The sequence below is a fragment of the Muscardinus avellanarius genome (genome assembly GCF_963383645.1).
Source record: "Muscardinus avellanarius genome assembly, chromosome: X".
Classification (NCBI taxonomy): Eukaryota; Metazoa; Chordata; class Mammalia; order Rodentia; family Gliridae; genus Muscardinus; species Muscardinus avellanarius.
The window spans coordinates 55,215,547-55,359,725 of record NC_137792.1 but is presented as its reverse complement, the minus strand read 5'-3'; the positions used below and the strand labels follow the sequence as shown (position 1 = coordinate 55,359,725).

Genomic DNA, 144,179 nt, shown 5'->3' with positions numbered 1-144,179 from the left:
CTTAGCTCATGGTTCTGGAGGTCATAGCCCAAGACCAGGCAGCCTCACTTCTTAGGGCCTGCGATGAGGGTAACACCTGAAGTCAGCCAGGCGTGGTCCAGCAGAGCAATTACATCTCAAGCCCAAAAGCAGAATGAGAGCCATGATGGGCTAGGGGCTCACAGTCCCTATCTGGGCCATAAGTCCAGCCACCTGAGGACCACCCACAAGGCCATGACCAGAAAATAGTACCACCCTGAAGTGAGGCCTTTAACAAACACACCTTCTGGGGACACTCAACATCCAAACTCTCTCATTAGTTAGGTACTCTACTGAGGACTCTTGAAGGGACCAGGCCCTTGGGTGGGAGGGAAAATGTAATGGAGTTAAGGACTGGGGAAACCACAGTCCTGGTCTCGGCAAGGAGCCCTAATGATGTGATTAGACACAATTAAGGTAGGGTAGTTTCTTCAGCATCTTCAACTAACTACCTACTCTCTTGTAAGTTCTTCAGAGTCCAAAGCGACATTGACTAGCTCAGCCCTGTGTCACATGGTCAACTCTGGGAACTTTATCTGTCTCCATGACATGTGAGCCCCTTTGAGATAAGTGACTGGTTTTCTCTTTAGTGCTCCATAGGCCTTTGAGGACGACTCTTTCGCATGAATGCCTGCTGAAAGGAGACACCGGAGTGGGGCAAGGAGCACAGCTCCCCTTATGCAAGGACAAGTAATCTTGGAGGAAGAAGAGACCAGTCCTGAATTGCCACCGCCTCATCTTCCTCAGCTTCTGCGCGCGTGATCCTGCCGCACATGACGTGGCAAATGCTTAAAGAAAGCAAGCCCTGAGGGCGGCGTTGTCTCTGGCCAGAGTACTCCTTGCTCTTAGATATTCTTTTATAAGCTATTATTCTTTTGGTAATGATTCTATGCTAATGGCTCCAGTGATGTAAAACAGGATCCCAAAATTCAGGACTGTAGGAGAAACTGAGTCCGTGGAAGATAAATTTTCTAGTAATATGTCTGGGCCTTTAAACACCCTCTGCCTTGCTTCAAACTATAATAAAACATAGTCAGAGTTTAGGAGCTGTGTAAACAAATAGGCAGGAGAGGGGCTGCAGAGTTCCTTTCGGTGGCCTTTCCGCAGGCAGGTCCTTTGATCTACAGATTGGCTAGCCCATATCTCAGCACCATCTCTGCCACAGATCTGGCCCAGAGGGGGAGGCTGCAGATTTGCCCTGCCTCCAAACACAGGCTCCTACCTTTTGTTTCATCCCCCTCAAGAGGTGTGAAATTGTTTCTCTGGGATCTGGACCATTTGCTTCTCGTTTAGAAATGTAAAGAAGCCTTTTCCTAGCTCCAGCCTTTTTCCTTTCCCTTAGCTATGTAAAGGAACCCCTTCCCTGGCTTTGGCCTAACAAAAGCCTACCCTTTGTGACTCAGCAGCAAAATAGTAGGGGCTAGAGAAGTACTTCTAACAAATGTAGAAATCCCAAAGTCTGCAATAAAAAAATTGGCTTCAAGGTTATTTATCAGAGAACAATTATAGAAATCAAATCGCCTGTGTCATGATGCTTTTGTCCCTGTCTGCTAACTGTACTGTGAGTATTGCCCCATAGGAGATGGTGTTGCAGACAGGACCGGACAGACTTTCACCGCAGTCCTTTGGATCATCATAGATGCACACAACATGGACCCATCGGATTACACCATGCCAACTACATGCATGATTGTTACCCTAAAGCTGGGGCCCCTAACTTTGTCCCCGCCCAGCTTGCTAGACAGAGGAGGGCATGGACAAAGCCTAAAGAATGGAAGGCTCTGAAAGGTTTAACAGGGATCCTAAAGGGCTGAACTTCTCCAAAAAGACTTTGGGTGTGACTGTGACTCCCACCTTTCCAGACTCTGCCCCCTAGGGCTCACCTGTGAGGCCAGAAATCTGATCTCAATCACAAAGCCAAGGGGGCTGACTTTAATCACAAGGTTCCAGACAAATCTTAACCTGTGATGCCACAGGTCCTCCTTTTGTCTTGTTTATCTTGTTTAAACTTAATGCCTCACTATTGTTCTTTGGTGTTTACACTTTGCCACTGGGGATCAGGGTATAAATCTTGGTTATGAAAAATAAAACTCTGTCAGTTGCACGAAAGGCAATTGTCCGTGTCAGTCATTTTCAGATTTCTCTCTTCCAAGTCCTGGGATAAACCCCCACGTTTAGCGCCGAACAAGGACTTGAAGGAGTTTTACTTGGTGAGAGAGGGAAATCGCTGCAGAGAAGCCTCTGCAGAAGACAGCCAAAGCCTTTTGCCCATCTTCTAGGAACTAAGTCCCACCGACCGAGCTGGTCCGTTGCACTGAATATTGCAGCTTCTGGCTTGACAAAAAACTGCGCCATCTTGAGAGTATTGGGCCCCATGGCCTGTGAAAGGTCAAAATTTCCTGTGTGTTCTGATGACAACTCTGAGGTCATGCTTTCTTGCCCCCCTCTGGGTTAGTTGGACTTTCCTTCAGGTGTGGAAGTGATTTATACTTTGCAATATCTATTTACTAGTGAGTCCTCAACATCTCCAAGGTTGAAGTGTCCTCACTCGTTCCATAGTCCTGAGGGATCTTTCTCAGCTGAGACTCTGGACCGGTTTTTTGTAAAGGCACCTAATCCTCATGTTGTCCAGGGTTACAACATTCATTTCCTCTGCCACCCCTGTACTCACAGCACTTGTGACTCACTCAGGCAACTGCCATGCAGACACTCCCTCGTCTGCCCCTTCTCTCAGCATCTGCTCTGAGCCAGGCCCCAGGCTTGGCACCCCTTGGCCCTAGTGCTTTCAACTGAGCTCACCAGGACATGGGACCTGCCCACACTGTCCCCTTATCCTGGAGTGCACCTCTGTTAATAGAGACTCCTCAGCTTTGTGAGGGCCTTGTGCTCCAGGTCCGGGTCAACTGGGAGGCTCCTTCCTCACAGCTGTTCTTACAAAGCTCTCCACACCCAGTGAGATAGACTCCTCATGGGTTCCTGGAAGTTTGGAGTATGGGTTCCTGTCTGCATTAGGAGGTCCTTGAGGACAGACTCTAGACCACACTGCAAAGGTGGCCACCAGCATGTACACTTGAGAATGAAGACAGTTCTGTGGCCCCAGGTTTGGGTGAGGATTGGCGGATCCTGCGATGGTCTCTGCACGACACCATTGATGAGAAGAGCTCTTATTGCTAGCGTCTGCACCCCAGGCCTTGTGTTGAATGCTCTGTTAGTGGGTGCCATTTACTGTGCACATCCCTGTAAAGGCCAAATGGGGTCTAAGCCACAGGCCCAGGTTGCTCGATGAGGACTCAGGAGAGCCAAATTTGGCCTGCAAAGCCAGGCCTTCAGGCCCAGAAACATGAGGTGTCTTCTTCCTGCCTGTGCTGAGGCCACCCAGTTTGTTGTGTGGAGTGACAAGGGCAGTCATTACCTGATCCTGTCTCATTTTGTAGTTATCCAGGGCTAGGTCACAAAAGGAAGGTCCTCCTCAAAGCCTGAGGAGTGGAAAGTTAAAATGATAACACAGGAACTTTTAAGATCTGGTTGGCTCCTGTATGTGATTCTGTAAAAGGGAATGAGTATTTACTTGAGCTGAGCAGAGGAGATTGGCTTTGTAGGCAGAACAGAGCCAAACTAAGCAGAAACTGAACAAAAAGCAGAGAGGCTACTTCAAAATCTTGCTTTGGAAAATTGGCCCACATCAAAGCTCAGTTTGAAGCACATGTAACTCCACTCTAGTTTGGTCTGGTTATCAGAGGCCTAGTATGGGGGCGGGGCAGAACCTCAGAAATGGACCCTTCCCCCTAAGCCTTGTTTACCAAGTACCACTGGACAAATGTGCCTTTCTAAATAACAGCACTTGCAAGTTGCTCAGAAGCTAGCTTCCCCACCCATTCCTGTGGTCAAGGACACTTGGAGGTTCCTGCCTCTCACTGTGCTTTTTTTCTACAATATCTGAGTATTTTCCCTTTAGAGATGTTTTCCTGTGAGGAACTGTATGTTAACTGCCTCTTTATCAGACTCTATCAAACTCCTTTCTCCCTCTGTGAACTAAGAATGACGTGTGTTGGCACCTTGGTAGGCTGAAGCCTTGCTGGTGTTGAGAACTCAGAATGTTTGTATGTATTTTCTTTTTTTTTTTTTTTTTGGTGGTACTGGGTTTCTTGGTAACCTTTCTCCCTCCGGGCTACACTCCCAGACCTGTTTTTATATTTTTTTATTTGGAAACAGGGTCTCTTAAGACAGCAAGGCTGGCTTTGAACCTGCGAGATCCTCCTGTCTCAACCTCCCAAGTGCAGGGATTACAAGCATGCACTACCACGCCCGGCAAATGTTTGTATTTTCTTTCTTCAACATCTGGGATTTCCAGCAGCACCACTGGACTTCTTCTCCTCCTCTTTGTTATCTTTGTAGCAGTGAGGACTTAACCAGGGATGCTCTACCACTGTGCTATATCCACAGTGTTTTTATTTTCTTATTTTGAGACAGAGTCTCATTGAGTTATCCAGGCTGCCCTTGAATATCTGATCCTCCTGCTTCCTCCTCCCTAAATGGTAAGATTACATTTGAGCACTCACACTCCCAGAAACTCCCTGTTTCTTTGACTTTTGTGTTTGAGAAAACTGAGACATGGTTACTCAAATGGCAAACAGCACCAAATTCAGATTTTCACACATCCAAGGATTTCAAACATTGCTCATTCCAACAGATTGTTAGCCTTTCAGCCTTTATGACTGACAAACTCCATTAAAACTCTCCCTCATCTGGTAAGAGTGGAAAAGATAGATCCACGTGGTCAGGAGACCCACAAGGCATTCAGCCCTGCTAGGGCCACATACGTTGGTAAACTAATTAAATGAGATTTTAATAGACTAAGACCTGAATCTCAGAGACAGACAGAGAAGACACTGGCCAGAATGGCTTCACATCACTGGAGATTCGCCCCTATCTCTTAGGAAATTCTTGAAATTGAAGAGGATAATAGCTCTGAGAAGCCGGGCGTGCTGGCACATGTTTGTAATCCTAGCATTCATTCAGGAGGCTGAGTCCAAAGGACCACGGTTCATGGACAGCCTCAGCTACTTAGTGAGGCCCTCTGCAACTTAGTGAGACCCTGTTTCAAAAATAAAGAATAAAAAAATAGGACAGGGGCTGTAGCTCGGAGGCTGAATGCTCCTGAGTTCCATCCTCAGATCCACACACAGAAAAAAAGTCCCGAGATATCATACTATGTTCAACCATACCACTAACACCAGCTCCACGTGGAGACACCTCTCTGCTTTATCCATCATTGAAGGAACTACTCAGAGCTTTCATCATCTCAGCCTTAAATCACAACACCTGAGGGTCTTGCCTTGGCCACCACACAGCACCACTGAATTCCCCTCCCTCAGAAATCATGGCACTTCCCCCACACCTCAAACTGCCTGGAATCATTTGGAGCCTGGAGCCCCATCGCCACCCTTATTCTTGACATTTTCCTTATGTCTCACAGGACATCTTGCACCCACCAGACAGGTTGCTGCTATTAGTCACTAACATTCAATGACAAGATTGGGTCTGGCTTAGTCAATTATCCTACTATTTCCACTACTAACCCTCCGCCAAAGAGCATGAGTTCCAAGAATGTGGGATGGATAAATGACACGGTGAGTAGGGAGACTTATTCATTAGAATTTAATGTATTATAATCTTTCAAATAGACAAGTAAATCCAAGTCTATATATACATTTTTACGACTATAGGGAGAACAATAAGATAAGAATTAGTCTTTGACTTCTCTATTTCTTTTCTTTTCTTTTTTGTTTTGCGGTACCTGGGATGGAAGCCAGGGCATTCTACCTCCGAGATACATCCCCAGCCCTATTTTTTATTTTTATTTTGAAACAGGGTCTCACCAAGTTGCAAAGGGCCTCACTAAGTAGCTGAGGCTGCCGATGAACCGAGATCCTCCTGTCTCAGCCTCCCAAATGCTGGGATTACAAGTGTGCGCCACCACGCCATGCTTGATTTCTCTATTTCACTATGTGACCCCTCAGATACAAGGAAATATTTTCCCATTGTCATGTTTTCTTGTTCCAGCTCACAAAAAAGGATGATTTTCCAAATCTCTTGAACAAAAATACTCCGATTCCTAAAGTATATGAATTGCAATCAATGTGACTATTTAATGTACTTCCTAATCTTCCATTGCAAAGCAAATTACATTTTCAGCTGAACGGACATTTCTAAAATCCAAAGGAAACAAAGTCCAAGTTTTCATGTCCTTGGGAACTCACTGCGAGAACTTGCATGCTCTTCAGGGCTAGTGCTTCCCTTTGGGCCTGAGGATACCCCTAGCCTGCGGTGGTAGCACTGCTGAAAATGAAGCATCCAAACTTTGCTAGGAGCTGGGCGTGGTGGCGCACGCTCGTGATCTCAGGATTTGGGAGGCTGAGACCAGAGGATCGTGGTTCGTTGGCAGCCTCAGCTGTTAGTGAGGCATTCCATAACTTAGTGAGACCCTGTTTCAAATATAAAGAATAAAAAAACAGGGCAGGGGGTGTAACTGGGAGGTCGAATGTCCCTGGGTGTCATCCCCAGAACTGCAAAAGAAAAAAAAAAAAAAAAAAAAAAAAAAAAAACCTTTGCTAGGCTGTAGGCATCAGGGTGTACAGGAGTGATAGGAACACATGGACCTAAGACAGTAAGGGAATGTAAGAGCAGCTTCTGCACTCTTTGAGGCTCTCACAAACCACAATTAAAGGACCACAGAGGCTCCTGTCTTCTTGGCAGGGCTGTTGCATGAGAAGCTGAGGGAGGAAATGAGATGGCTCCTTGGGGCATAGCCATCCTGCAGATTATGAAGAACATGAGCTGAGAGCAGGGCTTCTGGGTCCTTGCACTGTGGAGATTTCCCTATTTAAGAAGGTATGTGTCCCCTGACACATTCAGGGTGTACACCTCACCAGGACTCTTCACACTGCCTGGACCTCTTCTGCTCTGTGACACAAGGACACTGCCTCAGAACAAAACCTTCACCTCCTGGTTCTTAGAGCTCTGGTAAGAGGCATAGAGGGGCCCCTCAGGCTGCAGACAGCAGGCGCAAACATGGGCCCCCCCACCCCACGCAGGAGAGATGGGCTAGATTCTGTGAGGCCCTCACTGTTCTTGGGAGGGTAGTCTCTGTGCTCACTCAGGTCCCACAGGTTTACCCAGGTGGAGCCTGGATTCTCACCCTCTGCTGGTCTGAGGTAAACTCTGAACAAATGTCCACCTACCTGCAACAGAATAACAAGCAGTGAGGTTGCCTCACATTTGGCCACACCCGCAATGAGTGACAGCAAGATGTGGCCAAATTCAGTGGGGGCCATGCGTTCTGGGTTGGGGGACCTACTCAGTCTTCACTTTGATGAAAACCAAGGTCTGAGAGTTCCTCTTTGATGACCTGAGACCATCTTTCCTAACCCAAAGACCGCTCTGCTGTGAGGAGATGCTGGGATATTTGGCAGAAGCCAGAAAGATGCGCAGAGGAAGAGATCCAGGTGTAGACACTGGCCTGGATACGAATCAGAGCAGGCAATCTTTAAGGCCCTTCAAAGCCCTGAGGCCTCCTGCCATCAAGAAGATACCAATCACCGGACATGTTGGCACATGCTTGATATCCCAGTAGTGGAGACACTGAGACAGAAGGATGGCAGGTTCGAAGCCAGCCTTAGCAATTTTGTGAGACACTCAGCATCTTAGTGAGACTCTGTTTCAAAATAAAAATAGAGCAGGGGTGTAGCTCAGAGAAGGGAAGCTCCTGGAATCAATCAGAAGAAGAAGAAGAAGAAGAAGAAGAAGAAGAAGAAGAAGAAGAAGAGGAGGAGGAGGAGGAGGAGGAGGAGGAAGAGGAGGAGGAAGAAGGAGGAGGAGGAGGAAGAAGGAGGAGGAGAAGAAGAAGGGGAAGAAGGAGGAGGAAGAGGAGTTTGTTCCTTTGCCTGCCCTCAACTTCCCCATATCCTCAAACTTCTCAAGGGAGAGAGTAGGTACTGTTCACTAGAAAAGAGGGGAGAGCAGTCCTTTCTTGATACAGTGTTTATTAAGCAGCTACTCTCAAAGCAGCTACTAAAAGCAGATCCTTCAAAGAATTCAGAAAATTTGCTGTGGCCACAAACTCTCAGAGAGCAACCACAACCCTGGGTTACAAGCACTAAGTCAGGTAGGGTGAAAAGATGCTCACAGAAAAAAAAAAAAAAAACCTAACACTCGGGGGTGAGGCAGTGAAGCTTACCTTAAAGTTGTGCTTTGGAGAACTCATTTGCCAGGACAAGAAGGGCCAGACATTCCAGGCTGTGGAAACCACAATGTTGAAACAAGTAGACATGGTGGAAGCAAGTGGTAAGAGACCAGGGCCTGTACAATCTGGCATGACCTCAACCAGTGTAAGGCCATAAGAATGGAAAGGGCTGGGACTGAGTCCTGAGGTTAGGGTCTGCACCTAAAGCTGAAAAGCTTGGCAGGTTTAAAGTAGGGGACGGATGGAGAAAGATTTACAAATCAGAGGCTGCCTTCTTGTTGTGTGGCAGAGTAGCCTGAAGGAGGCAAGGCAGGAGGCCTCCAGTCCAGACAGGAGTCTCAGGGAAGAGCACAGGCACCAGAAAGTAAAGCCCGACTTGAGTGAGTAGGAATGGGGGCGCAGGAGGAGGACCCTCTTTCCTTACAGGTATTTCAGGAGCTGGGGCCTAGAATTGGCACTAGAGTCAGTGTACAGGATTCAGTAACAGTGTTGAGAAGAAGCACAGAAGCCCTGAGGGAAGGCCAGACCCCTAACTGCAGTGGGAGAAGAAAAGCTGGGTTGTGGGTGAGGAGTTGGATGGTGTTTAGGCAACTTGGGTCTGAGGACAGCAGGACACAGAGCAGGGACTTTCCTCTTCCCTTGCCAGTTATAGGTCTTGAGAAGAGGGCTCCGCCCTGACTCTCTGGCAGTTGCAGACAGTGGGTCAAGGGAGGGTTAAGGAGGGCTGGTGGGAGGCGGAGGTGTTCATCCTTGCCTGTGAGGCCCACTCTAGGGATCTGGGACCCCAGGCAAGTGACTCCACTCTCCCTTCCTTTTCCTCTGCCCTGGGGTACTACTCCCTCTGTGGTCAGGCAAGATAGCTCAGGACCCTGGCCTTGCCATTTTGCCTACTGCATAAGGATGAGCCACACACAAGCCCTACACTCCCTCCTCCACCCCCGCCCGCCTAGCCACTCCCGACCCCAACTCTACAACCGGCACCTAGTTGTAATCTTGCCATAAGCACACCCCCAATTCTATCCTGGCACTCACTGCCCTGGCCCCAATTTCTACCTCAGCACTCGCACCCCCGCCCGCAGCGCCCGCAGGAGCGCTCACGGCCCCACCCCCTCAGCACTCAGCCCGGCCCTGATCTTCCTAAGCCAGGACGGGATGCCCTTCAATCAGACCTGCCAACAACATCAAATTAGCGCAAAGTCCCGCCCTGCCGCTCCCCAGCTCGGGCCCTCTCTCCTACCTGGTGACGCACAGCCCTGGCCTGCTCTTCTTAAGCTCCAATAGCTGCCCTGAGCCCAGCTCTCAACTCCTGCCTCAGCGCTCAGCCCCGCCCCATCACTCCCCCAGCACCACCTCCATCTTCCTCCCTAGCCCTGCCCTGCTCCAGACAATACTACCGGCCCCTCCACCATTAACGTCAGCGCTCACAGCCCCCCTCAGAACTACCTCCTCAGGACTCAGACCCCTGTGCTCCTCCCGTAGCCTCACCCCTAACCACAACTCCGCACTCAAAGCCGGCTCAGTTCCTTTCACAGGTGCGCCCCCAAATCCTGCCTCTACATCGCAGCCCCGCCCAGCTCCTCCCAAGCTCCAACTCTCCTCCTTTAGCTCCGGCCTCGGCCGGCCTCAGCACTCAGACCGCCCCACTCCTCCAACAGGTCCTCTCCGTCTTCTTCAAAGCCCACAGCCCCGCCAGCTCGCTGCCTCCTCAGTACTCAGAGCCCAGCCCAACTCCGCGCACGGCCACACCCGGAACTTTGACCACTCACAGCCCCGCCTCCACGCCTCACTCACCGCCCCGCCCTGCTCTCCCAAAGGCCACGCCCCCAAAGCGAGGGAGGACCCTCGGCCCCGCCCAGCACCACAGGCCCCGCCCCGTGCCCTGCGTCAGCGCTTAAGTCCCGCCCCCTGCCCCGGGCCGCCAAGCCACTCACAGGCTCCACCCCACGCCATGTCTCAGCCCCTTCCTGTCTGTATCATTTCCCTCAACATTCGGCTTTCTGCTCCCACTTCCGGGTTGCGGAACTTTTGCGTCACCAGCGCGCGACCACCAGGGACAGGGAGTTCAAAAGCACCACAGAATTCCCCACACAGTCGTAAGCGCGTGATTACTTAGTTGCCTGCATTCCTATCCTAAGGACACAACTGCATTGCCGTAGTGTCCTTAGGATAGGAATGCAGGCAACTACTGCATTGCCGTAGTGTCCTTAGGACTGGCTGAGCAGGCCCGCGTTGCCTGCCCACGGAGTTGTACGTAACCACGTGTGCATGCTGCCTGCGCCCCTCCTAGAAGGACCTCGGCGGCTGACCGGAGGCGCCAGGGTTAATGCCTGCGAACACCTGTCACCACCTGGCTCCTCCGCAGGCGACAGTGGCCGTGGCACAGGTGGGTCACGGGTGTGGCGCTCTCGGCGGCCCTCCTTGTCTCCTGGCCCGGACGTGGGAGCCATTCTTGGTGGCGCCAGGACCTTCGCCTGGGTTCAGGCAGACAGAGGACTGCCCCAGCCGGGGTCCTCAGGCAGGAAGACCGCCCAGTGCCAGCAGTCCAGAGGTCCTGAGCCAAGTCTGGTCTTTCCCGAACTCGTGGGCTCCGGGGTCTACTGACGGTACCTCTGGACTGGGCTTTCCCTAGATGTGGGACTCAGAACTTGTCTAGGGCCGGCCGGCGGCCGCCATTGCCTGCCCCCGCCCTTTACCAGGCTTACAACCCTAAGAATGTGTATGTGTGTGCGACCTGCTTACTGCTGCACACACACACTGGCCTCGACGTGCCCTTGGGCTGTGCACACCCTGAGAGCCCCCTTCCCCCAGGCAGTGAGGTATTCAGCTCTGTGTGCTGTGGCAGTGAGCCCACGGTGTTCTCCCGAGAAATAAACCGAAGGCGATGGGACTCAGTGCCCCACAGACAGCCAGCCCTGTGACCATATGAGGAGAGGTGGCATTTTTCTCTGCCCTCTTCTGTGTTGTTTCAGACTAAGGAATTAGTCCCCATATTGAAATGGTTTTCTACCCATCTAAGTGGTAATTCGTGTGGTCATTGATTCAGGGAATGGGGTGATTCAGGGAAGGAGGTTCCTACCGCCATGGTCAACATAGGCAAGAACACTGAGGGATGTGCACATGTTTGGTCCCCTTGAGACCCGCACCCCCCATCTCTTCTTGGTCTTAGTGGTCGCCGAGGAGAAGACCTTCCTGGTGCTATTATCCAGCAGTGCTGCTTGTGCATCACCTTTTCTCCTCCTCACCCTGTCCTTGTGCAGGAGAAGCAGCAGCAGAGACAAGCGGAAGTGGTTCCCCCTCAAGCCACAAAGCAGGTACTTTCTACAGTACACTCAGAAGGGTGCTCCACCCCATTCTTCTTCAAGGTGACATCGCATGAGGGGAGGGCTTCCTCCTACTGGCATACTGCCTTGGATTTCTGGAGGATCCAGTGTGAACCAAAAGTCAGCAGAGTCTGATTCTTCTGTGGACTGGGAGACAGAATCTGCTCTGTCCCTCTCCTAGCTCCTGGTAGTCAGCTTGCAATCTTCCGTGGTCCTTGATGTTCCCGTGATATTGCTGTGCTCCTCGCGCTGCACAGTGCGGTCTTTCAGTGGGGAGCCGTGTCCCAAGGTACATGAGAAGAGGGCAAGAGGTGCCTGACATCAGGCCTGTGCCCCTGTGGGCCATTGGCTTTCATCACTCCCTACTTGGTGCTTCTCGTCCATAGAGGGGAGGTGGCAGTGGAACGGATGTTACTGGGTCATTTGAGGAGTAAATTCAGTTTTCTGAAAAGCATGACTTTCCCAGGGCCTGGCACATAGAAGGTTCGTGCGCACTGGTGCCTTTGTTTCTATGCTCAACCCTGTTTTCTCTTGGCTCATGTCACGGGTGCTAGAGGAAGGTGGCACCCAAGGGCTGGTGAGGAAGCACTGACAGGGCCACATGAAATCACAGGGCTTTGTGACAGGTGAGCTGAATTTAGATGCCAAGCCTTTGTGCCCAGCTGCAATGGGGTGGGAGCAGGAAAGTTCAGAGCCTGCTGCACTTGGGGTGTCAGGGGCCAGGGGCCTGGGAGTGGAAGCAGAGAAATGGGGGCAGGCAGGAAAAGCAGCAGAACTGGAACCGTGCTTCTGGGCTAAAGCCAGCCCACTGATCGGTGGGGCCAACTCTAGGCCACCTGTTTTCCTCTAGTGTACAGTGGCCTCTGTCATAGCACTGACCACATACTGTCCTGCCCAAGCCTTTCTTCATCTGTGCCCATCCCACTCTGTGAGTGCCACCAGGACTCTGTCAGCTTGACCTGAATCATGCACACCCGAGCCTTTACATTGGTCTGTGGTGCAGCAGGGCCTCAGTTACCACATGCTGACAGGTAGGGGCACGGAGATGTCGCGGTCAGTGGGGTTTTGTGGCAAATGACAGGCACCTGGGCAAGATCGGTTCCACTGGCTATGAACCTAAAGGGTTAAGTGCGATATGCTTCTATATTTATTGCCAGGTAGCTTGAAGAAGATGAAGTTGGGCTGCCTGTCCTTCCGGCAGCCTTATGCAGCCAGTCAAGACGCTGGAGACCTGTTGGCATCCCCTGCTGAGCAGCCACCAGAATTGTACCACTGCCATCCACATCGCTCACAGGGACTGGGAAGATGACACCTGGGCAGGAGCTGCTGCTGCAAAGGCTTCCGATGACCCCTGGTCAGATTGAGGCCTTGCTTTGGGAGGGGGAGAAGTTTGGTCTAGGTGTTGTAGCAGGTAAGTGTGGATGCAGCCAGCAGGGTGCTCACAGCTTCCAGAATTGTTCCGAGGACGGTGCTCAGGAGGCTTGTGGCTTCTGTTTCCCCTTAGGTGTTGGGTGTGTTCACCGTGGGTTTCCCAAAGCAGCACACATTCAACTGGACAGCAGGGGACTACGGGCTGGGGCTCGTCAGGGCTAGCTTCCACGATGACTAATAAATCATCTCTCCACACTGGGCTTCCGTATCTATTTGTGTTCTGAGAGCCCGGGTGAGGGTTGTCTTGCCATTCCCTTCCCGAGTACTATGCGCTAAGTGTCATTCATGGACATGCATCTGTCCTCCTGTGTAAGGAATGGGAGAGGCGGGAGATTCCTCCTGTGCTTCCTCTTTAGCTCACTCTGAATGTCTCTAGTACTTTGGTCTTTCAGCAAAGACTACAAGGAAGCGTCTCTGTGTCACTGCTAATTTTGTTCCTGCTAATTTGTGGAATGTAGAAATAAACGTGTCTATGATAAATGTATCATGGTTGGGGATTTCTAGTGTGCACTTGGAATATGTCCTTCCTGCCATTCCGAGGCAGGAAGGCAACCACCTGGGGTTCCTCACCTGGTCCTCAACCTTGCCGAGCAAAATCTTTTGCTCAGTGTGTGCAAATGCTGTGGCTTCAGAAGAAAGGACAACAACAGGAACCAAAGTATGGCGGAGCCAAGTAGACACCTTAGAAAGAAAACACACTTGACTCTAGATTCTCCTGTGAATCGTTTATTTGAATTTTTGGAATTTTGTTTTATTAAGAACCCAAATGTGTTTGCATTTGAAGATTCTCAATTTTTTTTTTAATTCACCAATGGTCTGGGTTCAGGGACCCTGGTTGTCCTTGACCTGCTCACAAACTGCACGTTTGTGATCTGAGGACTCCCCTTGCTCCTCGTTGGGGTTCTCCCTTGTGGACATGGTTGAGAGGGTGGCCATCAGGATGGAATAACAACTGTTGTACAGAGTCACGACAGAATCGTAAGTGGGATAATCTGGGGGGCTGTTGGGCTCCTCCCCTGCACCCTCCATTCCAGCAGAAGCCAGAGGTGCGGACATAACATTGCTAGAAGGACCCTCTCCGCTGGGGCTGCTTGGCCCTTGAAGGGCCTGGTTTCCCAGGGTATGTTCAGGGACACTACTCATAGCCCATACACCAGAGAATGGAAAGAGTTGGGAGCTATTGGGTCCCTGGTCACTGGGGATTTCCCCCTGAGCCTGGCTGTTTCCTTCATCCGCAGCATTCTGGTGGAATCTGGGAGAGCGTCGGGTAGGGGCCAGCCTCTTTCTCTTGGCGGCCGATGCAGAGGCTGCCTGCTGAACAGCGTTTCGGAGTGGAGTTGGTATGCAGGCTACCTGCTCAGCAGGGTTTCTGAGGTCATCTTTTCTGCGAACATTCTCGAGGAGCTCTGGATGGGCCCTCTGAAAGTTGTGGTTGCGGTAGATCTGAAACAGAAAGAGATATTTTAGCCATTCTGAGGCAACATGAGCATTGCTTTTCAGTCCTCAAACCCACAGGGTTTGGCACTAGAGAAAAACAGTTCAGTTGCAGGCAAGGGCCCTTATCTGTTCGAGCATAACCTCACTACAGAAAGTTGACAGGTCCCTGTGGAAATGCATATATATGAACGAGCCTTTTTAGTGTCCTGTAGATTGTCTCTAAGGGGAAACAGTTTAATATCAGAACTTACACTTTCAACGGCTACACCTGTTCTTTCAGTAAATCATATCTGCTGCTAAAAATAACCTCAGAAATTAAGCCCTTGCCGTATGTGATCTCTCCAGGGACTGTAGGAAGTTCTTTTCGAATTACAAGGACAGGAGGTAACTGAAATAAATACATTTTACTTTACCATCGTATTCTGTTTTCCATGGAAGTAGCCCCGAGAGGCCCTTGCGCGGATCTTGCTGAATCCGTAGAGGTTAAGCTGGCGGATGAAATTTTTCATGCTGTCGGTCTCAAAAATCTTCTCTGCTCCTCTGCGACGAAGAACTTCCCTCTGGAAAAGAACCACCTTGATGATCACCTTGTCGCCTTCGTCATTCCAGCGCAGAGACTTGAAGGCGTTGTCTTCCACAATCCTCCACAGCTTTCTGGGGAAGGAGAGCCCCGCGAGTTCTTCCCCATCTTCCTCGTTGGCCGCAGGCTGGTTCAGGTGTTCTGGTGGCGGGTTCTCTTGGGGATCTGGATCTGGGTCTCGGATTTCAGCTTGTTCAGCGTCGCCACTCAAGTCAAGGGAAGGATTAGGTGAGGCCTCGCTTGCTAGCTCTTCGCCAGCAACTGGGGCCTGCTTGGCTTCAGGGTCTTCCTCGGTACTCTGACCCTCCATAGCTCTACACTAGCCTCTGGAGCACTTAACTCCAAGGCTGATATCACCCACCGTCGAGCAGGTCAAAAGTGACTGTAGCCCCAGTGGGGACGGCCTATAAATGCTTTCCCAGGGGTTCTAGAGTCCCTGTAGTGGGGCAACCACCTGCTGAAGTCATCGTCCTCATTGTTGGTCCTGTGATGTCACAGGTCACTTGCAGCCAATCTGGAGAGGAGGTGCTGGCCGGAGGGGGAGGGGGTGGGGGGAAGAAGGGAGGGCCCCAGGTTTTCCCTTCTCTTAAAGGGTATTTTCCCAAAAGGCACAAAGCTGTGGTTCATATTCACAGAAAGGTCTCCTTTCTGTTGTGAGGCACATGGTGTCATGGCACAGGCCTTGGATAAGATGAAAAACCAAGGTACCTTGGCCTGTCCCACTCTGGAGGACAGGGGAGGACAATGGTTGCCCTGTCTGCCTTGCCCAAGGCCCGGCTCCCAGTGAGTCTAAATTTGGGTACCACAGAGTTGGCCTGGGTCAGGCGGACTTCAGGGGACTAGTTGATCCTCCAAGGAAGGGTGGAACAGCCTCTGTTGGAAGCCCCCCTTTTCAGTCCTTCCCCCATCCACTTCCTGCTATGGTCTCTTCCAACTGCTCTTGCTTGTTGCTAGGATCTACTCAAATGGGCCCCAGTAATGAGTGTTTTTCCTGTCACTAGTTCGGGTTGGCCCCAGAGGAGGGCCTTGACCCAGGACCGTGGGAGTGCTCCTCTTGTTCTTGAGAGGGAGAGTCACCACACTCTCTTGTGTGACTGAACAGCAGGAGCACTCCTCTCTGCACTATTGTTTCATGTTGAGCTCTCCTTGCTGCCAAGTCTCATCCCTCTGCAGATCACATCTGTTCCCACCTCGTATATAGCCCAAGGAGTTAGCACCGTCCTTGTCCACCTCTTCCCGTAGCCCAAGGCTTGCTCACTTTCAACTCCTAATTAGCACAGACTCTCCCCTAAAGAAAGAGCTACTTGTTCATCTCAACATGCCCAAAGTAATCCCAGACTGATTCCTGTCAGTATATATTTGAAAATGACATGAGTCTCGGTGTCAGGGAGGGCTGGGATACCCAAGTGAAAGTCACCTTCCATCACACATGAGAGGACACAACTGTGATTCTTGTGGATCCATGTTCTCCAGCTGTTAAGGATTATGTTATCCCTAAAGGTCACTTTGTATTGGGAGGTTGAGATTTACAGGAGAAAGCCCACCACTCGCCTCCCACAAAGCCTGAAGGGATACAAGTCCTGGGCCCACAGGGTGATATCATTTGTCCTCTCACAGGGTCAGGACACTTTGATAGAGGAAACTACAAGGAGGGTTGGAAGAACCCTCTACCACTGTGTGCCACAGCCCTCTAACAATCTTGACCCCATGCTTGGGCTTAGCCTCCATTTCAAACAAGGTCACAAAGCATTCACTCAATATTTCAATTTCACTTGTTAGTACACACACTTGGTGGCTCTGACATAAAATGGAGGCCATCGGATATGTTTCAGAAGGAGGCTGCTAGAATTTTCAGTTAAAACAGCCACTGTCTGTCAGTTACCGACATCTATTTCTCTTTGGCTCATTCTCCCCTGCCCCTTAGGGTAATTGTTAAGACAAAATGATATTTCTCATTGGCTTTTATTGGAATGATATTTCCTAGTGGCCTTTCTTTGCTATACTATCTCCATGTTAGTGCAGTCACATACAGGAGGCAGAGTTGATCTATGATGAGGAAAGCATGACTTAGCTCATGGTTCTGGAGGTCATAGCCCAAGACCAGGCAGCCTCACTTCTTTGGGCCTGCGGTGAGGATGATATCTGAAGTCAGCCAGGCATGGTCGAGCAGACCAATTACATCTCGATCCAAGAAGCAGAATGAGAGGCATGATGGATTAGGTGCTCACAGTCCCTGTCTGCCCATGACTCCAGCCACCTGAGGACCACCCACAAGGCCGTGACCAGAAAATAGTACCACCCTGAAGTGAAGCCTTTAACAAGCGCACTTTCTGGGAACACTCAACATCCAAATTCTAGCCCTAGTTAGGAACTCTGCTGAGGACTCTTGAAGAGACCTTGGTGGGAGGGAAAATGTAATGGAGTAAAGGACTGGGAAAACCGTGGCTCTCATCTCAGCAAGGAGCCCTATTGATGTGACTGTGCACACTTAAGGTAGGGTAGCTTCTGCAGCATCATCAACTAACCACCCACTCTTTTATAAGTCCATCAGTGTACACAGGGATTAACCTTATAATAGGGGCAGAATCCTCAGCCCTTTCTGTGCCACATGGTCAACTCCCAGAACCTTTAGCTGTCTCTAGGATGCATAGCAAAGCAGGTGTCAGCTCCTTTGAGAGAAGTGACTGGTTTTCTCTTCAGTGATCCAAAGGCCTATGGGGATCACTGCTCCACACTAGTGCCTGCTAAAAGGAGACACCAGAGTGAGGCGAGGAGCAAGAAGAGACCACTCCTGAATCCTGCAGCTTCTGGCTTGGAGAATGGTTCCATCTTGAGAGTATCGGGCCCCAAGGCCCGTGAACGGTCAAGATTCCCTGTGTCGCCTTGGCTGCCACCACTCCAAAGCCCTGCTTCATTGATCCCTACTGGGTTAGTGGAACTTTCATTGCTGGGCCCCAGTCTGTTCCTCTGTGGTTAGATAAAACCCTTCCAAGGGTGGGTCTTATGTTACTTTCAGTTGTGAAATGCTTTTATACTTTGTAATCTCTAAGTGCTAGTGAGTCTTCAACCTCTCCAATGTTGAAGTGTCCTCAATCCTTCCTTAGTCCTGAGGGATCTTTCTCATCCGAGACTCTGGACCGGTTTTTTGTAAAGACACCTAATCCTCATGTTGTCCAGGGTTACAACATTCATTTCCTCTACCACGCCTATACTCACAGCTCTTATGTCCCACTCAGGCAACCGCCATGCGGACACCCCCTCGCCTGCTCCTCTCAGCATCTGCTATGAGCCAGGCCCCAGGCTTGGCACCCCTTGGCCCTAGTGCTTTCAGCTGAGCTCACCAGGACATGGGACCTGCCCACACTGTCCCCTTATCCTGGAGTGCACTTCTGTTCACGCAGACTCCTCAGCATTGTGAGGGCCTTTGTCCTCCAGGTCTGGGGCAGCTGGGAGGCTCCTTCTCCGCAACTGACCTTACAAAGCCCTCCACACCCAGTGAGACTGACTCCTTGTGGGCTCCTATCTGCATTAGGAGGGCCTTAAGGACAGACTCCAGACTGTGACGCGAACATGGCCACCAGCATGTACACTTGAGAATGAAGACAGTTCTGTGGCCTCAGGTTTGGGTGAGGATTGGTATCACGAGATGGTCTCTGCAGGATACCATTGATGAGAGGAGCTATTATTGGTACCTCCAGCACCCCAGGCCCTCTGCTGAGTGCTCTATTGGTGGGTGCCATTTATTCTGCACAACAGGCTCTCAGGTAGGTCTTGGAGAAGGACCCATCTCTGGAAGGGGCCAACTAGGGTCTAAGCCACAGGCCCAGGTTGCTCGGTGAGGACTCAGGAGAGCCAAATTCAGCCTGCACAGCCAGGCCTTCAGGTCTACAAACGAGATGTCTTCTTCCTGTCTGTGTATCCACTTCAACCCAGGCCTTATGCTGAGTGCTCTGTTAGTGGGTGCCATTTACTATGCACATCCCTGGAAGGGGCCAAATGGGGTCTAAGCCACAGGCCCAGGTTGCTCAGTGAGGACTCAGGAGAGCCAAATTCGGCCTGCACAGCCAGGCTTTTAGGCCGAGAAACATGAGGTGGCTTCTTCCTGTTGTGGTGAGGCCACCTCCAGTTTGCTGTGCGGAGTGACAAGGGCAGTCCTTACCTGATCCTGTCTCATTTTGTAGTTGTCCAGGGTTAGGGCACAAAGGGAAGGTCCTCCTCAGTGCCTGAGGAGAGGAAAATTAAAATGACAATACAGGAACTTTTAAGATCTGTTTGGCTCCTGTGTGTGATTCTGTAAAAGAGAATGAGTGTTCCCTTGAGCCGAGCAGAGGGAGTTGGCTTTGCAGGCAGAACAGGGCTGAAGGAAGCAGAAACAGAACAAAAAGTAGAGAGGCCACTTCAAAACCTTGCTTTGAAAAACTGGCCCACCTCAAAGCTCAGTTTGAAGCACAAGTGACTCCACTCTAGTTTGGTCTGGTTATCAGAGGCCTAGTATGGGGATGGGGCACAGCCCCAGAAATAGACCCTTACCCCTAAGCCTTGTTTACCAGGTACTACTGGATAAATCTACCTTTGTAAAAGGCAGCACTTTCAAGTTGCTCAGGAAGCAGCTTCTCCCCCGCACCCCCTTGCTGTGATCAAGAACACATGGAGGTTCTTGCTTTTCAGTGACTTTCTTTTCTATAGTTTCTGAGTGTCTTCCTTTTAGGGAAGTTGCCTTGTTAGGAACTGTATGTTAAATGTGTCTTTATCAGTCTCTATCAAACACTTTTCTCCGGCTGTTAACCAAGGATGACTTGTGTATTGGCACCTTGGTTGGCTAAAGACTTGCTCGTCTTGAGGACTCAGAATGTTAGTGTTGTCTTCCGTGAACACCTTGAACATCCAGTACTGGTGTCGTTCTTCTCTTCCTCCTCCTCTTATTCCTATTCTTTTCTCCCCATTCTTTCTTTATTTCATTCATTCATTCTTTCTTCTTTTTTTATTGCTCTAAGCAATGGGCAGATTACATCTCCAGGTGGATTTTCTTTTGTGATTGTGATAGGGTCTTTTTGAGTTGACCTGGCTGGACTCAAACATGCAATCCTTATGCTTCAACTTCTAAAGTAGTTGGTCATTAGGGTCATGTTCTTCTAACCACCACTGGTTTTATTTTTTATTTTACTCACAACACTGAAGCATCCTGAGTCAAAGTCCAAGCATCACCAAACTCTATTTTTCACAAACACAAGGGTTTCAAACACAATTCAAACCTACAGATTGCTTTCCTTGAATCCTGCCTGCCTTCCATACCCTTAGAATCCTCATCTTCCATCTTTGATCAGTAGATAAGGTAGAGCTTTGTGTTCATGAGACCCACTCTGCCCTGTGCAGGCCACATCCCATAGACCTGCTCAAACACCCTACTGTGAGCCCCATGTACCTCAGTACTCTTATCTTCTTCCCCTTTTACTGATGGTCCCTGACCTATAATCTTCTCAGTGGTGTAGTGTTGTGATTACTGCCCTTATCCAAGTGCTGCTATTCATGTCTTTTTCCTTGATCAGCCCTGAATTCTGTGAATCAACTATCACTTATGATTAGCGCTTCTCAACCCAGCTAGACCTTTGGAGTCTGATGGTGACTGCATCTGTGGCCCCAGTTCTCGAGGATTCCATTGGACTTGAAGACTGACAAGACCACTATGACTGAAAAAAATACACTCCAGGCAGGCCTGTCAATTGCAGTAGTCAGGCTGCCTCCTGCCAGCCTTGTAACCCGTCTGCTTTCCTACAGCAGAATACCTCCTCACTTTTGGTCATCCCACAGTCACAAATCCTATCAGGCCAGATGTGACTCCAAGCTGAAAACAGGAACTGCCTGCTCTGGGGTGTTTACCCACTTAGCACATGCTGCTCTGAAGGGGAAACTGGCACAGCTCATGAAAAAGTCCCTGGCTCCTGGTCTTTTGTAGATTTTGGGCACCCCTCACTGGGGTCCAATACTGTCAGAGCACAGATGCTCTCTTGGACCACCTGCATCTGTTGTAGATGTTGTGATGAAGGGCTTATTGTCTATGGGAGCAACTGAAATGGAGCTGCCCATGGAAACTATTTCTAATGCAGACACAGAGAACTTTGAGCTCACAATGCCTCCTGAAAGTTGGAGTTAAGACACAGGACAAGGACTGGACTCCTCATGCCCTACTGACAGGTCCATCTGGAATCCCTGCCCTCAGATGTCCTAATGTCAAAGACGTTTTAGTTTAGGTCCCACTGCTTTCATCAGGGGCAGTTTGAGGCAGTAAACTGGTAGCCTGCCACTCCTCCCACCTCCACGCTGCAGGAAACACAGCTATGCCCAGAGAGGGGTTGATCATTTTCAACTGCTCAGAGGCTATAAAGGCAGGGTGCAAATAGGAGGTATGCCAGCTAAAGTAATTGCTATCTGATATATGGATACAACCTAGAATTTTAATGTCTGGACATAATACATATTTGTGGTTTCTGCACACAAATTATAACCTGGTTCATCCAGAAATCTCTGCTCTCAGGTGTCTAGGGACTGGACCGCTTGCATCTCGTGGATCTATCATGTGAATGGGGGGCTGCCGTGTTCACTGTTGAAAGCAGGGAGAAAGCACGGAAATGCATAGCAGCTCTCAAGTCCCTGGATGTGAGAAAGGACGCTTTCACTCATGGTGCAGTTGCAAGGAAGAGTCACGTGTCCCTTCCTAACTACAGGGGGAGGACAGTGCTCCCCGGTGCCCAGGAAGGAGAGGAGGGGAAGATGTTGATGGGAACTTGCACTCTCTCCTCTAAACTATATTAGAGCAGGTGCTCAACAAAATGCAACTACTGTTGTTTATCAGGCAACAATGCTACTTTCTTGGAGCAGTTTCAGAAAAGACCGTATTTGCCTCAAAATGCAATGAATTTTGAAGTCCCTGCTCTATGACAGATGATATTATATCCTATATTAGCCTGTCCTGTTTGAAGGAGATCATGGAAATGCTAGAAGAGAAAATTAAACATCATTCCATTGGGATTTTCTGCACTTCCCTTTGCAATACCATTATGTCAGTAGGATGGCGATTTGCTTTTCCCTTCTCATGAATGATATAAATCTTAACCTGTGAGTTGTTGCTATCCTCCCATGACCATTCTTACCTGAACACCAGTATAGGTGAATTAGTCACATTGTAAGCCTGCATGTTCTTGGGGAGCAGGTGCCTCCCCCAGATGGGAGGCATGGAAGAATGGTGAATTGGTTTGTCATGTTGTTGTTGTTCAAATTTAAGCTTTGTGGTACATGTCTGCAATCTCAGGATACCATGGATCTCAGTTTAAGACAGGAGGATTGCAAGTTTCTGGACAACCTGGAATTTCAGGCAATTTACAAATAAGCTGTCTCAGAATAAAAACTAAAAATGTCAGGGGAGCTGGATGTTTGAGCATACATCCCTAATCTTTAGGATTTGGGAGGCTGATATAGGAGGATCACAGGTTCAAGACCAGCCTCAACAACTTAGAGAGACTCAGCAACCTAGCCAGACCCTGTTCAAAATTAAAAAAAAAATAAAAATAAAAAAGAGCTAGAGGTAGAATCCCCCTGGGTTCAATCCCTACTACCACAAAAAGGAGTGTGGCAAGGATGTAGCTCAGTTCTTGCCTAGCATGTGGGAGGCCCTGGGTTCAATCACAGTAGCACAATTTTATTTTTCAGCTAGCATGCCCTCGCATGAACAAGTTCTCCCCTCTTGTGTGTTATGTAATGAGGAGAAGCAGTCATAGGAACATACCTTTTTTTTTTTTTTTTTCCCCCGGTGGTACTGGGGTTCCTGGAAATCCTTCTATGTCCGGCCTATACTCCCAGACACCTTTTATATTTTTATTTGGAAACAGGGTCTCTTAAGCCAGCGAGGCTGTCTTCAAACCTGCGCGATCCTCCTGTCTCTGCCTCCCAAGTGTGGGGATTACAAGCGTGCACCACCATGCCCGGCGATGGAACATAACTTTAAAAAATATAAAAGTTTTAGCTGGGCATGGTGGTGCACGCTTGTAATACCAGCATTTGGGAGGCAGAAACTGGAGGATCGCAGTTCCCGGAGAGCCTCAGCTAGTTAGTGAGGCCCTCTGCAACTCGATGAGTCCTGATTTCAAAATAAAGAATAAAAAATAGGACTGGGGGTGTAGGTCAGAGGTAGAATGTCCCTGGGTTCCATCCACAGTGCTGCAATACATATATGCAATACATATATATTGATTTAAGGCTTTAACTATTTTGTGTTACTAGTAATCAAGATGGAGTTGATGCAGCTTGGTTTTTCATCTTTTAACTTGGTCTACACTTTTGTGAGGGTCTGTATAACTCTTCCCTTCTAAGTGCAGGTGTGTATATTTTTAGCATTCTGTATTCTGCATCTTAGTTGCTATGACAATCTGTCCGGCTAACAGCCAGCTATTAGCTGGCAAGATCAGCATTGTAGCTTTTGCTGACAGCCCAGAGACAGAGAAAAAGTACTTTATTGTTTTGCCTAAATATAGCTATGCTTATTAACAATCAATGTTACTCTTATTGGCAATCAATACCAACTCAGTCTCCATCACTCTACCTGGGTTGCAAATTCCTCAGCTCACACGTTGCCCCTGCTTCAGCCCTGGTCTCTTTTTGGCCCTCACCTGAAGTCTGGTGCTCAATGAAAGCTCCTAACTCAGAGGATGCCCTGAGGCTAAATGGGTTCCCCTAAGAATTGTGTTCCCCTCCCACCCCCAAGTGGATGTGGTCTCAGACGCAGGCCTGGACTGTTGAGGGACTCTATATCTAAGGTGGGGATTCATCCATCTGCCCTCTCTCTTACCCTGGACATGGATCCAGATGTCTCCATATGGCAAAACCTGAAGACAGGAGCTTGGGCTAAAGCCAGAACTCACAGGTTGCATTCAAGGCAGAGGCAGATCCCTTGAGGATGCTCCTCCGGGATGTAGGGCTGGCCACACAGACCTCCAAGGATTTTTTAGGAACCTTCTTGGGCTTCCTAAGCCTGCCCTTAGCTCACTCTTTGACCTCTGCCTGATTCCTGGTCCTCCCTATAGCACTGACCTGAAACTGGGACCTCAGGAAAATCCCCTAACTCAGCAGGGGTTCACCCAAAATTTGTGTGTCCCCTCTCCCACTGTGAAGCAGGTCTGGCCTCAGAACTAGGACCAGACTGTTCCACACACGTCTGTTTGAGGTGGCATTCCCTCTGGATAGGGAACCATCCCTCTCAGCACCCTGGATGTTGTGAAGCAACGATGTCAAGTGGAGGCCGGAACTCTTGGTGAGCCCTGAGGCAAAAGAGGTCAGCCTAGGAATTGTGTCCCCACCAATCTCAGGATGCTATTTGGCTACCCTCTACCAGAGGTAGGGTCTCCTCCATCCAACCTCAGCTTGCACATGACCTCTGGATGCAGAACTAACTCTTTCAGCACCCCACGACAAGAGAGAAACCTAAATGGGATCCGCCTAGGCCGTGCCTGAATCTGAAGGGGTTCTCCCTTTCTCTATCTTCCGGCTGGCATCACTGGCCCACACTGATTGTGGAAGGACCTTGACTATAGGTAGGGCCTCCTTTGTTCACCCTCGGCTCTCATGTTGAGCCCTTTAGAGCCTGGGACCTCTCCACTCAGCCAACCTGACCGACTAGGAACCCCATGCTGGGGTTGGACCTCTACACCTCCTCGGATTCCCAGAGGGAGAGGAAAGGGGTTCCCCTTACAAGTCTTCCCCAGGGTGCAAGGCTGACCGCAGAGGCTAGCAATGATGGTTTGGGGACCTTATAGGTGGAATGGCACCTCCTGAAGCACAGCCCTCAGAAGAAAGCCCTCGCCTCCCTCCAACCTCTCAAGATGGAACTCAGTGATCCTCACCTATGGTGATGTGACCTGGTCCTCCCAGGGCTCTGGGGGCAGAAATTGATTCTGTGGGGTCCCGGCAGTCCTCCCAGGGCTTCTCACCATTTCCTAGGAGAGCCTGGCCCCCTTTCCTGTGATCACCTCATTTCAGCCCACCCCTCCAAGCTTAAGGTCCCCTTGAATTACAAGGGGGCGTGGCATCTGGCTGCCCTGACCACAGCAGAGAGATGGGCTGGGAAGGAGGGGCTTTTCTATGGGTTGGAGTCATCCCCTAACTCTTCTGAACCCCAGGCTTAAGCTGGAACTTCCCATTTCCCTGGTCCCCAGAGGGAGGTAAAAGCAGTTCCTCTGAATTCTCTACCAGGATGTAGGGCTGGCCACATGGGCCTTCTGGGGCTATCTCAGTCCACCTTCATTTTGCACCTTGACCGAGCCCTAAAGAGCCTGGGACTGAAGTGCAGACCTCAGAACAATGCCCTCAACTCTGTCCGACCTCCCAAGAAGGAACTCAATGATGCTCACCTATTGCATTGTGCTCTGGTCCTCCCAGGGCTCATGGGGGCAGAAGTTGATTTCGTGGGGTCCCCACACACCTCCCAGTGCTCCTGACCATTTCCTAGCAGAGACTAGACTCACTTCCTGTGATCCCCTCATGCCAGTATACGCCCACGCCTAAAGTCTCCTGAAGGTCACAGTGGGGATAGATGTGTAGTCCCATTACAAGGAGGTGTGGTGCCTTGCCTGCCTGACCACAGGAACAGAGATGGACTGAGGGGGGATGCCCTTATGGGCTCAGGGCCATCCCCTAATTCCTCTCTCATTGTATTTGCCTTGGTTCTTGACAGAGCCTCCACCCCCATATTGTGCCAACCATAGTCCACCTCCCTGAAGCATCAGGGGGGAAGGGAATTGTCAGGTTGAGAAGTCTACTTGTCCAGGCTCTCCCAAGGCTCCCAACAGGGGCAGAGTTGTCATGGCCCTGACAGCTGGACATGCCCAGGGCTGCCTCCCCGCACCGTGTACCTGAAGCCTGGCCATAAGGAAAAGAGGCCTTAATCCCCTGGGGCCACTGAGTCAGAAGAGGTGCCTCTGTGAATTCTATCCCGGGGTTGCAGGGCTGGCAACAGATATCAACATGAAATATATGAGGATATTCTACCTGGGTGGAGACTTCCTCAGTGGTTACAGAGTAGGTGCTCAGCTAAATGCTCAACAATGCTACTTTCTTGGAGCAGTTTCAGAAAAGACCAGATTTGCCTTGAAATTCTCTCAATTTTGAAGTCCCTGCTCTGTGACAGATGATATTAAATCAATATCAAAATTTTCTACTCAGATCCTGCCCTCATCATTGAAGCTCATTGATCTATTGATGTGTTCAGTTCACAAATTCCAATAAGAAGCGCATGAAAAAAAAACTGCCAATATCTGAGTGCCTGCAAAAATTCTGGGTCCTGAATCTTCCCCTGGTAGAGCCTGGATGCTTTCCTGGCTGGCCTAAGGCCAGTGAACCTGAGAAATTCACAACCTAGTTAGAGTTAGTCTTTTCGTCTTCACCTGCGAAGTGAGTCTGTCCAGTAGGACTGTTGGGACATGTGTATTTTATTTAAAGCACATGGTGCAGTGCCTGACCTGTTTTGGAATGGTATTGAATGGCAGATGGCTATTACTTCTAATAGTATTTGGTCACAGCCTTTAAGACTCTGGAATGTTGGTCTGAATGTTGTTATTCACAGGAAACATCAGAGATTCTGTAACTAAATGTGACATAAAATAGCTAATCAGTCAAAATCAAAATTTGATGAGTATAATTCAACAAATTATGTTCCCCCTTAGAAGACAAATGGCAAAACCTGTGAAGAGAAGTTTTCCACAACTCCTAGAATTTGAATCAAGGTCTACCTCTTGACTTCTCAGCTTCTCTTCTATCCAAAATACTACCTTCATTCATTCCATCACCACCAGAAATCAACTGCTTACTTAAAAATTGAAAAAAAATATATACTGATTAAGGAAAATGTCATTTTCTAATGGTGTTGGGGATTGAACCCAGGGGCATGCTACCTCTGAGCTACACCCCGGCCCTATCTTTTATTCTTTATTTTGAAACGGGGTCTTACTAAGTTGTGGAGGGCCTCACTAAGTAGCTGAGGCTGGCCACAAACCTGAGATCCTCCTGTCTTGGCCTCCAAAGTACTGGGATTACAAGCATGTGCCACCACACCTGGCTTAAAATGTCATTTCAACGTATTCAGCTCTGGCTCTCCCTCTGGCCACACAGCCCCTATGTAGGGACATCTGAGCCTCTGGTCACTGGTGATTTATCCTCTCTCTCAAAGCCTTGCAGTTGGAAAGGGATAAGGTCCCTTGTTCTTATGCTGTGTTCAACTGCACCTCCTGCAACTGCCCAGGTGGAGATTCCTCTGCACTTTATCCAGCATAAAAAAGGAACTACTCAAAGCAGCCCTCCAGTATCTTGGCCCTAAGTCAAAACATCTGAGTGACTGATCCTGGTTACCACGGAGCTTCACTGAAATCACCTCCCTCAGAAGCCTTTTAGAGTTCCCCAAGCCCCAAACAGTCTGGGCTCAAGGCAGCGACACTCAGCTATTCTGCCCTGGAACCCATCTCCACACCCCTCCGTTACATGTTTTTTTGTTCTCAAGAGGACATCTCATGTCTTTCATACATGGTTGCTGCTCCTAGAAACTAATGATCAATGAAAGATTTGGGTTTGCTAGGAGGGGTGGTTTACATCTGTAATCCCAGTACTTGGGAGGCTGAGACAGGAGGATCCTGGTTCGAATCCAGCATCAGCAACTTAGTGAGACCCTTTTAAAATAAATAAAATGGGACGGGGAGGTTGGAGCTAGAATTACTCAGGCTTCAACCTACAGATACATAGATACACAAAAAGGAAAAAAAGAAGGAATTGGGCCTGGCTTATTGTATTCTTCTATAATTTCCACTTCTAACACAGGGCCTTCGAAAGTGGAAGAATTCCATAAATGTCAGATGAATAAATGACACTGTGAGCATAGAAACTTATTTATTGAGAGGTAATAACTCCTACATTCTAAAATAGACAAGAAAATCCAGGTCTACAAAGACATTTTTATTATTATGGGGAAGACAAAAGAATAAGGGGAGGCAATCATTAGCCTTTGATGCTCTTTCCCATGTTGCAAAAGGGTGGATGAAAAATCTGAGAAGCCAGACACTAAGGAGAAGAAAAGTGCAGCCAAAATGCTGATGACTACTGGTATGGCAAGGTCAAAAAGGACGGCTCTAAAGCTGAGAAGCCCAAGAAACATAAGCCACGCTGAGGCTGGAACACTGACCTAGTTAGAGAAATGGGCAGATATTCCTGATCTGCTATCAATTCCATGTCCAAGAGGAAGTTATCTGCTGTCAAAGCCAAGGTTGACAAGAAAAAGGAGAAGGTTCTTGGTAAACCAGTTGGTCATGACAAGAATGGGTGTACCCAGGTGGTTAAGCTTTGCAAATTGCCTAGATTCTATGATACTGAAAATATGCCACAAAAGCTATTGCACTGGGGGGGGGGGGCGGTGGAGGGCTTCAGGCAGCACTCCTGGGACAATACTGATCATCTTCACCAGATGCCACAGAGCTAAGAGAATCCCCAAACACCCCATTGATGCTTGTTTAAGAATAAGCTGTGAAAGCCCAGACATCCGGAAGGTGAGATATTCGACACGGAAGAAGAGAAATACAGAGCAGCACAGGGTTGAGCAGAAAGCCTCAGACTCATAAGTTTTGTCAAGAATCAAAGCTATTCCTCAGTTCCAGGGGTACATATAATATGTTTTTGCTCTAACAAATAGAATGTATCCTCACAAATTGGTGATCTAAATTTCCTAGCAACAATCAAATTAAGTAATATCTTTTAAAAAGAACACTCAACCTTTGATTTCTCAAATTCTTTATTCTAGCTATTTTACTGTTATTAATTTCCCATATCCAAGGAAATATTTATTCTAATTCCATTGTATCTTTTTCCTTATCACAAAAAATGTGTTTCCCAATTCAAGTGGAAAAATGACTTTTCAACCTAAACTACATTACTGTGTGGCTATATTAATAAATGTGTGACTGCCGTCATTCATAACCTTCCATTTTGAAGCAAATTAAACCCTCAATTAAAAGAGTCATTTGAAGCCAGGTGCCAGGTGTGGTGGTGCATACCTATAATACCAATACTTGGAAAGGTGAGACAGGAGGATTACATGTTTGAGACCAGCCTCAACAACTCAGCGACTTAGCAACATAGTAAGACCCTGTCTCAGAAACAAAACAAAACAAAACAAAACAAAACAAAACAAAAAACTACCTCCCTCTCTATCTAATGTGGCTGGGGATGTAGCTTGGAGGCAAAACACCTCTGGTTCAATACACACACACATACACACACACAGACAGACATTTGAAAAACAACACACTTGAGAGGCTGAGACAGAAGTATCACACAGTTTCAAAGCCAGCCTCAGCTACTTAGTGAGGCTCTCAGCAACTTAGTGAGACCCTGTTCCCAAATAAAGTATAAAACTGGTCTGGGAGTGTAGCCTATAGTTAGAAGGCCTCTGGGTTCCACCCTTAGTACCACAAAAATACAATTTAAAAAAAAACAGAAAAGTAACAACACAGAAACAAACAAACAAAAAAAATCATGTCACCCAAATTGAACAGGAATACAAAAATTCCATATATGAAGCTTCTCTCTACCTACAATGGTTATCCACTAATTATAAAGGTGATTTCTCTCTTCAACCAGAGAGTGAAGAATGAGCCGAATTTCACATGAGTTAGTTAGGCAAAGCTGCTGGATATTTCCCTGGTCATTCCCCTGGCCCTGGAACATTCTTTGACATGCAAGGGCCATGAGTATTTCTGGCTTGTGCTCATCTCTCAACGCCTCTTCATACAGGGAAGGGTAAGATCTAGGATCACTCCCATGGAACTCAGCCCAATACTTAAGGACCTTCATCTTGCTGGTTTCAGCATGGGCCCGCAAACCCCACAGGAACTCATAGGAAGCACGATTTCTGCCAGGTACCTGCTGATACTCCAGGTACTGTTCCTGAACCAGATCTTCAGTGATGAGCTTCCTGGGATCCCCATAGATGAAGTGCTTCACCTCAACAATATACCCCCATCACACTCTGCGCTTCCCAGACAACCTCCTCACTCGCATGACCACCCTCCATGAAAATGATTTAGAGGACTGTTATCAGGAGGCCTGTCTTGGGCATGCTCTGCTCGTCGCTGTGCATCCCATCATAGGCCAGTCCCAAAGCATTGACAAGGATGTAGGAGTGGCCTGGGGATATCACTTGCTTGACATTAATGCCAAAGACCAGATGCATGCACTCAGAAGCTTTCCTGAAGATTATGGGGAAGCGGTCCTGGTAATTTTTGATGACGCTATTCAGCATTTCTGCTGTGTTGACTGTCATTTTTATTCGATACTTGCGGAGCAGGAAATGCACTAAGTCAGCCATCTTCGCATCCAACATGTCTTGTCGCAAGAGCTCGGGGTCTTGCGGGTCTCCCCAGGGTAACTGCTCTTCCTCTTCTTGTCTGTGGGAGCCTTCACTGCATTGGATCCATGGAGTGGAAGCCAGGACAGTAAGGAGAGAGGGTGCTCTCTGAGGACTCTGTGGACAAATTGGTCTGACCGCAGCAGGCACCACCCTCAGGGTGGCTGGCTTCAGAATGGTGAAGGTGGAGGAGGTAGTGGTACAGGCTGTGTGTACCACCTCCTCAGCCCCGAAAACCTGGACATCCAGCACACCTGGTGTCCTCCTTTGGGCCTCAGTGCCAAACTTGGGCTTGCAGTGCAGATCCTGAGTATGAGGCAACATGGTTCTCCTTGGGGACAGTAGTCAAGACAGCGGGCAGGACCTCACAGGCCTGGGTCAACTGCACCTCCTGCAGTTATAAGCTGTCTTATAAGCTGACAACTGTGCTTATTGGGGATCTCATGTAGGCCTGATACAAGTCTTCTCCTTGGGTGGTGCTCTAGGGCTACAAAGGTTTCTGTACTCCTGGTAGAACTGTGCCTTGGGTACCTGTAGGAAAAAGGGGAGGCTTATCAGGGTGCAGCCATCCTACTGAACACAAGGTCCCAGGACTGAGAGCAGGGCTTCTCCAGCCCAGTGCTGTGGGTTTCCTGTGTACGATTGTGTGTGGCCCCTGGTACACCTTCAGTGTGTGCACCTTACCAGAACTCCTCCCGCTGCCTGGGCCTCCTCTGTTCTGTGACCTGAGGATACTGCCTCAGAACAAATCCTTCACCTGCTGGTTCTTAGAGCTCTGGTAAGAAGCTATGAGGGGCCCTTCATGCTACAGAAAGCAGGCACAACCATGGCCCGCACTGGCCCATACAGGAGGAATAGGATGGACTCTGTGAGGTCCCCACAGTTCTGGGATATATGGTGCTCTCTGTGCTAATTCTGGGTCCTGAATTTTCCCCAGATAGAGCCTGGATCTCTTTACTGGCTGGCCTAAGGCAAACTTTTGGAACAAATGTCAACTTCCTAGAGACAGACCCAAAGGCAATGAGGGGGCCCTAAACCATGGACACACATTTGCCCAGTGGTGACAGAAAGAGGTGGACAAAACCAGTGGGGCTCATGTGTGCCAAGATGGGGCAACTTATTTCTCCTCACCTTGATGAAAGGCAAGATTTAGTGCTTCCCCTCTGATGAACTGAGGCCATCTTCCTTACACCAAAGCCCTGTCTCTGTCAGATCCGCAAAGGGGAAGTGAGGGGAATGAGAAGCCCAGGCTCCCACAGTGCCTGGGTCTGTCCCCAGTCGATGGAAAGGAAAAGGTGGTGTTGGGGTCCCATGTGTTCGAATGAGGGATTCTCTGTCTTCATCTTGAACGTGGTTGGACTTGCGATACTTCCCTACTGACCTAATTCCAGCTCCCCCTACAAAGTCCTTTGCTTCCCTGAGGCAAATGAGCCAGCAATAAAGACAGGGGCTGCCTAGGCTTCCTGGGCTGACAGAAGCCACAGGGCAGATGTCTGAGGGACACCTGTCTGTGTTCTGGGCTGCAGTACTCTCAATCCTTCCTCACGTTCTGCATCCTTTACTCTTGGCACATCCTGGAAACCCTTTGTCTATAAACATGATGTTGTGTGCCAACTTGGGATCTTCCTTACACTTCACATTTCTCACCGCCCTGAGCACCCCAGGACTCTCAGAAGCAAGTAGATGCAGAATTTCATTTCTCCTGTGAGGTCTCTCCAGGGCCAGGGTCATAGGCGAACTTATATCCTCCTTTAGTTAATTCATCTTACTCCTCCTCTTCCTTACCCATACCTAGTCTGAGATGAAATGACATCTCCCCTTCAGGCTAAGACCTGATCCCAATACTCTCATCTTCCTGCCTGTGGTAGAAGTGAGTATGCCATTTAGGGCCTCCCAGAGCTGACCACAGGGGACAGGTAGACCCGGTGGAATCCTTTGCATCGGGGGGGGGGATAATATTAATTATAACAAAGTGTTCATGCCTTGGGGTTGGCAGATCCTGTGATTCTTCCCTGTGATAACTATTTGGGGTTCCCATTGCTGACCTGTCATCACCTCTTGGACCAAAGTCCTTACCCTCAAGAGACTTTCCACAACCTAGCATCAGGCAAAAATGAAACCAAGTATTTCCAGGCACCCTGGCTGCCCCCCCCCTCACCCTAGGATTTCTAATAGGGGAAGGAAGGCTCGTTGATGTTCCTTCTGTTTGAGGTGTTCCATACTTTCAGTCCTCATTAGAATTACTCACCTTGATTCCTGGCAGATACTGAACACTTCTCACTTCTGACCAGATGTGGCTCTTCTGCTCTCCCGATGTCTCCTTTCACCAAGACCTCACCTCCCTGATACTAAAGGGACAGAAGTGAGGATATAGCACATTTAGACACCACTGTGTGGGGTGTCCCCAAGGCTGACAAAATGAGAAGGTTCCAGGGATTTCTTCCTTTGTGGCTTCAATGTATCCATATTTAAACCTCACAGGGTCTGAGCTCTTTCCCCTCTGTGGACCTGTGGATACATCCTCATAGGCCAAAGCTACCATTCCCTGCAGACCCCAGAGGAGGAAGTGTGTGGTGGCATGAATTCCTTGCTGCCCTGCCAGGAGATACCCTGGAGGCTGAGAGCAGAAAATTTCCTATTCCTAGTATCCGGGGTCTTCTTGGTCATCTCTCAAGGCTCTGGGACTCTTCCTTCTGCCGACCTGAGAGCATACTATACAGACCAAGCTTAAGCCTCCCTAACACCCAAGAAGCAGAAGAGAAAATGCCCTCTATCAGGCCACCTTACCCAGTGCTTCCCAGCGTAGATGGTAGTGTGAAGGCACCCTTCTGATCTGTAGTGGAATGCCCCCTCAATCCTTCAAGTCCTCCCCTCGAATCTTGAGGGAAGCCCTACTCCGCTGATAACCTGAGCACTCCTCCCTCAGATTCCAGAGTCAGAGTGCAGGCTCTGATCTCAGTCTGAAAAGCAGGGTCTGGCTGGGCCCCTTTTTTGTGTCCTAATCCACTCAGTCCTCTCTCATTACTCACCTTGAATGCCAACAGGACCTGTTCCTTCTACAATTCCCCTAAGCTCCCTCAGATTCAGATTCCAAAGACATAAAACAGATACCTGCAGCAACCCTACACCAGGAGTACTTCTAGGGCTGATGGTAGTGGTGAGGCTAGGCTATGTCCAAGGTCATCATCTCAGTCCTCCCTCAGTCCTGTCCTCAATACCCAGTAGGCCTAGGACCCTACCTCGCCTCACATGAGGATAGGCCTCTTCTAAGAAACCCCTATAAAACTCAGACACCGATGCACAAGGCAGGAATCACGTGCCTCTTATCTCTCTAGGGGGAATCCCTGAACTCTAAGCAGAGGCTGTGTGTGTGTGTGTGTGTGTGTGTGTGTGTGTGTGTGTGTGTGGTCCTCGCTGTTCTGGAGCATTTGATACCCTCTTCTCTCAACAAGGACTTTCCCAGTCACAGACCACAAACTGTGGACGTTAATTTAAGGACTGCACATCTAGCCCTCATGCCTGGAATTTCCCAAGACTAACATCAGTGGCAGAGAAGGATTCTGTAGGGCTTCTGTACTGGGATGGAGTAGGTGCCCTCATTCCTCTCTCTGGCTCCTCTCTTTGGTTCCTGGCAGATCCTGGTCCTCAATCCTCAGCTGCCCTGACTATTCTCTATTCTGATTCCAAGCGTTCCTGAGATGAGAGGGCAGGGCTCACCCCTACACATCATGCCTGTGCGCCTGCAGGGCTTACCACAGAGGCAGACTTGAATACCTCTGTCTGGGGTGATGCTTCTTTATCCCTGAGCATGTCAACTTGTATGTGATTTTTTGTTTGTTTGTTTGTTTGTTTGTTTTGGGGTTGAGGTTAGTTTTTATTTGGTGTTGGGTATTGAACCATGGGTTTTATGCAAACCAGGCAAGTTGCTCTACCACTGAACTCTGCCCATAGTACTTATCTTGACCCTGAACAGAGACAAGGTCCTGTCTACTCTGCAAATCTTAAGTGGGGGCATCAGAAAAAGGTCCTCAAAAATTTCTGATGCTCCAGTGTAAATCCCAGTTGACCTCACATCCTACAACATACCTGGGGACTCACAGGTCTGAGAGTAGGGGAAAACTTGGCTTCACTCAGGCCCTTCCCTGTTATTCTCCTTTGGGTTCCTCACATCAATCCCTTTCAAGACCTAGAATACCACCCCTCATTTATATACCAGTTTGTGCTCCCCTGAGACTAAGGCTCTGACTGATAGATCCTGTGAAGCACACAAGGATGAGGGTGGTTTGCCTGAGAAGTCTGACCCCAGGCACAGAACAATGCTTTCATTTTTGTCTAACCCCCTTCCCCAAGGTGGAAATCAGTGGATGTCACATCTAGTAATGAGTTGGGGCCTCCCAGGGCCAAGAGGTGGGGCCTACTCTGATTCTGTGCAGTGAGGATTAGGGGAGGACCAAAATCCTCTCTTGGCTTCTCAAGTTGGTTCCTGGCAGAGCCTGGATCCTTGTCCTCTATGTACCTGTGTCTGATCCTCTCAGTCCAAGGTTCTGATTGCCACGTCCCAACAGAATAAGAAGGGTAGGGGTTTGCTTGAGAATTCTTTCCCTGGTATGCCAAGCTGAAAACAGAAGCAGGCCTGGACTATTTGGAGATCCTACACCTGGGTTGAGTGGGGCTTCCTTAGTTGGCCCTCAGATCTCACTTTCACCTTAAGACAGAACCCAGATTCTCTCCCTTCTGTTGACCTGAAGCTCAGATGTCAGGCAAAGGACAGTAACTTCCAGGGTCCTCAAAGGGAGAAGGGGTTCCTTGCAAAATTATTTTGCTAAGGCACAGGACTGCCAACAGAAAAAGACCTAGATTTTGTGGGGAACCTTCAACTTGGATGTGGGTTTGTCAGTCCACCTTTGGCTCTTACACTGACCTGTACACACAGCCCAAGAGGTTTCTTCTCTACTCATTTAAACTCTGGAATGCAGGCAAAAGCCAGGACTCCCAGTGTCCACTGAGGTAGAAGGGGTTCCACTGACCCTCTGTGCTCTTCCAACCCTAACCTCAGGGCTTGGGCAAAAGAGCAAATCTCAGGGTCCCCTGAGGCAGAAGAGGTTCACCACGTATTTTGGCAATTGTGTAGTGCACAGCTAAGGGGCTGGGTTGTTTGGGGGGACCCTCTGCATGGAAAGGGGCCCCCTCTCTCTACTCTCAGCTCACCCCTAGACCCTTGACAGCACCCACACCCTCCTGTTACACTGATCTAAAGTGAAGATCTCATGCAAGGTTAATAAGTCCCGGGGGGTATTGGGGCAGAAAGGGTTCTCCTAATAACTGTGCCCCCAGGATGCAGACCTGACATCAGAACCAGGCCTAGATAGTTATAGGACCATCTACATGAACTTGGGTTTCTTCTTTTTCCCCTCAGCTCCTATTTGTTCCCTAGAAAGGTATCTACATCTCTCTGATCCATGGACCACAGACAAAAGCCACAACTCCCAAGATCCCTTGAGTGAGAAGGAGTTCACCTAAGAACTGTGACCCCACGATGCAGCTGTGGCAAACAGAAGCAGACCTAGATTCCTCAGGTACCTTCTACATGATGTGGGGTTTCCTATGTCTGACCTCAACTCCCACCTTGACCCATAAAATGAAACAGGGCCCTGTATGTTTCTCCAATGGGAAGGGGGGAACACACACAAAGGCTGTAGCCAGAAGGAACCCTGAAGCAGAAGGGGTTCGCCTAAAAACTGTACCCTTTTCTGGTGCATGGCAGAGAATATTGACCATCTTGAGCTGTTTGAGAACTTTCTGCATACGGTGGGTTTTCCTCCTTATCCTGAGCTATCAACCTGACCACTGGACAATACTAGATACTTCCTTGATTCAACCAACTGGAATCCCAGACCGCTGTCAAGGGAGGAAGCACCAAGGGTCCCCAGATGTAGAAAGGGTTCTTTGTGGGAAACAGTTGTAAGTCTAAAAAATATTGGCTTAAGAGCTGGGCATGGTGGCACATGCTTGTAATCCCAGTATTTGGGAGGCTACACAGGAGGATCGCGGTTTGTGGACAGCCTCAGCTACTTAATAAGGCCCTTTGCAACTCAGTGAGACCCAGTTTCAAAATTTTAAAAAAGAATAAAAAGGGGGCTGGGGGTGTAGCTCAGAGGTAGAATGCTGGGTTCCATCCCCAGTACCACAAACATATATATATATATATATATATATATATATATATATATATATATGCATGTATATTGGTTTCAGAATTTATACCATCTGCCATCTGCATTACTTTGGCAGAAGACTGCCTTTCTTGAGGGAACTGAAGACAGTAACCTTGGTGCCCCTTTGCTATTGAAGCTATTTCCTTGTGTTTTAATGTAACTTTTGCTTGTTTTGCTTAACGGTAGAAGACCACCAGAAGAAGATATCTGAAGACAGCAACCTCTGTCACTCTTGCAAAAATTGTCAGATAAAAACTTATCTTCTAAAGCAGTTTGAACCCAGTGCTCTACTCCTTAGCCAGAAACAATGATTTTATGACCCAGCCTTAATTCTGTAAACCTGTAATAAAAGAAAGAGCTGAGCTTTGATTTCTTGCCTTCTCCTTCTCCCCTCTCTGAGAGCAGGAATAAAGTCTCAAGAGCATTTTTTTCATCATGTCATCCCACATATTTCACAGGGCATTTGGTGCCCTGGGTAAAGAGGAACACACCAGAGAATCAGAGTTGTGAGCCACTTGGAGAAAGAGAGAGAGAGAAGAGAGAAGAAAGAGGGTGAGAGTAAAAAAGAGGGAGGGAAGGAGGGGAGAGTGGGAAAGAGAGGGAGGAGAGAGGGAGAAGGAAAGAGAGAGGGAGAAAGAGGGGGAGGGAGAGAGAGAGGGAGAGAGAGACACACACACATCAGAGAATTCAGAGTCATGAGCCATTTGTTGAGAGAGAGAAGCCAGTCAGTCCCATGTACTTCATTCCAGCAAGGGACTGTGGCACCTGCTTGCGAGGGTCTCCAATGTGTGGATATTTTAGTGAGAGGTTTCCTATATGGATAATAGTCTGGTCAGGGAGCAGCAGGTTTTTTTTAATAATCCAGTATTGCCCGCAGTTCACACATAGATGAACCTTAGCTTTAGGAGTATGGGAGCTAGGCAGAGCTGCTCCATACTCTATTTCTCAGGGGCCTGAGCCCCCAACCCCACTAGAAGGTGAGTTGACTTTTTAAAATTTAATCTTATTTTATGCAGAACTGTGGATTGAACTCAGGGGCATTCTACCTCTTGGCTACAATCCCCCAGTCCTATTTTTTATTCTTTATTTTGAAACAGGGTCTCACTAACTTGTGGAGAGACTCACTAAATTGCTGAGGCTGGCCACAAACTTGTCATCTCCTGTATCAGCCTCCCCAGTACTGGATTACAAGCTTGTGCCACCAGGCCTGAGGCCCCAACCATACTAGAGGGCATACCTCTAACTCCACCTCTCTCCTCCTCCTCCACCACCACCACCACCACCTCCCTCCTCCTTCTCCCTCCCTCCCTCCCTCCTCCTCCTCCTCCTCCTCCTCCTCTTCCTCCTCCTCCTCCTCTTCCTTCTCGAGTTAGGATACTGTTTGCCCAAGGAGAAAGTTTTTCTTGCCACTTCCCCCTGGCCTTTACTTGCCATCTACCTTGTCTACCCTATGAAGACTTTTGAAAGATCAGAGCTGTAATAGCTGCCTGCTTATGAGAGGCTGCTATCACTAAAAGAACAACAACTACTACAAAACCCCAAAACACTGGCATTCCCTCTCATCAGGACTCAAGGGCAAAATCAGAGACATAAGTCTTTGTTCTTTCAGGTATTTTATTTATTTTTTGGTAGTATTGGGGTTCCTGGAAGCCCTTCTACCTCCGGGCTACACTCCCAGACCTATTTTTGCATTTTTATTTGGAAACAGGGTCTCCTAAGCCAGCGTGCGTAGCTGGCTTCGAACCTGCGCGATCCTCCTGTCTCTGCCTCGCAAGCGCGGGGATTACAAGCGTGCGCCACCACGCCTGGCTTCTTTCAGGTATTTTAAGAGTTAAAATGAAGCATAACAAAACTGACATATTAAAAAATCTTTAAAGCTATATCATTCAACTATAAGTTAATCCATACTCAAGATAATGTACAGCTTTTGGAATATGATGTGCAATGCATGCCTCAGACTTTAAAATATTTAAATCATGCTATCACTAATAACTTAGCCCTTGAGAACATATTCTATAAGTAGAAATTTAAAAAAAACTTAGAAATAAGGGGAAAAACCTAGCTTTTATTTCCTGGCTTGGCCCTAATGAAAATTTTAAAATGATGGTTTAGTCTATAAAAAAAAATTGGAAAAATAACAAAAATCCAAATATTCAGGTTTTCCTCACTAAAAAATAAGCAGTGGCAATGTCTGATGTAGAGTCTGTCTTATGGTGATAAGTAGCCACCTAAAACTATGTTTTAGTGTCAGCCTTGATTGGTGTGACCCTGCCCCATTAATTCCCTGTTACACAGTCTTCCAGTTTTTGTCCACTTTATAATCTATTACTTACTGATACAAAATAGAAATCTGTAATAGGTTGTGTTTCAATATCTGAAACTTTAAATCTGATGCTATGTTTAGTACCCTATCTGTAAAAATACAGAAGGAGTTTGCCTAAAAATTGTGTCCCGCCTCCTCTGGAGGCGAGACTGGCCCCAGAAGCAGGCCTAGACTGTTCGGGTGGGATTTCCTCCATCCACCCACGTCTCCCACCTGAACCCCTGGACAGGGAACCAGCCCTTTTCAGCACCCTTGACAACGAGAAGCTGGGAAAACGCTCAGGCTGCCTTCTGGGGCAGAAGGGGGTTCCCTGGAAATACTCCGTCCCTGTGTCCTCTGGAATGGAAGGCTGGCCATGCCAGCTCACACAGACTGTTCTTGGACTTTGACAGACTGTAGGGTTTCCTCTGTCCACCCTCAGCTCCTACCCAAACCCTTGGACAGAGACTCTGCCTCCGCCAAAGGACCACTTGAAGGTGGAAGTGGTTCCCCTGTATTTCTCCTGTCAGGCTGACACGGGCCTCCACTGTTTGGGACTTTCTGGAGCTTCCTTAGTCCACTCCCAGCTCACACCTTGACCCCTGCCTGAGCCCCAGCTGTGCTCCTGGCACTGGCCTGAAGGCTGGAGCTCAATCAAGGCTCCTAGCTGGCGCTCCTACCTGAGGCGGATGGGGTTAGCCCAAGAATTGTGTCTGCCGGTGAAGTGGTCTGGCCTCAGAAACAGGCCTGGACTGTTCGGTGACTCTCTACGTGAGGTGGTGTTTCCTCTGTCCACCCTCAGCTCTTACTTGGACCGCTAGATGGAGAACCAGCCCTCTCAGTGCCCTTGAAAGTTGAAGTTTGGAACCCACACAGGCCGCACAGAATTCTCCTTCCGCCTCGGGGCGGAAGGGGTTCCCCTGAAAACCCTTCCTCTTTGGCTCACACCTTCAGGAAGGAAAGCTGGCCGCATAGACTGTTCACAGAGCTTGACCAGAGATGGGGTTTCCTCCCTCCACCCTCAACTCTCCCCTTCTCCACTTTGGGGCCCGTCACCTCTCTGATTGGCCAACTTGAATGATTGGGAACCCCACGCTGAGGCCGAAACTCCGCCTCTCCTGGTTTCCAGACGGAAGCCTAAGGAGATTCCCTGATAAGTCTTTCCCTGGGTGCAGGGCTGGCCGTAGAGGTTGGACAGGATGCTTTGGGGCCCTCTAGGTGGGGTGGGGCGTCTTCAGTCCACCTCCAGCTTTTATCTTGACACTTAGTGGGCCCAGGACTCCTCCATCCTCTAACCTCCTCTAAGCGCAAACCTCAGAACAAGGCCCTCACCTCTGAAGAAGGAACTCAAGGAACTCAGCGCCCCTCACTCATGGCGAAGTGCCCTGGTCCTCCCAGGGCTCCCCGGGTCAGAAACTGATTCCATGGGCCACCCGCCACCCTTCCAGTGCTTCTGTTTCCTAGAGGAGCTGGACCTCCTTCCTGAGAACACCTGGGTCCACTACACCCCCCACCAAGCTCAGAGTTTCCTGAGGGTCAAATGCTGTGGTTGAGTTACAAGTGGGCCTGGTTTCCAGCCTGGCCTGACCTCAAGGGCCCAGATGAACGGGGAGCGGTGGGGGGACTTTTCTCCGGGTTGGGGTAATCCTCTAATTCCTCCCTAGGGATCCTCGCCTTGATACCTGGAAGAGCCTGGACCCCTCTCCCAATCCTGTGCCTAACATGGACCACTTCCCTTGGTCTCCCTAAGTCCCCTGAGGTGAAAGTTGGAGGCATAGGAGTGGTCAGGTTGACAATGCTGCTGTCCAGGATCTTCCAGGGCAGACCCACAGGGCCCAAGCCATATGCCCCTGATGAGCCCCTGAAGCCTGCCCTCAGGAAAAGGCCCGAATCCCCAGAGTCCACTGAGTCGGAGGAGGAGCCTCTGAATTCTGCCCCTGGGTGGAGGGCTAGCAACAGAGGTCAACCTGGACTATTTGAGGACACTCTACCTGGGTGGGAAATTCCTCAGCTCACACCTTGCTCCCTACGTAAGCCTCAGCTGTCCTTGTGGCCTGTACCTGAAGCCCAGAGTTCCTAACCAGAGGGAGTACTGAGGCGGAAGTGGTTTGCCTAAGAATTTTGTTGCTTCCCTCCCACGTGGGTCAGGCCTCAAAAGTATCCCTGGACTGTTCAGGGGACCATCTGCCTGAGGTGAAGATTCCTCCGTCCACCTTTGGCTTCCACCTGGACCCCTGGGTAGGAAATCAACGCTGTCAGTGACTTGAAGCAGGGAACATACACAGACCTCCCTCTAAGGAGGAGGGGGTTTCCCTGAAAACCTTCTGTACCTCCTTTCGTCTTTTCTCCTGGATAGAAGGATGGACACAAGGGTCCACACAGACTGTTGCCGGAACTTGACTGAGGGTAGAGTTTCCTCTGTCCACCCTCAGCTCTCGCCTGGACCCCAATAGATCCTGGGACCTCTCCACTCAACCGGCCTGATTGATCATATACTCCAGGCCAAATCCAGCACACAACACATCCCCATAACCAGGGGGAAGCAGAAAGGGTTCCTCTGACCAAGTCTTCCCTGAGGTTCAGGGCTGCCATGGAGGTTGGCCTGCGAGGTTTCCGCCACTCTAGGAAGAGTAGGGTATCCTCAGTCCACCTTCAGCTCTCACCCTGACCTGGCTAGGGACTTCCTCGGTGTCTTCAGCTCGCACCTCAGCCCCTGCCTGAGTCCTGGCGGTCTTGTAGTACTGACCTGAAGCTCGCGGTTCCTAACTGGCCGAACTCCCTGAAGTGGAAGCGGTTCTCCTATGAATTGTGTCCTTGCTGACCCAGGAGGCGGTTCTGTCCCTGGAATCAGACCTGGAATGTTCGGGGGACCCTCTCCCTGAAGTGGGGTTTTCTCTGTTTGCCCTTGGTTTCCACCTGGACCCAGCTACACGTGGCCAGCCTGAAGCCAGGAGCTCAGGCAGAGGCCGGGACTCACAGGCCACACTACGAGGCGAAATTGGCTCACCTCAGAATTCTCCTGCCAGTATGTATGACTGGCCACATGGACCACCACTGTTTGAGGACTTTCTTGAGCATTCCCAGTTCACTTTCAGGTCTCACTTTGAGCCCCTGCCGGAGCTTGAACCATCCTTGTGGCACTGACCTGAATCCAGGAGCTCAATCAAAGCTCCTAACCGGTTGCATGTGCTGAGGCCAAAGAGGTTTGCCAAAGATCTGTGTCCCCCTGGGAGGCGGGTCTGGCCTCAAAATCAGGCCTGAACTGTGTGGCTGATTCTCTATGTGAAGAGCGGTTTTCTCTGTCCACCCTCAACTTCCACTTGGACCCCTGGATGGAGAACCAGCACTCTCATCACTCTCAGAGACATGAAGCTGGGAGGAAATCCTCCCTCGTAATCCACTCGGAGGCGGAAGGGGTTCCCCTGAACATTTCCTCTCTCCCAACCTCCAGGAAACAGGGCTGGCCACACGAGCTCACACAGACTTTATAGACCTTGATTGCGGGTAGGACTGTTTCTACCCACCCTCAGCTCTCACCTCGACCCCAGTAGAGTCTGGGACCTCTCCGCTCGACAGACCTGAATGATTGTGAACCCCAGCCCGAGGTTGGAACTCCCTCCCCTGGAGAGGTGTAAAGGGTTCCCCGGACAATTCTTCTCTAGGGTGCAGGGCTGAACACGAAGGTTTGCCTGGATGGTTTGGGACACTCTAGTTGCGGTGGGGTGTCCTCAATCCACCTGCAGCTCCTACCTTTACCCCTAGAGAGCCCAGAACTTCTCCCTCCTCTAACCTGAAGCACACACCATCAGAACAAGGCCCTCACCAAATTAGACCTCCCAAGAAGGAACTCAGTGACCCTCACCTGTGGCTGAGGGTGGCCTCACCCTATCCTCCATGGACTCACAGGGACATTGATTCTGTGGGGGTCCCACCGTTTTCTCAGAGTTCCTCAGTTTCCTAGCAGAGCTAGAACCCTTCCCGGGATCATCTTAGTTCACCCTCCACCAAGCCCAAGGTTCCCTGATGGTCACAGTGTTAGTAGTGTGGTCAGGTCACAAGTGGGCCTGGATTCTGCTTGGCCTCACCTGAGGGCCAGAGATAGACTCTAGGTTGGGGGGTGTTTCTCTACATACTGGGTTCATTCCCTAATTCCTCTTTCAGGGTCCTTGCCTTGGATCCTGGCAGAACCTGCACCCCCCTCCTGCTTCTACTGTAGTCCACCTCTCTTAGAGGCTCCCTACGACACTGAGGTGGCAGTGGGAGCAGGGGAATGGTCAGGCTGACAGTGCCGCCTGTCTGAGGTTGTTCAGGGCCTACCACATGGCCCAAGCCGATGTGTTCCTAAGAGCTGGAACCGCCCAGGGCTGCCTCCCTGTGTAGCCAACCTGATGTCTGGCCCTCAGGAAAAGGACCTAATCCCCAGGGTCCATGGAATGGGAAGAGGGGCCTCTAAAGTTTGCCCGTGGGTTGCAGGGCTGGCAACAGAGGTTGACCTGGTGTATTTGAGGACACTACCTGGATGGGGACTTCCTCAACCTGCACCTTTACCCCTGCCTGAGCCCCAGCTGTCCTAGTCCTCATGGCACTGACTGAAGTCCTGAGATCAAAGCTCCTATTTCAGGCGGCACCCTGAGGTGGAAGAGGTTTGCTTAAGAAATGTGTCCCCCAGGAGGTGGGTCTAGACTCAGAAGCAGACCCAGATTATTCGGGGGTCCCTCTACCTGAGACGAGGTTCCCATTGTCCACCTACAGTTCCCACATGAACTCTGCATAGGGAACCAGCCCCCTCAGGGCTCTTGATAATGTGAACACGTGGACGCCCCGCCTTGAGGTGGAAGGGGTTCCCTTGAAAATCCTTCGTACTCTGGGGTGGAAGGCTGGACACAGGGACCACACACAGTTTCCAGACAATGACTGAGGGTAGGGTTTCTTCTGTCCACTCTCAGCTCACACCTGGACCCCTGGAAGGAGAACTAGCTCTTTCAGTGCCCTCAACCACGTGAAGGCAGGAACCTACCCAGGTTGCGCCCTCAGGCGGAAGGGTATCCCCTGTGGAGCCTCCTTTCTTTCGTACTCTGGGACACAGGGATGGCCACACTGGCCCACACCGACTGTTCACTGGTCTTGACTGTGGGTGAGACATCCTCTGTTCACATTCTGTTCTCACCTTGGCCCCATACAGCCCCAAAGCTCTCAGTCAACCTGACTGATCTCAACCCCCTGGCCCAGGCCAGAAGTGCCCCTTCATCCCCAGAAGGAGGCAGGAGAATCTCCCCTGACAAGTCTTCCCGGGGTATAGGGCTGTCCACAGAGTTTGCCCTGTGTGGTTTTGGGACCCTCTAGGTGGGGTGGGGAATCCTCAGTCCACCCACTGCTCTCACCTTGACCCACAGAGAGCCCATGACCCTCTTCCTCCTCTAACCTGAAGAGCAGAACTCAGAACATGGCCCGAACCTCAGTATTACCTCCTAAGAAGGAAAGCAGTGACCCACACCTATGATGATGTGCACAGCTCCTTCCAGGACTCACAGGGGTGGAAATTGATTTTGTGGGGGTCCACCCCACCCCACAGGCCTCCTCACAATTTACTAGCAGAGCCTGGCTTCCCTTCCTGTGATCATCTCAGTCCACACCCTCCCCCAAGTCCAGAGTTCCCTGAGGATCACAGTGCGGGTAGTGGTGTGGTCAGGTTACTATGGGGCCTGAGGTTATTAGGGGGCCTGGTGTCTGGCCGGCCTGGCTGCAGGGGCAGTGTTGGACTGGTGGGAGGGGGCGCCTCAATGGGTTGGGATCATCCCCTAATTCCTCTCTCAAGGTTCTCACCTTGGTTCTTGGCAGTAGCTGGCCCACCAGGTCCTAGGTCTACCATAGTCTACCTCTATTGGTCTCCCTGAGTCCCCTGAGGTGGCAGTGGAGGCAGGGGAATCGTCAGGCTCACAATACTTCCTGTGCAGGGTCTTCCAGGGCTGAGGGCAGGGGCAGAGCCACTGTGACCCTGATTGTAGAGGTCTGTTCCAGAAGAAACACCCCTTCCTAGGGTGTCTCTTCACCGGCTGGACACAGACATCTTTCTGAGTCCTTACTTCCAAAAGATTTATGCACAGCAGGGTATTTAAGGAATGTTTGCTTATCCCCCTCTCCTTTCTTCTGCTTTTTTTTTTTTTGGGAGGGGTGTTCTGGGTTGAAACCTGAGTCTTACAAATGCTACGCAGGTGCTCTACCACTCAGCGATTACATTTCCAGGCCTATTTTTATAATTTTGTTTTGAGAAAGGGTCTCGCTAAGTTTCCCAGGCTGGCGTTTCACTTATTTTCTTTCTTCAGTCTCTGGAGTAACTGGGATTACAGGTGTGGAACACTGGACAGGCTAAGGCTTGCTTTTTTAACCTTATCAAATGTGTTCATTTTGCCGGGCGTGGTGGCACATGCTTGTAATTCCTGCGCTTGGGAGGCAGAGACAGGTGGATCGTGCTGGTTCGAAGCCAGCCACGCTGGCTTAAGAGACCCTGTTTCCAAAAATAAAAAAGTATAGAATAGGTCTGAGAGTGTAGCCTGGACGTAGAAGGGCTTCCAGGAACCCCAGTACCACCACCAAAAAAACTCTTCATTTATACTCAGAACTATATGGTACATTCTAACCAACTATTGTGCAGATTATATATATGAGGTGTTAGAGAGCACAACGTGTATATTTACACTATACTTTTGTGTATAGTTTCATAAACATGTATACACATGTATACTGTACCATTATATGTGTAATGTATATGTATTCAATATGGGTGTGTTTATATGTACATGGAAGAGATGTAGTACAGGATATCTACTCTGCTCATGATTCATTCTTACACTTCCTGTTCAATTTTGAGTCCATTCTGTATATTCTGTTAAAATAATGATGTTTTTGAATGGCCAGTCTTCCCCACTAAGGTGGTTTCTGGTGGTAATTACTACTTTCTGGCACCATACTCGAAATATTTTTTTCCTCCTGATATTACCACTGGGATATTAGCATCTGTGGTGTGACGTGTGCCTCAGATTATGAAGGGAAGTTGTGGCAGAACCTTTAAAATTTCCCATTTTGTCCTGTCCTTTGCCATCTATGCAGGTTAAAGGCCCTCCACAATGTCCTTACTGCACAACAATCCCAAACACAAGCACTTCTTCAACACCTTCTTTTTCAAAGATATACTTTTATTAGCGCATTGTAATCGTACATCACAGTGAGGTTTGATGTGATACAAACATAATGCACACCACACTTGGTGTGATTCCCTCTGTATCTGCCTTCCCTTCATGCCACTGTACATGTTAGTGAGCTCTACAGTGATACCTTTATCTATGGACATAACATCATATGAAATGTTGCATTCCTCAAGCCTTCCATTTTCCCCTCTGTACCTCCCTCTTCAATCCTCTTTCACTATTCTACTGGTCTTTCTCCTCAATTATCTGGTCCCCTTTTCTCCTATTTTCTCTCTAGCTTCTACGTAGGAGAGAAGACACATAAACTTTGATGTTCTGAGGCTGACTCAGGGCTTCCTTTTTTAATGTTTTTATGGTACTAGGAATTGAACCCAGAGGATTCTACCACCTAGCTACACCCCCAGACTTATCGATTGGTTGATTGATTACTTATTTATATATTTACTTATTTTGGAAAAGGGGTCTTGCTAGTTTGCCAAGAGCTTCACCAGAATGCTGAAGCTGGTCTCAACCCTGAAATCCTCCTGTCTCAGCCTCACAAGTGCTGGGATTGCAGGCATGCTCCACCACACCCAGGTAATTTGTTTTATTTTGGAACATATTGAAAATGGTATACATTTAGACTGTGTTTTTTGCCTTCTCCCATACATCTCTCCCCTCCGAACATGCTATATTAAAACTTTTTCATATATTTGGAAGTAGCTTCTCCATTAACCAACCTCAACCTTCTTCCTCTCCTATGCTTCCATTCTAGCTTTGCTGAGATTTCCCCTCCATTATCTGGAGTTCCTCTATTACCCACAGTGCTGCCTAGTGTGGGAATATTGGAGAAAACATATGTACCTTATTTTTCTGTGCTTGGCTCATATCACTTAACATAATGTTTTCCAGATCTTTCCATCTTCTTGTGAATGGTATGAATTTTTCTTCTTTATACCTGACCGGAATTCCATTGTGTATATTTCCCATAATTTTGCAATCCATTCATCTATTGATGGAGACCTAGGTTGGTTCCATATTTTGGATATTACAAATTGTGCTGCTATGAACCTAGATATGCATATGTTACTGTAGTTCTCTGATTTCACCCCCTTTGGAAAAATATCCAGGATTGGTAGAGCTGAATCATATGGTCGATCTATTACCAGTTTTCTAAGGAAACTCCACACTGATCTCCATAGTGGCTGAACTAGTTTGCACTACCACCAACAGTGTAAAAGAGTTCTTTCCACATATCCTCACCAGCATTTGTTGTTATTTGATTTCTTTATGCTTGCTACTCTGAATGGGGTTAAATGGAATCTCAGCATAGTTTTAATTTGCATCTCCTTGATGGATAATGACATAGAACATCTTTTCATGTATGTATTGGTCATTTATATCTCTTCTTTTGTGAAGTATCTATTCATTTCAGTTGCCCATATCTTGATTGGGTTATTTCTTTTGCTACTGTAGAGTATTTTGTGCTCTTTGTATATTCTGGTTATTAGCCCTCTATCAGAGTGGTGGCTGGTAAAGATTTCCCATTCTCTAGGATGTCTCTTTAGGTTTTTGTTGGTTTCCTTTGATGAGAAGAAACTTTTTTAGTTTGATCCCATCCCACTTCTTAATTCTTGCTTTAATTTACTGTGCTTTGGAGTTCTTGTTGAGAAAGTTACTGCCTGTGTCTGTATGTTGGAATGTCTAATAAATTCACAGTCTTTAGTCTAATTTCTAAATCTTTGATCCATCTCAAGTTGATTACTGGACACAGCGAGAGGTAAGGATTTAGTTCCATCTTTCTACAAATGGATAGCCAGTTCTCACAGCACTATTTGTAGAAGAGGCTGTCTTCTCTCCAGCATATGAGTTTGGCCCCTTTGTCAAAGATTAATTGACTATAGGTGTATGGGATTCTTTCTGTATCTTCTATTCTGTTCTACTGGTCAGTCGGCCTGTTGTTTGCCAATATCCTGCTGTTTTACTACTATTTCTCTGTAGTATAATTTGAAGCCAGGGATTGTGATGCCTCCTGCATGGTTCTTATTGCTGATAATTGCTTTGGTTATTCTGGGTCTTTTCTTTCTCCACAGAAATTTCATGACTGATTTTTCTAGGTCTATAAAGAATATTGTTGTTATTTTAATGGGATTGCATTGAATCTATAGATCACTTTTGGCAGATTGGCTATTTTGATTATATTTATTCTGCCTATCCATGAGTATGGGAGATCTTTCCATTTTGAAGGTCTTCAATTTCTTTCTTTAATGTTTTATAGTTTTCTTTGTAGAGGTCTTTTACATATTTGGTTAGGTTTATTTCTAGGTATTGTATTGGTTTTGAGGTTAGAGTGACTGGGATTGTTTTATTTCTTTCATTGTGGGTTCATTGTTGGCATAAAGAAAAGCAACTGATTTCTTTAGGTTTATTTTGTATCCTGAGACTTTGCTGAATTGGTAAATCAGCTCCAGAATTCTTTTGGTTGAGTTCTTTGCATCTTCTAGATAAAGGATCATGTCATCTGCAACTAAGGATAGCTTTAATTCCTCTCTTTCTATTTGAATTCCTTTGATTTTGTTTTCTTGTATTATTGCTGTGGCAAGAGTCCCAAGGATTATATTGAAAAGAAGTGGTGATAGTAGTAATTCTTGTCTTTTTCATGATTTTAAGGGGAATTATTGAAGTTTTTCCCCATTCAATATCATGTTGGCTATGGGGTTATTGTATATTGCCTTAATGGTGTTGAAATACATTCAATATGTTCCTTTTATTTCAATTTCCTGCAGTGTTTTTATCATAAATGGGTGTTGGATTTTGTCAAATACTTTTTCAGCATCTATTGATAAGATCATGTGGTTGTTCTCAGTTCTCTTTATGTGGTGAATAACATGTATTGATTTGCATATTGAACCAGCCTTGCTTTTCAGGGATGAAACTGACTTGGCTGTGGTGTACAGTTCTCTTGATATTGTTTGAATGTGTATGACTAGTATTTTGTTTGAAATTTTTGCATCTATGTTCATTAAGGATATTGGCCTGTAATTTTCCTTTTTTGAAGTATCTTTATTTGGTTTGGGGATTAATATGATACTGGGCTCATAGAAGGAATTTGGAGAATTCCATTTCTTTCAATTTCACAGAAGAAGTTGTGGAGTATTGGGATTATTTCTTCAATGAAGATTTTGTAGAAGTCAGCTGGAAACCCATCAGGGCTTGGGCTTTTCTTTGATGGCAGAATTTATATTGCTGTTTCTAGTATTTTGTTTGCTATTTGTTCGTTTAGGCTTGCTATGTTCAGTTTACGTAGGTTTTATGTGCTTAGAAATCGATCAATTTCTTTCATGTTTTCCAGTCTATTGGAGTTTTTTACCTTTATCCCTTCTTCAATGCCTTTTTTTGTATGTTAGGATGTTTTATATTGTGCCATAGTAGTTGGATGTTTAAGTTTGGTTGCTGTAATGACTTCTGTAAGCTGTTGACTGTGTTTCAGTTTTGAATGAGCTGTCTTCTAAAAACGATATTCTATTTTCCATTTTATCTTATCTTCCAGAATTTCTTTCTATTGTTGTCTTCATTTCATTTATTGACGCTTTCATTTTCTTCCAGACCTCTTTCTGATTCATTCTTAGTGTCTCCATTTCCTCTTTCATTTTCTGTACACATGATCTGAGTTCTCATATTTTCAAGATTCCCATGCTTGTTTTTCTGATATTTCGACATCTTTTGTGGTTGTTATGTCTAATCCAGTCTTAGTAGTAGGAATTTAGAGGTTTCAGCAGGTAAGCAGTACTTTTTCCAGTGGTGAGGGTTGGGTGATGGAGGAGGACCTGGGGTTATGGGTGCAGGAGTCAGTTAAGGTAGAGGATATGATTAGATTGAGTAAGAATTTAAGTATAATAACTTAGTGCCGCAAACCTTGCTCAGTCCAAATTGGGTGCAAGTCCTCTCGCGATCGAGAATCTCAGAAAAGATGGGGAAGGATAGGGTGACGTACTGCAGCCTCTTATCTGCAGCGATTCTTTCCCTTCTAGGAACTAAATTTCTTTAAGTTCCTACTGGCAGCACTTTCTGGAAAGAATCTGATATGGACAAGAGCTTCTTGAGCTAATGACACTTTATTACAAGAACCCTGAAAAATTTATACCCTTCACCAGTAAAGTTAATAATAAGAGAAAAGGAGGTGAATGCAATCACTGTGAAACAATAGTGAATAACATGTAAACAAAGGTAAAAAAAAAAAAAAAAACTGCTCTGGGCTTTTGGCTTTCAAGAGATTAACTCCGGATCTTCTCCCGGATCTGCAGACAGGCAGTTCCAAAGGGCAATCTCCCAGAAAAAAACAGGCACACCCAAGGCTTGGAGGCCTCTTGGGGAACCTTCTTTAACTTTCTTGGAACTTTCCATCTTTTGGGCTCAGTCCGTATGGCAGGCATGGGGAGATGTGGTGATTCAGGTGGATGTGATAGAGTTTTCTCAGGTGTTGCCGTCTTACCTTCTAAAATCTGAAAGCTTAAGAAAACTCACAACACAGTTTGGCAGACAAACACCAAAAATACCATGTAGTTTTTAGATTTAGTTGTCAGATATACTTCCTTAGCTGTGAAACACTTTTCCCCAAACGATAGGCTTATTAGAAACCTATTCATCTTATAAATAATCCATATTCCTGTCCCAGACCCTTTGCAATATCCTTTCCTTGGCCACGTGGCACCTCTCCCATCTCGGGCAGGGCTCATACTGGGTGTAAAGGTCAAGAATCTTCCTAGCCTTCAGCTCCATTGTATTGGGCAGTATTAGTTGCTCATAAACTGGGTTGCTTTGATGCTCCACCCAACGTTTGTCTTCCTGTATCTGGACAGGATCACAAAGAGGGGTAAATAGAGGCATCAGGTCGCCTCCCCCTCTAGGTTAGTTAGTGATTAGGTTGAAGGTCAGAGATTGAGAGGAAATCTGCATTTGTAATTACTGCCTGGAATGTTACAACTGCATCTAATTTCTATCTAATTTCTATTACCATTTGAAGAAAGCCAAGGACATTTAGAGGTTTGGACAAATTACCAGAAATTTTATTTTCCATGGACTCAGTTTCTCTCACAGTCCTGATCTTACATCACCTCAGCAATTCATGTGGAGAGTTAAAAGAATCATTATTAAAAGAATAATAGTTATGAAAGAATATCTAAAAGTGGAGAGTACTTTCGGCCAGCGACCACAGCTTCTCTCGGGGCTATTTCTCACTTTGAGATTTTGCCTATGGACTGCATGAGTAATTAACATGCAGATGCCGAGAGGGCGTAGCTGTAGCTGGTATCTGCAACTTAGTACCTGGTTGAGAATGGTAAAAGTTTAGATAGTAGGACTCGATTAGTTAGTAGAATATTTAAGTATGGATATATGAAATTCCTTAAGTATTAAACAAGGAGATACAGTAAGAGAAAAAAGTTTTGAGAGAAGAGAGTAGATAGGCTAGAGTGAAGAAGTTTGTAAAAGAAATGAGGGGGGAGCAAAGAACATAAATAAACTAACAAAACAAGATACATCAAAGACAAAAAACAAAAGAGAAAAAAGTAACAAATGATAAAAAGGACAAAATAAAATAAAAAGAACTAGTGACCATGTGAGACAACAAAGTAAACCTAACAAACAAAAAACCCAAATAAAAGATAAAACCAAAAACCAAAACAAGACCAAAAACAATCCTACTAATTTATGAATATGGATAACCTGAGGTCATCCTTTATATCATGTTCTTCACCTCCCCAATAGATCTGAGACTCCTATGACAAGTGAGCAAATGCCACATCCCACTACCCCTGTGTATGCTTTGTGAGGCTCATAGGAAGAACTGGGACACTTGTCTTCTGAGCTGGGAGTCCCTAGGTCCTTCCTTTAGATTCTTCATCTTACTTCTGCCCGCTTCTCTTCATCATCACCCCCCAACTCACCTGAGATGAATGGATAGTCCTCTTGAGACAGAGACCTTATCTTCCATAATTCTCTCACCTTCTTGCCCATGGTAAGAATGAGCATGCCACATATGTGGCTGTCTCTGAGATAACCATAAAAGACAGACAGATTGTTAGGGTCCCAAACACTGGAAGCTAGCGATACCTTAAATCCTCATAAAGATGCCATATTTTGGGTCCTAACAAGAATCCCTAGGGATTTCTCTCTGTTAACCAATTGTGGAACCCTCTGCTGATCTGAAACCACCCACTGGACCAAGGTTCTTTTATCCCTGAGACCTCCCATCCCCACACATGAGACAGAAATGAAAGCTAGTCACATCTAGCCACTCTATATGCCCCCCAGGGCTGATAAAAAGACAGGGTCTTTGAGGATTTTTTTCTTGTTGAGGATGTGGATTACCTTTTTACATACAGTGCTTGACAAAGTTCCTCACCTTGATTCCTGGAAGATCCTAGAATCCTCCCTCTATTGACCAGATATGGCTCTTTTGTTGTCCCAATGACTCCCCTCATGACAATGCCCACCTCCTTGATACCAGAGGCATAGAAGTGAGGATGCAACATATCTGGATACCACTGTGTGTGTTTCCAGGCTGACAAAAGGTGATCTATTCCAGAAGAGCTATCCCATCCTAAGCACTCTCTTCACCTTCCAGACATAGTTTTCCAAAACCTTACTTCTAAAATATTTACTTTTTTTTTTTTTTTTTTTTTGGTGGTACTGGGGTTCCTGGAAGCCCTCCTTCCTCCGGGCTACACTCCCAGACCTATTTTATATTTTTGAAACAGGGTCTCTTACGCCAGCACGGCTGGCTTCGAACCTGCGCAATCCTCCTGTCTCCGCCTCCCAAGCGCGGGGATTACAAGCGTGCGTGCGCCACCACGCCCGGCTTAAAATATTTACTTTTACACAAAACCAGTCACTATCAGCAGGGGATTTAGATAAGTTTTCCTTTTCTCAATCTATTTCTTTTATTTCTTCTTTCTTTCTTTGTATTGTGTATTGGACTGAGGGCAATTGCTCTACCACCTGGCTAAATTCATTCCTAGTCCTTTCTTTCTTGTTTTGGTACTAGGGATTGAATACAGGAATATTCAAACTCTGAGCTACAAACCCCAAACCCTATTTCATTTATCATTTTGAAACGTGTCTCACTAAGTTGCCAAGGGACTTGGCTAAGTTGCTGAGGCTGTGAACCTGTCATACTCCTATTTCAGCCTCCAAAGTACTGGGATTACACATGTGTGCCACCATGCCTGGCTCTTTCTGATTTTTAAAAAAATTGAGACAATTTCTCCTAAAGTTGTTCAGGTTGACCTTAATTTGCAATCCTTTTGCCTGAACTCAGAGTAGCTGGGATTATAATTCTTGGCCTAGCTAAGACTTTCTTTTTAAAATGTATCTATCAGCCGGGCGTGGTGGCACACGCTTGTAATTCCAGCATTCGGGAGGCTGAGACCGGAGGATCGTGGTTCGTGGACAGCCTCATCTACTTAGTGAGGCTCTCTACAACTTAGTGAGACCCTGCTTCAAAATAAAAATAAAATATAGGGCAGAGGGGTGTATCTCGGAGGTCAAATGCCCCTGTATTCCATCCCCAAAGCCGCAAAAAATAAAATAAAATAAAATAAAATAAAATTTATCTATCATTTAATGGTTTAGTGCACTGGTTTTCTTTTTAAACTCTCATTTGGAGTCAGAAATATATTTTGCATCTTTACCAAATAAATATATAAATCTATATATACACAGAACATATATAAATTGCATATGTAGATTATACTTATATTTAGATACATAATCATGTATACACATGCAAACATGTATTTTATATGTATAATATTTATATGTTTTATGTGTGTATGCTTTATATGTGCTTACATGTATGTATAAGGATTATATATACTTATTTCATTAAGGATTACTCTATTTTTTCTGGGGAATTCTGAGTGAAAGTGTTTTCTGGATTTATTTTTCAGTGGATTTATGGGGGTGTACAGAAAAGCTTCTGATTTTTTAAGATTGATTTTGTAACCAAACACTTTTGCTGCATTTGTTGATCAGTTCTATAAGCCTTTTGGTTGAGTTTGTTGGGTCTTCTAAGTATAGTATCATGTCATCTGCAAATAATGAAAGTATGTGTTCTTCTTTTCCTCTTTGTACTCCTTTGCTTTCCTTTACTTGCCATATTGCTCTGGCTAGAGTCTCAAGTACTATATTGAAGAGAAGTGGTGATAATAGGCATCCTTGTCTTGTTCCTGTTTCAGGGAAAATCCCCAAAGATTTTCTCCATTTAATATAATGTTGGCTGTTGTTGAGGTATATTCCTTCTATTCCAGTTCTTTGCAGTGCTTTTTAGCATGTGTATCTATGTTCATAGCTGCACAATTCACCATTGTCAAGCTATGGAACCAGCTAAGATGTCCATCAACAGATTAATGTATTACAGACCTGAGATATGTACACAATGGAATTTCACTCAGCCATAAAGAAAATGCACATCATTTACAGGGAAATAGATAGAACTGAAGGACATTATGCTAAGTGAGATTAGTCAGTCAGAAAAAAAATCAGATGCTCTCCCTAATATGCAAAATCTAGGGAGAAATGGTCATAGGAGGAACTCTAAATGAAGAAGGAGATACTATTGATGAGCAAATAAGGAGACCTAACTGAGGGGATGGTAGGTGGAAAGAGGGAAATTCTCTAAATCACATGATGTACTTTAACATACATATCAAAGTAAATACTAAGCCAAGCATGAGAAGGAGGGATGGGGAAGGAATGGGACTGGAATTGAGTAAAGGCTAATTGGGTGATGTGTGCATAAATGCCTCCACCACCTTGAACTCCATTAAGATGTACGGCTAAAATGAACCAATAAAAATTTTAAGAGATTACTCTAAATATGCATGATTCATTCTTAAACTCATTACTTTATTTCTAGTGCATTTTTAATATTTTGTTAAAATAATTATTGCTTTGAAAAGCCAGTCCTTACCCACTAAGTTGGTTTTAGGTGGTTATTAACACAGATTCCAGAGCCATACTCTCAATCAGCCAGATTTTCCTGCTCACCTGATATTAAAGGGATGCAGGAAGAGGAGTCTTCCCCAGCATTAGAGTTTAGTTGGGAAGACTTTCTCTCCTAATGAGAATGAGATGTGAAATAAGATATTGATAATATTAGTGTGTGGAACCTATTAGGAATAAGAAAGTAGGATATTAGAATTAAGGCAGGATCCTTGTAGAAGTAAGAGATTAGAATATAGAGTTAAGATATAGAAGTAAGGTAAGGTTGGAAACAGAATGAAGATCTGTGAGCCCAGATGCCCAGAAGGCCCCCCTCCAGCTTGTCGGACAAGGTCTCTGTCCTCCCTGCACTGCCCCGCTACAGCTGCGAGTAACATGAGCCCCATATCTCTGAGCTGGATCAACCCTCTCCCTCCAGCCTCCAGAACAAGGCCATTCTAATTTGCTCCCCAGACAGGTTCCTCAGGGCAGAGATAAGCCTGGCCCAGCCAAGGTAAATGGGAAAGGCAGCTACTCCTTGGAGGGGGATTTTCCAGTCCAAAGAACATTTTACAAGCACTTCCACTCAGCCCGGGTCTGGTTTATGCGGGGAATTCAGACTGAGCACAGGAGGCCACATGTGTGCCTTCCTCGCCGCTTTCATCCTTGTAATGTTCTGCAGGTCCTCCGCAGGTCCCCGCGGGAAGGCCAGGGGCTTCGGACAGTCACACCACCACGCACGGCCCTGTGCGGGGACAGAGCAGCTCCCTGCCAGGCCCAGGGTGGCCACAAGGCAATGTTTGGAGAGGTCCTCCTCCATCCCCCCAACCCTGCGGTGCCAGGGCTGGTGCCAGGGCCTGAGCGGACCCTCTGGAGGGATCTGGATGCCGAGGCATGTGTGGGCAGCGGCATGGATACCGAATATTCCTGGCTCACAGGAACGGAGTCCAGATCCTGGCTGCAGGGCAAGTCTGAGGGGTCAGGAAGAGAAGGGCAGAAGGGAACGGCCAGGCGGGTCTAGGACAGCAGGCCTGCAGGAGCCCATGGAGTGGAGCAGGCTGCGGGTCAGGACCCCCTGGCCTCGCCCTTCCACTACTCCTCTGACGGCACAAGACAGGGACCCCTGCGGTCCACCATGGGCTACAGCCTCGGGCCTGACCCCTGACCTCTGGCCAGGCGTCCCTGGTACTGTTAAGAATGACTTCAGAGAATTAAGACATTGGGATTTAGGATTCAGAATCTAGTTAACTTGTAAGTCGCGGTCTTTCTTTAATAACTGCCTGCTCAAGTTCTGGCTTCTGTACAACTGCTTATGTATAGGTTCAACATCTGTTCAGTAATAGTCTTTTTCGTTTTAGACTTGCTTGATGTTTAAAGAATAATAGAAATTGCTTTTTAGGAATTGCTTTTAAGTGCTTTAGAATGTAAGAGTAGTTCTTCCTGAGTTACAAGCCTGTACCTACCTGGAATCATTAGCATTCCACAAAATTGGCCAGAGGCAGCTCTAGCGAATGAGCACATATCATAAGGGAGATAAGCAGTCTTTGGCAGGCTCAGACTCTTGGCGGGCTCTGACATCTGGTGGGCTCAAAATTATTGGTTGTACTTGTTTGTCCTTGTATCTGATTGGTTGTATTCTAAGGTTGGCGGGCTCTGACGGGTATGGATGCATGTTTTAAAATTATTGGTTGTACTTGTTTACAAGTTCATATGATTGGATTTGCCTTTAGCGGGCTCTGACATGTGTGCACACCCCCTCTTTGGGCTATAAATCCAGAGCTTTCAGTGAGCTCGCGATCGGCCCTTGACGGAACTCCCTCAACTGGTGAGTGACATCTGGGTTTCGACCCCTGGCTAACCAGGAAAGAGCTGCAGCACAATAAACCTTGCTTGTCTCTTGCATCTCTAGAGTGTCCTTCGTTATTTGGGGTAGTGGGCTTCTCTTGAACTCTTCAATATAACCTTTATTATACTGGTGTTTTTGGTGTTAGTTGTTGCCTCAAATAATGAAATGAAAGGGGAGAAGTTATAAACTTTCTTCCTGACCATCCTGTCATCTGACATCAGTTTAGGCTACATACTATACCTGACTTCTCTGTTGCATCCCCCATCTCAAACACAAGTACTAGTTCTATAGTCTTCAGTCTACCCAGAGCTTTCTGATTTTTTTTTAACATTTCACTGACAGAGCTAAACTTCATTTCCATGTTTATTACATGTTTATATTTGATATTGAATACATATTAGAATTAACATACAACTTGGGAGAAAATGTAACATTCTCCTCTGAATGAGTTAAAAAGGTATGCAAAACTACAAAACACTTGTTTAAGTGTGAGCTCTAAATAATAGTAAACAGAACAATAAAGCACTGCTAGTTTTCACTTTCTAATTATCTAAGATGCATTTAATTATAAAACATTTTCATAACAATTTATTTCAAGGAAGAATATAAGGAATTTTCATAAAACATTTTTTACTTTAAGTGAGTTTTAATACAGAACTCCTACATTCTATTTAAAATTATGAATTGAGGGGGATTAATTAATGTCAGCTGCAAATCTAATGTGTACTAGTATTAGGAAGAGATTTCAAAATGTATTACTGTATCAGTATTGGGAAAGATTTCCAATTTTGAAAATATATCTCCTGTATACTAAAAAAAAGCCAGTATGGGCAGAGGGGGAGTCTTGTAATTTACATTTGTAAAAGAGGAGGAAGTCTGGAGCCAGAAAAAAAAAGGTTTCTTTACATTTCTAAAAGAAACAATTTCACACATTGTGGGGGATAAAACAAAAGGTAGAGGCCTGTGTTTGGAGACAGGACTGCTCCCCCCTCCTGCCCCAAATCTAGCTGCAGAGATAGCAGAAGCAGAGCTGGGGCTGGAGGTAAGGGGTAGCATTATCTCCAGATCTAAGGGCCTGCCATGGACTTGGTCAGGATAAAGACACTCAGTAAACTGGAGTTTTTTGGGCATTTTTATTCGAATTGCACCCCCTCCCCCGTGCCCCGCTCAGGCACAGGGCTGTAACTATCTCTGTATTTCTATCTTTTTAATAAACTTCTTTAAATCATCAGCAACTGTCCAAGCAATGAATATTTATTCTTAGCTTAGGACAAGAATCCACAGTCTTTTTCTTCTGTTTGGGGTCATTTTGCATTTTGTTATGGGTTGGGGGAAAGTGTATCCAGGACCCTAGCAGTGGTCCCAGGGGAATGGTTTCCCCACAACCATACTCTCCCAATCCGTAACAATGTATTTTTCTTTTGGTGATACTGAGGATGGAACCCAGGGACATTCTCCCTCTGAGCTATAGCTCTAGCCCTAGTTTTTATTTTTTATTTTGAAACAGGGTCTCACTGAGTTCCAAAGAGCCTCACTAAGTGGATGGCTGGAAACATTGATCTTCCTGTCTCAGCCTCTCAAATGCTGGGATTACAAGTGTGCACCACCATGCCCAACTCAAATCTAATGTCATAAACCCATATATGCTATTAGCTTTTGTCAGGAAGAATTAGGCTGATTTAAGGGTAACACAAAACACAATTCTACTTGACATTTATGTTGGTCACTTGGTGCTCAGAATGGGGATGGCCAAATACTAAGTGCTTAATGAAATTCAGAATTAATCAGTGCCAAATGACTCAGAGCTGAGAATTAAATCATTCTACCTCCTGACTTATGGTTGAGTATGAAGGCATACCATTTTAACTTTCACTCAAAGTTTCAAGACAAAATTCCTCTAGATATTCTGAGCTGCTGAAATTCACAGAACACAAAGAATACTGCATATAATAATATTTCACTGTTTACACCTGAGCAAAATTATGGTGGTTATCAAAATTGTTATTGTTTATATATAGTTTATTTCAGTTTTCTATAAGCTTTTAGCACATCTTTTGAAGAAAATATCTTTTTAATGCCAGTAATCTTTACTTAATTACATTTATCAAGTCAGGCTAAAATTATTTTGTATCTTGGGTTATAGAATGAAAATTCCTACTAAATCAAATAGTTCTTAATGTACTTATATTCTTTTTGATGCCACTGATTAAATACATTGAATATGGTTAACTTACCTTTCATTAGGTTATTTTAACAATAAAACATTTTCTCATCTAAAAAGATGATTTACAGCTTTTCAGTTTTTTTTAAAAAATTTCACAATTAGTGTTATTTTGCTATATATTTTCTTAATCAGTCTCTAGTATCTGATTCTTAAATAAAAAAGGACAAAGAGATATGAACTCCATATCAATTATTTAGCCTCCTTCTTTCCTTGAAAACCAATATTTCCCTTACAATGCAAAGGCACCATCCTTTTCTTAGAACACAGGCCAGCAAACGTTTTGTGTAGTCTTGTGAAAAGGGCCATATAACAAACACTTGGGGCTTTGTGGGTCATTTTATCTCAGCCCTTGCCATTGTAGTGGGGCAATAAAGAAATAAGCCATAGACAAGAACAAAAAAGGAGCAGTCAACCAAGTTTGACCCATGGGCATAGTTGGCTAATCCTGCCTTAGAAAAACAGATCAAGTATCTGAGAGCATTTGGGAGAAACTAGCCTCTAGTCATATGTGATAACTAACTGAATCTGACAGTTAATCACTCAATATTTTCATACTGACACTTGGAATTTAGCCAAGTATTTGCATTTATTTAAAATTCTTCTCTTAAAACTCATGTCATTATGCTTTTTATTGGGGATAACTTATCCTGATTTCACAACCTGCCTAATATTAGCTGTTGAGGGATTCCATTTAAATGTAATAAATGATGTTCATATAATTTAATAACCAATTTAAATTTAATGAAACTATAACAATCACGATATTTAAATAAGTATACTCACTACCCACTCCAGTAATTCATTTAAGACATACCAACCACAGAATATGACAAATAAATTCAGAAGTGTAATTACTTTAAAATACACTACTTCCACTTTTGTCCGTATTTTACATTTATGTATATATTCTATAGTAGAAGCAGAAATTCTCTCTACAAACATTATCTCCTTAAAATTTTGAGGTCCATATTAGAGCCACAGGCAATATCTGACATAAAAAATTGCAGTACAGTACTTTCAGTTTTGGCATTTCACTGTTATTATACAAAGAATATATCTACACAATGCTTAAACATTACAGAATAAACCATTATTCAGTGTACCACGATTTAAACATATTCTACAAGTCCCAGTGAATTTAATAATTCTATAGAGTATGTCATGATTTTTTTTGTGTGTGTGGTACTGGGACTGGAACCCAGGGGCATTCTACCTCCAAGCTACACCCCCCAGCCCTACTTTTTATTCTTTATTTTGAAACAGAGTCTCACTAAGTTGCAAAGGGCCTCACTAAGTAGTAGCTGAGGCTGTCCAAGAACCGCGATCTTCCTGTCTCAGGTTACAAAATGTTGGGATTACAATCATGCACCACGAAGCCCAGCTATCATGATATAATTTTAAAATATACAATAACACAACCCTTTTAAGACCATGTTTCATTTGCTAATTAATAGACAAAAGGCGGGGAAAGAGAGTGATCATGGGGAAGCAAAAGAAAACAAGGAAGTACGCGACCATGAAGCGAATGCTTAGTCTTAGAGATGAGAGACTTAAAGAAAAGGATAGATTAAAACCAAAAAAGAAACCAAAGAAAGATCCCAGTGTATTGAAAGAAAGAGAAGTCCCCCAACACCCTTCATGCTTATTCTTCCAATATAACACTCAGTTGGGCCCACCTTACCACATTCTGGTTGATACCAACTTTATCAACTTTTACATTAAAGCCAAATTGGACTTAGTGCAATCAATGATGGATTATCTATATGCCAAGTGTATCCCTTGTATAACTGATTGTGTAATGGCTGAAATTGAAAAACTGGGGCAGAAGTATCGAGTGGCTTTAAGAATTGCCAAGGACCCACGGTTTGAATGATTACCATGCACACACAAAGGAACCTATGCAGATGACTGCTTAGTACAAAGAGTAACTCAGCACAAGTGTTACATCGTGGCCACAGTTGACCGTGACCTTAAATGAAGAATCCGGAAGATCTCTGGAGTTCCTATCATGTACATTTCTAACCATAGGTACAACATTGAGCGGATGCCCGATGATTATGGAGCCCCTCGGTTCTAATTCTTACAAAAAAGTTCCTCTGCCTGCTTTCAACCAACTTTGTCTGCTTCAGTTCACTAAACATGCTATATAGCATGGATTATTCTTCTTGTCACCCATTTGCTCTATTGAGCTGATTTTGGTTAAATATACTCACTTTTTGATGCTTTTTGAAAAAAATAGACAAAAGGCAATGTAATTATTTTATTTTGAAGAATTTTCTTGAAAGTCTGCTCATAAAAATCATGAAATGTTGGAGAGACTGTTAAATCACTGAAACCTTAAATATATCTTACACAATCTTGTTTGTACAAAAATATAAGTTAAATATAAACATAAAGCAATCATAATAAGTTTAGGTAAATCTGTTTCATGTGATCTTTAGTAATATATAAAAGTTTCTTTTTCTGTTGTTTAAAAATATCAATACCAGATTGTGTTACTATCTATTGGCAAAAAGCCCTAAAAAGCTTGCATTAGCATTAATCTTACATGGTTATGTGTGTTTCCTATTTGAGATCACCTGGATTAATAAAAGAAATAAAAAGGGGACAGTATGTATCATAAAACACAAAGAAACCCCATACACTTATTTAATAAACATGTTTTACAAACATACAGGTAGGTATATACATGCATACAAGCATGTATACACATCTACAGACACACACACCCATATATCCAGTTGTAAAACAAAGCCTAATGAGGTCCTGATTCCAGTTGAATATTCAGCTGTGTGGTTTTTCTTCATCAAATGAATAGCTTTTTGTCAATTTCCCATTCTTGAAGACAGTAAAAAGAAGATTGTAACCATATTCCTCAAAATTTCCTCAGCCTTAGCTACTGAGTACTGAGTGAGGATCTTTGAAACTCAATGAGACCCTGTTTCAAATATAAAAATGACACAAAAATAAGGCTGGGGGTGTAGCTTGGACATACAATGCCCCTGGGTTCCATCCCCAGTACCACAAAAGAAGAAGAAGAAGAAGAAGAAGAAGAAGAAGAAGAAGAAGAAGAAGAAGAAGAAGAAGAAGAAGAAGAAGAAGAAACTGCAACCCATATAATACTGTTTCTTCATATTTCACCTTCTTACTTTGGATTCTTCTGTCTTCTTTTCATGGCATTAAAAGTAGGAATAAACTTTATTTGTGTTGGGTGAATATTATTTATTTATTTATTTATTTATTTATTTATTTATTTATTTTTTAGAGAAAAATCCCTTTTTATTTTCCTGAAGGTGGAGTGAATTTATCTAGGGGTTCTCTGCATTCTTTTTTTTTTTTATTGGTGCACTGTATTCATACATCATAGTAGGATACATACTTTTGTAGACATACATGCACACTTTTCCCAGACAGCCCCCACCCAATCCCCACCCCATTCTCTCCCTATCCCTCCCTCCCATGCTTGGCTTAGTAGTTGACATCTAGTATTATGGCAATTTATCTAAAATTAAAAATGATAATCTCACATAACAGTTTAATTTGTCTGATACCAAGCTTTTGATGACTTAAAGATAACATTTCAATATTTTTTTTGCTTTCTTTCTTACCAGAGAATATTTTTTTCTATTTTTTAGTTAAAACTATCATATATTTATATATTTATTTTTCAGAAAAAAATCTATCCTAATATGGAATATGGACTCTAGGTACCCAAAACGATCTTGAAAAATAACAAAGCTAGAAGATATATATTTTCTGATTTCAAACCATATAAAGCTACAATAACTGAAACAGTGTAGTACTATTCTAAAGGCAGATATATAAACCATTGGAGTTAAATAAAAGCCTAGAGCTAAATTCTTCCCTATATTGTCAAGTTATTTTTGACAAGGTTTCCACGAACATTTGGTGGTGGAAATATTAATCTTTTAACTAAATATTGTTAAAAAATAATAATTACATGGAAAAGAATAAAATTGGACCCTCATTCTAATCCCATATACAAATATTAACTCAAAATAGATAATATACCTAAATATAAATCTTAAGACTATAAACTTTTATAAGAAAATCTGGGTCATTAAACCTCACAACATTGAAATTGGCAGTGATTTCTTGGTTATGATTTCAATGGCACAGGCAACAGAGGAGTATACAAACTCCCTAAAAAATAAAAAAAATATTGTATATCCAAAGACAATGTAAACAGAGTTAACAGTTACTAATAGAATGGGATAAAATATTTCCAAATGCTATATCTGAAGGTATATTAATATTCCAACTAGAAATCCTAAAAATTAACAACAATAAAGGCAAACAATACCCTTTAGAGATAAGTAAAAGACTAACATAAATAATGAATCTCCACAGATAACCAATCTTAGTTGTCTGTTGGATGGAAACTCTTGTTACTCTGGTTCTGGTGTGTGTTACCTATTTCTTCTTTGTAGTTAATCTCTTTGAGTATTTTCTCTAGTGCTGGTTTTGAAGACATAAATTCCTTCAGTTTCTGTTTGTCATGGAAGCTTCTTATTTCTCCATCTAATTTGATAGAAAGTTTTGCTGGGTAGGAAAATTTTGGCTGGAAGTTGTTTTCTTTCAGAGTTTGGAATATGTTACTCCAAGCCCTTCTGGCTCTCATAACTTGGTTTGGGAAGTCTGGAGTGATTCTAATTGGTTTGCTTCTGAATGTCACTTGGCCCTTTGTTTTTGTTGCCATTAAGATTCTCTGCTTGGCTTCCACATTGGTCATTTTGACACTTATGTGGCGTGGGGATCCTCTTCTCTGATCCTGTCTAAAGGGAGTTCTATAAGTTTCCTGGATCTGTGTATCGACCTCTTGCTCTATGTCTGGAAAATTTTCTGCTATTACTTCTTTGAAGAGATTGTTGATCCCTTTGGTTTCACTTTCTTTTCCCTCCTCTATTCCAATTATTCTTAGATTAGCTCTCTTAAAATGGGCCCATATTTCTTCAATATCAGATTCCTGCTGTCGGATATTTTTTTCTAGATTAGAAACTATGCATTCATTTTTGGTTTGCTCATCTTCTAAGAGTGAGATTCTGTTCTCCATGTGTTCTAATCGGTTGTTTGTGCTTTGAATTGAGGCCTTTACTTCATTAATTGCATCCTTTATCTCTTTTTGGCTCTCTCTGAGTTCTTTTCGAAGCACCTCTATTATTTCTACAGTTATTTTCCTAATTTGATCTTCTAGAAATCTCTGATTTTCAGTTTTATCGGGTTCTGATGTTGTGGGGTTGTGGGCATTTATTGCTCCAGTATTATTCCTCTTTCCCATGATTTCGGAAGTTTGTGCCTTCTCTGGGTTCTTCCCTTGGGTCACTATGACTTCACTTAAGGTGTTCTGGAGCTCGAGTCCGTAGTATCTCAGACCCCACTACTCCTTTACTGGGTTTTATCACAGAGTCTCCGACCCAGAGAGTCGATAGAGGCTGTTTTAGACTGTGGGGCATGCCAGGTTGGGTGTTCTCCTATAGTATGATATCTCTGCCACCGCCCTCCCCCACTGGGTCAAGTCCCAGGGAGTACAGTACTGGGATTTCTCCTCTGTGGCCCGCAATTTGACTCACTGTTCTTGAGTACGCAGATGTAGCTGTACCTGCCTCGCTGAATTCGGTGCTGCTGCTACGCCCTCGGCTGTGGGGCTGGTGTTTTTCTTCTTGGTTTTGATTTCCACTCTGAATCGCTGCAGTGTGTGCTGAGCTCGGCCACTGGGAGCTTTAGATGCTCTCTGCGCGGAGAAATCCCGCCTGGCTGTTCCGCAGTGGCTCACCTCGTCTTGCTGTAGCCGTCCCGTGAATTCGCCGGTGCCGCCTGCAGTATGGCGCTGCTGCCGCGTCTGCCGCGTCCTCGGGCGTGAGGCCGGTTATCTCCTCTGTGGCTCTGTTCTCAGTCCGCTTTCTCTCTGGAGCCTGGTGATTTTTTGTTTCACTGCTGATGGTGTTTTCTCGCTATGAAAGGTGCTGATTTTGTGGTAATGGATATTTGTGTTAGCGGGGCTCTTAAGCCCCGCTTTTCTCGGTCGCCATCTTCCCGGAAGTTCTGAATATTATTTATAGTGAGTAACCTTGTAGAAGTTGGTGGCTGGGCAGATGTTGAACTCGGTTTTTGCTGCAGCATTCATCTCTGGCCAGAGCAAAGGGCCATGGCCAAGAACTCTCTGGAGCTCCTGCAAGGTAGAAGAAAAATGAGCTTTGGCCAACTCCATTGCTTAAGTCACCACGTGTGTCTTTCTGATGTTTTGTTTAGATTTTGTTGCTGATATTATTTTTCTTTCACCCTTCTATAGTTTTCCAGGGTTGACTTTTGGAAGCAAAGAGAAGCTTGAGCTCTACTGTCACTTTAGCAACTACAATAAGGCACTGAATATAAATAACTTAAACAACAATGACATCTTTATACTATTCTATTCCTTGCCAGTAGATATGGTATATTGCTCCCTTTATTTGGTAATTCTTTGACCTGAATTAATAAGTACTTTTCTAGTTGCCTGCATAATGATCTTGCGTGCTTTTTTTAGTCTTCTTCTTAGGTAATTTTTGGATTTTGTTGCCTTTCACAAATGGGATGTTTTCTGTTAAAAATAAAGGTGCTTATTCTTTATATATTGCAAGTCTTATACTTTTGTTATTAATTTCTGTATACTAGTTTTTCTGAAGTCTGTTACTCATTAGACATTCATTTATATATTCCTTTGAATTTTCTAGATAAATTGTGGAATTGTCATATCATAATTAACTCTTTATGTTCAGTTATCATGCTTTTCATTTATTTCATTTATTATTATTTCATTTATATGTGTAACAGTGCCCTCATATTCCAGTGCAGCTTCAAAAAGGAGAGGTGATAGTGTATGTCCTTGACAGTAATGCTTTAATATTTCATACTTGTGTACTGATTGTAAATTATAGAAATGGGAGCGCTGCAATTCCCTACTAACCTCATTTTGCTAAATTCTCTTAGCATGAATTTTTATATATCCACTCATGATGAAATGATTTGCTCCTCAATTAACTTCTTTTTTAATAAATTTTTATTGGTGCATTGTAGTCATACTTCTTAATGGGATAAAAAAAATCTTGAGATATACATGTACACATCACCCAATCAGCCCTTACCCAATCGCTAACCTCTACCCTCCTCTTTCCTCCTTCCTATGTTTGGTTTCCTGATAAACATTGATATGTTTATTTAAGTACATAATTTGTTTTAAAAAATATCCCTCTTCCCCCCTCCTATCCTCTCAGGTCACTTTAGTTGCTCCTCTATAGGATCTCTTCTTCATGTAGAGTTCCTCCTGTTACCCATTTCTCCCTAGTTTTTGCACATTAGGGAAAACATTTGATTTCTTATTTTTTGTGACATTTCACTGCAAATGCCATAATTTTGTTCTCCTTTATGGCTGGGCAAATTCCACTGTGTACACATTCCAGAGTTTTGTAATCCACTCATCTGTTGAAGGACATCTTTGCTGGTTCCACAGTTTTGCAATGATGAATTGTGCATCAATGAACATGGTTGCTCATGTATTAGTTTTGTATTTTTGTTTTCATTCTTCTTGGTAGATACCCAGAGGTGGCATTGCTGGGTCAATTGGTAAGTTTGTTTTCATTCTTCTGAGGATTTTCCATACTGTTTTCCAAAGTGATTGCATTATTTTTTTTATTGGTGTTCAATTCCAACTTTTTTTACTTTATTTTATTTTAATTGTATACATTTACTTATTTATTTATTTTCAGAAAAATCTATCCTAACATGAAATATGAACTCTAAACACCCAAAATAATCTCAAAAAATAACACAGCTAAAAGAAGTACAATTTCTGATTTCAAACGTTATAAAGCAACAATAATCGAAACAGTGTAGTACTGCTATAAAAGCAGATATGTAAACCAGTGGATTAAAATAAAAAGTCTAGAAATAAATTCTTCTATATATGGTCAAGTTATTATTGACAAGGTTGAAAAGAATATTTGGTGAAGGAAATAATAATCTTTTCTCTAAATATTGTTGAAAAATAACAATTACATGGAAAGGCATAAAACTGAACCCTTACCTAACACCATATACAAATATTAACTCAAAATAGATAAAATACCTAAATGTAAATCTTAAGATTATAAACTTTTAGAAGAAAACCTGGGTTATAAAACTTCACAACATTGAAATTGGCAGTGATTTCTTAGATATGATCCAAAAGGTACAGGCAACAAAAGAATAAACAAACTTCATAAAATATAAAAAAATTTTGCATCCAAAGACAATGTAAAGAGAATTAGAAGTTACTGATAGAATGGGATAAAATATACCCAAATGCTATATCTGAAGGTATATTAATATTCCAAATAGAAATCCTAAAAATTAGCAACAGTAAAAGCAAACAATACAATTTAGAAATAGGTAAAAGATTAAAATAGGTAATGAATCTTCAAAGATTTTTATATGACCAATAAACACATGAATATCACTCATCATTATCATAATATAAGTAATCATTAAGGAACTACAAATAAAAACAATAGTGAAATACCACTTCACATCTGTTAGGATGGCTACTTAACATGAATTACCCTGCTCCAGCCCTTTACCTTGTATTTGTTACTATCTTTACTTGTAAAGTGTGTTTCTTCTAAGCAGCAGATGGATGGATTCTGGTTTTTAATCCATTTTGCCACTTTATGTCTTTTTATTGGGGAATTGAGGCCACTTACATTCAGTGTGATTATTGAAAGATAAGTTTTAATTCCTAATATGTTAAGATTTTATTTCTGTTTAAAATACTGTTTATTCTTTTTTGCTTAGTTGTCTGCTGGATGGAAATCTTGTTTCTCTGGTTCTGGTGTGTATTACCTAATTCTTCTTTGTAGTTAATCTCTTTGAGTATTTTCTCTAGCGCTGATTTTGAAGACATAAATTCCTTCAGTTTCTGTTTGTCATGGAAGCTTCTTATTTCCCCATCTAATTTGATAAATAGTTGTGCTGGGTAGAAAATTTTGGGCTGGAAGTTTTTTTCTTTCAGAGTTTGGAATATGTTACTCCAAGCCCTTCTGGCTCTCATGACTTGGTTTGGGAAGTCTGGAGTGATTCTTATTGGTTTGCCTCTGAATGTCACTTGGCCTTTTGTTTTTATTGCCTTTAAGATTCTTTCCTTGGCTTCCACGTTTGTCATTGGCATGGGGAACCTTTTCTCTGATGCTGTCTAAAGGGAGTTCTATAAGTTTCTTGGACATGTGTATCGACGTCTTGCTCTATGTTTGGAAAATTTTCTGCTATTACTTCCTTGAAGAGATTGTTGATCCCTTTGGTTTCACCTTCTTTTCTCTCCTCTATTCCAATTATTCTTAGGTTAGCTCTTGTAAAATGGGACCATATTTCTTCAATGTCAGATTCTTGCTGTCTGATTTTTTTTCTAAGTTATAAATTATGCATTCGTTTTTGGAATGATCATCTTCTAGGAGAGAGATTCTATTCTCCATGTGGTCTAATCAATTATTTATTGTTTGAATTGATGGCTTTACTTCAATGTTTGCATCGTTTATTTCTTTCATATGCTCTCTAAATTCTTTTCAAAAGCCCTGTATTATTTCTACAGTTATATTCCTGATTTGATCTTCTGGAGGTCTCTGAATTTCTGTGTTATCAGGTTCTGATAATATGGGGTTGTAGGCATTCATTACTCTATTGTTGTTCCTTTTTTCCATGATTTCAGAAATTTGTGCCTTCTCTGGGTTCTTCCCCGTGTCACCATGACTTCACTTAGGGTGCTCTGAAACTGGAGTTTGTGGTTATCTCAGCTGCCACTACTCCTTTACTGGGTTGTATCATAAAGTCTCAGACCCAGGGAGTTAATCGAGACTGCATGAGACCTTGGGGGTGCTGGCCTGGGAGTTTTCCCACAGGGAGCTGCAACAAGGGTGTGGTATCTCTGCCACCGCTACTCCTTCACTGGATAGGTCTGTAAAATTTCAGTTCCAAGGAGGTGATTAAAGCTGCGCAAGTCCCTTGGCATGCAGTGCTGGGATTATTCCCTGTAAGGGCCACAATTTCACTTACGGTTATTGTGCACGCCTATCTGGACCTGTTGCAGGCCTGGTGAACTCACCTCTGTTGCTGGCAATATGGAGCCGATGTCACGCCCTCAGCCGTGAGGCTGGCATATTTCTTTTCTGGTTTTGAGCTCTGTTCTGAGTCCCTGGAAGGAGTGATGATCTTGCCCACTGGGAGTTTTAGACGTTCTTTGCACTGGAAGAACTGCTGAATTACACCTGAATGATCTGCAGCTGCTCATTTCAGCTCCTTGTTTACCTTTCTTTTCTGGAGCCTGGTGCTGTGAGGGAAGATGGCGCTGGTGCGGCTCTGCCACTGCATTGCAGGCTGGTTTCTTTTCTGGTCTCTGGTTGTTCTTCTAGACTTCTTTTTCTCTGTCCCTTGTGTTTACATTTTTTATTTCTCTGCTTGATAGTGTTTTCTGGCTTTGAAAAGTGCTGATTTTGTGGCAATAGAGATCGAATCTTAGCAGGACTCGTAAACACTGCTTTTCTTGGTTGGCATCTTCCTGGAAGTCTCAGTTAATTTCTTAATTTTGGAAAATTACAATTGAAAATATGTTCTTATATTACATCATATTTTTGTCTCCATACTCATATACCTTCTTTACCTCTCTCTCTCATCCCAAAATACTGGTTACTTTCTGCCATAATTCCCTACATAACTTTATATTTTGAAATAATTTTGTACATTTTTTGTGGTACTGGGGTTCCTGGAAGCCCTTCTACCTCTGGGCTACACTCCCAGACCTATTTTTTAGTATATTTTTATTTGGAAACATGGTCTCTTAAGCCAGCACGGCTGACTTCGAACCTGCACGATCCTCCTGTCTCTGCCTCCCAATCGCGGGGATTACAAACGTGTGCCACCACGCCCGGCAATTTTGTACATTTTTTAACAAAATATGAAGCAAATTAAAATCATCTAAGTTTTACAGTGGCCTGTACTTTAAAGAATTATAGTTTTTCTTTTCAGATGTTTACATTTTAGCTATAACAGTCTGAAATATAAAAGTTTTAAGCAAACTTGAATAGTAAACTTATCTTAAGAGCAGAAGAAGGAAAAAGAGAAAGCCAACTTGAAAACTTGAATGTATCAGTTTGGGTCCCCCCTTTTTTTGTTAGCCCTATTATTTTGTCTGAACTCTGTGGCCTATACGTGGAGTGCAGCTCTCAAGTGATGTTCAGGGAGATTGTCATGACCTAGGTGACTTTTATGGCAAAGGTCGGTACATGGCTTGCTTTTAAGTCTGGCCTCATTGAGTGGATTTGCATCAGCACTTTTTTACAATCGTGGATCATTGACTTATTGATGTGTGGCAGCAGGGTGACTGGATTTAAGGTATGTACCTCCTTCAACAATATATAAGAGTTTTTACACGGTAAGACTGGTATTGGTTTCTAGACCAGAACGTGGACTGTGGTCCTTCTTTTTGAGACAAACGAGGTGAAAAGAAGTTTCTTCTTCTTCTTCTTCTTCTTCTTCTTCTTCTTCTTCTTCTTCTTCTTCTTCTTCTTCTTCTTCCTCTTCTTCTTCCTCTTATTCCTCTTCTTCCTCTTCTTCTTTTGTCTGCAATAGTCTCTTATCTGTTTAGATGGTGAATCTCAGACACTTCACTTTTTGGTGGGAGATATGGTACCTTGGTCTTTTTTTTAGAAACCTTGCAACCGCAGTGTGCACTGGAGTACATTTTTGGTACAACATTTAAGAGTCTTGTGTCTGAAGAGAAGGTCATCAACATCCTGAAGGAGGGTGTAGCCCAAGGTGTGAGAAGAAAAAGACTTGAGGTCTCAGGCCAGAGACTCTCCAAAAACAGTAGGGGAGTTCTTAAACTCTTGAGGCAATCTAGTTTAAGTGTGTACCCATTTTTGGTTTTAGCTTTTGGGTCTTCTTATTTAAAGGCAAACCTTTTTTGGCTCACAGCAGTCAGACAGGTACTGAATAAAACATCCTTTAAGATGTGAATTAGGCTGCAGAGGCTGAGAGCAAACTAAGAAGATGAACAGGTTAGGCGCAGTGGGATACAGAATGACTGTGTTCTGATGGATGACCCATAAGTCCTGTACTGGTTGGTAGTCCTGGCTTTCAAGCTTTGACTGGCAAAAGAGTGACACAATGTGATAATACCATATTGTTGAAGTCTCATTAAATGGAGCTGCATTTTTCCAGGGCTAGCCAGAGGATTGGGACTTTTGTGTTTCCTTTGATTTCCTCCTCTTGTCTTATTGCTCCAGCAAGAGTCTCAAGGACTATATTGAAAAGGAGTGGTGATAGTGGGCATCCTTGTCTTGTTCCTGACTAGCAGAAATTCTTGCAGTTTTTCCCTATTCAATATAATGTTGGCTTTGGGTTTACAGTATATTGCCTTAATGATGTTGAAGTACTTTCCTTCTATCCCAATTTTTATGCAGTGTTTTTAACATAAATGGGTGTTGGATTTAGTCGAATGCATTTTTCAGCATCTATTGCTATGATGATGTGGTTTTTGTTCTTGGTTCTATTTATGTGGTGAATAACATGTATTGATTTGCGTATGTTGAACCAGCCTTGTTTTTCTGGGATGAAACCAACTTGGGCATGATGTATTATTCTCTTGATATAGTTTTGAATGTGTATAGCTAGTATTTTGTTTAGAATTTTTGCATCTATGTTCATTAAGAATATTGGTCTGTAGTTTTCCTTTCTTGTGGTATCTTTATTTGGTTTGGGGATTAATGTGATACTGGCCTCATAGAAGGAATTTGGGAGAGTTCCATCTCTTTCAATTTCCCGGAACAAGTTATGAAGTATTGGTATTAGTTGTTCACTGAAGGTTTTGTAGAATTCAGCTGTAAACCCATCTGGGCCTGGGCTTTTCTTTGGTGGAAGAATTTTTATTGCCATTTCTATTTCTTTGGTTGTTATCTGTTGGTTTAGGCTTGCTATGTCCTCTTGGCTGAGTGTAGGAAGGTTAACTGTGCTTAGAAATCTATCAATTTCTTCCAGGTTTTCAAGTCTATTAGAGTATAAATTTTTAAAGTAGTTTCTGATAATCTTTTGAATTTCTTCACTATCTGTGGTGATATCTCCTTTTTCGTTTCTAATTTTGATAATTTGAGTTGATTCTCTTTTTCTTTTGGTTAGGTTGGCCAGGGGGTTATCAATTCTATTAATCTTTTCAAAGAACCAACTTTTTGTTTTATTGATTCTTTGAATTGTTTTTTGTTCTCTATTTCATTTATTTCTGCTCTAATTTTAATGATTTCTTGCCTTCTGCTGGCTTTGGGAATAGACTGTTGCATAATTTCTAGGTCCTTGAATTGTGTCATTAGGTTCTTTACTTGGTGGTTCTCTGTCCTTCTTATGTGGGCACTCAATGCAATAAACTTTCCTCTTAATACTGCCTTCATGGTTTCCCATAGATTTTGGTAGGTTGTATCTCTGTTTTCATTTGTTTTCATAAATTTCTTTATTTCTTCCTTAATTTCTGCTCTTACCCATTCATCATTCAATATGTGGCTTTGTTGCTGTTGTGAATGGCATATCATCTCTTCTACTAGTGCTTTTGTGAAACACATATTTATTTTCTGTCATTATTGGACATAACTGGTTCAGAGTTTAGTGGAATATTCCACAAGCGAATTAGTTCCATTTACTTTTCAAGATTGATATCTTTTCAAGATTGATACTTTTCAAGTTTGATATCAATGCTCAACATTTTCCCCCAATATTCATATACACATTATTTATTTTGGTTTTCGTAGCTCTAGTTTGGTGTCTCAGTGCTGCTTTGAAGCACACAGGCAAGAACATACATCTGTGTTTTCTACATTACTTTCACAAAAATTCTTCTAACATTTTAAATCTAGGATTATTATTATTATTATTATTATTATTAGCCGTACTGGGGATGGAACCTAGGGGCATTCTACCTCCAACCTACACCCTCAGCCTTATCTTTTAAAATTATTTTTAATTTGAAAGAGGATCTCACTGAGTTGCAAAGGGATTCACTAAGTAGCTGAGGCTGTCCCAAATCCGCAATCCTCCTGTCTCAGCCTCCCAAATGCTGGGATTACAAGCATGTGCCAACATGCTTTTTTTTGGTGGTACTGAGGATTGAACTCAGGCCCATATTACTTTTGTGCTAGACCTCTACCCCGTTTTTATTTTTGTTATGTCAAAGCAGGATCTCACTAAGTTTAAGAGGGCAGCAGGAGGTTACGGAGGATAGCCACAAACCTGCAATCCTCATTTCTCAGCCTCCCACGTACTGGGATTACAAGTGTGCACCACCACAGTCAAAACATTAATTTAACATCAAAATATTATTTTAAACATAAATATTATTTTATTATTAACATTTAACATTAATTGGTTTTTATGTTGAATGTATGGTGAATTTTTTTGGGGGGGATGGTGGTACTGAGTATTGGACTCAAGGGCATTCTACCACTGATCTATACTTGAAGCCCTTTTTATTGCAGTAGTGTTGATTGAACCCAGGAGCATTCTACCTCTGAGCTACATCCCCAGCCCACTTTTTATTCTTTATTTTGAAACAGGATCTCACTAAGTTGCAGAGGACCTCACTAAATAGCTGAGGCTGGCCATGAACCTGCGATCCTCCTTTCTCAATCTCCCAAGTACTGGGATGACAAGTGTGTGCCACCATGCTCAGCTGGAAGCCCTTTTCAGTTTTTTACTTTCAAACGGTGTTTCACTACGTTACTTCAGGGTTGCCTTAAACCTGCAAGCCTCCTATTTCAGCCTCCCAGGTATTAGAATTACAGGCATGCACAACTGTTAATTTCTTTTTCTATGTCATTGATACTATTATTCCTCTTCTATTTTACAAGTATGGAATTACAATAAAAAGATGCTTTTCTAGTTTTATATCATAATGCTATTTCTTTTGTATAGGCTGTTTGTTCATTTAATTCATTCCTATGTTAGGTATGCTACAAATTTATTTAGGATATTTTCTGAAATATGAGAGCTTGCCTCATTGTTATCATGGGGGAGTCTTTATCCGGTTTTCAAATCCAGAGAGCTAGCCTGAGTCAATTAGTTGAACATATGCCATCTTTTTGTATGCTAAGGAAGGGTTGACAATAGATGGTGATTCATATTCCATGACCATTCTGTGGATTTGGCCTCCACAACTACTTCTCTTGAAGCAATTGAGGGTAGTTTGAGCTTTTAATATATCTTTGGTTTGGTTTGTGTGGCTTATTTTTTTCTTTGAGGGTCAGTTTGGTCATTTCTTTGTTTTATTTTATTTATTTTTTTGATAATTGGGAATGAACCCAGGACATTCTACCTCTGAGCTACATCCCCAGCCCTATTTTTAAAAATTATTTTATTTTGAAAACAGGATCTCACTGACTTGTGGAGGGCCTCACTAAGTAACTGAGGCTGGCTGCTAATCTGCAGTCCTCCTGTTTCAGCTTCCCAAGACTGGGATTACAAGTGTGCGCCACCACATCCAGCCATGTTTTATTTTATTTATTTGGTCATTGTGCTTTTTTATTTTAAAACGTGGTCAGGGATCACTTAGGATTTCACCTGTTATGCATGGCATTTGTAATGTAATCCTTTCATTACAGAAAGGCTCAAACATATAGTAGAGAGAATAGTATAATGAACCCAGTAAACCTGACACTCAACATACAAAACCTTAAATACTACTTATCAAATCTGGCTTCATTTAAATTGCTCACTTACCTTCATCTTAGCCACTGGAGTAATGTGGAGCAACCCCAATCATTATTTCATCTCTAAATATTTCAGTGTATACTTCTAAAAGATAAGGATAATTTTATAAGCTATGAACCCAATACACTTGCCATTTCTTTTTTTCTTTTTCTTTCTTTTTTTTTTTTTTTTTGGTGGTACTGGGGTTCCTGGAAGCCCTTCTACCTCCGGGCTACACTCCCAGACCTATTTTTACATTTTCATTTTTGGAAACAGGGTCTCCTAAGCCAGCGCGCGCTGCTGGCTTCGAACCTGCGCGATCCTCCTGTCTCTGCCTCCGAAGAACGGGGATTACAAGCGTGCGCCACCACGCCCGGCCGTACACTTGCCATTTCTAAAAAATCGCAGAAATGATTCTGCCAGGTATGCTGGTACAATCCTGTACCAGTACTTAAGATGGTGAGCCAGGAGAATCACAGGTTCAAGAACATTACAGAGTAATTTAGTAAGATCCTATTTAAAAAAATGAAATAGGGCTGGGATGTAGCTTAGAGGTAGAACCTCCTCCGGTTCAATCCCCAGTGCTACCAAAAAATGGTCATCAAATATCCAACTGCTTTACAAACTTTTCTGATACACTTGTATTTAAAAATATTTCCTTTAATGAGTATACAGATATGGTCTATATTTGGTCTAAATCATTCTAAATTCCTTTTTATGTGTGTGTGTGTGTGTGTGTGGTACTGTGGATTGAACTCATGGATGTCCTACCACTGAGACACACTCCCAGACCTTTTCTTCTTTATCATCATCATCATCATCATCATCATCATCATCATCATCATTATCATTTGTTATTGGAAATAGGTTCTTGCTAAGAAACTACATGCTGGACTTGAACTGTAACCTTTTTGTCTCAGCCTTCCAAGTGCTGGGATTACAGGCATGTATCAACAGGCTAGGCTAAGTCTTTTTAAAATATGTCTATCTTTCCCCATTTTTCTTTTTTCTTGTAATTTTGTTGTTGAAAAATTAGCCATTTATTCTGGAAAGTTTTCCATATTCTGGTGTTTGTGAATGCAATACCGTAGTGTTTTTAAACATATTATATATCTATTAATTTCTAGGGATATTTTATGCTCCATATTCATATTGTATATGTCCTACCCCCAAAACTAAATTCAGCCATTTCTCAAATGATGTCTGATTCTTTTTTTTTTTTTTTTTTTTTTTTTTGCGGGTCGAGGCATTTGACCTCCGAGCTACACTCCCTGCCCAATTTTTTATTCCTTATTTTGAAACCGGGTGTCACTGAGTTGCAGAGGACCTCACTAAGTAGCTGAGGCTGTCTGCGAACCGCAATCCTCTGGTCTCAGCCTCCCAAATGCTGAGATTACAAGCATGTGCCACCATGTCCGGCTCCTGATTCTTTTTATTGGGAAATTGTTCTAGAACTCTACATCTGGTTCCTTGGGGTACTCTTCTCTACTTGTGAGTTTTTAGTTATAGGCCTTCCCTACTGAAAGACCAATGGAATATATGTATGCATAGGCCATGTTTATACATATACCCATGAACATTTATGTTTGTAAACATGTTTCTGTTAAATTAAATGTGACTTTATACTGACATTTCCACCTTTAATCCATTACCACAAGTATTATTACAAACTCCTCCTCCTCTTGTTCATCTGTAGCCTCCTACTCCAACAGTGAGAAACCTGGTTCCCACCATTAACCATTCTTTTAATTAATGGTTCAGTTTCAGTATACGGCTTCAGATTTGTTAAAATAGAACCTTGTAAGCCCATGGAAAACAACTTTCAATTAGAAAGCAGTGTTTATGTGTAGTTTCCTTGACCTCTAATATGATAGACTCCACTCATTTGCAACATGATTTAGACTAGGAATTTTCCACCCACCTATTTCACTGATGTTGTTTCATTTGTTTCATAAGTCTGTAATACAGTTCTACCTCTCCCCTCTCTTCTCTTCTCTTCTCCCCACCTCATCTACATTATAACCTGGGGGGTCCCCATCTCTTTAAATTGTTTTTCATATTTACATATATTAAGGTACATCATGCTGTAAATTTCTATGAACTTTTAAAAAGTTTTCATTGGTGTAATTGTTCATGATAGTAGGAATTATAGTGATAGTAATATATGTACCTACCATTATATGGTCTGTTTCTTTCCCCACACCTGTTGCCCCCCTGCTCTTCCTTTCCTGATACCCTCTACTTCATTATTGGTCTCTCTCCTCATTTTAATTAAGTCTCTTTACTCTTATTTCTCTAGCTCCCACTTACAGGATATAACATATGGTTCTTGATTTATTTTCTTCCTTCCTTCCTCCCTTCCTTCCTTCCTTCCTTCCTTCCTTCCTTCCTTCCTTCGTTTCTTTGTTTCTTTCTCATGTGTGTCTCTGGGGATTAAACCCAGAGACATTCTACTTCTGAGCTATACCCTCAGCCCTATTTTATTTCTTATTTGGAAACAAGGTCTCAATAAGTTTCCAAGGGTCTTCCTAAGTTGCTGAACCTGGCTTTGGATTCTCCCGTCTCAGTCTCCCAAGTACTGGGAGTACAAGCATGTGTCATCACGCCCAGCTGGTCCTTGATTTTCTGAGTATGGCATATCTCATTTAGCATGATGTTCTTCACTTCCAATCATTTTCCTGCAAGTGACATAGTTTTGTTCTCCTTGTGGCTGAATAAAACTGCATTGTCAAACCAAGCGTGGTGGCACACACTTGTAATCCCAGCATTTGGGAGGCTGAGACAGAAGGATTGCACAGGTTCAAAGCCAGCCTCAGCTACTGAGTGAGGCTCTCAGCAACTTAGTAAGACCCTGTTTCCAAATAAAGTATAAAATAGGTCTGGGGGTATAGCCTGGAAGTAGAAAAGCCCCTGGGTTCTACCCTCAGTACCACAAAAACAAACAAAAACTCCATTCTGTGCACATACCACATTTTCTTTAACCACTCATCTAGGTGTTATTAAATACCTAGGATGGTTCCATAACTTGGCCATATGAATTGTACTGCTACAAAATGGATATATGCATGCATCATTTTAGTACTCTTAATTCTGTGGAAAAGATAATAGGAAGTAATATAGCTGGTTCATATTGTGGCTCTCTTCCTAGTTGTTTCTTGTTTTTGATAAACCATATTTTTCTCCATAATGGTTGTACTAATGCATAATTCTACCAGCAATATATAGGTGTTCCTTTTCCCCCAGATCTTTGCCAGAATGTATTATCATTTGTATTCTTGATGATTGCCAAAAACAACCTGGAGTTATATAGGTTAGCAGAAGGGCCACCTCAGCTTCCTACAAAATGTACTTTGGCAAGCACACCTGTCCAATAATTGTCTTTCTAATATCAGGCTTACTTCCCCCTTTTGTGGTCGTTGTAGGCAAAGAATAATGTATAAAAATATCTTGTGCAATCCACTATTTTGCTGTTAAAATATCTCTTTGCCTCAACAAACTCTTGAAACACACCCCAAATTCACTGTGGCCCATGTATTCCCATTGCAACACTCTCCTATTCCAACAGCAACAATATTCCCAAATTGAACCTGATTTTACTTCCATTGTAACCACTTTGTTTTCTCCTGGCTGATAAAGGATATCTGTAAAGAGTAGAAAGATAATCTTTGGGGAGCTTAATCAGCCCATACTACTGGTTCCTATATTACACCAGGGAGTAAACAACTTTAACATACAAGCCAAATTTACCAAAGGGGGCTTTGTTACTGCAAAGAAAGAAAGACAGAGATGATGGGTACTTTTGTGCAGACAGAATATTAGTCATGTTCTGGTGCTTTTTATTGAACAGCACATGTTCTTCCCAAATGCTCTTTTTTTTTCTTACCACTGATGATATGCACAATGTGGATACATGAGAGGCCCACTGATAGTTGGCATGTACTCTGAGACACAGTGGCAGTTGGGACAGCAGTGTAGTGGAGTTGAAGGATGAGGGAACAGGGACACATGGGCAGCAGACCCAGGAGCCACAATGGGTACAGGCATCCAAGGATGGCTGTAACAGGGCACAAGTGTAGGAAAAGGAAGGTGTGGGGAATGCACATTGAGAAATCCTCCTGGTGACACAGCAGGAGGGCCCACCATAGGACCATACGAGGTAACCTGTGGGGAAGGTATGGTCATACAGATGAAGGGGAACTCTGCAGGCATAGTAATGCCAGCCACCAGAGTCAAAGGCTCCTGACCACCTTCTGTCTGCCCCTGGGCCAGCTGGGTGACTGTAGCAGGGTTGCCATTCACTCCGGTGGGCTCAGATACCAACACAGGAGCAGCTGGAGTAGCAGGTTCTACCTCAATGTGGGAGGTAGCACCAGTACTTTCATGCTGGTGAAGCAGCTCCTGGTTTTCCTCCACTCCAGATGCTCTATCTTCTTCCTGTGCAGTGGCTCTGGTTTCCACAGAAGATTCCTGGCATTCCGGCTTGCTTCCCATGTGTCTTAATGTAGATTTAATGCCCACTCTTCTCTTTATCCTCTTAAGCAGGTGTGGGGAATCTCTTTTAAAGTATGGATTATAGTAGAACTGCAACTGAGGTTCAAAGTTTAGGAAAAAAAGAAACTCCAAGTCACTAGATCTGCAATTATAGATCAACTATACCCTGAGAAGTAGAACTCAAGCAGCCCAGGGAGGCCTCTTGGGAAAACTCATAGTTCCAACAGGAAGAGACACATTCATTTTCACACACAAAAGACTCACCAACTTAGGACCAGAATTTCCTGCTTGGAATGCTCCTAACAATGGCAAATTAGGAGATGTACAAAGCCAGTGAAAAGAAACTGGAAGGACCCTGGGAGTAAAGAAGACTCTTTGCCATCACCACCCAGTGTGTGCTGGCAAGAGAATGGAGCCCTGGCAAGAGTGCTTGGTCAGAGGCACTTCAGCACCAGAGGTCCCTGGCCAAGACAAGCACACACACATTTAATCTACTGTCAGCAGGCTCCCGTTAGTGTGTTCAATCTAGCAACTATGCCATAAGAGTTCGGGTACATGGATATTGGCAAAGAGAAGCACTCTCTCACATACCTACATCACAGTATCAGGGGCTGTGGAGTCAAGGGGACACACAAACTGCCAGGGGCCAATTGATCCACACAGGAGGGCAGGAATATATATAGTCACCTATAATCTTTCATGTTCTTGAGACAGCTGACACTGATCTTAGCAGGTTCCCCATACTAACCCTTATGTGCTCTGGCCACCTCCACCCCAGGGGGAAGAGGACAGGAAAAGCTCTACCCCATGGCCACCCTGCTCCCAGGGCCAGTCCAGGGACTTCCACCCAAACAGACCTGAATACAGAGGCCATTGAGGAAGCCCCCTGGCCTTGGTTTACCTTGCTCACCACGTAGACTGGTCTTTCTAAGTTGTAAAAGCTGCTGAGAAAGAGGGATGTGTGTGTGTCCTGCCGCATCTTGCTAAAGCCGTAGAGGTTCAGCTGTCGGACAAAGCTCTTCATAGAGTCAGTTTCAAACACTTTGTTGGGGCCGCTCCTTCCCAGAATCTCCTTCTGAAACAGTTTCTCATTGATCCCTACATAGGTCCCACCATCATCCCAGCAGATAGATGCAAACTTGCTGCTATTGACGATCTTCCACAGTTTCTGCGGGAAGGGGAGACTGAAGAGTTTGCCTTTTCCTTTTGGCAGGACGTCCCTCTTAGCATATGGCCTTCTGGACAAAGTCTCTTGGGTGACAGGCTCAGGAACATTTCCTTCAAACAGTGACCTGAAGTCAGGAAACACCACTGGCAATTGCTGATCCCAGATACAGACAGGACAAGCTGGAAGATGGTTATTTTCTCTACTCCAACTAGGAGCCCTTGATTCTGTAGGAAAAGGCTCCCTTCCGGACCTGTGCCTCCAGCCTCTCGTGTTACGTTCCTCACATCTAGCCATACTCAGGGATAGCTTGTCCTTGGTTCAACTTGATCATCATGCTGCCTCAGGAGATCACAAAAGATCTCAGGTTACTTGAAGGTGACATCACATCCTGTCCACCCAGAGATCTCATAAAGAGCCCAGACAGACAACTGACGCATAAGTATGCCAACGTTATGTTGTACACACTCATCTCCATGGGAACGATGACATCAGTTCCCATTTGTGTTTAAGGTGTCCTGCCAAAACTTAGGCAGAAACTTCAGAACTGTCCTCTTGTCCTCCAGCCCACGGGCTATCAGAGTCAAAGAAAACACTGACTAAATGAGGTGGTGATCTCTTGTAGAGAGCACTGGCCACTTATTCCTGTTGTTTTTATATTTTTAACACACAGTCAATTGAAAGACAGCTAGGTCCCATGCTTTCACTGGGCTGCACTTACACAATCCTTCCGAAACTCACAGTCACCAGGTGACATAGTGTCCTCCACAGAGACTCTGGGTGAAGAAAAATGTTGGGCCAACACTTGGGTGAATGGTTCAGATAGTAGCATCCTATCCCACTGCAGTGGAGATGGTCATCTGCTGCCTGACCCTCCTCATCCTGCACAGGGACCCTGCCTCATAGAGATAGCCTTTTAGTCTACAGGTTCCTCCAGTCATAGAGTGCCAGATCACATGGCCTTTAGTCTGTGCCCAGTGTTTGATCTGTAGTCCTTCCTGTGGAGGTGGTACAGGGGGATCCAGTGAGAGACATCCATCCAAAGCAACCTCAATCTCACATTGACTCCATATTCAGGGCCTCCTCTAGACCAAACTGCCCAACCCATTCTGAGCACACAGTGCCACTGTCATCCAGAGGTGTCCAGGAACTGATTAAGGACTCTGTACAAGGGTCTGGAGTGGAAGACTAAAATAAACATCTCTGCCCAGACATTTCATAGCTGTGTGACTTGGGGCTCCTTAATTAGCTTCTCGTAGCCTCCGTTTCCTCACAGGGATCAGGGCAACAGCATCTTCTCCACAGAATCAGAATTCCATGAGGCATACGAGAGAAACAGAATACCTGGCACCCACTGAGGTTATTGAATGAGGCATTTTCTTTCCCAGCAAGTCAAACCCAATGAGCTCAAGAAAGGGTCCTTCTTTGGCCTTCGGCTATCTGCAGGAAATCTTTAGCCAGCATTTACAGGGGGGTTCCTTGTCAACTGCTATTAATCTTGAGCTCAAAGGCTACCTGAGTTAAGGTCCCACTGAACTGGAGAGACAAGGGTGGGAGAGATAGTAGTAGAAAGAATTTGGGATATACGCAAACCTCAGCAGCTGACATGACTGGTATGACCTCACAACCTCTACCAAGGCTATTTCAGTTGCAGACTGGTTCTGCATCTCCAGGGACAGTATAGAATGCCTCCTAAACATTACCAGTGACAGTGTGGCATCAGCTAGCAAACCATAAGATCACCAGCAGTTCCCCTCTTTCCTTCTGTTTACCCTTCCTAGTGTCCCCTGAAGACTGACTCATAAATGCTGTTCACTATAGTGGACATTAGATACTACCTTCCATGCTGGTTGAGAACAATTCCAGTTCCCAAGTCACCTAAAAAAAGGATACACAGCACATGTGTAAAACAAGGAAACAGTTTATTGAACAACTACAGGGAGCAAAAATAGTGGAATTGGCTACATAGTTTACATAACCAGAAGAAAGGCTACACCATTCCATCACCCCCTTTTCCCTGAAACAAAACAGGCCTGCTCAAGGCTAGTACCAGTAGCATTGTCAGGGACATGCTGGTCTTCAATTATGCCTGACTGAGGCCTTTAGCAGTTGACCATGGAAAGATATGCCCTTACTTTCTAAGCTGGAACATTAATGGTCCTCTTTACTGTCCTTTATAAAATGAACTATTTGACTTCAGACAGAAGGCTATTTCACTTGCAGGATTAGATTGGTTTCCAGGCTATAGCAGCAGAACCTGGGGAAACTGTGCTTAAGGACAACACAATCAGCCCCCTGTAAAGTGCTCTCCTTGCAGGCAGGCAGAAAGCTCCAGACTCTTAACACAGAGAGAAGTCCCTGGCCCTTTCTGTGCTGGGAAACCTTTTCCAGTGTTCCAGTTTTAAGGAATGCTTTCTAGGTTCTTGCTAGCCAGTTTTCCTCAAATGCTAGAAAAAGTACATATTATTTCTTGCCCGTTGTGGCTGTGATGGCAGGAACAACTATGCACGTGAAGGAATTCCAAGGGTAATGTCTGGTAAAGGTGCAGCACTCCTCTGGGACTCGCAAGTGTGCCCCCTTCTTTTGCTTCAGTAGCAGAACAAATCTGTCTCTAGCACAAGCTTGTAAAAAAATACTTTAACAGAATATGCTGTACAGAACTAGAATTTGACACTGTATATTACAATGCTAAAATACTTGTATAAATACTATACAGACATGGAGTTACTCCATTGGGAAGGCTCATGGATGAAGCCATGAGAACCTGATGTCAGCATGCCCAAGGAAAACCTCTCCATGGTAGGGTTTGGAAAAAGCCTGGCTGTGCTGTATCTGAACGCCAGGTATACTCTGACCTGGTTATAGCCTCACTGGCTACCTGCAATAGGACAGCTCTGCACTGTGAGTGGATTTGTTAACCACTTTTTCCAACATCTCTTTTGATGGGAATCTTAGCAGTGTGAAAAACTGCCCCACATTTTATTTCCTGTGTACCTACTGAGGAGCCATTCCCAAGTGGGTTCTATGGGGGTGAGCACATGCCTCAGGTGCCCATCCTGACAAAAGTGAGTTCCTTCCTCTCTCACATGCTCCTTGGCATCCACATCTGTGAACACCTTCAGTACCCTACCACCTCTGCATTCCATCATGAAGAGTGTCTTATTGGCACTGAATGCAATTGAGGCATGAAATGAATGTCCCTGGAGGCCCACCTCCTCCAGGGTCTACGCAGGGTGAAGGAGAGGCAAAAGAAATGAGGAGAGTGTGTCCCAGTCCATTCATGCTCTGGCCCTCCACAATGTCATTTAGTCTGGCATTTCAATATTTAATTTGGGAGGTGGGAGGACATACTTTCCGGGACTCTGGGTAATAACTACCCTGGCTTTTTTGCGAAACATAGGTGCAATTTTAGGAGGCTCTGGAACTGGGGTTTCTTCAGTTTCTTCATTATCTTCGTGGTGGAGATCGTATGAAATGTTTCCATATTCTCTCAAAAATGGGAAGACTTCAAGCAGAAACTGGCAGAAATCTTTGCGAATACCAAACCACCCTGAAAAATAAGAATTTTCTTTTTCAAATGTTATACTTAATGGACTTTCCTATGTTTCATCTTTGCTTAATAGGAAGTTGTAATAAAAAATACAACACTTTATCCATATTCCTCAGAAATAATTAATGACCAGGGGCTGAATGTCCAATAAGGAGTAGAATTAAGACCCCTAGCTCTAGATTCTAACAGTGGAAAAATGACAGCATCCACAGGACCCTGTTAGGATGTGATCCTCAGTCCCATTCCCAGATATCCTGATTCAGAAATTACAAGGTAGGGTTTGAAGAATTGCTTTACCTAGCCCTCCAGGAATTCATAAGGGTCCTTGAGTTTTAAGATCCACTGCTGTAGTGATTCTGAAATACCTGGGCACCTAGATCATCTTGTCTTCCCTGAACCTTCCCCTCCCAAGATAAAATTATGTATGAAAAAGAATGTCATCCAAGCAAAGCATTTATTTTGTCCTCTGGAATCTAGGTGGAGGTTGGCATAAGTTGGTCCAGGCCAGGAGGTAGCCTGAGCTCATGATGTCCCATCAAACTATTTTCCTGAGGTCTTATCTCCCTCTTTGGGTCCCAGAGAACTGTTCTTTTGGTGCTATCTCTCTTAGGAAACAAGCACAGCCTTTTATGTGGACTCTGTACAATCCCCTGTGCTTTCCAAAGTGTGGTGGTATGGGTCACATACAGTAGAGTTCACAGCATTAGGACAAAGGGCCCCTCCTCAAGGGTCATCTCAAATCTGTGCCAAACCATTCATGTGAAGACACAGAGTGGTCCATCTAGGTAAAATGAAGAAGGACGAGAACATGGAGATCGAGGAGGAGAAAATGGTGATGGAGAGATGCAGCATATCTCACTAGCTGAAGCAAATTAAGTTCAAATACTGAGAACACAGCATCTTAATAAAGAAAATTAAATTCAGTGTACAACCCAAAACAGACTCGGGGTCTACAGTGGAAGAAATCCAATAACTCTGAACTCCAAAATTCACCGCAGCACACAAAGAAAGAAGAAAGTGGGCTGAAGAAGCAGGCAGCCGTGGGGCTGCAGACGCAGGGGGCCACTGGCCCAAACAGCTTTTGGGACCTTGGCAATCTGAGATTGGCCCTAGAGTCTGAAAGTGGCCATAGAGCTCCAACATCTTAAATTGCGAGCTCACTCGAGCTCCTGAGCGGCACCGTTTGTCCACCAGGAGCGGCCCCCGCAGAGGCGCCCAGAGATCTTCAGGGACTCGGAAACAGACCTGCTAACCATGCAAGCATAGAATCAGTGTGATATGGAAGAGCTGCCAGGACTTCAGAGCCTCAGAATGGGCTGCTAGGTAACAGTGTGAGCTCAGATGAGCCATGGGACCCAGTGAACACAGAGTGAGTGTCACCAGACATCGTGATAACTGTGGGTGCCAGTGTGCACCAAGGGGGCAGCTTCAACCGAAGTGTCACAGAAGCATGCTTAAGGCATGATACCTGCACAGGTCCACAAGGGGTCGCTTCAAGCAAATACAAGGCACTGGCATATACACTGTATATTCATAACATAGTAGGACTGTTATTTTTTCTTTCTTATTTTTTATATTTTATTTTTCATTTTTGCTGTTTTATATTGTTTATTTTAGTTTTTGATATTTGGGTTTGTTTTGTTTTTTTTCATTTTCTGGGGGGGATAATCTTTTATTTCTTCTTTTTTTACCTATACTTGGGTTTCTTTGTTGGGTGCTTTCACTTCATACCACATGGTGGTTAATTTTGTTTTATTTTATTTTATTTTTATCCTGTTTATTCTCTTAACCCTTTTTGTTCCCTCTTGACGGTCTATTTTTGTTTTTATCGATATTGTTTATACATGATGTATAATAGTTAGCCTTTGTACCTTATTTTGTTTCTTTATCCATTTGTCTTTGCTCCTTTCCCCCATTCCTTCTACAAAGTCCTCAATTTAGACTATATACTATCTTCCCTCAAAACTTTATCTTTGTCCTCTAACTATATCTCTTTAATACACAATGCTTCTCACACCTCCATACTTAAATATTCCAATAAATACAAGAGTCTTACTATCTAAACTCCTCCTATTCTCAACCTGATACACCTTATTATACTTAAATTCTTCCACAATCTAATTATATTCTCTACCTTACTTGACTCCTGCACCCATCACCCTAGCTACTCCACCATCACCCAACCCTCACCACTAGAAAAAGTACTGCTTACTGGTTGACTTTTCTAAATTCCTACTACTAAGACTGATATAAACCACAAACAATGGGAAGACAGGCCTGAGAACGTTGAAAATATGAGAACCAGGAATAGTGGAGAAATGACAGAAGTCACGAATACGGACCTACAAGAAATGCAAGAAGGGGAGTTCTGAATCTTGATCTACAATATGATGAAAGGATTTTAAACAAATCTAGTGGAGATGAAAGACGAGCTAGAAATACTAAGAAAGAATCCGAAAGAGGTCTGGAATGAAATAAAAAAGTCAATAAATGAAATGAAGTCAGCAATAAAAAGAAATTCTGGAAGATCAGATGAAATGGAAAGTAGAATATCACTGTTAGAAGACAGTACATCCAAAACCGAAAACACAGTCAACACTATACAGAAGTCATTATAGAAACAAAACCTAAACATCCAACAAATGTGGGACAACATGAAACACCCTAACTTAAGGATAAAAGGCAATGAAGAAGAGATAGAGGTACAGACCAGAGGCATCCGTAATCACTTCACAGAAATAATTTCAGAGAATTTCCCAAATATGGAAAGAGACATAGATCTTCATGTTCAGGAGGCATACAGAACACTATTAAGACAAGATCAAAAAAGACCTCCCCATGCAACATAATAGTCAAAATGAATAACATAGAGGCCAAGGAAAAGATCTTAAAGTGGACGGAGAGGACTTCCGGGAAGATGGCGACTGAGAAAAGCGGGGCTTAAGAGCCCCGTAACAACCAATCTCCATTACCACAAAATCAGCGCCTTTCATAGCCAGAAAACACCATCACCAGAGAAAACAAAAAAATCACCAGGCTCCAGAGAGAAAACGGACTGAGAACAGAGCTCAGAGCCACAGAGGAGATAACCGGCCTCACACCCGAGGACGCGGCAGCAGTGCCATACTGCTGGCGGCAGCAGCAAATTCACCTGAAGGCTACAGCAAGCCTAGGTGAGCCGCTGCGGAACAGCGAGGCGGGATTTCTCGCCGCAGGTAAAATCTAAAGCTCCCAGTGGCTGAGCTCAGCACACGCCGCAGGGATTCAGAGTGGAAATCAAAACCAAGAAGAAATACGCCAGCCTCACGGCCGAGGGCGTAGCAGTGGTGCCATATTGCCACCGGCGGTAGCAGCAGAGAATTCACCCGACTCCAGTACAACTACATCTGCGTACTCAAGAACAGTGAGTCAAATTGCGGGCCACAGAGGAGAAATCCCAGTACTGTACTCCCTGGGACTTGACCCAGTGGGGGAGGGGCGGTGGCAGAGATATCACACCATAGGAGAACGTGAAACCTGGCACCCCCCACAGTCTAAAGCAGCCTCTATCGACTCTCTGGGTCGGAGACTCTGATACAACCAGTAAAGGAGTAGTGGGGTCTGAGATACTACTGACTCGAGATCCAGAACACCTTAAGTGAAGTCATAGTGACCCAAGGGAAGAACCCAGAGAAGGCACAAACTTCCGAAATCATGGGAAAGAGGAATAATACTGGAGCAATAAATGCCCACAACCCCACAACATCAGAACCCGATAAAACTGAAAATCAGAGATTTCTAGAAGATCAAATGAGGAAAATAACGGTAGAAATAATAGAGGCGCTTCGAAAAGAACTCAGAGAGAGCCAAAAAGAGATAAAGGATGCAATTAATGAAGTAAAGGCCTCAATTCAAAGCACAAACAACCGATTAGAACACATGGAGAACAGAATCTTGCTCTTAGAAGATGATCATTCCAAAAATGAACGCATAGTTTCTAATCTAGGAAAAAATATCTGACAGCAGGAATCTGACATTGAAGAAATATGGGCCCATTTTAAGAGAGCTAACCTAAGAATAATTGGAATAGAGGAGGGAAAAGAAAGTGACACCAAAGGGATCAACAATCTCTTCAAGGAAGTAATAGCAGAAAATTTTCCAAACATAGAGCAAGAGGTTGATACACAGGTCCAAGAAACTTATAGAACTCCCTTTAGACAGGATCGGAGAAGAGGATCCCCACGCCACATAATTGTCAAAATGACTAATGTGGAAGCCAAGCAGAGAATCTTAAAGGCAACAAAAACAAAGGGCCAAGTGACATTCAGAAGCAAACCAATTAGAATCACTCCAGACTTCCCAAACAAGTCATGAGAGCCAGAAGGGCTTGGAGTAACATATTCCAAACTCTGAAAGAAAACAACTTCCAGCCAAAAATTTCCTACCCAGCAAAACTTTCTATCAAATTAGATGGAGAAATAAGAAGCTTCCATGACAAACAGAAACTGAAGGAATTTATGTCTTCAAAACCAGCACTAGAGAAAATACTCAAAGAGATTAACTACAAAGAAGAAATAGGTAACACAGAACCAGAGAAACAAGAGTTTCCATCCAACAGTCAACTAAGATTGGTTATCTGTGGAGATTCATTACTTATGTTACTCTTTTACCTATCTCTAAATGGTATTGTTTGCCTTTATTGTTGTTAATTTTTAGGATTTCTAGTTGGAATATTAATATACCTTCAGATATAGCATTTGGAAATATTTTATCCCATTCTATTAGTAACTGTTAACTCCGTTTACATTGTCTTTGGATATACAATATTTTTTTAATTTTTTATGGAGGTTGTATACTCTTCTGTTGCCTGTGCCATTGAAATCATATCCAAGAAATCACTGCCAATTTCAGTGTTGTGAGGTTTTATGACCCAGATATTCTCCTAAAAGTTTATAGTCTTAAGATTTATATTTAGGTCTTTTATCTATTTTGAGTTAATATTTGTATATGGGATTAGGTAAGGGTCCAACTTTATTATTTTCCATGTAATTATTATGTTTTAACAATATTTAGTTAAAATATTATTATTTCTACCACCAAATGTTCGTGGAAACCTTGTCAAAAATAACTTGACAATATAGGGAAGAATTTAGCTCTAGGCTTTTATTTAACTCCAATGGTTTATATATCTGCCTTTAGAATAGTACTACACTGTTTCAATTATTGTAGCTTTATATGGTTTGAAATCAGAAAATATATATCTTCTAGCTTTGTTCTTTTTCAAGATCGTTTTGGGTATCTAGAGTCCATATTCCATATTAGGATAGATTTTTTTCTGAAAAATAAATATATAAATATATGATAGTTTCACCTAAAAAAAGTAGAAAAAAATATTCTCTAGTAAGAAAAAAAGTAAAAAGAAATATTGAAATGTTATCTTTAAGTCATCAAAAGCTTGGTATCAGACAAATGAAACTGTTATGTGAGATTATCACTTTTAATTTTGGATAAATTGCTATAATACTAGATGTCAACCACTAAGCCAAGCATGGGAGGGAGGGATGGGGAGAGAATGGGGTGGGGATCGGGTGGGGGCTGACTGGGCGATGTGTGCATGTATGTCTACAAAAGTTTGTATCCCAATATGATGTATGAATACAGTGCACCAATAAAAAAAAAAGAAAGAAATGGGCAAATGAACTAAATAGACACTTCACAAAAGAAGAGATACAAAGGGCCAATAGATACATGAAAAGATGTTCTTCATCACTGGCCATCAGGGAGATGCAAATCAAAACTACAGAGATTCCATCTAACCCCAATCAGAGTGGCAAGCATAAAGAAATCAAATAACAAGAAATGCTGGCGAAGATGTGGGGAAAGAGGAACTCTTTTACATTGTTGGTGGGAGTGCAAACTAGTTCAGCCACTATGGAGATCTGTGTGAAGATTCCTTAGAAAACTGGGAATAGATCCACCATATGATCCAGCTTTACCACTCCTGGGTATTTTTCCAAAGGGGTTGAAATCAGAGAACTGCAGCAAATTATGCATACCTATGTTCATAGCAGCACAATTCCTAATAGCCAAAATATGGAAACAACCTAGGTCCCCATCAACAGATGAATGGTTTGCAAAATTATGGGAAATACACACAATGGAATTCTATTCAGCTATAAAGAAGAACAAAATCAGGTCATTTGTAAGAAGATAGAAAGTCCTGGAGAGCATTATGTTAAGTGAGATCAGCCAAACACAGAAAGAGAAGGGACATATGTTTCCTCTAATATGCCCAAACTAGGGAGCATTAGGGATACCAGAGGGACTCCAGATATTGGAAGGGAAATCTCAGCAAAGTCTGAATGGAAAGCTAGGAGAGGAAGAAGGCCAAACTTGATTAATGAAGGCTACTTCCAAATATGTGTAAAATTATAAATATAGCATGGTTAGTCTGGGTATTCATTGTTGGGAGGGGAGAAGGTAAAGTGCAGAGTGAAGAGAGCATCAAGTACAGTTTAAATGTATACCATTTACTTTCATTAAAAATAAAAATAGCCGGGCGTGGTGGCGCACGCTTGTAATCCCCGCGCTTGGGAGGCGGAGACAGGAGGATCGCGCAGGTTCGAAGCCAGCAGCGCTGGCGTAAGAGACCCTGTTTCAAAAATATAAAATAGGTCTGGGAGTGCAGCCCGGAGGAAGAAGGGCTTCCAGGAACCCCAGTACCACCAAAAAAAAATAAATTAAAAAAAATAAAAATAAATAAAATGGAGAAGGACCTGTGGTATCATGACTGATACACAGGAAAGGGAAGAAAAAAGAGTACCTGGGATGACTCCAGGGTTTCTGATGTGATACGTGGGAGTTTTCAGCTAGTCTTAAAAACCCTGCGATGAGGTATCTTGAGCCCCACTTTGTATGGAAGGAATGGAAGCTCAGAGGGGAGGCTTGCTTTGTTTGATTCTTCCTGTAACAGAAGCATGACCTAGAGGAGAGCTGTGGTTCAGGCCAGTAAAAAGCAAGGGTAACACCATACCCCACTCTTGAGAGGGACAGTTCCAGATCTTCCTCACTCCAGGAATCCTCACACCAACTAATAAATTAGGGCCCACAGACTCATCTTTTCATATAGAACATGGCCTTTCTCTCTGTATTGTGTCTGTTTCACCACCCACTAACATTCAGAGCTTCTGAGATGCTGAATACATACAGTGGTTTCCACCCTTCTGTCCGAATGTAGTTGCCATCAGCGTGATCAACGAGAGCCACAGAGGAACAAATATAGGAATACAAGAGAAAGCATTGTGACCATCCAATTTGTGAACCAGCAGAATCTAGAAGAAAAGAGAGTTAAGGTCCTATTGATGTGTCACCTGAAAATATAAAAAGTCTGAAATTGCCTCACTAGGCAGCATCTCCCAGTCAGTTCTAAGAAGAGAGAAAGATGCCAGAAGAAATGCCAGAAAACCACCCAGGTGGGGAAGAACCAGGTGTCCCTTTGCATCTCTCTTTAGGATCAAGCAATCTATCCACTCAGCAAATTTCCATCCTGGTGCTTGCTTTAAGTAGTTAACAGTGTTCATTTTAGCATTTTCTATACTACTTCAAATAGAAAACTCTGACATGCAGCTCTCCCTTTAAAAATGTGGCAGCCAGCCAGGAGTGGTGGCGCACGCTTGTAATCCCTGCACTTGGGAGGCTGAGACAGGAGGACTGCACAGGTTCGAAGCCAGCCCCAGCTACTTAGTGAGGCTCTCAGCAACTTAGTGAGACCCTGTTTCCAAATAAAATATAACAAAGGTCTGGGAGTGTAGTGTGGAAGTAGAAAGCCTCTGAGTTCCACCCCCAGTACCTCCAAAAATAAATACATAATTACATAAATACATAAATAAATAAATAAAATAAATAAAATAAATAAAATAAATAAAATAAAAAATGTGGAGGCCCCACACATGCAGACCCATTGTGGTTGGAGAAGCCACTGTTCTCTTCCAGTGCCCCCCCAACCCCAGGAAGAGAGGATATTCCCATGTCCTTGTCATTCCTGCTAGTTTTCCCTCCTACAAGAGTTAACTGTGATGTCAAGAACTAGCAAGTTGCCTTTTTAGTTATATAGCATGTAGTTGTAAGGAAGAGTGGGCTTCAGGATTGAAGAATTTTCCCACAAAAAAACTTACCTCAAAAGTAAGAAGAGGCACGACAATGGTCATCCAGCTCAGTGCCATGGTTATGTGTGTCCTTCGCTGTTCTGCAATCACGTCCATAGAGCGCAGGAACAAGACAGACCACACAATGTAATATAGGACCACCAGGCACAGAAAGGACATGAGAATCCACAGGGGGACACACACCACCTATGGGGCAGAATAGACAGGAAATGTCTTCAGAGCTTCTACCCTAGCCTCTGTTGGTTATTACTGTCATTGCCTGGCTGGGTCTTTCCAGTTAAGACAATGCAAACCTAGTCAGTGAACAATTCTACTGTCCAGGACTCTAGTGAGAACAGCATGGGAAAGCAAATGTACAGCATGTTGAGCACAGATCCTGCCACAGGAAACAGTCCTTGAAATACCTAATGCCCTTGAAATACTCCCTTACACACTCATTCTTGTACACTCAGCCACTCACTCCTTCAGGCTCTGCCTGGCCCTACTGGTGTGTACATATAGGTCTTCTCACCCTTACCTACTCTCTTCACAGGTACATATTCACAACCTGCTGGAAGTCCCTTGATAATACATTCGGGATCCTGTAACTTTAATTGCCTGTGATATGGGGATCCTCTATCCTGACACACACCAGGCAAGTGAACTTGGCTGATTCATGCTGGGTATGCCAGGCTACTCCAACCCTGTCACCATGCCAAAACACATTCTGAGTATGTCACTGTCCTGGCAGAAACACGTTGTTCCTGGGTTCAATTCCCAGTAACTAACACACACACACACACACACACACACACACACACACACACACACACACACGATAAACCAGACCAGCTCCCAGCTCCCTTGACATCTTTCCCCCTCCTGTCCTGCCCACCAAAGCTACTGATAAGTTGTCCCATTTAACTAATGACCATAATGTAGACTGTTTTTGGCATATATTTCTGTGAGTTTTAACACCTGCAGATTGCTATACTTATAGTTAGTACAGAGAATAATTGTTATTCTGTGAAACCCCTTGTGCTGCTCCTTCATTCATTCCGCAGAATCCCCAGCAACCAAGGATCTGTCCGCTGTCACTATATTTTTGTTTTTACATGAATATTGCATAGATGGATTTGTACAGCACATAACTTTCTGAGACCAGCTTTCGATCAGTATAATAGCTTTGAGATTCATCATTGCTGCTTCTTGTAGCCACACGTTGTTCTCTTTAGTTACTGATGACATCTCATTGTATGAATGACCACAGTTTATTTGTTCCACCCTTTATTAAAGGTGGTTTTGAACTCTTGAATGTCAAAATCACAGCTACTATTAATGCTTTGTATCTGGTTTGTGTGAGTGTATCTATTTTTTCTAAGGAAAATATCCAGGATGGGTCTCCTAGGTGACATAAGTACATGTTTTAACTACATAAGAAACTGCAAAACTGTTTCCTAGAGTGCCTATACAGTTATTGTAAAAAACTGTTCTAAGCCTAAAGAGGATTGGCTTAAGGATTCATAGCTTTTTGCTTGCTTTGGCAGAAGACTTTCTTGAGAGAATTGAAGACAGTGTCATCCATGCCCCTTAGCTATCTAAACTATTTCCTTCTGCTTTACTATACCTTTTGTTTGCTTTGCTTAAGGGTGCAAGACCACCTCAAGGAGGGAGCTAAAGACAGCAATCTCTGCACTCTTGCAAAAGTGTCAAATAACAATTTATATTCCAAAGCATATCTAACACAATTTTCTGCTCCTTAGCCAGATACAGTCAATGATTTAACGACCCAACCTTAATTCTGTAAACCTGTAATAAGATGAAGAGCTGAGTTTTGCTTGGGGAATTTGGCTCTTTTGCTTTTTCCCTTCTCACATCTCCAGGACTAGGAATAGAGTCTTAAGAGTACTTTTTTCATTGTGTTGTCCTGTGCCCTGATGATGCAGAGCCTGACAGTTATGCCTACATGCCAGTAACACAAGAGTGGTGCAGGTTTCTTTGCTTTCCACCCAGCACTTGGTATTGCCAGTGGGTGGGGGTGGTAGCTGGTGGGAAGCATAGGGTATGGTGTGTGTGTGTGTGTGTGTGTGTGTGTGTGTGTGTGTGTGTGTGTGTTACTGGGGATTTAACCTAGGGGTGATCTAGTTTCTTTGCATCCTGCCTGGAACTTGGTATTGCCAGCAGGTGTGCGTGTGTGTGTGCGTGTATGTGTGTTACTGGGAATTGAACCCAGGGACATTCTACTTATGAGCTACACCCTCAGCCTTATTTTATTTTTTTTATTTTGAAACAGGGTCTTACTAAATCTCTGAGGGCCTTGATAAATTGCTGAGGCTAGCTTTGAACCTGAAATCTTCCTATCTCAGCGTTCCAAGTACTGGGATTAGAGGCAAGTACCACCATGCCTGGCTACCAGTGTTTTTTATTTTCACTATTCTGATAAATGTGGCAGGACCTCACCTTGGTTTTATTTTGCCTACCTGGATGCATAATGATGCTGAACATCCTTTCTTATGCTTATTCACCATTTCTACATTGTCTCAAGTCTTTTGTTAATGTTTAAATTGGGTATTTGCTTTCTCATTTTTGAGTTCCTTAAAAATCTTTGTGTGTTTTAAGATACAAATCAAAGTTCTGATACTTTAAAAATATTTTCTTCTAGTCTGTGACCTGTATTTTCCTTCAAATCATTCTGGTTTAAGGAAGTATTTATTATTTTTTATGTTTGATATTATTGATATCATTTCTAAGAACTCTTCACTAAGTTTTAGATCCCAAAGATTTTGTCCTTATTTTCCTCTAATATTTTTATTGTTCACCTTTCAGTTTTAGATCAATGACTTGAGTTGATGGGTGATTTTTAATATTCCTGACTAGCTTAGAGTTCTTGACATTGATTTTGCTAAAAAAGTCTACATACATGTAATTTGTTTTGCTTCCCTAAAGCACATCTTTGATGAGGCTTACTTATGGATTTTCTTTCATGGGTGACATGATAGTGATCTTAACCCTCATTTATTCTCTCTTGCTTTTTATAGGAAACATGTGATCAGACTACATTATCCACTGGAATCTGCAGGACTGCAGGGGGAGACTTTCAGCTGAAGTCATAAATCTCAACTTTAATTTGGGAGTCTATATTCCCTTCATTTCTTCTCTGCCCCCAAATGAATATTTTGCTTTTTTATTATAGATTTCCTTTTTTATTAAAGGTACACTATGTTTAACACAGAAAATGTCATGTGTGCAAAAGTACACATCAAGAAGAAAAACAAAAACAGTGGCATGACTTCACATCCCAGAGGCAGTGTAACTCTCCCACCTCTATCCCCAATCTTCTATGCATTTACAAGTTGAAACAATATTGCATTCTCTAATTTATGTCTTGCCATTTATCTACATATCCTCTCCTCCATCCATACATCATGCATACATGCATCCATCCACCTACAATTAATTTTAACCAAACATCCATTCCTGAACTCATAATTTAGAGATATGACTTATGACTACACCCCTGGCAAGTGTAAATTGGTACTGACTTTTTGAAAAGCAAGTTAGCAGCAGAGCACACATACTTAATCATGAAATGTTCCCTCCCAATAGCCTAGTAGCACTATTTCTGTAACACCTCCTGAGAAAACAATAAAAATATGAGACAAGGGATTTTTATTCACTAAATACCTACATCAGGCTAAACAGGAGGGAAAACTTCTAATGTTTATAGCATAGTAAAATAACTATGGTTGACAACAATTAATTGCAAATTTCCAAATAGCTAGGAGAAAGGATTTAGAAAGTTATTGACAAAAAGGAATGATAAATATCTGAGCTAACAGATGAATCAATTACCCCGATCTTATTATTACACATTGTAAACATGTACTGAAATGTCACACTGTACCCCATAAATATGTAAATTACTACACATCAATTAAAAGCTTTAAAATATATATGTACACACACATATATACACACACACTGGCAAAAATAGAAATGTTCAGAATTAAGGGGACAGTTTGATAAACACAAATAAAAAATACTATGCATCAACTAAACTTTACTTTTTTGTGGTACTGGGGATTGAACCCATGGGTGTTCTACCTATGAGCTACACCTCCAGCCCTATTTTTTATTCTTTACTTTGAAACAGATCTTACTAAGTTGCAGAGGGCCTCATAAGTAGTTGAGGCTGGCTGTGAACCTGCAATCCTCCTGTCTCAGTCTCCCAAGTACTGGGAGTGCACCACCAAGCCCAGTTTAACTTAACTTTAAGTGATGCATATAGAGATAGTTTATTGGCATGGGCATAGTCTTAATCAAAAGCTTGGTATCAGACAAATGAAACTGTTACGTGAGATTATCATTTTTAATTTTAGATAAATTGCCATAATACTAGATGTCAACTACTAAGCCAAGCATGGGAGGGAGGGATAGGGAGAGAATGGGGTGGGGATTGGGTGAGGGCTGACTGGGAAAAGTGTGCATGTATGTCTACAAAAGTATGTATCCTACTATGATGTATGAATACAGTGCACCAATAAAAAAAAAAGATATGTTAAGACAAAAAAGCAGGACAGAGAATTTTATGCACAGTATAATTTTATTTGTATAAAACAAGGGAGTAAGCCAGGCGTGGCGGTGCATGCTTGTAATCCCAGCACTCGGGAGGTTGAGACTGGAGGATCACGGACAGCCTCAGCTACCTAGCGAGGCCTTCTGCAACTCAGTGAGACCCGGTTTCAAAATAAAGAATAAAAAATAGGGCAGGGGGTATAGCTCGGACGTTGAATGCCCCTGGGTCCTACCCCCAGACTGGCAAAAAAAAAATAAAAATAAAAAATAAAACAAGGGAATAGAAACACTAAGATGTTATCTATCAGTGGTGGGATTATGGATGATTATTAGTCTATTATCTATGGCTGCTTGCCTTTTCCAAGTTTCCTCCAATGAACATGAATTATTTTTCTAATAAAAGTTTGATTACGGGCTTAAAAGTTTACATACAAGCCAGGGCCAGTGGATGATCTTGTCCAGTCTTAAGGCAATGAATATAAACTGGAGAATGTTGACAGAACACAGGATTTCTAACTAAAAATGAAGAAAAGAATCAGTTATATAAAGTAAAAATTGTAATTCAATACTACAATTTTTTGGTTAATACACTAAAATGCAATGCAAATTATAATACAATAAAAGTTTTATTACATTATATGGAAGGTCCTGATATTCCACACCAGAAGGGGATGGCAGTGCTGTATCAAGGAAAAATGCACCTGACTTGTCTAGCCCCTCTGCTCATTGGCTACTTGTCCCTTTTGTAGCTTGAGGCCTAAGAACTGCTGGCCCAATTTGTTTCTAGGTGTACTTTGTTTCTAGGTGTACTGAGAAGAGGCAATCTTCAGTGAACTCCACTTCCTATCCTCCCTCCTCCTCCTCCTCCTCCTCCTCCTCCTCCTCCTCCTCCTCCTCCTCCTCCTCCTCCTTCTTCTTCTTCTTCTTCTTCTTCTTCTTCTTCTTCTCTCTCTCTCTCTCTCTCTCTCTCTCTCTCTCTCTCTCTCTCTCTCGTAGTAGGGATTGAACCCAGAGACATTCTACCTCTGAGCTACACTCCCAGCCCTATTTTATTCTTTTTTAATTTATTTTTTATTGGTGCATTGTATTTATACATCATAATGAGGTAAAAAAAAACTTGTATAGGCTTTAAATGTACACATCACCCAGCCAGCCCCCACCCAGTCCCCACCTCACTCCCTCCCCATTCCTCCCTCCCATGCTTGGCTTAGTGGTTAACTTCGATAATAATAAGTACGTCATGCACTTTGAAGTATTTCCCTCTCCCCACCTCCCATCTCCATAGTTAGGTTGTCTTATTTGCTCCTCTGTAGGGTCTCTATTCACCCTATGACCCCATTCACCCTAGGTTTCACATGTTAGGGAAAGCATCCAATTCCTTACTTTTTGTGACTGACTAAACCACGATCTCACTATGTTGTGGAGGGCCTCACTAAGTAGCTGAGGTTGGCTGTGAACCTGCAATCCTCCTGTCTCAGCCTCCCAAGCACTGGGATTCCAAGCAAGAGCCAGCAGACTTTGCTTCATCTCTCTTCTTTTTCTTTCTTTCTTTCTTTCTTTTTTTTTTTTTGTGGTACTGGGGATAGAACCCAGACATTCTACCTCCAAGCTACACTCACAGTCCTATTTTTTATTCTTTATTTTGAAACAGGGTCTCACTGAGTTGCAAAGGACCTCACTAAGTAGCTGAGGATGTCCGCAAACTCTGATCCTCCTGTCTCAGCCTCCCAAATCCTGGGATTACAAGCCTGTGCCACCATGCCCGGCTCAACTCTATTTTAACTACTCTTTTATTTCCTTTTATTCATATCTAGGACTTGGCCCTACATCTCACTTCTTTCTTTTTGGCTCCTTGAGGACCCTGTAACATCAAGCCATCAATTATAGATTCTTTACTATTTCCTTAACCCTACCTATGCCATCAATCCTTCCCAGCAAGAAACAAGTTTCCAGTTAAAAAGAGAAACACAGCTGGGTGTAGTGGCCCATGCTTGTAATCTTGAGAGGCTGAGACAGGAGGATAAGAAGACTGAAGCCAGACTTAGCAACTTGGTAAGGCCTTCAATAATTTAGTGAGACCCTGTTTATAGGGCTGGGAATGTGGTCACAGGTACAATGCCCCTGGGCTCAATCCCTAGTACCACAAAAGAAGAAACCACCCCCAAATCCAAATAGGCTCACCCCTCCTGTGATTTAGGATCTCTCTTAGCCTTACTTTTTTGCTGAGGTCCAACTTTGTGAGAAAGAAATGGCTAGTGAGCCCTATTCCAAATCCCTCTTCCCCAGCCAAGTGATTTGGTGTCTGTCAATATGACTATCCCACTGGGAAATTACCTTCATCAAGGCCACCAATATCAAGAGGGAGCACATCCTCCTGGATATTTGAGACATGTGCTATGGCTTACCACTTCTTCTTTCTTATACTTCTCATTCTGGGCTTCGAGCATCCTACTCAGTGTCCTCCAAGAGCTCTGACAATTTCTTCCTAGACTTCTTTTCCTCCCATTAAATGGCAATATTCCTCAGAGCCTAAAACATAGTCTTTTCTCCCCAATAAAGAAATATGCACAACATACTCAGTCACTCCAGCCTGGGGGTGGAGAAGTTTCAGTTACACTCCAGCTTCCATTACCACCTAGTGGTTCGTACTTAAATCTGTCTTAAAGCCAGCCTTCCTACTATGTATCAGACCCTCTGTGCAGATGCCACTTGGCTTTCCTAGAGATACCCTAAATAAAACTTGTCTCTAATTGAGCTCATTATTTGCAGCACCCTATACCTTGTCTTTCTCTTTCCTATCACTGTAAGGCAAACTGATTCCTCAAATCACAAACCTGGGAAGCACCTTATATTCTATTCTCCACATTCATATTCAGTCACCTAAACTGTCCACTCTCCCACCCAAACTTCTCCTAAATCTCCCACCTATACTCTATCCTAATTACAACTGCCTCATCAGGCCCTGTCACCAACCCCCAAACCACTTCCACAGCCTCCTTACTAGCCTCTTTGCCTTCAGCCTGGATGACCCTCTGTTCCCAAAGGTCTCTGGGCTGCTCTTTCTTCTGGTGACAGTCCCTGTCCTTGCCTATATAATGAAAATATGTCATCTGACCAAGAATTTCCCCAAAGTTCTTGATCTACAGGGCATTTAGTGATAGAGTAATTCATTCAGACCTCTAGGCCAAAAGAAATGCCTGATAATTCCATTGGATTAAGTAATTAAGTCTAAACTTATTATTTCTATTAAGTCATTTGAAAAATAAATCACCTAAATAAAAGGAAAAATCCTTCCTTCTCTTCTTTCACTGGGGATTTAAAACCAGAGGCATTCTATCTCTGAGCTACACCCTTAAACTTATTTTTATTCTTTATTTGAAAAAGAGTCTCACTAAGTTGCAGAGGGCCTAAGTAGTTGAGGCTGGCTTTGAACCTTGGATCCTCCTATCTCAGCCTCCCAAGTACTGCGATTACAAGTGTGTATCACCATGCCCAGCTAGTTTATTATTTAAAACCACAAATGATTCCTAATGGGATGTGTGTGCCTATCAGGTAGTACACAATTTTCCAAACCTTGGTGTTAGATATGGCATTTCTTCTCATTACTCTTATTTTCCCACTATACTAGCTTTTATTTTATTTTTAAAAAAATACTTTATTTGGAAACAGGGTCTCACTAAGTTGCTGAGAGCCTCACTCAGTAGTTGAGGCTGGCTTTGAACCTGTGCAATCCTCCTGTCTCAGCCTCCTAAGTGCTGGGATTACAAGTGTGTACTACCACACCCGGCTCTATACTAGCTTTTAATCACAGTAACTGCCAAAAACCCAGCTTCTTAAAAATATGACATCTTCAAAGGAAATGGTATATGACCTAATAATAACACTAAACTATTTGAGCTACTAGTTAGTATGATATTTGAATACATGTCAAGTATCAGTGTTTCCTCAAGTGTATACTATCCCTGACACCCTGAATTTACTAGGGTTCCTGGGGTATCTCAGCACTTGGTGTGCTGAGAATGTGTCTCCTGTTCAGCTCCAGAACTGTGTAGGAGTTTCCTTTCCTTTAGTTTCCACACTTCCCTACTGTATCTGCTCCAGGCATATCAGAGCTACTCTGGAGTCCAAGAAGGAGGGAACTTCAGGGAGAAGCTGGATAAGGAGGCTAGAGCTAGTGCAGAAAGCTGAGGTCAGAAACAGGAACTGAGAAGACATAAGAACAGGAGAGGTTGTGGAGGCAGGAGTGTCAAATAGTCCATTTGTATCAAGTATGAACAGTGAGGAAAAGGATGCCCAAGGTCAGAATGCTAAGAGAAACTTGTAAGAAGTAGTGGGAGCAAGAAGTTGACAAAGTTCTTGACATCCAGAGGGTCCAAGAACCAAAAGCCAGAGCAGTGACAGTGTTGACAAGAAACACTCAGCAGTGTCTGAAGCTCCAGGCTGGTCAATGGTCCGAAAAGATGAGGCCTGCAAGGGGCTGTTGGACTTGGCCTCAGGTGTTAGTGCCAGGTCCAAGGGAGTTCTTGTTCGAGCAGAGATTGAGAGACAAGGAATAAGACAGTGGAGAATAAACAGCAGGCACATTTTGAGGAGCCGTCTCCTGAACAAAGGGAGAGAGCACCAGAGCTGAGCAAAGGCCTGATTTTATCTTTCAGAGAGAGAGAGAGAATAAAGTGGCTTATGCAAGTGTGGTTAAGTTCCAGAGCTAATACTGAAGGGAAAAGTCTGTAAAGAGGAAAGGAAGAAAATACAATGGTTTTAGAGGGGCAGAGACTCAAATGGTCCTTGGAAATGGGGGCCCTTTGCACATACAGACGGCACCAGGCTGTTCAGTGCTGCTCAACCTTACTTCTATTACTGCCTGCCAAGAAGCATTGTTAAACATTTGTTTCGTTAATTGTACACCTTATGAAATTTTAATACCATACATATTTTGTAGGTAATGTACTTTATTCGTTTTCCACCCTTACCTACAAACCAATTTTTAACCCTTGGGGACTCGAGTGCTATGGACTTGCTAACACATGGTCAGGGCTAAAGCTGGAGACCACACCGAGGCCGGGATCGGAGCCTGCCGAGTGATTAGGCCGGTGCTGGGGCCAGTGAGGCCGGCATCGGAGCCTGCCATGAGGCAAGGCCGGTACTGGGGCCTCCGAGGCCAGGATAAGAGCCTGCCAAGGGGTTAGGCCGGTGCTGGGGCCAGCGAGGCCGGCATCGGAGCCTGCCGTGAGGCAAGGCCGGTACTGGGGCCTCTGAGGCCAGGATAAGAGCCAGCCGAGGGGTTAGGCCGGTGCTGGGGCCAGTGAGGCCGGCATCGGAGCCTGCCTTGAGGCAAGGCCGGTAGTGCGGCCTCCGAGGCCAGGATAAGAGCCTGCCGAGGGGTTAGGCCGGTGCTGGGGCCAGCGAGGCCGGCATCGGAGCCTGCCGTGAGGCAAGGCCGGTACTGGGGCCTCCGAGGCCAGGATAAGAGCCTGCCGAGGGGTTAGGCCGGTGCTGGGGCCAGCAAGGCCGGCATCGGAGCCTGCCGTGAGGCATGACCTGTGCTGGGGTCTCCGAGGCCAGGATCGGAGCCTGCCGAGTGGTTAGGCCGGTGCTGGGGCCAGTGAGGCCGGCATCGGAGCCTGCCGTGAGGCATGACCAGTGCTGGGGCCTCCGAGGCCGGGATCGGAGCCTGCCGAGGGGTTAGGCCGGTGCTGGGGCCAGTGAGGCCAGCATAGGAGCCTGCCGTGAGGCAAAGCCGGTACCGGGGCCTCGAGGCCAGGATAAGAGCCTGCCGAGGGGTTAGGCCGGTGCTGGAGCCAGCGAGGCCGGCATCGGAGCCTGCCGTGAGGCAAGGCCGGTACTGGGGCCTCCGAGGCCAGGATAAGAGCCTGCCGAGGGGTTAGGCTGGTGCTGGGGCCAGCGAGGCCGGCATCGGAGCCTGCCTTGAGGCATGACCAGTGCTGGGGCCTCCGAGGCTGGGATCGGAGCCTGCCGAGGGGTTAGGCTGGTGCAGGGGCCAATGGCCAGCATCGGAGCCTGGCGTGAGGCAAGTTCACTCCTGCGGCCTCCAAGGCCGGGACCAAAGCCAGCTTAGGGGTTAGACCGGTTCAGGGGCCAGCGAGACCAGAACTGGGGCCTCCCATGAGGCAAGGCCGCTGCTTGAGCTAGCGAGGTCTGGATCAGTCCACTGAGTAGCCAGACCACTACTGGGACCATCAAGAGTGGGATTGGTACTTGCAACGCAGCATGCACAGAGAATTATCGCTGAAAATATAAATCAGATGCTTCTCTTAATCAGCAATAACTAGGAGGAAAAGGGCAACAGGAAGAGGTTGAGCTATAGAAAGGGCCCTATAGTGAAGCAACTAATGTGACCAATCAGAGGGTATGTATTACTGGAGGACGGAGCCTCTTTAAAACGCAGGAGGTACATAAACAAATGTATCAAAGTAAATCACCAAAGAAGTGTGGGATGGAGGGAGGGGGAGGGAATGGGATGGGGGCTGGAGGAGGGCTAATTGGATGATGTGTGCTTGTATATCCTCTCAAGTCTTGTACTCCAATGTGATTGATATAAGACTACAATGCACCAATTTAAAAAATAAATTAATTAAAAAAAAAAAAAAGCTGGAGACCACAGATGTGTTGGCTTGGTCTAAGTTGGGTGACTTTCTTTAGCAGCCTCCAACAAGCAACCAGGAATAAAAGATAAGTGACTGGACTGCTTAAAGCTTAGGGAACTGCTGAGAGGGTGGCAGTAGGCTGGAGGATATACTTCTTTTCCTCCACAGCCCACTCCAACCTATTAGCCACATACATGCTGTGACTTTCCATCAGTTCCAAAGTGGTGAACCACTCCTTCAAGGACAAACCCTTCCTGTTGTTCTGGGTTCTATTCTTCCTGGGTTTCACAGTGCCTTGATCCATCCCTATTTTTTGGTCTTGTTCTCAAAACTACACCTGGGGTGAAGGCACACATCAGGCCAAGGCTCATCCTCTGTCTGCTATGTTCTCTACCAACTCAAAAGCAGTCTTCTTCCTCCACTCTATATCCAAAAGGCACCTACAGTCATTCCCCCTTATCAGCAGGGGCTATGTTTCAAGACTCCTATGTTTGAAACTACAGATAGTAACAAGCCCTATATATATTGTTTTTCTAATACATACATGCCCATGGTAAAGTTTAATCTATATATTAGGTACAATAAGAGATTAATAATACCTAATAGTAAAATGAACAATTTTTATTAATATACTGTAATAAAGTAATGTAAATGTCTTCTCCCCACTCTCAGAACATATTACTGTACAATCAGACCATGTTGTACAGTACAATCAGAACTATACTGTACAATGAACATAGGTAAGTGAAACCATGCAAAATGAAACCATGGATAAAGGAGAGACCACAGTAGAGTCTTTAGTTCTCTCCTCAAACCTATAGATATACAGCTTTGGGCCCTTAGTTTGCATGTAACTAAATGACTGGGCTCTGGAGTCTGGCTGAATGAAAGGAAATTGGACTCTGCCCCTTAATGAGTAGCCGTGAACAAATTACATGCTCTGGAAAACAACTGTACCTAATTCACAGAGTTGTTGTGAATACTTAATAAGATACTACTGCACATAATGGAAATTTATTCAATCATAAGGAAGAATAACAATATGTGATTTGCAGGAAAATGGATAGAATTAGAGAATATTATTCTAAGTGAGATTGTAAAGTCTCAGAAGGTCAAGAGTCAAATGTTTTCTTTCTTAGGTCAAAGGTCAAATGTTCTTCTCTCTCTCTTATGTAGATACTACAGAGAAAACAGAAAACAAAAGAGACTTCAGATAAAGGAGAATGAAAAGGGATTAGAAGAGAGAGATGATAAGGAGAAAAAGGATTGAGGAAGGAAATAGTTCAAACAATGCTATGTCCATATGTGAAGGTATCACTACCAATCTCACTAATAGCATGGAAAGGAAAAGAAGGAAGCAAGGTGGAATGCAGAGGAAAATACACCAAGTGATGTGTGCCTATAAAATGTATTACTTTGGATATCATCATGTTGTAAAATTAAAATGTACCAATAACATTACAGAAATAAAACACAGCCATCATTTGAAGTAAAAAAAGATATTACCCATGTAAAGTACCTATCCCAATGACTGGTACACAGTGAATGCACCATAAATATCACCCATAATTATTTTACTTATCATTGTTATTAGTCTTGGTAATTTATTCACCTGTGTTTTCTTTGTTATGCAAAAGGGGCTTGGCAAAGAATTGGTAAATGTATACTGAATAAATCAATAAAATTTCGAGGAGCTAGCTAGCTCATGGGGTTTGAGATGGCAAGATGGCTAGTTTTATGTGTCAGTTTAGATGGGCTACAGCATACTATTTAAATATATAGTATATTATGTCAATAGTATATTGTTTAATACAACACAAAACTAGGTGTTATTGTGAAAGTATTGACTTTAAACAAAATTTGCCTCAATAATGTGGGTGGGCCCCATCTAATCAGTTGAAGGCTTTAAGGCTTTTTAGAGAAGAAGAAATTCTGCCTTAGTACTGCATTGTCAACTCCTGCCAAGTCTCCAGACTGTCTTTCTGCCTTCCTCAATTCAGACTTGCCAGGCCCACAATGGTATGTTCCAGTTCCTTAAAACCTCTTTACATCTTAACCTATCCTATAGGTTCCATTTTTCTGGAGAAGCTGGACTAATGTAGGTTGGTCAGAAAGAGAGGAAGCTGAAAAAAGTCTGACAGTCTGGGGGGAAAGCTACTGTTCAGAGGCAAGAAAGAGAAACCATTATTTGCATTATATTCTCTTTCTTTTATAGCATGATTCAGAGTTAATGACCAATCAGTCAATCTCTTCCTAACAATGGACAAGAAATTGACATTAGACTGTTTTAAAAGCATCTGTAAATATATAAAATCTTACCTCTAGTGACCTGTCATGTCGAAAGCCCCAGACACAAGCTGCAACTGAAACTGGGGAAACAAAAAACAGTGGCATGAAGACTAGAAGCCAGAAATGGCTTCCTCTCTCGATCCTGTCACAGACCAGAACTTCAAACATCAACAGGAGCAAGTGGATGCCCACAGCAATTAACATGGCTTTAAACTCCACACATGTTTCTCCTTCTGCTCTAAAAAGATATAGAAAAAGAAAACAAAACACCCTCAGTTCAGAATCTCCATTATATGCAAACAGTCCATGGCAAATACTAAGTTATGTTGACATTTTGAATTTACTTGTAAATTTGACAAAAGGTAAAGGAAAATCAGGTAGAAAGCTTACTTAAATATAATCTTTAATAGGCAATCTTTTAAACATCAAAGGACTACTACATGACAAGAAATAATCATTATAACCAAATGAGACGTTAACTGTAAAAAGATAGTCTCCGAAGCAATATCCATAGTTATTATTTCACTGGCAATATAAATAAACATTTTTGTTCATAACTTTTTGTGGTATTGATGAGTGAATCGAGGAGCATTCTTATTTTGAAACAAGGTCTCACAAGTTGCTGAGGGCCTTGCTAAGTTTCTGAGGCTGGCTGTGAATCTGGGATCCTTCGGTCTCAGGCTTCCAAGGACTAGGATTATAGGCATGCACCACTATGCCTGGCTTGTTCAAATTTTTATTTATTTACTTATTTTTTGCAGCATTGGAAATGGAACCCAGGGGCATTCTACCTCCAAGCTACACTCCCATCCATATTTTTTATTCTTTATTTTGAAACAGTGTCTCACTGAGTTGCAAAGGGCCTCACTAAGTAGCTGAGGCTGGCTTCAAACCTGCCTGATCTTCCTGTCTCTGCCTGCCAAATGCTGGGATTACAAGCATGTACCATCATGCCCAGCTTTGCTCAAAACTTTAAATTTTCCTATAAGAGTTATTTCCAAGATTATTCAAACTGATTGCTTCTATTGTTAAAAATTGACAAATATCTCTTAAATCTCATGATTCTCATCTCTCATATTAAAACTCATCTTCTGAAATATTTTAGAGATTTCTAGTTTTTATTGTAGAGGTCTTTTACTTCTTTATTCCTAAGTGTTTTATCCTTTTTGAAGGTTATTGTGAATAATCATATAAACCACATTGCCAATATTTAACAAATCTGGCTATATGAACAAGTGAGTTATATTCGATAAGATATGGTTAGCTCTCTGCTAGTGGCTATTGTAAAATGAAAATAAAAAATATAAATGTTTTAGCTAGGTATGGTGGCATATTTTTTTAATCCCTATTGCTTGGGAGGCTGGTACTGGAGGATTTCAGGTTTGAGACCAGCCTGAAATAAAAAATAAAATTTGGTTGGGAGTGTAGCACAGAGGTAGAATGTCCCTGAGTTCAATTTCCAGCACCACAAAAAAATATATGTCTTTGTATTTTCATTTCTATTCCATTAGAATGAATTAAGTATCATCCATTAGAATGAATTAAAACCTGCAGATGAAAGAGAAAGAACAAATAAATCAAGTCTATCATCAAACAAAATTAGTTTAATTAGCTATTTAAATACTGTTCATGACTCTTATAAATTAATAAATGGAAATAGGGTCATAAATCAAGAAATACTTTATAATGTTTTTGTTCAGTGAAAATACATGCAAACATTTCTGATGTGCATATATTATTAGTGGTAAATACACCTAGGCTTAGGATGTAAAGAAAGTGAAGTCAAAAGTTATTTACAGAGTTCCACTAGTTAATGTGAACACTAGATGACTGTGTCTATACGTTCCATATATTTAACAACATACACATATGCACACATGCACATAATTCTCCTCTTTGCTGAAAACATCTTAAACCAAGAGAAAAATATTCAAGTTGCTTATAAATTATCAATTTCTTGGCCTAAAATATTAAGTACCTTTTCATTCTTTTTTTCCCAAGTACTGGGAATTAAACCAAGGGGCATTCTGCCTTTGAGCTATGCCCTCAGCTTCTATTTTTTATTTTTTTTATTTTGAAACAGGGTCTTACTAAGTTGTGAAGGGCCTCATTAAGTAGCTGAGGCTGGCTATGAGTTTGTGATCCTCTTGTCTCAGCCTCCCAAATACTAAAATTACAAGTATATTTTTTATTTTGAAACACTAAGTTACCTTTTCATTCTTTGAGAAACAAACATTATATATCTGAAAATGTCTCATAAAGAAAAGATGTGCAACTAATGCTGGGCACGGTGGCACATGCTTACATCCCAGTACTTTGGAGGCTAAGACAAGAGGATCACACAAGTTCAAAGCCAGCCTCCGCAGCTTAGTGAGGCTCTCAACAACTTAGCAAGACTCTGTTTCCAAATAAAATACAAAATAGGTCTAGGGGTGTAGCTCGTAGGTAGAAGGCCCCTGGGTTCCATCCCCAGTACCACAAAAAAAAAAAGAAAAGAAAAGAAATGATGTGCAGCTATATAGGTAATCAATCTTTTATTTTAATTTTTTCTGTGGTACTGGGGATTGAATCCAGGGGGCATTCTAACTCTAAGCTGTACCTCCAACCTTATTTTATTCCTTATTTTGAAACAAGGTCTCACTAAGTTGTGGAGGGCCTCACAAGTTGCTAAGGCTGGCTTTGAACCTTCTATCCACTTTCTCAGCCACTCAAATACTAGGATTACTAGCATGTGCCACCACACCTAGCTGTAATCTGTCTTTTAAAAGAATTCAAAAGAGCTGAGCGTGATGGCACAGGCTTATAATCCCAGCGCTTGGGAGGCTGAGACAGGAGGATCACACAGGTTCAAAGCCAGCCTCAGCTACTTAGTGAGGCTCTCAGAAACTTAATGAGACCCTGTTTCCAAATAAAGTATAATATAGGTCTGGGAGAATAGCCCGTAGGTTAAAAAAAAAAAAAAAGTTGAGGTAGCCCCAACTTCTACACTCTCTCCACATGAGCCTCCCTCTACCCTTCCCACTTGCCTATTGGGCTTTGCTTCACTCCCCAATTTCCTGGTGAAGGTTTTAGAAGAGCATATAGTTTCCAACCCTCCCTCTTTTTTCTGTATGTAGTTCCAGTCTCTGTGAGAGAGAAGGGAAAGACTACCACAGAACTCAGCAACAGCAGCCTACACTTCCCTATAAAACTCTGTCTTCCTTTTCAGCATCTAAGGGATTCTAAGGCTTCTAGCCAAACTACCCCCTTTATAACACTAACAGGTCTAATATCCCAGGAGGAGAGTAGGACAAGAGGAGATACAGCAGCAAAAGTCAAATCCCTGATGATCAAGGCTAGAACTATGAATGCCTTTTAACCACAGGTTCCATGCTTCTTCTTCTAGGATGGTATAAATAATTATGTATTTTGAAGTATGTTTTAGATTTCATAGGAATTTGTAGGCTGGTGGAACACATTTACTCACCCAAACTAACAATGCTTTTCTAAGGATATGTGTCGAGCAACTGCTTTTTAAAAATGTTGAAGAGATCTGTTTGCCTGTACTACAGTTTTTTATAAAATCCCAAATATGAAAAGAAAATGGTCCTTATTTTGTAACAAGAAAAACCAAGATAGAGCTTTCTCAAGACAGAGACCAATGAGTTTTATAAAAGCAGTATTACCGATACTGAGGATTTCGTGCCCAGACTCCAGTTCCAACTGAGGCTCCAACAATAACCATCAACTTCCACAGCCATATTGGAGCAAAGACAGCCCAGTAACTCCACTGAATGATGCCATCCAGGCGAAGGGCCAGCAGCACAGAGAACAGCAGCAGACAGGCATAGATGAGGAATTTACTAGGAGAAAATAAAATGATTTAAAGATGATTCACTTTACAAACAGTTGATAACTGAAATGGGGTGATAGCAATCATTTCTAGAACATAAGGAGTCAGTAATTCAACAACTCTTATTAAAAAGTTCATATCGGCCGGGCGTGGTGGCGCACGCTTGTAATCCCCGCACTTGGGAGGCCGAGACAGGAGGATCGCGCAGGTTCGAAGCCAGCCGTGCTGGCTTAAGAGACCCTGTTTCCAAAAATATAAAATAGGTCTGGGAGTGTAGCCCGGAGGTAGAAGGGCTTCCAGGAACCCCAGTACCACACACACACACACAAAGTTCATATTGTGGATAAGGGAAATACAAAGAAGACTAATCAGTCTCCTATCTTAAAAGGCTTCCTGATAGGCAGGAGTCCACAGAAACATACAATTAAAATACAGCATGATGTAAACATCATCATATATGGTGCTATATGCAGAGTTTGATGAGAATCAAGAAGAAATAAGGGTTCTGTCTAAGGCTCAGGGAAGCAGAGAGGTGGTGACCATGCAGCTCATTTCAAAGAATGTTTGAAAAGCTGCTGGGCAAGAAAGGAGGTGAGATAAGGAAATATTGTAGGAAGAATTAAATAGTTATACCAAGACACGGAGAATGGAAAGGTTGATATGTTCAGGATATGGTCAAGTTCAGTTCTGTCACAATTATTTTATTCTATTTGTAAAAAGGTGACCATTTGCCATGTTCATATGGCATATATATTTGGTACATTATTATACTTTCCATAGCTGAATAAATCAAACAACACCTGTGTGTCTGTGCCCATGTGCACCTACACACACACTCACATCTCACATAAAAAAGAACTGCTGTAAGGCCAAGCATGGTGGTCCACGCTTGTAATTCCAGCATTCGGGAGGCAGAGACCAGAGGATTGTGGTTTGTAGACAGTCTCAGCTACTTAGCAAGGCCCTTCGCATGAGACACTGTTTCAAAAAATAAAAAGAATAATAAATAAGAACAGGATATAGCTCAGAGGTAGAATGAATGCCTCTGGGTTCCATCCCCAGTACTTAAAAAAAAAAACAAAGAATTGTTGTAGACGGTGTCCTTGAAACACTATTTGGAAATTGCTTTGTTAAAGGCTTATTCTGGCCTTGATATATAAAATAAAAGGAATAAGATTTGCCTTCCCACCTTAAAAAAGGAACTGAACAAAAATATACAAAACATTGACTTTTCACACATTGAAAAATAGGCATGAAGAAACAAGAAAGAAGATAGGGAAGGAAGGAGAGAGGAAAAAAGACAATAAATACTGACTGGAGGCAGTTTCCAGGCTGTAGCAAGAAGATAGTTAAAACAAAAGATTGCAAATAATTACGTTAAAAGTAAATAGTCTAAATATCAATTTAAAGACAAAGATTACTAGACCGGATAAATAAGAATGGAAACTATATGCTGCCCGTAAGAAATCTACTTTATTTATAATATAATAGATTAAAAGCAAAATAATGAAAAAGTTATTCCAAATAAATAATAACCAAAAGAAAGCTGGAGTAACTATATTTATATCTATTTTTAATTATCTATTGTTGCTGTAACAAATTACAATAACTTAACAGATTAAAACAACACAAATTTATTATCTCACTGTTTTGTATGACAAAATGCCAAATGGATATGGTCTGTTTCTCTGATTAGAGTCTTACAAGGCTAAAATTGAGATGTCTGTTGTTGGGACCCTTATTAGGATACTCTGGAAAGAATTAACTTCCAAACTCAAATCAGGTTGTTGGCAGAGCTGGGCTTCTTTTGATTGTATGACTGAGATCCCTATTTCTTTGTTGTACATCAGCTTGGGGCCATCCTTACATACTCTACACTTATCTTCCATTCTCTTTTTTTCAGTACTGGGGATGGAACCCAGGAGCAGTCTACCTCTGAGCTACACCTCCAGCCCTATGTTTTTATTCTCTATTTTGGAATAGGGTCTCACTGAGTTACAAAGGGCCTCACTAAGTAGTTGAGGCTGGCTGTGAATCGCTATGCTCCCATCTCAGCCTCCCAAATGCTGGGATTACATGCATGCGCCACCACACCTGGCTTATCTTCCATTCTTGAGGGTCCCTATATCCCAAAGCCAGCAACAGCACACTGAATCTTTATCATGCTTGGATTTTTTCAATTTCTCATCCTGCCATTTTTCTCCTGCTTCCTATAAGAGAAAGCTGATGTGATTAGACTGGGTCTACCTAGATAAACCAGAATAATCTCCCTATTTTAACATCCACTAATGTGGAAGGGGAAATTCAAAAGATGATTTCAAAGATTCCTGTCCCCTGGTCATTTAAACACTTTTCTAGGTACTATTTGAAGAAACTTTTCAGATGAAATTAAGGCTGTTAATCAGCTAACTTTAAATAAGGAGATTGTCCTAGATTATGCAGGTGGGCTCACATGAGTCCACATACATGTGTTCTTCCTTAGAAGAACATGAAGGCAAAAGAGTAAGTTAGAGATGTGGCAAAAGCAGAAATCAGGTGGAGCCAAAGAATGCAAGCAACCTCTAGAAGCTGAGAATGGTTCTTGGCTAACATCGGAAAGATGGAAACTCAGCCCTCCAAGTGCAAGGATCTAAGTTCTCACAAAAACCCCAAATGACTTTGGAATTAGATTAATCCCCAGTACCTCTAGAAGGGAATACAGCCCTTCTAATACTTTGATTTCAACCTGTTAAGACTCTAAGCAGAAGATCCAACTAAGCCACGCTATATTCAGAATTACAACCTATCAAACTGAAAAATGATAAGGTTGTGTAGTTTTAAGCCACCAAGTCCATGGCTATTTGTCATAGTACAATAGAAACTAATACTATAAGCTTAAATACATCTACAAACTCCTCTTTGCCATGTAATATAATTTTTTTTCAGGTTCCAGTGCTGAGGGCAGATATATCTTTGAAGAGTGCATTCTGCCTAGCATAATATAAGACCAGTATATTTCTGAACAAGGGATATTATCAGAGACAAATAGGGGCAGTACATAATGATAAAGGGGTCAGTTTGCCATGGGGACCTAAATATAATAAAAATTTATGTACCTAATAACAAAAATCCAAATTATTGTAGAAAATAAGAACAACAAAAGGAGAAACAGAAAAATCCATAATTATAAATGGAAATTAATACTTTTCTCTCAATAAGTGATGCAACACATGGAATGAAAACTACTAAAGATATACAGAACTGCAACAACAAGATCAACTAACTTGACCTAACTTATATTAATAAACAGATCCTCTTAACAATAGCAAAATATAAATTATTTTCAAATCCACAAGGGACATTCACCAATACAGACTGAATTCTGGGCAATGAGATATGCTTCACCAAATTTAAAAGCTATAAAATCATATAAAGAAAATCTCTAAGTACAGTGAAATTAAATTAGAAATGAAAACAGAAAAGTAACTAAAATAATCTTAAAATACTTTAAATACTATGTGTGTGTGTGTGTGTGTGTGTGTGTGTGTGTGTGTGTGTTTTACTAGAGGCTGAAACCAGGGGCATTCTCTATCTCTGAGCTATACCCTCAGCCATTCATTATTTTGGAACAGGGTCTCACTAAGTTCCAGAGGGCCGCAATAAGTAGCTGAGGCCGTCCTTGAACCTGGGAACCTCCTGTCTCGGCCTTCCAATTATTGAGATTACAGGCATGTGCTACCATGCCCAACTTAAATACACTTCTAAATAATCTACAGGCAAAAGAATAAAATAAGGAAAATCAGAAAAAAATTCTGGCTAAATGAAAGTGAAAACACAATATACCCTAATTTGTGAGATATATGTAAAGCAGTATTTAAGGAAAATTTAGCATTAAAGACTTATATTAGAAAGAAGCTTTATAAATTATTATAGCCATTATGAAAATCAGTATAGAGGTTCCTCAGAAAATTAAAAATAGAACTACCATATGATTCAGCAATCCCACTTGTGGAAATGAATTCAGCATATCAAAGAGACATCTGCATGTCCATATTTGTTGCAGCACTATTCACAAATTCAGAATAGCCAAGAAATAGAAACAACCTAAATATCCATCAGAGTATTAATGAATAAAAAATGTGGTACATGTGCACAATGAAATACTATTCAGACTTAATCTAACTTATATGTGACATCTAAAAAAGCTGATACCATACAAAATGAGAGTAAAGTAGTGGTTACTAGAGGTTGGGGAGAGTGGGAGAAAAAGAACAGGGAGGAGTTTATTAATGGATACAAAGTTACAGTTAGGTATAAGCAAGAAATTCTGGTCTGTTATTGCACAGTAAAGAGCCTATAGATAACAATAACATATACATTGTAAAAATCTGGAAGAAATTATTTTGAAAGTTTTAAAATGATAAATATGTTCAATCTGATTTAAATGTTATACAATAGCCAGCTGTGGTAGCACACACTTGTAATCCCATATTTGGGATGCTGAATCACAGGTTCATGGCAGCCTCATCTACTTAGTGAGGCCCTTTGCAACTTAGTAAAATCCTGTTTCAAAATAAAGAATAAAAATAGATGCAGGGGTGTAGTTATGAGGTAGAATGCCCTTGGATTCCACCTCTAGTTCTGCAAAATAATAAATATTGTACAATATGCATATATATTGAAACATAATATGGTACAGTCTAAGTTTTTACTTGCCAGTTAAAATGTATTCAATTTCAATTAAAAATAAGTTAAAATTTACAAAAGGAAAGAGGATCTCAAGTCAATAATCTAAGTCTCCACTTTAAACAACTAGGAAGAGAAAGAATTTTTTGAAAGGTAAACAGAAGGAAGAAAATAATAAACATAGACACTCAAATCAATAACATACATTAGAAACATATTAGAGAAAGTCCAGGAAATGAAGAGCTAGTCATTTGAAAAGATTTTAAAAATGGCAAATCTATATCCAGAGTGATAAGGGGAAAATAAAGTACATATAAATTACTAGTATCAAGGATGGAAGCAGGCAATTCTTATAAAGTTTTGTAAAGTCTACAAACATTAAAGATATATGAATCTGAAATTTCCAAAAATAATTATCAAATAACTCTTCCTTCCTCTAAATCATATTTAGAGTTGTGAGAATACTAAGTCCTTCCCTTGACTTTTTTAATTATTATTTTTAATTGGTGCATTGAATCATATATCACATTGGAATACAAGACTTGAGAGAATATACAAGCACACATCATCCAATTAGCCCTCATCCAGCCCCCATCCCACTCCCTCCCCCTCCCTCGATACCATGCTTATTTGGTGATTAACTCTGATACATTTGTTTATGTATCTCCTGCGTTTTAAAGAGGCTCCATCCTCCCCTATTCCATACCATCTGATTGGTCACCTTAGTTGCTTCACTATAGGGCCCTTTCTATAGCTTGACCTCTTCCTGTTGCCCCTTTCCTCCTAGTTTTTGCTGATTAGGGGAAGCGTCTGATTTTTGTTTTCTGTGATATATTTTCTGCAGCCTTGCCTCAAGGGGGGCCCTGATTCTGGTCTCGCTGGCCCGGACACCAACATAACCCCGCAGCTGGCTCCGATCCCGGCCTCAGAGGCCCCAGCATTGGCCAAGCCTCACGGCAGGCTCTGATGCCGGCCATTGGCCCCGGCACTGGCCTAACCCCCTCGGCAGACTCCGATCCCGGCCGCAGAGGCACCAGCACCAGCCTAGGCTCATGACAGGCTGTGATCCCAGCCTCGCTGGCCCCAGCACCAGCCTAACCCCTCAGCAGGCTCTGATCCCAGCCTCGGAGGCCCCAATAGCAGCCTTGCCTCCTGTCAGGCTCCGATGCTGGCCGTTGTCCCTGGCATCAGCCTAACCCCTCGGCAGGCTCCGATCCCGGCCTCGGAGGCCCCAGCACTGGCCTTGCCTCATGGTGAGCTCTGATCCCGGCCTTGCTGGCCACAGCAAAGGCCTAACCCCTCGGCAGGCTCTGATCCAAGCCTCGGAGGCCCCAGCACCGGCCTTGCCTCACAGCAGGCTCCGATGCCGGCCTCACTGGCCCCAGCACCAGTCTAACCCCTTGGCAGGCTTCGATTCGGCCTCGGAGGCCTCAGTAGTGGCCTTGCCTCACGGAAGGCTCCGATGCAGGCCATTGGCCCCGGCACCGGCCTAAACCCTCGGCAGGCTCCGATTACGGCTTCGGAGGCCCCAGTAGTGGCCTTGCCTCACGGCAGGCTCCAATGCCAGCCATTGGCCCCAGCACCGGCCTAACTCCTCAGCAGGCTCTTATCCTAGCCTCGAAGGCCCCAGCACCGGCCTTGCCTCACGGCAGGCTCCAATGCCAGCCGCTGGCCCCGGCACCGGCCTAACCCCTCGGCAGGCTCAGATCCCGGCCTTGGAGGCCCCAGCACCGGCCTTGCCTCACGGTGAGCTCCGATCCCGGCTATGCTGGCCCTGGCACTGGCCTAACCCCTTAGCAGGTTCCGATCTCGGCCTCGGAGGCCCCAGCACCGGCCTTGCCTCATGGCATGCTCCGATGCCAGCCTCCTGGCCCCAGCACCGGCCTAACCACTCGACAGGTTCCGATCCCGGCCTCGGAGGCCTCAGTAGTAGCCTTGCCTCACGGAAGGCTCCGATGCCGGCCATTGGCCCCAGCACCGGCCTAACCCCTCGGCAGGCACTTATCCTGGTCTCAGAAGCCCCAGCACCGGCCTTGCTGGCCCCACCACCGGCCTAATCCCTTGGCAGGCTCTTATCCTGGCCTCGGAGGCCCCAGCTCCGGCCTTGCCTCACGGCAGGTTCTGATGCTGGCCTTGCTGGCCCCAGCACCAGCCTAACCCCTCGACAGGCTCCAATCTAGGCCTTGGAGGACCCACCACTGGCCTTTCCTCACGGTGAGCTCTGATCCCGGCCACGCTGGCCCTGGCACCGGCCTAACCCCTCGGCAGGCTCCGATCCTGGCCTTGAAGGCCCCAGCACCAGCCTTGCCTCACAGCAGGCTCCAATCCCGGCCTCACTGGCCCTAGCATCGGCATAACCCCTCGGCAGGCTCTGATCTCGGCCTCAGAGGCCCAATAAGTGGCCTTGCCTCACGGCTGGCTCCGATGTTGGCCATTGACCCGGCACCGGCTTAACCCCTCGGCAGGCTCCTGTCACTGCCTTGAAGCTCCAGCACCGGCCTTGCCTCACGGCAGGCTTCGATCTCGGCTTTGCTGGCCCCGGCACTGGCCTAACTCCTCAGCAGGCTCCGATCCCGGCCTCACTGGCCCCAGAACCGGCCTAACCCCTCGGCAGGCTCCGATCCCGGCCTCGGAGGCTCCAGCACCGGCCTTGCCTCACGGCAGGCTTCAATCCCAGCTTTGCTGTGTCCATCACTGGCCTCAACCCTCGGCAGGTTCCAATCCGAGCACTGTCTTTGCCCAACCAATTGTCCCACGTTCTCGAGGGTGCGTGGTGGTAGCATTCTGCCTCTGGGGTTATTATTTCAAAGGTTCCAGGTGTAATCCATCAGATCTTTGCCTCCCCTGAGTACTGGCCACTACCATTGCCACTGCCTCCACCATTTCAAATCTTTCCCAAGCTCCTTTTCCACTCTGAATGTTGTCCAGTGTTCCTAAGCATGCGTGACGGTAGCATTCGACATTTGGTGTAATTTCTCAAAAAAAAAAAAAATAAGGTTGGTAGGATCTGATTTCTGCTTCTCCTGAATACAAGTCTCCACCGCCATCGTGGAGACCGCTTTCAATACCGCCTTTTTCCTTGGTCTCCGCTAAACTCTCTCCTTACAGATGATGTCCAAGATTCTTAACAATATAGAGAAACAGCAGTCCTCCTTCACGGGGAATTTTTCCATAACTTCCAGTGCATTTGGCTAAGTTTTGTCTGCATTTCCAGTATCCTGGCATCCTCAATGGCCTTCTTAACCCCTCACTGATATTTTTCTTTTTTCTTTTTCTTTTCCTTCTTTTTTTCTCAATAAGAGAAGACAGTATGTGTGGTTTGAGGAGATAGTGGGAACAGGCACTCAGTAGCACTGTGACCCGGCCCGGTTTCCACATGGGTCCAGCATGCTCCGTAGTACTCCACGTGGGGCCCGGGTCACTCCCCGGCTGGCGTGCCCTGCGCGACCCCCGCCCAGAGCCAGGGCACTGGGCACAGTTTCTCCAGGGGTCTGGCATGCTACGCGCGGTCTGGCCCGGGACCCAGAGTCCTGTGACCCAGGGCCCGGATGGCATACCCCGTGCGCATTCCCTTGACTTTTAACCTAACAATACACAGAAAATTTCATGTAAAATGGACCACAGACTTAAATGTAATACGCCAAACTGTTTTTATTTGTGATAATGTGGATGGAACCCTGGGGCATTTTAATTCTGAGCTATACACTCAGATTAATTTTATTCTTTTATTTTAAAAGAGGGTCTCACTAAGTTGTGGAGGGCCTCACAAAGTAGCTAAGGTTGGCTATGAACCTTTGATAAACCTGTCTCAACTTCTCAAGTATTGGGATTATAAGTGTGCAGCACCATGATCAGCTTACCCCAAACTACTAAACATCTGAAACACATATTAAAAACTATTTGTGGGAAGATGATAACCGAGGGAAGTAGCATATACCAGTACTGCTGACACCCAATCTCCATTTCTCCATTGCCTTAAAAATAATGTTCTTACAAAAGCCAGAAAGCACCATAACTACACACACACACACACACACACACACACAAAGTAAAAGTTGGCAGGAAAAAACTAAAGACCGATCGGAAAGCAGAAAAGAAAACCACCCGCCTTGATGCCGCGGGCACTACAGCAGTGCCATCTTGCACCCAACTCCAGAGATGAAAAGGAAATCAACCGAGGACTTGAAGTAAATGACTGTAGATCATCGGAATTGTAAGCCATCAGTCCCTCCTATGCAAACAATGGTTTATAATGCAGCAGTGGTGGTGGAGCTCACCATACTCTCCAGAGATCCAGACAACAAAACCTTAAGTAAAGCCATCATACCTGCGGGAGAACACCCAGCATGGTGTCCCAAAGGACTCATGCAGCCACGATAAACTCCCTGGATCTGAGACTTTGCGATTAAACCCGGCAAACCTGGGGGTGGAAACTGCTGTTGGACATAGCAGAGGCTCAGACAAACTCAGGCTCTGCATCAATGGAAAGTGTGGGGGGAGACCAATACTTAACACTAGATCCAACTAGTAGGATCTCTAGGATCACCACAGACCACCCAATTATGTTGAACAGGGAGAGGTTAGACCAGCCCAGCACTAGCTGTGGAGAACAATGACTCTTACATTGAGTTTGGTCTCAGAACCATCTGCCACCTATGCAGGCAGGGAGAGACCAAGACTCTACATCTGTGGAAAGTGTGGTGACTGACCTACTCTTAACACTAGGTCCGCCCCACTGATACCGGCCATCTGCATAGACTGAGAAAAGAACCAGGCTTGCAGCAGGAAAGGTGTTGTGGTACCCGATTTCTGCACAGAGAAACACTACAGAGGCCTAGTGTGTTGAATATTCATATATTTGTAGGGTTGCATGTTTGTTTGCTCTCTTCCAAACCCTCTCCCAAGATTCTTCCTTTGTACATACCTACTATCTTTTCTCCATCCCTTTTCTTTTTTCCTTTCTTCTTTTCTCTTCTTTGTCTTGTATTAAACCCACTTCATATCACTATACCAGAAACTCTACATTGGTTACTAGAATACTGCTACATAGTCAATATCTCTAATATCTCTTATATACTACCTTACCAAAATCATACTCCCATTTTATTTGATCCTATCTGTGGCTTTATCCTGTTCTTGAATTTACAACTTCATTTCCCTCCTCACTCAACCTTCACTGTTGAATACAACACAACTTGTCCTTGAATATAACAGCTGCAACTTAGGGACTCAGAGAAAACAACCACAAGCAACAGATACAAACTTCTGAAAGCATGAGGAGGAGAAATAACAAAGAAGCAATTAGCTCCCACAAAACAATAACAGAACCTAACACACAGATAGCATAGATCTCCAGAATGTCAAGCCAGGAATGTAACTGTAAAAATAATGGAGGACTTCTGAATTTAGAGAGAGTCTGAAAGAAATAAAGGATGCAATCATTAAAGTGAAAACATCAATTCAAACTATAAACAATCAATTAGATCACATGGAGAATAGAATCTCACTCTTAGAAGATGATCACTCCAAAAATGAATTCATAGTATATAACTTAGAAAAAAACAATTTGATAACATGAATTAGACAATGAATAAATATGGGCCCATTTTAAAAGACCTTACCTAAGAATAATTGGCATAGAAGAGGGAATACAAGGTAAAACTGAAAGGATCAACAATCTTTTCGAAGAAGTAATATCAGAAAATTTTCCAAACACAGAGTAAGAGGTCAATACACAAGTACTGGAAACGTATAGAACCCTCTTTAGACAAGATCAAAGAAAAGGTTCATCACACCACATAATAGTCAGACTGACCAATGTAGAAAACAAGGAGAGAATCTTAAAGGCAACAAAAACAAAAGACCAAGTGACATTCAGAGACAAACCAATTAGATTCACTCCAGACTTCCCAAACCAATCCAGAAATCCAGAAGGGCCTGGAGTAACATTCCAAATCTGAAAGAAAAAAACTTGCAGCCAAAAATTTCCTACCCCCAAAAAACTATCCCTCAAATTAGATAGAGAAAAATCTTCCAAGACAAACAGAAGCTGAAGGAATTTATGTCTTTCAAACCAACACTAGAGAAAATACTCAGAGATTAACTCCAAAGAAGAAATAAGTAATACATGCCAGAACCAGAGAAATAATTTCCACTTAGCAAACAACTGAGAAAAGAAGAAGAGACACTACCTCAAACAGAAGTTAAATCTCAATATGGTAGGAATGAAAAACCATCTCACAACAAACACACGGAACATAAATGGCCTCAACACCCAGATAAAAAGACATAAGTTGGGAAATGGATTAAAAACCAGAATCCATCTATCTGCTGCCCCAAGAAACACACTTTACAAGGAAAAACAATAACAAACTAAAAGCAAAGGCTTAGATCAAGTTATCCATGACAACAGAACTCGAAGACAAGCAGGAGTAGTTACTATGATATCAGACTAGTTAGACTTCAAGCCCAAGCTTATTAGAAGAGACAAAACAGATCATTTTTTCTGGAAAAAGGAAACATACAACAAGAAGAAATAACGAGAGTCAACATTTATGCCCCAAATATAGTTGCAAGCTACTTTCATAAAACAAACTCTTTGTGACATTAAGTCATACATAAGTCCCAATACAATAATATTGGGAGACTTCAACACCCCTCTCACAATGTTAGACCAATATTCTACATAAAAAGTCAGTAAAGATGCTTCAGACCTAAAAAACACCATCAACCAAATGGACCTAACGGACACATATAGAATATACTAACCAACTACAGCACAGTTAACATTTTTCTCAGCTGCTCATAAAACCTTCTCCAAAACAGATCACATCCTGGGCCTCAAAGTGAGCACTAGCAAATTCAAAAAATATGACATACTTCCCTGTGTCTTTTCAGACCATAATGGAATGAAATTAGAAATCAACTATAAGAAGACCCATGTGGAGACAGAATACCACATGCTGAATGAAGAATGAGTCATAGAAAAAATAAGGGGTGAAATCAAGAAATTTCTAAAAACAAACAAAAATAGAGATACAACATATCAATATCTCTGGGATACTTTGAAGGCACTATAAGGAAAACTCACAGCACTGAATGCCCACATTAAAAGAACAGAAAACCACCAAATAAATATTCTAATGACACACCTCAAAGCCCTTGAAAAACAGGAAAAATCTATCCCCAAAGCCAGTAGAAGGGAAATTAAGATCAGAGCAGAAATCAACGAAATAGGGAATAAAAAACACAGAAAATAAACAAAAACAAAAGCTGGTTTCTCAAAAAAATAACAAGATAAATAAACCACTAGCCAACTTAAAAAAAGAGAGAATCAACCCAAATTATTAAGATAAGAGATGAAAACAGTATAGAAATCCAGAGGATTACCAGAAACTACTTTGAAAAACTATACTCAAAAAAAGTGGAAAATTTGGAAGAAATTGATAACTTTCTCCATAAATAGAACCTTCCTAAACTGAGTCAAGAAGATATAGAAAATTTAAACCAACCAATATCAATCAAAGAGTTTTAATCAACAATAAAGAGACTACCATTGAATAAAAGCCCAAAACCAGATGACTTCCCAAGTGAATTTTATAAAACCTTTATAGAAGAGCAGATCCCGATACTTCTCAAACTATTTCACAAAATAGAGAGAAATGGGACTCTCCCAAATACATTCTATGAAGCCAACATCACATTAATACAAAATCCAAATAAAGACAGCTCAAGAATGGAAATTACAGACCTATATCATTGATGAACTTGGATGGAAAACTGCTAAACAAAATACTAGCAATACACATTCAAATCCACATCAAGAAAATCATACACCATGACCAAGTATGATTCATCCCAGGTATATAAGGCTGGTTCAACATACAAAAATCAATCCATGTAATTCATCACATAAACTGAACCAAAGACATAAATCACATGATCATTTCAATAGATACTGATAAAACATCTGACAAAACTCAACATCCATTTATGCTAAAAGCACTGCAGAGAATTGGAAAAGAAGGAACATACCTCAGTATCCTAAAGGCAACCTACAAAAGGCCCAAAGCCAATGTTATATTAAATGGGGAAAAACTGCAAGAATTAGCCCTAAAAACAGGAGAAAGACAAGGATGTCCATTATCACCACTTCTCTTCAATATAGTACTTGAGACTCTAGATAGAGCAATAAGGCAAGATAAGAACATCAAAGGAGTACAAATAAGAAAAAAGAACTAAAACTTTCACTATTTGCAGATGACATGATGCTATACTTAGAAGACACAACAAATCAACCAAAAAGTTTATAGAACTGACCAACAGATTCAGTAAAGTATCTGGATACAAAATCAGAAGCTTTTCAGTATACCAACTATATATCCACTAAGAAATAAATCCACAAAACACCACCACTCAGGGTATCCTACAAAAAATAAAATATTTAGGAATAAACTTAACCAAGGAGGTAAAAGACCTCTACAAAAAATATAAAACAAAGGAAAAATAAAAAAGACCTTAGAAGATGAAAAGATCTTCTATGTTTATGGATAGGCAAAATAAATATCATAAAAATGACCATACTTCCAAAAGTGATCTACAGATTCAACATAATACCTATTAAATTAACATTCCTTACAAACATAGAACAATTAGCCCTTAAATTCATTTGAAACAACAAAACACCCAGAATAGCCAAAGTAGTTCTCAACAACAAAACCATGCAGGAAAAATCACAATACCTGACTTTACAGTATACTACAAAGCCATAGTAATAAAAACAGCATGGCACTGGAACAAATACAGATACATAGACCAACGGAGCAGAATAGAAGACCCAGAAACAGGTCCACAGACTTACAGCCAATTGATTTTTGACAACGGGGCCAAAAACATACATTAGAAAGATGAGAGCCTGTTCAACAAACAGTGTTGGCAAAACTGGTTAACCATCTATAGAAAAAAATAAGCCCCAATTTCTCACCTTGCACAAGAGTCAATTCAAGATGCATCAAAGACTTGGAAATTAGACCAGAGACCTTGAGGCTCCTTGAAGAGGGCATAGATCCAACACTGCAACACACAGACATAGGTAAAAACTTTCTCAACAAGACCCCAAAGGCACAAGAAACTAAAAGGCAGATCAATATGTGGGATTGCATGAAACTGAAGAGCTTCTGTACAGTAATGGATACTATCAAGAACCTCAACCCAGAGCCAACAGAATGGGAGATTTTTGCTACCTACTCCTCTGATAGAGGACTAATATCTAGAATATACAGAGAACTCAAGAAACTCAACACTAAAAAAACAAATAACCCAATCAAAAATGGGCAAATGAACTATTCAGACACTTCATGAAAGAAGAAACTCAAACGGCCAATAATGCATGAAAAAATGTTCATCATCATTAGCAATCTGAGAGCTGTGAATCATAATTACCCTGAGATTTCACCTAACTCCAACTAGAATGGCAATCATTCAAAACACAACAAATTTTGACCAGGATGTGGAGAAGTGGTAAATCTAAAACATTGTTGGTAGGACTGCAAATTAGTGCAACCACTTTGGTAAACAGTATGGAGGATCCTCAGAAGAATGGGAACAAACTTACCATTTGATGCAGCATTACCACTTCTGGGTATCTACCCTAAAGAATGGAAACCAAACTACCAAACTAATGCATGCGAATCTATGTTCATAGCTTTATAATTCACAATTGCCAAACTCTGGAACCAGCCAAGATGTCTATCAACAGATAAATGGATTACAGAAATATTCGATATGTACACAATGGAATTTTACTCAGTCATAAAGAAAAACACAATTTTGCCATTTACAGGGAAATGGATGGAACTGGAGAACATTATGCTAAGTGAGATTAGTCAGTCACACACACACACACACACACACACACACACACACACAAATAAATTGGATGCTCTCCCTAATATATAAAAGCTAGGGAGAAAATGGGTCATAGGACAAACTCTAGAAGAATAAGGCAATACTATAAATGATCAAATAAAGCGACCTGAGGGGAAGGGAGGTGGGGAGAGGGGAATTCTCTAATGTTTATGAAGTATATTAACAAACATATCAGAGTCAATCACTAAGCCAAACATGAGGAGGGAGGGTGAGGGAATGAGGCGGGAACTGGGTATGGGATAATTGGGTAATGTGTACATGTATGCCTCCAACACCTTGTACTATATTAAGGTGTATGATTACAATGCACCAATGAAAAATAAAAAAAAAATATTTCCAATGCAGAGTTAGGCAAAGATTTCTTAAATGGGATACAAAATCAGAATTTTTTAAATTAAACTCTTACTTTTAAAAAGATAAAATTAAGAAAATTACAAGTTAAACCACTAAGTAGGAAAACACATTCTGAAAAGATATTTGACAAAATATCTGTATCTAGTTTATTGAAATGATGTTTGCAACTAAAAAAACAACAACTCAATTAAAAATGGCCAAAAATAGGAAAACATAGACCATCATAGAAAATATACTAAAGACAAATAAACGCATTAACAGATGATCAGTATTTTCAGGCATTAAAAAGTACAAATTACAGTTGGGCATGATGACACATGCCTGTAATCCCAGTACTTGGGAAACTTAAGACAGAAGGATCACAGGTTTGAGGCCAGCCTCAGCAACTTCATGAGGTCCTTCACAACGTAGTGAGATCCTGTTTCAAAATTAAACATAAAAGTAGAGCTGGGGGTGTAGCTAAAAAAAAAAAAAAAAGAATAAAGAACAACAACAACAACAAAAAAATCCAGGCATGGTAGTGCACTTTTTTTTTTTTTTTTTTTTTTTTTTTTTTTTTTTTTTTTTTTGGCGGTACTAGGGATGGAACCCAGGGGCATTCTGCCACCAAGCTACATCCCCAGCCCTATTTTTTATTATTTATTTTGAAATAGGGTCTCACTTGAGTCTCAAAGGGCCTCATGAAGTAGCTGAGGCTATCTGCAAACCCAGATCCTCCTATCTCAGCCTCCCAAATGCTGGCATTACAAATGTGCGCCACCACACCAGGTGATGTGCACACTTTTAATCTCTGGACCTGGGAAGCTGAGATAGTTGGATCGCAGATTTAAGATCAGCCTTTGCAACTTAGTGAGACCCTGTTTCAAAATAAAGAACAAAATAGCACTAGGAATATAGCTCAGAGGTAGCATGCCCCTGGGTTGGATTCCCAGTACCACACAAACACACACACAAACACACACACACACATGCACACACACAAATAGAAATGGGGTAGAATGTCCCTGGGTTCAAAATCCAGTATCACAAAAAGGTGCAAATTTTAACAACAATGAGATAAAATTACAGTGACTAGAGTGGCTAAAATTAAAATGATTGACAAGTGCTGAGAAGGATGTGAAACAACTGGAATTTGCATATATGTTGGTGGGGACAGAAAAGAGTAGTCATATTAGAAACACATTAGCAGTTTCTTATTAAGTACTTATTTTATGGCTGAGCAATCCCACAACTAAGTATTTACCCAAGAAAAAGAGAAACATGACAGCACAAAGGCTTGTATTTAAATTTCCACAGCATGTAACTTTACTCTTAATAGCCATTGGAAAAAAAAAACCCCAAATAGTAGATATTCATCAATAGAACACTACAACTCAACAAGTAGTAGTTTCTTCTTTTTTTGGTGGTACTGGTGGTGGAACCCAGAGGCTTTTCTACCTCCAGGCTATACTCCCATACCTATTTTATACTTTATTTAGAAAATAGGGTCTCACTAAGTTGCTGAAAGCCTAAGTAGCTTAGGCTGGCTTTGAACCTGGGTGATCCTCCTGTTTCAGCCTCCCAAGCACTGGGTTTACAAGCATGCGTCACCACACCCAGCTCTATAAGTGATAGTTTCTTAAAGGTTAACTACAATGTGAAGTCTGAAATCTTGTTAATGAACTTTTTGTATTTCACTACATTAAAATCTACTGATCTTTTTTATACGTTGAATTACTCTTTTATCCCTGTATGTTTTTGTAATATCATGTCGTTTCACTGGGAAAATTGGTTCACTGATGAAGATATTCTACATGGAGGCACATTTTACTATGCAACACCAAACATCATAGCATTTATTATATCCACTTGCTTCATCAAGTATTTACGTTCTGTGAGGTCATTAAGTTCATGGTGGTAGACACAAGTTTTTTTTTTTTTTTTTTTTTTCTTTAAAACTGGTTTCTGGGAAACCACAAAAGCTCAAATTTTAATATGTGCAAAAATGCCATGAATTGTTTTACTTGAAGTGGTAGATTTACTTCTGGCATTTCAAAAAAGATGCCTACCAAATACTCTAAGCCAAAAAACCAGTCTTGTCTGCTAACTGTTCTTCTGAATAAAAATGACATTCCATGAAAACAGCAGTTTACAACTTAAGCACAAAAGTATTTCTACTTCAGTGAACTGTGGGACATTAGTTTATAGCAGGAAGCCTTTATGTGTTCTTCATATCTCATCACTTGGACTGTTAAACTAAATGTGTACTTAGGGGTCAAAATTAAACTAGTATTTTTGTGCTTCTGAAGCTGGCATTTCAAACTGCAAATATGTAGCAGTGAAGAATCTCATGACAATTAGTACAATGGGTGGCACTACCCTGAGTCATGCTCAGGTGTTTGCTATTTGACCACTACGGTGTCCACACCACCACTGATGACTGTCAAACCAGATAAAAAGCCATAGAATGACAACGTTATTATGAAAATAATTTTGACCTTTCAGACCCCTAGAAAGTATATCAAGGTCTTCCAGGAAATCTGTGGATATCTGATAAACACTGGATTAAGTACATGTTAGGTATTATTATTATTATTATTATTATTATTATTATTTACTTTGTGGGTCTGGGGATGGAACCCAGGAACATTCAACCTCTGAGCTATACCCCCTGCCCTATTTTTATTATTTATTTTGAAACAGGGTCTTACTAAGCCATGGAGGGCCTCACTAAGTAGCTGAGGCTGTCTATGAACCGCGATCCTCTGGTCCCAGCCTCCTGAATGCTGGGATTAGAAGCATGTGCCACCATGCCCGGCTACGTATTATTATTAATACACAAAATGAAGGTTTTTATAAGAAGCTACAAAGAAAAATAGAGCTAAGACTGAAAGGTGCCAAGATTAAGAATGACTGTTTCTTAAACCTTGGAGAAAGTGGCTTGTGTGCTGGTGGGGGGGGGGGCAGGGATTCACAAGCTAATAGAGTGGAGTCATCACAAATATAGTACGTAAAGAACACAGAAACTTTTTTCTGCCTTAAAGCAGAGGTGGTGTTCCAAAATCTAGAAAATCAAAATTGGTTTGTCAACCAAAGCTTGTGGCTATAAATATCATTACCAAAACAATGGCCTTAAAAACAAAATATTTAAAAGAAATAATTAAACTGAAACATTAATAAATACAAGGACAATAACAGAAATAGAATTCATAGGTTAAAAAAAAGAAAAGAAAGATACTACATCAGGAAGGAGTTTTTGACCATAAACAAAAAATTGATGGAGGATAAACACTGTAAATTAAACTTATTATTCTTAGCTGGGCATGGTGGTACATGCTTGTATTCCCAGTACTTGGGAGGCTGAGACAGAAGAATCCCAGGTTTGCTACCAGCCTCCTCTATTTAGTGAGGCCCTTTGCAACTTAGTGAGACACTGTTTCAAAATACAGAATAAAACAGGGCTGGGGGTATAGCTCTGAGATTTAATGCCTCTGGCTCAATCATTAGTACCAAAGAGAAAAAAGACCTTATTAATCTCTATAAAAGAGAGTTTTCTTGCCCAATAAGAGTAGTGAAAATAATGAAAATAGAAGTATTGAAATGTTTGTGTTAGAAAAGTCATTGTCTTATGGCTTTTGATATAATTTAAAGGGGAATTAATATTTTGTCTATTAAGTAAAAAGAAGAAAAAAAGAAAACAAGATGAATTTTAAAAAGGACAAATAATAGTATAAAATAAAATTTATGATTCACTTACTAGAGTTAGAAAGGGTTGAATGCTCTCATGTTTACCTTCTGCTGCTACCATACAAAATCACCACAAACTTAAGTGTCTTAAAAAGCAAAAACTTATCTTATTGTTCTGTTGATGAGAAGTCCAATCTTGGTTTCATTTGGCTAACCTCAGGGTAGCAGCAAGGCTACATTCCTTCTGGAGGCTCTAGAAGACAATGTTTCACTGACTTTCCCAGCCACATTCCTTAGTGCTTGGCCTCTTCCTCCATTTTCAAAGTCAGCAATGGAGAATTAAGTATTCCTCAAACTGAATCACTCTAACTTCCTATTCTGTCTCCATCTTTTTTTCTTTGCAGTGCTGGGGATTGAGCCCAGGGCCTCCCACATGCTAGGCAAACACTCTACAATAAACTACATCTTAACCCCGCTGTCTTCCTTCTTTTACACTTAAGAACCCTGTGATTATTTGGTTCAGCAAAGCAAAAGAATTCAGAGTAATCTCCACATTTTAAGGTCAGCTGATGTCACCTGCTATTTTAATATATTTTTTGCCATGTAAAGGAATATATTCCCAGATTGTCAGGATTAGGGTGTGGGTATATATGGGGGAGGTCATTATTTTGTCTACCATAGCTCTGTTTTTTTTTAAAAGATCATTTACTGGATTAAGAAATGAATTCTAAATTTGTTGCATTGAGAAGTCACACTTGGAACCATTGTTGAAGTTAGGAACTAAAAGAAAAATCTGAGATGACAAGGTTTATCACCCTGGGATGAGAACAAGACAAATGCTTTACTATTGTGACATATTTCAAGCAAAAAAGCATTAAAATACTAAAAGGTCTGAAAGGAAAAGCCTAAATAATGAATAAACCACATAGCCATAGAACATGGGATTAATCTGACAACCTTCTTTGAAAATACAGGAAATGGGTATAGTTACACAAAACTGTAATCCAGTATTTGGGAGGCTGACACAAGATACTCCCAGGTTTGAGGCTAACCTTAGCAATCTAGCCAGACACTAAGTAACTTAGACTCCATCTCAAAATTTAAAAAAAAAAAATAAGCTGGGTGTGGTGGTGCACGCTTCTAATCCCAGCATTGGGGAGGCTGAGACCAGAGGATCGTGGTTCACAGACAGCCTCAGCTACTCAGTGAGGCCCTCTACAACTCAGTGAGACCCAGTTTCAAAATAAAGAATTAAAAATAGGGCAGGGCTGTAGCTCGGAGGTAGAATGTCCCTGGGTTACATCCCCAGACCTGCAAAAAATAAAATAAAATAAAATAAATAAAATAAAAATAAATAAAATAATAATAAATAATAAAACTAAATAAGGTTGGGGATGCAGCTCAGACATAAGAGTACCAGAGTTCAATCTTTAGTACTACACACTCACACAAGAAATATTTTCATTCTTGGCCTGTACCTGCTGCTATTAAATCATGACAAATAAAGTAGACAATTTTCTATAAAAATATGGAAATGGACACTAAGTAGATAAAATAGTATAGTTATAATGAGAATTAGTAGGATAAGAAAACACAATTTCTAGCTGGGTATGGTGGTGCATATTCAGCAACTTGGCAAGACCCTCAGCAATTTAGTGAGACGTTGTTTCAAAATAAAAAAATAAAAAGGTCTGGGAATGCAGCTCAGAAATAGAATGCCTATGTGTTCAATCCCAGGAAGGAAGGAAGGGAGGGAGGATAGGAAGATGGAAGACACAATTTTATTTTTTTGTGGATCTGGACATGGAGCCCAGGGGCATTCGACCTCCAAGTTACATCCCTGCCCTATTTTTTATTCTTTATTTTGAAACAGGGGCTCACTAAGTTGCAGAGGGCTTCTCTAAGTAGCTGAGGCTGTCTGCAAACTTCGATCCTCCAGTCTCAGCCTCCTGAATGCTGGGATTATAAGCATGTGTCACCACATCCGGATTCACAACTTCTTTACATATATATATATTTTTTTTTTTTCAGGAGCAGCAATAAACACATATCTAATTTAAAACTTAAAATGGTGTTCGAGTGGCTAAAATGTGTGGAATGTCATAAAATAAAGAAGAAAAATACTTTCTTCTCTCCTGATGCTCAAAGACTAACAAGAATGGTAGGGGAGCTGGGCATGGTGGCACACACTTGTAATCCCTGAGCTTGGGAGGCAGAGACAGGAGGATCGCACAGGTTTGAAGCCAGCCTCGCTGGCTTAAGAGTCCCTGTTTCCAAATAAAAATATAAAAATAGGTCTGGGAGTGTAGCCCAGAGGTAGAAGGGTTTCCAGGAACCCCAGTACTACCAAAAAAAAAATAGTGGGCGATAATGTAACAACAAGTAACTACGTGTCATAGCAAATTGGTGGATCTGGGAGATTATTCCTCTGGGAAAACTGGGAAGGAAGGTACAGTCTAGACACAATTTGGGGATGGGGAATTCCAGACAAAGGGAATAAGAGTTTTAAAAGTCATAGGCAGGATTTGATTTCTCAATAGACTGACACACAGTGTATGTTCTATAAATCCCAATTGTTGGGGCACTGGAAAGACATGAGAAAAAGGTGTTTGAGGGAAAAAGCAAGAGGCAGGCTGGAAGCCAGGTGTGGTGGTGGACACCTGTAATCTCAGTACTTGGGAGGCTGAGATAGGAGTATCACAAGTTTGTGGCCAGCCTCAGCAACTTAGAGAGACCCTCTGCAATGTAATGAGATCCAATTTCTAAATAAAAAATAAATTATATAGCTAGGGGTATAGCTTAGAGGTTGAATGTCCCTAGGTTCAATCCCTAGTAATACATACACACACACACACACACACACACACACACACACACACACACACACAAGACTGGCTGGGGTAAAATGCTAGGGAGGTTTGATTCTCAAGTTATAGTTCTTAGAATCTGTTAATAGGCAATAGGGTATCACTGGAGATTTTCTGAGCAAAATAGTGACAGAAGGCATATATGAGTGTGTAAAGTAGGTTGAATTCTGTAGAAACTAGAGGTAGAAACTCTATACATTTCATAATAAACTAACAAAAAAGGCTGAAAATTACCTATTCATATGGATCTTTTTCAGCACTGACTTATTAAGTATTATTTATGTTGATAAGTTGATGAGAATATCTGTGTAAACTTTGAGTTTCATGTTCCTCATGAAAAAAAGGCAGATAATATTCCTCTACTGGAGAGTACTGAGGTAAGGATTAAATAAACTTATCAGTAATAATAAGAATAAAGCACTTTACTAGTAAAGCACTTTAATAGTAAAGTACTTGCTGCAAGGCTTGGCATTATGCAAGTAATGTTCAATCAATGTTAGTTTTCTTCCTTTTAAACTTTAGTTTCCTTAAATAATGAGTAAATTAAGGATGAAACACAACACCATTAAAGAACATTTAAAATATTACTGAAACACAACTAAAACACCAAAATGCCTGCGTGGGCTCCTGCCAAAGCAAAACTCAAAGAAAAAAAAAGAATCAAAGGGAAAACTAACTGAATATTTTTTCTCTAGCTCTTTCCATGGTTTATTTTTCTTTTAAAAATAAATTTATTTAAAATTAACAAATAATAATTTTGTATATTTATGCAGCACGACGGATAGTTTAGTCCTTATGTATTTGATGTATTTGTACAAAGAGTAAATGAAGGTTTTTCTTTAAAAAAAGAATTGATGTGTTGGCTTCTATGTTCAACAGTTTTACCATTTTGGGAGAGGTCCATCCTTGTTTTACAATGTTTATAAAGCTTCAGGCACAAGAGAACTAATTTTGGGGAGGCTGTATCATTCACAGAATGGATAGATGTTTACTAATTGAGTTTCTATCAAAGAAATTTATGGGGGGAAAAACAAGCCCAAATATGCAAATTAAAAAATAAAAGTAAGCTGGGCATGGTGGTATAAGCCTATAACTCCAGTACTTGGAAGGCTTGAGACCGGAAGATTGCAGGTTTGAAACCATCCTCAGCAACTTAGATCCTGTTTGAAAATAAAAAAATTATAGGCAAATTCATATATATTGCATATTTACAGTTATGTATAATTTATGCATTTTATGTTATACATTTACACACATATATGTAATTTATATTCTTTTACTTGGGAGAAAAAATAATATCTCAACTCTACCAATACATTTTGGAACCAAGTCCAAAAGAGGACACAGATGACATAGCAAACAGTAAATACCAAGCTTGATTGGCAAGAGAAAGATACTTCAAAAATATAGTGAAATAAATTTATTTATTTATTTAGTTAGTTAGTTATTTTTGTGGTACTGGGGATGGGACCTAGAGAGCTACACCCCCAGCCCTGTTTTTTATTCCTTATTTTGAAACAGGGCCTCACTAAGTTGCAGAGGGCCTCACTAAGTAGCTGAGGCTGTCAGCAAACCAGGATCCTTTTATCCCAGCCTCCCAAATACTGGGATTAAAAGCATGTACCACCACACCCAGCTCTTATTTATTTTTATACTTTTATTGGTACATTATAGTTTTATGTTGTAATGTATAATTCATAGGGATAGTGAAATATACACTCATATAGCCCTTGGTGAGATTTTTCTGGCTACTTTGAAATTCATTTCCCTTTTTATTTTTTTGTTTGGAATTAGGGTCTTTCTAGGTTGCTAAATCTTGCTAGGTGGCTGAGGCTGTCCTTGATCTTGCAATCCTCTTGTCTCAGCATCCCAAATACTTGGATTATAGGCATATACCACAATACCTGGATTCTTTTCTTTTTAAGAAACATTTGAACCAGAGCTCAGATATAAAAAATAGACTGCTGCCAGGCATGGTGGCACACGCTTGTAATCCCAGCATTTGGGAGGCGGAAACAGGAGGACTGCATTTTGTGGACAGCTTCAGCTACTGAGAGAGGCCCTTCAAGACTCAATAAGACCCTACTTCAAAAAAAGACTAAAAGCTAGGGCTGGGGATATAGCTTGGAGGTAAAATGCCCCTGGGTTCCAGCTGTAGTATCAGCTCTAGTAAAAAGTAATAATAATAATAGATTGCTTAATTATCTACAAAAGAGAACATGGCTGTTCTACTAGATATTCTAGAATTAACCACTACTTCCTAAAGTCCATTTTTTCTTTTTCTCTTTCTTTCTTTCTTTTTTGTTTTTGTTTTTGTTTTTGCGGTACTGGGGATGGAACCCAGGGACATTCTACCTCTGCGCTACATACCTAGCCTGATTTTTTATTCTTTATTTTGAAACAGGGTTTCACTAAGTTGTGAAGGGCCTCACTAAGTAGCTGAGGCTGGCTGCAAACCCAGATCCTCCTGTTTTAGTCTCTCAAAAGCTGGGATAACAAGTGTGCACCATCATGCCCAGCTAAAGTTTATTTTTCTAATTGGACCTCAGTGAGTCTTCCATTGCCATAATTGAATACCATATACTGGGTAATATATTAATAATAAAAGTTTATTCAGCTCTGACTTCTAAAGGCTGTTACGCCAAAAAGAATTGTGCCAGCACCTGCTTGGCATCTGTGAAAACCTTCTCTTTTTTCTTTTCTTTTTTGCTATTGGTGCATTGCAGTCATACATCTTAATGTGGTACAAATGGTAAAGTCATATATGCACACATATATCACTCATTTAGCCCTTCCCCAATTCCCACTCTTCCCCTCTCTCTCATGTTTGGTTCAGTGATTGATTTTGATATGTTTGTGAATGTACATGATGGTACACCTATTAGGTACTTCCCTAGTGAGGACTCTCTAACAAACCCACTTCCAACCTCATATTTCTTCTCAGCACCACTACAATGGGGACTCTCACAATAGTTTCACCCCTTGGCAGGATTCTGCCTGAACCTACAGGTAACCTTATACATCTTTTGAAATCCAGATGGAAGAAGCCAAACCTGCCGAGCTCTCACATTCTGCAGGACTACAAAACTAATATCACATGGATACTGCCAATGTTTACGGTTTATGCTTCCTGTAGCATCAGCCTAAGACACATATGGAGTTGCCTGAGCCTTGGCTATAGTGGCCAAAGAACACTGTACTGTTATTTATGGAGTAGACGCAAGGTGGGTCCTGGGTAGTAAGCCTGTGAAGAGTGAGTGCCCCAGGCTCATGCCTCCAAATCATTCATCCTTTCAGCACATTGATTCAGTGTCTCAAAATGCTGGCCCTCAAAGAATTCACAACCAAGAAAAATATGTGTGTAGTTATCAAGTAGGAATATTTTCAAAACCAGAAATTATACATTCAGATGAGACTGGTCTCTTTTAACCAACCCCCATGGAAGGCTATGCACAATTCCAGTATGTTACTGCTCAAACCATCTTTGAAACATTCCTCTTGGAAGGCTCCTTAAGAGCCTGCAGTCTGTTCCTTTGAGTATCCTAAATGATGCCAAATCTTCACCGAGAGTGAATTTGATTTTTGGAAACTGCCAAAAGCCAGCAGGAGCCAAGTTTAGTGAATAAGATGTGTAATCAAACTAGGTGGCACTATCTTGGTTCAAAATGGTATATGATTATAATGCAATAAGACAGATTTTTTATATGATTCGTAAAACTGACTCCAAAAGGGAATTCTAGATGAGTAACAATACAAGCAATAAAATAGATGTGTGTGTGTGTGTGTGTGTGTGTGTGTGTGTGTGTATGGTGTGCCCTTTCTCCAAGAAACTTTTTAAATAATACTCCTTTGACAATATAATCTCCCATATAAGGTTTTGTTTTATCACTTATAAATAGAAGTTTCCTTAGTACATTAGACCTATTCTAAAATAGGGGAGGGGGCCATCATTAAACTAGTGAAATGCCTTGGCATGAGGGGAAGAGCACAGTCTTCAGAAGGAGACTGAGATAGATTAGAATCCTGACTTGGCCCCTTACTGCCTATGCAACTTTAGGAAAGGCACAGATGCTCTAAAACTCTCTAAAATGTGGCTGATATCTCAAGCTCCATAAGTCACAGTTATTACTAATAACCTCAATAAACTCAAGACAGATTTTTTTTTTTTTTTACTATAGGTGGCTTGACATGACAAACAACAGATAAATGGTCATTTGGGTAACTGAATACTTTAATGAGAGTACTAACAAAACACTCATACTGATGATCAGGAGCCTGCTTTTTAAAATAAAAATCTGTGAGCTATGTGTGGTGGCACATACTTGTAATCCTAGTACTTGGGAGGCTGAGACAGGAGGATTGCAGGTTCAAGGACAGCATCAGTAAGTATAGTGAGACTCTCATCAATCTAGCAAGACCTTATTTCAAAATAAAAATTAAATAGAACTGGGGGTTTACCTGGGAGGTAGAAAGCCTGTTTAAACCCCATTACCAGAAAAGAATCTGTGAACCCCGTGTAGTGGTGCACACCTGTAATCTCATACTAGGAGCAATTCAGCAGCACCAAGATCTGAGGTTCTAGTACAAGGAAATACCATGTCATGTTCTTTACTTTACTCTCTAGCTGTCCAGGAGGCTTTTTTTTTTTCAGCCTGGAACAAGATTTAAAGCACAATGCCAAAAGTGAGGTGTGTCCACAATGCATAAAACTTGACTAGTGTAAAAATTTAAATTGCCAATATTCAGTCTATGTGTGTGTGTCTGTTACTGGGGATTGAACTACTCAGGGGCATTCTACCTCTGAGCTACAGCCCCAGCCCAATTTTATTTTATTTTTTTTATTTTGAAACAGGGTCTTGCCAAGTTGCTGAGGGCCTCATTAAATTGCTGAGGCTGGTCTCAAACTTAAAATCCTCCTGTCTCAGCCTCCCAAGTACTAGGATTACAAGAATGTGCCACCACTCTCAGCCAAAGTTTTACTGAAATATCTGTAACACAGATCTCTCCCACTGATAACAGTGAATCAAGAAAATGAAACAATAAAAAAAAGACCTTTAAACTTTTCAGGTACAGATGCATTTTAATTCAGGTATAATTAAAGTACTGATAAATATGTTGATTACTATAAATCTATTTAGATACAGAGTATCCCATGATAATTTTCACATATTAGTGTTTGGGGAAAATACAAAGCTAAAGGCAAAAATGGCACTGCTTTTATTCAGAAACTCTGTTATCCTTGTTAGATCACTTGAGACAGTTACTTGTGACTTCTGAATTTTTGCCACCATGGAAACATGCCATGGAATTTTCTTTTCCTAAACTACTGCAATCAATCATTAATTCAGCCTCACTGTCCAGCTTAAAAATTATACACATACAGACAGATAAGTGGGTTGCCCAAGGACACAAAACAATTCAGCTTTTACTTATCTTTCTTATCACCTTCTTCAAACAATGAAGAAGGTACACAAAGCATATACAGTTGCAGCACCACCCCTGTAGCTCTACAGACCAATCAACTCCTAGGAACAGCAAAGGAAGGCACTACAGTTAGTTTTCTGTTCCCTACTGTAGATAAATTCCTCTATGCAGTGTCTTCGAGGCCAGAAATGATAATGACTTCATTGTGATGGAGACTCTGGAACTCCAGACCAGAAAAATGAAATTAAAGAGGAATAAGAGCACTTAGGAAGTGTAAATGTCACCTTCCCTAAGGAGACTATACTCCCAAATTCTCTTTCATCCCCCAAAGCAGCCAAGATAATGGTCTCCACTTGGCTCATATAGTTCACTACTGCACGACTGCACGGTACAGTAAATCATCTGTTTACATGCCCTTCCTCAACCCCAAACTGGGATTGCCCAGCATCTGAAGTGCATAACATAGTACCTAGCATACAAATGCTTTACTGAGCGCATGTGCATGCCTTCCCACCTGCAAATAAAGGAAATACGATGTTCCCAAAGTAGTGGAATTAAGAGATCAGTTAGGACAACCCTTTATTTTACAGATGAACCAAAAAGGCAGAGAATCACTTCATTATATATGGCTTGGTCTCCAATTCAGGTCTTTTGGCTCAGTTTAGTTAAACAGACATTTTATATGTGCCTACTAAGTGCCAGGGGAAGGAGAAGCACCTGCAGTGAAGATCAGCAAGGGGTGATCTCGACTTCCTGGAGCTCACAGCTCAGAGGGAACAGAGAGTTAAAGAACAGTTGGGTAAGTGCAAGGGCAGATACTTGAATCTTTAGCAAGTGTTTTTTCTACATTGTTCACTGGGCGTTCCCAATCTAGGAAATAAGGACAGCAACATCTACTTCCTGCAAGTAAACTTATAGTGAAGAATGATGAGAAAATACATAGGATCAGGTTCGCCTCCAAAGGTATTATGTAAGGTACTACCAGAACCTGACACCGACTCTAAGAATTCGATATCGTATCAGATATCACATCAACAAATAAGCAAACAAACAAGGAAATGGGCATAAATTAAAAAAAAAAAAACACCTCAAGCAAGGGCGGACAGGACTAGAGGAAACAGCTGGGGCAGGGGGTAGGGGTGCCTGGTCAAGTGAGATGGCCCTTGGACAGGCAGTGAGGAAGGAGAGAGGATGGAACCGAGACAGGGAAGTTGGGTTACCTATGAGGAAGGGTAAGCAGTTTTAAATGGGGGACTCCCTCGGAGAAAACGGGGCTTGGGCCCTGCGCCTGGGGCCATGGCTGGGTGGCTCCAGTTGGTGCGGGAGAAGGAAGTGGGCAGATTTGCTCCGAGGCCGACTGCTTTCCCCGGAGAGCCTTTCATACCAGCAAGAAGGCTGGAGTAGAAGTCCGGGTCCTCAGGCTAAAGCATCACGGCAGCCGCGCCTCCCAGCCCGGACTCCCGGAGCCCCATCCTGTGCCCGAGCCTTCGGCCCAGAATCCAAAAGGCGCTGTCAACGCCGCCGCCTCACCTCGGGTTGAAGTCCTGGAAGAGGCCCCTCAGGTTCATGGCGGAGAACTTCACCGCGTCGTCCTCTGCTTCCCCCCTCCCCCCGCGCCGTGCAGCCTGCGACTCACAGCGGGTTCATGGTGCCAGCAACAGCCGCGTCCCTACCACCTCCGCGAGAAACCTGAACCACCGCCCCCCCCTCCCCTCCTTCCGGGCTTCCGTATGCCGTTTGCGCATGCGCCGGGAGCCCCGCCCGATTCGCGCAGCGTCCTAGAGGGCCCCAACGCTGGGACCCTGTGCAGCCAGAGAAACAGACATAGAGGATACTGGAGACAAGGGGAGAGATGTGACCCCGAGGAAGAAAGCAGAGAATCATGTGGGGATGCTGACTGGTTGAAGGCCCTCCCAGGAGTCCTGCGGTGACACATGTCTCTTAGGCCCTTGCTTCCTTTTGTGGATTTACCCCAATGATGATTGAACCTGAGGTCTGGGGGGGCTAGTGGAAGCTGCCCGCAGGCTCAGTCATCCAGCTAGTGGGTGAGATACTGGATTTTTGCTCTCATCCCAGGCTCCACCTGTCAGTTCTGCCAATGAACCCACAGCTTGCATATCAATTTCCCTTCTAAGCCCCCAGGACATGTCAAGATATGCTGGCCATCCTAAACTCTTATTACCCAGCAGCAAAGTCTTCTCCTCTGCGTGAAGGCTTCCCCTCGTGGGTTTCCTCTGACTCTTGGCATCAGGCCTATTCTTGAGGATGTCCAAAATGGAGATGTGGAACTCATCCTCACTTTTCTAACATGTTTCAGATACTCCTTGCCTCTGGCCTAGACTTTGTGGTCATCTTAGTTGACCATATAGTTTCTTCCTTACTACCAGACATTCTACTTAGAACTTCCAGTTTCATCTTCTGTGGCAAGTCAACATCTTTAAGCCTCAGTTTTGCTCCTCTGCAAAATGGAGATAATAAATTCTACTTTCACAGCTTGTTAGAAAAATTCATTGAGGGGGGTGTATAACACACTGATTAGTGTGTGTTAGGAGCTCGAAGAATGCTGCTCATCCTCAAGAATTATGTTTGCTTTTGAAATTCAAGAGCAGAATAAACTTATAGCTGATGTCCTATGATCTTCATTTCCAGATGAATTAAAGAGTTTTCCATGAACACACCAATACCTTAAACATTAGTCTAATATCATTATGAATAAAAGTCATAGTGTGGTTCAGTGGCAGACTTTCATGAAGGACAATTTATGCTGTTTAGCCCCAGGGCAAGCTTGAGAGGATCACAATTGTGAGATTCATGCTTTGGCCTGATGTATGAGCTTTCTGATGAGAACATGAAAACATTTCACAAGAGGTAATTAGACTTCCCAACACCCACTGGGGAACAGATGTTATTATATGCACTGATCTTAAGCATGAGTAACCTTAATTAAGCTTTTGACTGCCAAAGCACCAGGACCTTCTCCAGGAAGTTTTGGTTCAGCTGCCATGTCCATGATCCAGGTGGTGTCCAGTGCCTACCCCTGAGGAGTTTCCCAGTGAACCCTGAAATACAGGAGAAGAACAAAGACACAGAGACACTGGCATAACATGCCCTTGGCCACTTACCTAGTGATGGTGGAGGAACAAAGATGTGATTTGAGGTCCAACCAATCCTGCAGGCCACATTGCTAGAAAGGGGTGCCTTCTAGTGACCATAGTGCCCAGCACCGTGCTAATTCCCAGTGTCTTCACCTCAAGTAGGCATCATGAGTGAGATGGCTTGTCAGCTCTGACACTTGAATAACAGGCATCGTGGCTCTCTCAAAAGCTTCATAGACAGTGGCCCAGTAGCCTGCTCAGAGACCAGATGCTAATTTTGGTGAGGTCACAGGGAGTACTAGAACCAAACCACTGTTCTATGTGCCCACATAGTCAATTTTGGTAGTTTTCCAGAGATGGCTAGGCTATGGGGGTTTCCTAGCCTGAATAACAAAACACTAACACACAAAACTGCTTGTCCACACATTCTTTAGTTCTGACAAGCCAAATTGCCAAGGGAAGCATACAAGCTTGCCTATAAAGACATACAGGAAGAACTGGAGTATCCCAAAGCTTCAGATCCCCAGTCTTCAAGAGGTGGATTACCTTGACTTACCTCTACTATAACAAAGGCCCAGTCATGTACTCTACCAGTGTTCTCATGGAAACAAGGGGCAGAAACTCCCAGTGTCCTAAGAATTGCAAAGACCCTTCTGCTAATCTGCTTCCCACTTCTGATCCCTGGCTTGGTGTTCAAACCTGAATAGAGGCCCCAAATTTTACTAAATTGTGTGGATAGAAAAGTAAGTGACCTTGATATTGAATAAAGGCTCTGGTCTATATGTGGATTACACCCCCATATTTTTCTCTAAAAAAAGACTTTTTTTTACTTTATCTTTCTCTTGACTTGCCACCATATTCTAGGGCAATCTTGTGATAGGCCCCAATATTCTACACCCAAAATGGTTCTGGATTGAAAAGACTAGGTCACCTAATAAGCCAGACATTATATACATGTATTTATACAGGTTACGGTGTTCAGAAATATCAGTGTATCTGTACCATGATTTTAAAGATTATTTTGGATTTGTGTCATCCTTTAGATAAATTGAGCTTGCCCAATCTAATATTCACATTAGGCTTTATGCAATAGTTTGGAGGGATGACTTCTAAAGAGCAGGGCCCTGGGAGAGGGGATCTTCATGCATTCTGACATTAGGGGTCCTGGTTGTGGGAACAAAGTGCCAGTGGCCCAGGTTTCCACACCACCAGGGCCCCTCCACTGGGCTACAGCAGCATAAGAGAGTGTGCAATTAGAAAACTTGCACTCAACACTAGTGTCAACACTGCTTCAGTGGCCAGGGGTGGCTGTCATCCAACCCTGGTAAAGACCACTGGGCATACTAAAGAGATCTTCAGGGTAATATTGACAAATTCTTTAGCCAGGAAATATTGAGGTGTCAGCTTCTAAGGCTGCCCTTTCTCAGCATCAATCTCCCCATCTTCAATGCTACCTATTAGAGAATTTCTGGAGACCCCAGGACTTTGTCTACTTGCAAAATGCAACCTGCCTTTTCCCAAGGGAGCCTTTGTTTCTGGCATCTATAGCCTGATTTAGATAAATATGTGGGATTTCTGGTCCTGAGATATCCCTGGAAGGTGGTGAGGTCTAGAGTCTGGACAAGGGTTTGGTGAAATATAGAGCTGGATTTGGGGGCAAGGGGTTCTAGGTAAGGGGTTAGAATTCTATTGAAGAGATTGAATAGGTCATACCTATAGTTCTGTTTGAATCTGCAACTGCCCCTTAGCCTTCTTCCAGAGCCCTTAAAAATATACTTCCTCAGGGAAGCTTCTCTTAGGCATGCACACTACAGTTGCTGATAGAGAAGGTGAGGACAGTCCCTCTGTCCTAGTGGCCCTGCTTTCTCCCAGCATACAAGAGAAGGCAGATCATACTTCATGGAGCATGCTTTCCACTGAAGAAAACAGAGGCAATTTTCTGTTGAAAGGCAGAGTGGAGAGACTGAGCCTGGGCCTGCAGACCCACTATGGTATACCTAAGCTTTTCCTCTGAAACATTCTTTCTGCCGGGGGTTCCCAGAAGGATTTGTGGGTGGAGAGGGGAGTTCCTGGGATCCTCTCCTATAATAATATGTGCTTGCAAAGCTAAAGTCAAGTACATGTGGCCAGGCACATGGAGAAGACAGCCCCATTTTTTCCTCTAGAAATGTTTGACTTCATCTTTCTCTTGACTTGCCACCATATTCCAGGGATTGTCTCTACCAGAGGTCACCAACCAGCTGCCCATGAAACTGCCTTCTCACCCTCATTTGACTCTCTTTCTGAGTCTCCACTCTGTCTTCCCTTACTTTTTGGTTCCACATTGGTTTTTTGTCACATTTCTCTGGGACCTTCTGCCCTAATTCAGATGCATCTCTTTCCCCTAAAGCACAGGTAGCCTGTAATCTTTTGTTCTTTAGTTGCCTTCAACCAACATGTATTTTTGAACACACAAAAATTAATAATCAAACAGAGCATTGTACATGACAAGGTTCAGGAACTTGGGGACTACTGAGTCAAATCTGAAAGGACAAATAAAATTTCAGGCTGGAATAAGAGGAAAGGATATTTCAGGCAGATGCAACATTTGTAAAGGCAGAGATGTAGGCAAGTGGACCTTTTTGGAGACCTGTCTTCAGTTATACTCAGATTCCCTACATTTCCTGGGTCATAAGATGAGATCTTTCACCCAGATTGAGCAGCACTTGTTTAATAGCAGCCATATGGCCAGGGGCATTGGGCTGAGCCCCATACTCTAGCCACAAGCTTAAACAGCTTCTAAACAGCCTAAGATTAATTAATTAATGCACATCTGAAATGTAAGATACATACATTTGTGACTTGCATCTGGAATGTCCCTCCAAAAGCTTATGTATTGAAGTCTGGTCTCCAAAGCAACAAGGAGGTTGGGCATGGATAGAGGTGGATTATTAGGGATGTGGCCTTGGGGACTATGTTTAACCCTAGCCCCCACCTCTGTTTCCTGCTTTCCATGAGCTGAGCATCTTTGCTCTGCCACAGTGATGTTTCTGCCTTAGACCCAGCTTGCCATGTACTGAACCTCTGAAATTGTAAGTCAAATCAACCTTTCTTCCTCTAATTTGTTCTTGTCACGTATTTAGATCACAAAATGAAAAATTGACACTCATACTAATTTAGAAATATTGAAGTCTAGGGGAATCAAGATGTGATGCATGGCTATAATCATTTATTTGGGCGGCTGACAAAGAAGTAGCACAAGTTTGAGGTCAGTGGGCAGTAACTAGTGACACCTTATTTCAAAATGAAAAATAAAAAGGGCTGGGGTATAGTTCAGAGTTAAATTCCCCTGTGTTCAATCCCCCACCCCTCAAAAAATTCTAGGGGAGAAAGTGGATCTTAGATGTTCAGTAATAATAGCTCTGTTGTATTGGTCACCTACATTGGGTAAACTTGGATAATCTTTCTATGGATTGAATTGTGACCTCCAAAAAGACATATTAAAGTCCTAATTCCCAATACCTGTGAAGGTAAACTATTAAGATTTATTTCATAATAGGAATTATGTATATGTAATCAAGTTAATATGTGGCTATTAGAATGGGCCCCATATTGAACTATGTCTAATATGACTATGTCCTTAATAGAATAAAGGAATTTGGACACAGTCACAGGGGAAAGAGAGCCACATAAAAAACTGAAGGAATACTGAAGATACTGTTACAAGGAATGGAAAATCTGGGACCACCAGAAGTTGAAAAAGGCAAAGAAGTATTCTCTCTTAAAGTCTGAAAAAAAAACCTGCCAACACCTTGAATCTAGACTTAAAACTTCAGAACCATGAGAGAATAAATTTCTGTTGCTTTATTTTTTTAATTTATTTTTATTGGTGCAATGTATTCATACATCATAATGGTATAAAAAATACTTTTGTAGACATACATGCACAAATCGCCCAGTTAGCCCCTACCCAATCCCCACCCCGTTCCCTCCCCATCCCTCCTTCCCATGCTTGGCTTAGTGGTTGACATCTAGTTTTATAGCAATTTATCCAATATTAGCAAGGATAATCTCACAAAACAGTTTCATTTGTCTGATACCAAGCTTTTGATGACTTAACGATAACATTTCAATATTTATTTTTGCTTTCTTTCTTACTAAAGAATATATTTTTTTCTTTTTTTAGGTGAAACTATCATACATTTATTTATTTTTCAGAAAAAATCTATCCTGATATGGAATATGGACTCTAGATACCCAAAAAAATCTTGAAGAAGAACAAAGCTAGAAGATGTATATTTTCTGATTTCAAACCATATAAAGCTATAATAATTGAAACAGTGTAGTACTTTTTTAAAGGCAGATATATAAACCATTGAAGTTAAATAAAAGCCTAGAGATATATTCTTCCATATATTGTCAAGTTATTTTTGACAAGGTTTCCACGAACATTTGGTGGAGGAAATACTAATCTTTTAACTAAATATTGTTGAAAAATAATAATTACATGAAAAAGAATAAAATTGGACCCTTACCTAACACATATACAAATATTAACTCAAAATAGATAAAAGACCTAAATATAAATCTTGATACTATAAAATTTTATAAGAAAAT

The 144,179-nt window shown here is 42.9% G+C and overlaps 4 protein-coding genes and 1 pseudogene across 7 annotated transcripts; 1 reads left to right on the top strand and 4 right to left on the bottom strand.

Annotated features, from left to right (window-relative positions):
- Nucleotides 1-13,833: 13,833 nt before the first annotated feature.
- Nucleotides 13,834-15,338, bottom strand: LOC308278923 (heat shock transcription factor, X-linked member 3-like; the record flags this gene model as incomplete). The annotated part of the gene is made up of 2 exons (XM_080718922.1): nt 13,834-14,454; nt 14,862-15,338. 2 exons carry the CDS (start codon nt 15,336-15,338, stop codon nt 13,834-13,836), a joined length of 1,098 nt encoding a protein of 365 aa, XP_080575048.1.
- A 14,321-nt stretch (nt 15,339-29,659) lies between these two features.
- LOC308278922 (melanoma-associated antigen 8-like) lies at nt 29,660-30,782 on the bottom strand (the record flags this gene model as incomplete). The annotated part of the gene is given in 3 exon segments (XM_080718921.1): nt 29,660-30,061; nt 30,063-30,134; nt 30,138-30,782. Coding segments are annotated over 3 exon segments (1,119 nt in total).
- Nucleotides 30,783-60,691: 29,909 nt separating this feature from the next.
- On the top strand, nt 60,692-61,288 carry LOC308279294 (rRNA-processing protein FCF1 homolog; annotated as a pseudogene). Its single transcript has one exon. The product of its transcript is annotated as an rRNA-processing protein FCF1 homolog (transcript).
- Nucleotides 61,289-78,834: 17,546 nt separating this feature from the next.
- Nucleotides 78,835-83,409, bottom strand: LOC308278921 (heat shock transcription factor, X-linked-like; the record flags this gene model as incomplete). The annotated part of the gene is made up of 5 exons (XM_080718920.1): nt 78,835-79,542; nt 80,348-80,767; nt 81,333-81,387; nt 82,450-82,489; nt 83,340-83,409. 5 exons carry the CDS (start codon nt 83,407-83,409, stop codon nt 78,835-78,837), a joined length of 1,293 nt encoding a protein of 430 aa, XP_080575046.1.
- A 507-nt stretch (nt 83,410-83,916) lies between these two features.
- On the bottom strand, nt 83,917-138,059 carry TMEM185A (transmembrane protein 185A; the record flags this gene model as incomplete). Of its 3 annotated transcripts, XM_080719317.1 has the most annotated exons (7): nt 83,917-84,161; nt 91,348-91,471; nt 92,315-92,491; nt 97,292-97,375; nt 105,784-105,991; nt 109,419-109,595; nt 138,019-138,059. In XM_080719317.1, 7 exons carry the CDS (start codon nt 138,054-138,056, stop codon nt 83,917-83,919), a joined length of 1,053 nt encoding a protein of 350 aa, XP_080575443.1. The 3 variants fall into 3 exon arrangements, with proteins under 3 accessions (XP_080575443.1, XP_080575441.1, XP_080575442.1); XM_080719315.1 differs by lacking the exon at nt 97,292-97,375 and having other exon boundaries at nt 138,019-138,056; XM_080719316.1 differs by lacking the exon at nt 109,419-109,595 and having other exon boundaries at nt 138,019-138,056.
- Between the last annotated feature and the right edge of the window lie 6,120 nt (nt 138,060-144,179).